This window comes from Gymnogyps californianus, chromosome Z, assembly GCF_018139145.2.
Source record: "Gymnogyps californianus isolate 813 chromosome Z, ASM1813914v2, whole genome shotgun sequence".
Lineage (NCBI taxonomy): Eukaryota > Metazoa > Chordata > Aves > Accipitriformes > Cathartidae > Gymnogyps > Gymnogyps californianus.
In genome coordinates this window covers 57,937,324-58,059,219 of record NC_059500.1, presented here as the reverse complement: position 1 = coordinate 58,059,219, position 121,896 = coordinate 57,937,324, and the positions used below count along the sequence as shown (strand labels likewise).

The 121,896-nt window shown below is 38.6% G+C and overlaps 1 protein-coding gene across 1 annotated transcript; it reads right to left on the bottom strand.

The window, feature by feature from the left end:
• Positions 1–1,451: 1,451 nt before the first annotated feature.
• Positions 1,452–85,079, bottom strand: SV2C (synaptic vesicle glycoprotein 2C). Its single transcript, XM_050913186.1, has 12 exons — positions 84,500–85,079; positions 61,566–61,746; positions 46,564–46,715; positions 25,285–25,418; positions 25,041–25,130; positions 19,940–20,050; positions 17,618–17,706; positions 17,082–17,246; positions 14,093–14,226; positions 12,615–12,818; positions 11,553–11,712; positions 1,452–1,635 (listed from the first exon to the last, which is right to left on the bottom strand). The coding sequence occupies exons 1-12, from the start codon at positions 85,077–85,079 to the stop codon at positions 1,452–1,454; spliced, it is 2,184 nt and encodes a 727-aa protein (XP_050769143.1).
• Between the last annotated feature and the right edge of the window lie 36,817 nt (positions 85,080–121,896).

Below are 121,896 nucleotides of genomic sequence, written 5' to 3'. Positions count from 1 at the left end.
TCTGTCATCAGAGGATCTGCCCTTTTGGTCTGCTGATTTTATAAATGTGTTTGTATTAAATTTTTAATGCTAACATTTTAAAGAGATCCCATAGCCTTTTGCATAGCAGTAGGACTGGTGGGAACTCTTTACTGTAATCCAGAACAGTCCACAGCATATCGCTTAGAAGGAATATATTTACTATCATTTACTCTCTATCCTTGTACTTGGTCTAATAAAAACTTACCACTCCCTGCAGCCTCGCCATGGCTTCTTTCCTAATGGCCTTTCAGAGAGATATCTGAAAGTGTTAAATGGTGAGATATCTCTAGAACTATTAAAAATCAGCTGAGAAAATGGTTATATAAATAAGTGTATAAACTGTGAAAATAATGAACATGGTTTTTATTATTGCTTTTCTTTGTTTTGATATTATCTAAAAAAAAATCTTTTGAGATGTTTTAATTACATTATACTCTATATTGAAGTTATGACCTGACTAAATTTGCTAGGTGGCATTCTATGGCCACATGTTTTTATAACCACTCTGTGACAAAGAAAAGAGTATTAGAAGTGTAAATACCAAACAAACTTCTGAAAGCATCTTACTTTTCAGATAGTTCACTAGCCTAATTCTTCCTTTATTCATACTTACAGCAACGTGAATATTTGCATTTATTCACTCATGGCTTAAGAAAAATTTACTGTTTTAAAATGGCAAAAATATTCCAGATGCCACAATTGAGAAGAAAACAAAACTTTTCTGGACAATCAGCAGCAAAGAGTGGAAGTGTTTATTTTGTTATTCTCTTTGCTGCTTACCCATACAGGCTTTTCATCTCCCTGCAGTAGCTATTGCCTTCTCCTCAGCAAATATGGGGTGTAGCTGGTAATTAACTTTAGATTTAATCTCCCTAAAAAGGTTTCCAAGAAAGAGGCTTTACCACAAGTTTTTACCATCTAAGCACAGCTGCAGAAGGTCAGAATTCTTAGTCCTGATGTGTTCTGTAGAGTTTCCTGATTAATGCTGCATGCATTGATATATTAACATTCTCTGCACCAATACTGTTAAGTAATTGACTTGCATGTCTGTGCTGTTACAAAAGCTCACAATGCCATGGTCAAATTTAGCATGTATTTTTTAAATAATATGACTGCTTGCATTTTAAATATCTGATTATCAGTATGGTTTTTACCTTCCTGGACATGTCACTGAAAGTGTTTTAAGAGGTAGCTTTGCAGTTTGAAGTTAAGTGGTTTTGAATAGCAATGTATGCAAGCAAACAAAAGTGAAATTTTAAACTTTCATGCAGAAGTTTCTAAATCTCTGCCACTCCAAAGTATCTTTTGAGTTTAATTTCTGACATCTGAGCACTCTAATAAGCGTTGAGAATCTGAAGCCTTTGCACCATCGGTCAGGAGAGTTGACATTTGTACGAAGAAGGAAATAAATAGTAAATGGCTTTTTCCAGTTACATCAACACCTGGGTTCTTGTGTCAGGAAGCCGAAGTCCTACCAGACCTCCACATACTAGAACAGTAGAAGCAAGGAGAATAGGGATTGCTTTGGTAATACCAACAAGGGAACCGAATATTAAGTTTCCAAGTACAGCTGCTGCTTTGCATAGCGCGTTCAAAAAGCCAAAGCCTGTCGCCCTAGAAGAGAAAACAGAAGACAGTTAAAAAATAGGTGAAAGAGTAAAGCCTTTGAGACAAATCCTCAGTGGGAATAAATCAGTATAGCCCCAATATCTTAAACAGAATTTATGCCAACAAGGATTCTGTACTTGTCTTTATAATGCGAAATCAAAGCTCAGCTGCTAGAGCAAATTCATTCTGTTGCCTCAGGGACCAAAACATGAAATGAATGACTGAATAGGTAAGTTTACACCTGTACAGTAGAACAAAGGACTTGCAAATGGAAATTCAGTAACACTTAAAATGCTGGATTAGGAGACAGGAGGTGATTTGGGAAAGAAGGCATCAGAATAAAAGGATGATCATCTTGGGACACTGAATAGAAATGGATTTCTTACAGGTGGTATACGTGTTCAACCAGGGCTTTTTCAAAAGGGTAATGAGACCTCCAATAATAATGAATGTTTTCCTCTTACAGGTAAAGAGAATAGGGCATAAAAAAAACCTGCTTGGTGCAGAAGAAATATCTGAGAAACTTTGGAGAAAAGGGATAGGAAATAGATGGTGAACAGAAAGTATGACACAGGCAACTCAGAGGGACTTTTGCACCACAGTGGTGTGATTTTACTAGTGTGGATTAAGTATTTTAGATCTTTGGTAGCCCATGCATAGATGTATTATGCAAACTGCCATCACTTTAATAAATTGTGTTTTGACATGACTGTATGATTTTAGTTGCAGATATAACCTTGTCCTACCAAAAATGTCCTGACAAAAATATCTGTACGATAGTAGAATCTCTAACATTTCTCAAATCCCTTAGAAGTGAAAGAGAGAAGGACTATGCGGAGTTCCCACTGTGCTTACAGGGATAAAATAATAAGAATCAGGAGGATAGATGTTCTTCTTTTCAGAACAAAATGTTTCTTTCTTGTTAATACTAAGTACTGCGATTAGGACGAAAAAGCCCCCAGTCTAAACAGCAGGGATTAACAGAAATGCTAGTGGTCTGAGTGACTAAAAAGAACCCTAGTTATTGTACTGAGGTACATGTGAGGGAAAGGAAGAAGTCCTGTACTCAGACGTAAGTTTGAGAAACTTCTACTGGAGCTCCTAAAGAGCAGCCCAGAGAATCAGCTTGAAGTAAGCAGACTTGATCCCAGCTGAGAGCAAGGATATAAACTCTCAATGTTCTTCATAGAACTATTTTTTGATTTTGAAAACAGCAAACCACGGTATCAAGGGAGAAGAGGTGCTCTGCCTCAAGCAACCAACGGACTTGGCCACAGCCCAGGGTGTTACTAGTTATCTCCTCTGCTCTTCTGCAAATCTGGATCTCAATAGTGTTGATCAGTCAGGCCCTTTGGTGTCTTACATCCAAACCTTATACTGGGGGAGAGGTAAAAGCTTCTGTGTAGTATAGTTGACCAGGATATAGGGGTTTTCAGCACTGTCCATGCCCTGACTGTATCTGACATGCTGTGCTTCAAAATTATGCCAGTCCTGGTATACTTGAGGACTCTGCACCAATGACGAAGGTAGGTCTAGATCCTCCTGGTATATCTCTAAATTGCTCTAGTTTGCTCTAAGAAGCAGAACTCTAGTTAACCCACAGAGTCAACTCCAGAATTTGAACAAGATTCAGAAACGTGCTAATTGGAAGTAATAGTACTTTTACTGTCAAATTCTTAAGTCAGTTAAAAGGTTGTTTGCAGAACAGAATTAAGACATGGATTAATTAATATACGAACTAATTAATATACATTCAAAAAGTTTTTTTTCCCATAATGTTAAATATTCATTTGTCCATGGTTGCAGACCAAAGTCAACCCTCTTGCCTAAAATGTTATGGAAGTAAAATCAGAAGAGTTGATACTTGCTGTTCCAGTGTCAGCCCTGTGAATTATATCCCTTTTCTGACCCCAAGACAGGACACAAGTTAGTCTCTTTTGTTGGGTGATTATAATCATAATATATTTATTATTAGTTTGGCGATACATCTCTTGCAATTGACAGCAGTGTTTTGGTCTCTTTAAAATGCCTGAGATTCAGCGAAGTAATTATTCTTTTGTCTTAAGTAATCATAATTCCTCTTTGTGTAAAATGTGGCACACATTCAGATATTGCATGACAATAAGTATCAGTGATATCTAAGGAAGGAGAGACAGGTCATTCCAATAACAGAGCAGAAACTACCCATAAAAACTGTGAAAAAACAAGCAGAAGAGACTCAGATATGCCTCCTGAGTGTTCAAAGCCCTTACTTGCTTGCTTTTTCTAAATTTGGTTAAACCTACAGTACTTTTACATAATCCTAAGTGCCAAGAAAAGCTAAACATGCACATCCTGGAGATAACCATCTTGAAAGCAACATGCTGTGCTGTCCAACAGTGTAGACTGGTGAGGGCTGCCGGAGAGCACACTGCTGAGAGCAGCAGGTAAGGAAACTTTGGAACGTTGCTTGTGAAGCTTTCTGACAGAGAAACATTTGCAGTAGCTCCTTGAAAATACCTTCCTCAGAGGAGGAATGAGCAAGTTAGAACTTGCCCATTTTAAGGATGACTTTTGGAGGAATCGGTCCAAAGGAGGAGTGGGAGATGCACTGAAGGAAGCAGCAAAGAGCCACCCTACTAGAGTAATCTTTCAAAGCCTATGAGAAGAAGATCAAATCTCTACCACAGAAACATCTGTACTACAAGGGCAGATAAAGCCCGCAATATCTGGAGGAGGCTGACCCAGGATGGGGAGAAGATCCTGAGAGGGAAGGAGCTCCAGACTGATGCATCTTCTAGGGTGAACGAGAGTGCAGGTAGGAAGGAGGAGCATGAAGAGGAAAGGCTGTGGTAAAATAGACTTCATTGCAAACAGGTAGGAAGCGGTTAAACACAACACAGCCAGCATGGAAAACAGAGTTTATGTGATAGGATAATAACAGGTTGCAGCTATTCTGAACAAGTCAGGGGAAGAAGCAGAGGAAAAGAGTCAGAACTGTTCTAATTTCATCCTCATTTACACACAGAAAGTATTTCTAAAGTTACGGTAGTGACTGGTTGTGATCACTGTCTGCACATGTAAATATGATTTCTTCAGCTGCCAGTGCCGGTGTAAAACCAAATTTGCCCCCAAATGATGGTAACAGGGAAAAACAGTGTTCACGTAGAGAAAGTAGACAGTTAGTCATCAACAGCCTTGGTTTGTTCAGAGAGATACCAGAACCCCCCAAAGAATACATAGATCTAGCTAAAGCAAATTTGGATAGATACAGGCAGGAAATCTTTGGAAACGCAATAGCACAAAACATATAGGGATACTTTATTGATATTCAATGTTGTTTCATACTGCCTTATAAAGGTAAGCTGTTTCACAGATGCTCTTTGCTTATATCAACTAGTTATAACAGAGGTCTGAATATAATTTTCTGAGCAATTTGGACCATTTCTTTTCATGTGCTGGGCTCTACAGATAGCACATTCAGGGCTGTCACTGTGCTTTAGATCTATTATAGGTTATATACCAAAAATTAACTTATTAAGGTTTAAAATAATTTTGTAATACAATATCTCTTCTATCTGAGCAAAATTAAGGTAATTTGTTGGCACTGAAAAACCAGTTCTGCTTTGTAAAATGGACTTACTCAATTTTTCCAATTGTGAGGGGTCATTATTAGTCTAATCACATTAATGTTATCAAATTATAAACAGAGTAAGACAAAGTAAGCTCATTTTTATTGCCCTTGGCTGTCCTGATGATACAAAATGAACAACCTAGCAGAAGTTCAATCTTTTAATCTTTAAGCAGTTTTCAGGCATGTCCTTTTGCCTAAAATATGCACGTCACTGGCAGGAACAGTGAGATTTTTACAGGCTTAAGTAAAATGTTGTTGTGACCTGTACCTGAAAAGCATTGTCACTGTTCAACCTTCTGCCTTCATATCCTTCAATTTTAATACTGTGTTTGAACGTGAATTTGTTGTGTGCTAATAGTCAGAACAAAGTCATTAAGCAAACTGTTGAGCTCTAGGGATAGCAAATTCAGACTTGTTGGGTTTTAAATACCTTTCTTAGAACAGTGTTTGTGATTCAGATCAGCTAAAATCCATATTAATTCATGCCTTTATAATTAATTCTACTGAATCCAGAGGAGTAAAAATAGCCAGGCAATAAATATACTGTAATTCACATACATATACGAGCATAGTCTTCTCTTGCAACACTAGTACAGTCTATGCTACATTGTTTCAGGAAAGTACTAGAGTGTATGGAAAGTCTGCAAATGATCAAAGATATGTGATGTGTCATCTCAGCATCATGAATGAATTAAGTGAAAAATTCCGAAGGCATAAGGTCATTACTATATACACCAATTTCCGTTAGGTTGATCAGACTGGGTGAAGCACTGGCACAAAAATGTCTTTTTGACTCCATGAACAATCCTTATTACCGGTCAAGGGAGTTAGGTAGCCAGAATCCCTTGTGCAGCTAGAGAATGTCATTAAATCCTTCAGGCACATCAGTAAGATAATGGTGGTGAATTTGAGATTGCCTTAAAAAAAAACCAAGTTATAGATTTTAGTATTGATAGGAGAAAAACGCAAAAGTCTTATAAAAGTGTCAGGTCTGAGAGAAGACTGGATGTTAGGGAAAAGGAATTTTCTCCAATGTATTTTACCTCTGTTGCTGGGAAAGGTGTGACAAAGAAAAACGCTTAGCTTCCTTTCACCCAAGCCCCGCATAAAAATGGCAAGAGTCCAAACAGTTAAAAATAGAGGGATTATCCAAGCCTTTAGATTAAAAGAGCTTGTTTCCTGGTTGCCACATATGCTCCTTCTTAGACCAGGTGCTTACATTCCTACATAAAATACTTCAGGCCCAGCTTTCCGTTGCTGATAGTCAGAGAACCTAAAAACTTCATTGTCCTGCAGTTGAGTGCTACTGAACATGTAGCACAGATATTTGATAACTTTCTTGCCAAAGCTAGTGCTAAGCCTATCCAGCAAGTTACAAAAAACTCTGAATATCACTTTCGTGGGTGTTTATAATATGCAAAGCCTATCAAAACAGAGTTTCTGAATGTGCTATGGACAATTTTCTAATGTCCAGACATTTTAAGTTCTTTTAAAAAATGACTGCAAAGATGCATATCATAGCCTGGCCAATTACAGCACTCAGTGTGCAAGTAAAACTATGGAATTTGCCTTCCTGCCTTGGACTACTGCCCAAGGCATTGCACAGGTTCGGCATGTTGTGCCTTAGAAACATTAACATGAAATTTCAGCAAAATGCAGTTGAACAACATCCATAGGATGGCAGTAGAAAATAGTTGTCAGGAAGTCTACTTTAAGTCAATGACTGCTGTTAAGACTCAAAAGAATAGAAAACTTGTCTTCTGACAGACACAACAATACAAAGTTGGACTTAACATAGGCTGTGAATATTGTTTATTACTCTGGGGATAGATTCTCAGGGCTCTGAAAGAAGAGAAAAAGATAGATATAATGGACTGAAGATAAGCGACTTATTTCTTAACTATGACCAAACCCTTATGAACTTATTTCAGAGGTATTAAAAAAAGGCAAAATAGGATGACTTCACTTTACAGCACACCTTGAATTCTAAATATTCCTGGCCAAGATTCAAACCCAGATTTCTGGCAGCTGTAGTAAAACTGATGAATTGTTGGTTATCTGATGCAATCTGACCTTGATTTACTCTGCAGGAGATGACCTATTTCTATTCCACTTTCTGTTTAGGTTTGGGTTATTTGTTGTATCCACTCCTTGACAAAAGTATTGGCTTATAAAGTTGGTGCTTCCCATGTTACTTCATAAGAAGATATTTATCATTTATGTGAAAGTAACGATTGCATTTTAAAGTCATAAAGATCTCCTAAATGTTACTTCTTCAGAGAATTTTAACTTTTCCATTCATATTTATATTACAGGCAGAGGAAACTGCAATGTTATTGCAAGCCCCTTGGGCGCATACATTACAACACAAGCCATAATTACCTCGACACATAATATTTTTTTTCCGCATCACTCTGCCAATGCGCACAACAAAGAGAGCTGGAGGGCAAAACATAAATGTAGTGAAGAAAACTTGGTTTCCCTCATCTCCTGCAGAAGTTGGAAGGTCCACTGTGAATAAGGTTGGGGACTGCAAGATGAGAAAGCAGTCTCATGGTTAAGGTAGTTGAGTGCTGTCAGGAGAAACAATACCATCCCTACCCCTGCCACAGAATTTGTATATGATGCAAGCAAGTCACTTAAAGCTAAATAAATGGTCATTAAGTATGCATTTCACATTTTCTGGGTGCTCAGCTTAGCACCTTCAGGTTTGTGTGGCTGAAGTGCTGAGCACTTATAGCAGCAGTGGAAGTTACACTTTCAGCCCATTGCCTCTTCTAAAATGCTCAGTGACTGGGATTGTTGGTACCACACGTGCCAGTGTAGTTTTCCTCTCCTGATGGACAATACTAAAGTAATTTTTAACAATAACTTTTTCCCCTGTGCCTCAATTTCTACATCACATACTTTCAAAGCAGTGTTTGGAAAATATGGATAGTTTATGAAAGAGTAGGAAAGCACTCTAGGAGCACCCAAAAATGTTTGCAAGACATTTAATAACTCTTCTTCACAGCAGAGCTTCCAAGGCTATGGAATAGTTTGGTTTGGCCTTCAAGAAGGTCATGACCGACCAAAGATTTTTCAGAACCTGCTGACTAGTCCAGAATAGCACAGGCCATTAAGAAGATAAAGCAAAAGACAAGAGAAAAGATGAGAAAAAAGATGAGTTAATACAAGTTCTTTACATTGTGGAGCTGGGTTAATTAACTTGCTTACTGGAAATCAGCTGGTTTATAGCTAGTCATCATGAGTGTCCTTTAAAATCTGTATTGAAAAGTAAAAAAAATGAAAAAAAATCAAATGATTATTCATTACCACCATGTATGTCATCTGGAAGACAGAAACCTGCCTATGACTAGCACTAGTAACGTATCTTCACCTTTTAACACAACTTTGTCATCCACCTGAGAACCATTTGAAATCTATACAGCCTCTAACATCTCTTATTTTAGCAGTTGTGCGAATCAACTGAGATTTTATAAAGAACGTGCAGGCAAAAGCTATGCTAAAATGGCATAAAATTTGAAAGTACTCATCAAGAATATAGGACAAACTACTTAATAACCTCAAATTCAGGCATTAGTAAACTAAAATGTAAACAGGTAGATGAGTGTGAATGCATACAGAATCCAAATCTGATAAGATTTTGAAGCAACCTTAACTCTGCCCTGTGGGCAGCTGAAGAAGAGGAAACAGAAATGTGTGCCATGTATCATATACACGGCACATTTCCAAATTGCTCACCACACCCCTACCTGGCACAAAGCCAGTATGATCCCTAAATAACCTGGAGTACAATTTATGAAACACCTTTTGTATTATGCTGCACAACACCGGCAAAGCCCCAGAGGTTTGGCAACTGGCTGGTCTCCAAGAGGAGCTGTGCAGGAGGAAAAGGAGGGGCTGCCCAGCCTGGTCTCTTATGCATGGTAGTGTGAACTGGCCTCCTTCCACACACTTTGCTTCCAGCCCAACCTCCAGCTGCACTTTGCCGCTGGTTTGTGGTCATTTCACTCATTAGGAGTAAGAAAAAAGTATATATTGGAATAGTAAAATGGTGACAGAGCGAGCAAAGTTGTAGTGCCTAGATTGCTTTTTGAGGGGAAACTGGAAGCCTGTTTCAGGACCAGGTTCACTCTGGATGCAGCTTTGTAGTGAAAGAGGGCATCATCTTAAGTATGAAGGACCTCATATGCAAAAACAGATCAGGCAGCTTCGTATACCATATATGCCTGGAAAGGCTGTTCAGCCCTACAGCTACTGGCAGAAGCTGGAAATTCCCGGCAAACTGTGGCAAGTTGTGCCTGGCTATGGAGATCAGAGGAGTCTTAGAAGGAAAGACAGGACCATCAGAGGCGGGAAATGGTGGCTGTTAAACTGTAGCTGGTCTGGATAAAAAAATATCAGAGAAAAAATTCTGGGAAGCAAGTTATTTGAATCCTTGCAGATATAGATTTTCAGATAGTTCTATGAAACATAAAGAAGCTTTGCCCCAGTCTAAAAAAATATGTCTAGGAAGTGACTTCGAGAATTGGTCATTTCCTTATAACCCAGCTGGCAATAATTGGCACTGATGGTTCCATCACTTTCACAAATTTTGGAAAAAAATCTCATCTACAGTATATATCAGCGATGTCTTTCCTGGCATAGGTAGATTTGGCCTATCAGCCTTTTTATATCAATAATACAGAGTGACAACTTTCCTATATCTGAGTTGTTGCAAAAAACCCCAACAACTCAGCTGCAAGTATATTGCTGAGGTGGAATTCCAGCTATTATTGCACACATAAACTTTTTAAAAAAGAAAAATGGTGAAGAATTTGCTACAATCCCAAAGCTAGCAGAAACAATTAAAAACAACTATTAGCTACAAATACAGATGCCCTAGAATAGATATCAATTACATTCTTTTTATCGTTCCTAGTAATGAGGGTTATTTTTGCTTCCATTAACATCAATGGCTTTTCCAATTGTTTATCTTTACCTCATTTTAAGAAAATATTTGTGTCTGTTACATTCAGGAATACCAAAAAGATAGCTATTTCTAAAGGATATTTATTAGAATTATATCATAGAGTTTGGATGATGGAATAATTCTTGCCAGAAGAGCCATTTTGTCAGGCGTCATAAAAACACTAGCGCTTAATATTAAAGATTAGTGCTTTGGATTCATAAGTAGCCTAGTATGGTTATTCAATACAACCAGAAGGCTGGACATCACTTTCTTGTGTGAAGAAGCATATATTTTTAAAATGCCAATGAAAAGAAAACAGAGAAGCCATTCTACAGTTTTCCTCTCCTGATGGACAATATTAAAGCCAGTTGCGCCTCTGTCCAAAAACTTAGACTTGCCAGCAAGGCATCACGCATTTATAAACTGGTAATATTTTTCACCATATTTGAAACTTCTAGTGAATGACATAATGAATAACATTGTGACAGGAGAAAGGACACGTTGTCCCTTGGCAGGAATCTGGGCAATTTTACATAAAATTTGTTTAAGGAAGGGAGGGGGGAGAAATATCCCAGTCTGTTCAAGAAAGGTGGCTTTTACATTTTTACACTCGACATACAACAGCGTATGACTTCACTGTTCTTCCTTCCGCCCATTAAGTAATATAAGATCAGCATTAAAAAGTACTCTGTATCTGAACCCCCCCCATGTCATCTAGCAGCAAGCTTGCAGGACATGAAAATTGTCCCGAACTTTCCTGCAAGAGCCATGAAGAGTCAGGAGCAGTGCCTGAGACATTTTTGTATCTGCTTTATGCTGAGTATGTAGACTCCTAGTGACCCTGCTTACAAATTTGTAGCAGACTCATTAACAGCTCAGCATGGTTCAAGCCTACAATCTCTTCCAGAAGATGCTGTTCAGCTCCAGACAGTGATTTTTATTATCATCCCCACCACTTCACAGCCAACAGACAAATGCAGATATATTGCTGTTTTGGACCAACTACTGCCTTCATAGCCAGTTGCACTAGAGGAAACCCAGAAATATTCCATTACTGTTTTCAGAAATACTACTCATCAGCTATGTTTTAAATGAGAGTAGCAGTTAGACCTTCTTCTTTCACATGAAACTACATTTGTGGTATTTTCCTGATTAGGTGATATTTGATGTGAAATACATACCAAATAGCTCAAAAAATCTCTTTTTTCCCATTGCTATTCATAAGACAAAGTATTTGTTTGGCCCACTCAGAATATCACTACCTCTGTGAAGCTCATATGTAACCATTTCTGTTTACCATTTCTGCTGGTACAGAGATCATGTCAGTGAGGTTAGGGGAGGTGTATCTGCACATACCTTCTGTCTGTAGGATACAGCTCCACAGTAATGACATCTAGAGAGTTCCACGCTGAGATGGTGAGGCCATTGTAGAGGCACAGCATACCTATCATCATGGATTCACTGGTCCCAAACCACAGGAAAAAACAGCTGATGCCAGAGAGAACCATGGAACCACCTAGGTACCAGACAGGTGAAATGAACATGAAGTGGAGCTGTGTTTAAAGAATGATCTTTGTTTGTTTTGTCTAATGTTTCTATACACACAGGGTGGATAAATAACTGACCCATATATTTAAGTTAAAAACTAAAGAGACCTCCTCTGCTGGTAAGACCAATCAGGCAGACAAACATTGTAAGGGGCTCATAGAAAAAAAACATAACTCCTCAAATATTGGGATACATCATTAAGTATTAAGCTGGAACCCTCTCTGAACTCCCAAAGCAAGCTGCCTGGGGAAAACTACCCCCATTCTTCCTTGTTCATCATCTTCTGCGATTACTTGAAACTCGTTCATATATTGTAACAATAAAAACACTGAGTGGGAATTGCATTTATATAGAGATATTCTCCTAGAAAGTGAACACAATGAACTACCACATAGTTAGTTAAGTAAGTTGAAAACAGATCTGTCATCGCAGATAATCCACAGGAAATATCTTTCAACTGTGTTACTTTGCAAAATAGATAACAGGCAAAGGACTGCTGACTCTCCTGAGGAGCTGCTCTACTAGCTGTGGGTCACCTGCGCACATCTTGCTTTCCTTTCAGCTGGAGTACAGACAAGCCAATGGTCAGCACTCTCCAAAACCTCATCCCAAATGGTCTTGTAATATCAGCGTGGAAGAGCAATGACTGATAATGTGGCATAGCAGAACTGGTTACAGAACCCTTTGTTCCTAGAGTTTCTAAATTGGGGGCTTTTTAAAAAAGCACTTACGGTGCTGCATAAATGAAGTATCTGCAGAAGGAATGTTTTGCCTCTCTCTGAACCAAATTCTTTAAAAAGAGAACATGTCGCTTTATCAGGAGAGCTTTAGGTTTTGGTGTACTTCCCTGTTTTAAAATCAAGACCCTACCTAGCATCGTTAACCGTCCAATTCTATCCATCAGGAGAGCGGACACAATATTCCCTGGTAATACTGCCAAAGTTCCCAGGAAATTAACAAAGTAAATCCAGTAGGCACTGTAGTCGTCATCAAAAGAAATCTGGCATCCTGTCCTGATGTGGAAAAATGTGCAATTTATCAATTCGCTGTCAACAAATTTATATTGCTCGAGATCTGTGGAAAGAAGAGAAAGAAACATTTCAGCTAACAGCCGATTCCATGTGCAGCTTTTGATTAAAAACATTTCAAGTTTAGGCAACTTTAATGACAACTTGAAGCTTTCACTGCTTCGTAAAATAGGACTAGTTATTGCTGTTAATTTTGATACCTTTTTATCGTAATAGAAAAATATGCAAAGCTCATGAAAAAGAGCAACTAACCCCTGGAATTTGGCAAGTTATATTACTGTATTTCAGCTCTGCTTGGACTGTATTTGGTTAAGGCCTTTCAGCACCAGCTGGTCTTGCATAAAAAGCACTGGGTGTCTGCAAGTTTCTATCACTTGGTCTTGCACAGTATCACACCTTCTATTTCCACACCACACAGCCTTTCAGATGAGACTGCCGATTGTGCTCAGTTTGGTTTGACTTCCTTTAAAGCAAAATGTTCCTACAGAATTCAGATTAAACTAATCTTCATTTCTGAGAAGGCCTCATGATCTTCAGCTCAAACACTGATGAGTTACTACATGCAACCATTCAGGCCATTCTTCTTCCAATACCATTTTGGAGACCTCTCCCTATGCTTCCACTTTCTTTCTCTTCCTCCTGTCAGCCTTATAACCCTGAATCAAGAATACCTTCCTTCCACTCCAAGAAAGCTGGGCGTTGCTTGCTCTGAAACCTAACTCTATCACTGTTATGATTGCTGGAATTATGGGAAAGCGGTAAGAAGTGTCCCATCTTTCCAACAAGCTTAGTTGGCCATGTTCTACTTTCAGTTATGTTTTATTAAACTGAAAAAAAAAAAAGAGCCCTCTGTTTAAACATATGAAAATAGGCATTCCTGGTTTTGTTACAATACTTAGGAGAGTGGGAATGATTATAGACTAGGTAGTTTGAATTCTGAACTCAGATTCCCATGCCACAGCAAGCACAATGAACAAAGTATTTCACCAGTCACATTTAGACTAAATAAAAATACACTAGTTAAAGCTACCAGTAAAGCAGTAAATATATTTTCTTCCCTCCAGACCGAATCTCTTTAGAGATGATTAAAATCAAACAGAAGTTTATTATCTGAGTCAATTTTAGGCCTGCGGTATCTCCAGTGTGGGTGTGATCCTTTCACTTTTCTGTTACAACATTACAGAGGCCTGTTGCTTTTTATAGATTTTTATTCCCTACAAGAGGACTCCTTGTATGCCTTATTAGAAATCCAGAAATTATAAACATAAGATGAGAACATGCAGGTGAACAATGGATGTTCAGGATTTTTTCTTGTAATACCTGTGTTGTAGAAGGTGCTATTCACGAAAGTACAGTTCCTGAAGTATGTGTTCAGTGAAGTAATGTCTTCAAACACACAGTTCTTAAAAAGTGAATCTTCAAAGGTTACTGATTTAAACTTCATCATAATAAACCTGCCCAATAAAAATAATTTCTGTCAGCCTACCTTCATAGGTTAGAAAGAGCAACAGGTCAAGCTGATGCAGCTATACAGGTCTAAAAAATCTCAACCCCAGTAACAATGATTCCTTAAAGGCATTCTGGAGATGTAAATAATGATTAGCTGATTCTAGAATACTATCGTTCAGAAAAAGCATTAATAAGAAAAATAGCTGCACATAGCTACCAGCCACAACTTGTAATACAATTTCTTTGATAATGTTTCTGTTATTACTTGTCCTTAATCATCAACCAAAACCAATGTCATGACATTCATAGAATAGCCTTGTAAAATCACTATTACTTGTAATTTGACATTACAGCTGGAAATTGGGAGATCATGCTCCAGAAACTCAGTCTCTTGGAACAAACAAGCACCTGCTAGTACCAACAAGCTGGAAAGAAAGAATTTTTTAAAGAAGCTTTATTTCTCCAGATGAACACACTGGGCACTGTGTCAGGCTCAAATGCAAAACATGCTGGTCCAAGAGCTAAAAAATAGTTTTGCAAAATGGTTTAACATGAACACACTATTACATTGCCAGTTATACAGCTAGATATCTAACTGGGAGTATGTGTTTGTTACTCCTGTGTCTGTGGATGCAATTGCAATTACTGTGTACACAAAACAGGTATAAACAAATTGTCAGTAGCTTTTCTTATTTCTGAACATATTCCTTCTTACTGACTCTCATTTAACTCCTAGGTCTTTGGTCATGAGTGTCAATCAAGTCATTCATAGAAAAATGATGAAATGTATTACTAGCAGTAACTTTCTTCCTGAATATGACTAGACTAAAACAATGCTGAAAGCCTTTCTTAGTATAATTCTACCAAATAACATCACTATGCTAACAAAGAAAAGACACATGTAGAAATACATCATTATTTTTGTGATGTCTTTTATTTCACACGAAGATGTGGAAAAAGCTACAGCTAAAAAAAGGCAGTTTTGCTGGCAGACTTCACCTGAAGTGGCAACAGTTTGAAAAGCAGTGCTTTAATTGTTACACGGCAGTAAGAACTGTTAAAGTGGCAAAGCCTTCCAAACACAGACCTGGCTCTGCTCTAATTAAACCTGGTGTGACTAGCTAAGTGTTTTTCTTATTACAAGACTAATAGTAGGAATAGGAACACACAAAATAAATATGCTACCTATGAAACAGTAGGAATTAAACTCTCTTGCCAATAAGGTTGTTGGAATCACGTCTTTATGAGAAAGGAGAGCAAAAGCTAATTGTGTTTATCACAGGAAAAGACTTACTAGCTAATGAATTCTCTTTGTGTATTGGTGAGAAGAATGGTGTTTTCAGCCCATTAGTTTTAGTTACTATATCGTTTCTCATTTGTGACAGACTCTGATTAAAATCAGGCTGACGTTCAGTGTCAACTCATTATCATTTTTCATATAGCACTTTCCATTTTAAAATGTAGCCTAATTCCAGAGGAGAACAAAGCAAATCTAGCAATTAGATTAGTCAGTTGGAATAGAAATGACAGACTATGTGTCCTACATTCTTCTGATGCACTTTTTACCTTTGGACAGGAAACGTGACTATATTAAAATTGGTGTTGCAGTGATTTGAATTAAAACCAACAGAAATGTAATGAAGTAAAAAGTCAAGTATTGATGGATCTTCTAGTTAAGAAAGAACATGAAGGAAACACTGAGCTTGAGGGTGAGTGGAGTATTGAAATGTTTGCAGAGGAAGAATATCAAATGAGTTCATACTTCTGTGGAAAATGTTTTGTGAATCTCAAATAACTGTCAGAAGCCTATTAAATTTGCACATTTGAAAGAGTAAATCAGTGTTTTAGAGTAGATTAATGTTAGATTCACTGTTTTACAAGAATTTTCAGTTCAAATTAATAAGACCTCGGTTGACAGAGTGCTGTCAGTTACTGACAGTAAATGGTTCTTTGCTTTTAGGAGAACATCTACCTCCTGGAAAGGAGCGGAACTGGGAAGATATGGCTAGTTTAAAAATGAGATAACTGCTATTTTTTGTCTGCAATGCATAAACCTTTAACTGTGTTAAAACTCAAGTTCTTATAAAAATAATTTTAAAAGCCCCATATTACCAACATCATTAACTTTATTAACTTAGATATAGATTTTCCTATGGAAATAATAATTACTTAACACCATGACTTCCAGGAGACCATTCACATGGTTGTTCTGTATATTTCTTAAGAGAAACCAGACACCTAAACCAGCTGTGTTTAATTTTCCCCTAAGTTATCTAGTTATCTGTAAAGTCGAGAGCCTTAATATGCTTGGATTCAGTTAAAAAACACAAAAAGCATTGCCAAAGTGTTGTTTCCCATTTCAGAGCTTTTCATACTTTTTATTGATTTACAGTAACGTTTAGCTTTTATTTTTCTGTGATAAGATCCTAACCTCTCAATGTTCAGCGTTTTCACAGAAGTGTCTTTCATCAATATAAGAAAAGAACCGGCAACAGAGATGAAAGTATGTCCTTCCCCAGCCCCCTACAATATGCTGCATGTGTTGGATCTGAAAAACTTTGAATCCCACTGTGAAAGGAATTATCATTAACTTAGGCTTTTCAGTCTGTTTTCCAGGATGACAAGGAAGCTCAGTTTGCATGGGAGATCTTCACACAGGAATCACCAGGGCATGTACAGATCCACTTCTCCCCATGCTCCACGAGTCATAAGAAATCAAGAACAGAAATAAATTCCCATTAAAAAGCAACAAAATCCTCTATCATTAGCTAAAGGAGAAAAATATTAGATTATTAGGACATGTTTTAAAACATGCATTTGTTTATTCCAGCCAAGTCAGGATATTAGGAAATCTCTAAACCTGTCATTGATGTATTCTCCATTGCTGTGAATCTGATTTTCTAGTGTGAAGTTGAAGACGAAATATGAAACCTCCTCATTGCGGAAATGTTTCACTCGGGATGTGTACTCGTCTGACTGCAGATGTTTAATGACATCAGGAAACCAGACAGATAAGCCATAGTAGCTGTGAAAAACAGAAAAAGCTCAGTCACTGATCTCACTTGTTTGGAAATCTCTGCGAGGTGAGGACAAGCAGCTCCCTTGGCTGCCTACGTGATGGAGCAGTTGCTTCATCATTATAAAATCCTTCATAAAATAAAAATATTGAAAGATGCTGACACCAGAAGATGCCAGTTTTCTGAAGCAGATATTCTTGATGAGTCAGGCTTGCAACCAAGAACAGACTAACCGATAAATATAACTTTTTGTGGAAAGATGCTGAATAAAACCTTTCCAAATAAAAAGGATAATCATGGTGACAGAAATTTGCATGCAGATGATTCTTCTGTCTGTCAAGTCTATAAAAAAATGGTTTAAGATCTCAACCACTCTTACCCAAAAGACAGGGTGAACCATACAGCTGTAAGTTTGATTGTATTATCCTTCACCGGGTAGTTGAAGCATCTCATAAATGTCAACCAAATCTGTAAATCATTAGGAAATACATTTATTTTAAATTGTATTTTGAACAATTTTGTTAAATGATAGAAGCTTTTTGATTCTGATTTCCTTGGTTCTTCAGGGCATCAGAGAGAGCAGATCAGATCTTTGATACTGGTCATAGCTGTACTTCTCATACAAGTATGTTAATCTCCAGCTATAGCCAGGCTGTGCGTGTTCTGTGACTTTCCGGCTTCTTTTCATAGACTTATAGAAGGGTTTGGGTTGGAAGGGACCTTTAAAGGTCATCTAGTCCAATCCCCCTGTGATGGGCAGGGACATCTTCCACTAGATAAGGTTGCTCAAAGCCCCATCCAATCTGACCCTGAACACTACCAGTGATGGGGCATCCACAACTTCTCCAGGCAACCTCTCCAGTGTCTCACCATCCTCACTGTAAAAAATTTCTTCTTAATGTCCAATCTAAATCTATCCTCTTTCAGTTTAAAACTGTTAGCCCTTCGCCTGTCGCTACAGGCCTTGGTAAAAAGTCTCTCCCATCTTTCTTATAAGCCCGCTTTAAGTATTGAAAGGCTGCAATAAGATCTCCCCAGAGCCTTCTCTTCTCCAGGCTGAACAAGCCCAACTCTCTCAGCCTTTCCTCACAGGAGAGGTGTTCCATCCCTCTGATCATTTTTGTGGCCCTGCTCTGGACCCACTCCAACAGGTCCACGTCTGTTTTGTACTGGGGACTCCAGAGCTGGATGTAGTACTCCAGAGCAGAGTAAACGGGCAGAATCACCTCCCTCGACCTGCTGGCCATACTTCTTCTGATGCAGCCAGGATACGGTTGGCTTTCTGGGCTGTGAGCACGTGTTGTCAGCTCATATCAAATTTTTTATACACCAGTGTGGACTGTATCTGTTAATTCACCCCTGCTCTGATTACCTGTAACTCTCCTAATCTCCAGGCAGCTTCATTTCACTATGTCAAATAAACCAGAGATCTTGTCAGAAATGTTTTCTTCTCACTTCCCAGTATTACACTGCTTTAAGTTTAAACAAACTATACTCCATAATTCAACAGGGACACACTCAGAGTTAGATCTATCATAACCTACCACAGTTAGAAATCAGTACTTTAAATACATGAGGAAAAGCTGGGACTACCCCCACGTCAGAGATGCTACAGCAGAGCTGACTGAGAATGATGTTCTCCTCTCTTTCTCTCTCTCTCATCTCAAGATGCTCCTCCTTTTGAAGAGAAGAGGCAATTTGTCCTAGGAGGTTTCATCACACATCATGCAACAAGGAAGGTGCTCTGACCCAGGGGCTAGTCAAGTGAGACAAGTATGTGAGACAATCAAGCTGCAACTCCTTTAAAGCTAGTTTAGTAACAAGGCCAAAACATAATATTTCAATCTTCAACTACTCCATTTTTGGACAAATAACTATAAAAGTAGACACTTTCTGGATTTTTTTTTTTTTTTCATAAGGAAAACGCCATTTTTCCAAACAAAGCAATTTTGTGACAAACCTTGGTTTACAACACTTCATCATAGCTCTGGAGAGCTTTAAGCTGCCAGATTTTTAACTGCTCTGAAAAGTTATTTTTGACCTTTTTTTTTTTTTTTTTTTTTTAAATTAATGAGACTTTTCTCAATTTTCATTACCAGGTTCAAAGATACTGCATAATTTTAGTTTTGCAAAAAAGTAAAAAAGAATGCAGAGCACAGTCCCAGTAAGCTTGTATTAAACTCTCTGAAATAGCTCTAACATAGTTTTCTGGTAAAACATTTGACATGCCTAAAAATACTTGCAGATACAATGCCTTATCAAGGTTTTATTGACATTCATTTACACAATTTATTCACAACTTTACCATTTGTAAGTCATGTGGCCGCCTCATATTCCTGCTGATAATGTTTCATCTCATCATGTGTCACCTCTTTCTATAGGTATATATTGACATGCATTCCCAGTACATATTATATTGTGGTGCTTGGGAATATGGCTATGTAACTATTAGCCATCACTTATGTGAAGACCAATGCAGCATTTTCCACCTCAGAAGCTGGGACCAACCTCTGTGATTCACTTACGCCTCTTCTGGGTGAGGAAACCAGAATCTTACACTGGTTCCTGAATCTCCAAGTTGCATGGAAAATGTAGCATTGCAGCTATCACCAGCATGAGCTCAATCAATCCATCCCATTTTTGAAAGTTAATTAAAAAGAAGAAAGGTAATTACAGAATGAACAGAGATGTTGTTACTTACACCGTATAGCTCTGTGCGAATTCTAACAAAACACCTCCTGTACCAAGTTCCTGTATCGCTCTGTATTTCTATGAGCTCGTCTATCTGCTTTGGAGTTTTGATTCTGTTAACCTAGAAATAAAAACAGAACAGCAAATATTTGCATTTTCTTGAATCATTAACTGCCTGTTGAGGAGTAGTGGAAGGTTTTAATAAATCCCATAAACTAAAAATGAGCAAATATTAAACCTGTGTCTACACTAGAAATGCTTCAGAAATACAAAGGAATAGTAGTACACTAGAATGCCAAAGTTCATTATGGATGCAACTGTATTGAAAAAGCTCTACTTTCAAAGCATGCAGGAAATCCATTTCCTCTGACTGAAACAAGCTGTTACTGTCAGGTTCTGCTAGAGTGTTGCTCTATGTACCCCTAACACCACAAAAGATAAAACATTATTTAAACCCTCAGCTAACCATGTCCAGAGTTTGCTATCAAGTTGTTTCTGGCTTGCTATCACAACATTGTTGAAAGTCTATTGATTAAAGATACCGTAATTAAAATAGAAGTATATGAAATGTCAAGAATTAATAGTAGAATAACATCTTTCTTTTGTTCTTATTTCCTGTAGTGTTAGACATGGAACTCTCTTTGTCTTTTGGATGTTGACTTTAACTATCCCTTTTAATGAAGAGAGAAAAAGTTAGGTGAAATGATCTGGAACCACGCATGTTATTGCTGTTATGAGCAATCATCTACTTCATCTGAAGTGAAATGAGATAAACAGACATCAGGGAAAAATACAGAATTACCGGTAACAGAGAATGGGATGTTGCCTACAATGCTAATTTTCACTTGCACTTCTCTGTGTAGCAGAACAAGAATGTGGTATCTGGTCTTTCCATACACAGGACCTGACAAACTCACATCATTGTATGGTTTTGGTTTTGGCTTCTGCTCTAGTCCCAGGTTCATAGCAATATCACAAAAGGCAGTGTATTCATCCACAGTTTATTTAAAAAGAAGACAAATAGAGAATGCAAAGAAAATAAATAAAATGGGGAAAGGGACTGACATATAAGGAGGGAGGGAGCAAGAGACTGAGTGTTCAACATTTGGCTGCAGTTTCTGAAGGTAGCAATAGCTTGTGTTTCTTCTTAACAGAATGAGGACACCACCACCCACAGATGTATCATAGTGGATTACAGGACATCAGGGAATAGCAGTATTGATGGTAAAGCTCTAGTTTTCAGCCTACTGCTTTTACAGATGTACACTGTTTAAGATGCACCAGCAGCCTCATCCTGTGAACAAGAACAAACAAAAGCCCACTAAGCAGTTTTAGCTATAACCACCCTCATTTCTGAAATACTGTAGCTCACTGTCTTGCCAAACCATGACTATATCAAAAGCCTGTAGCCTTCTTGTCATGCCTCTTCCAATAGCAACAATCCTATCTACATCATTCCGTTGATTTTAAGCTTTTCTTAAACTGCTTTTATGAAACGTTATACAAAAGACTGGGTTGAGTGCTCCAAGATTATTTAAGACCTTGTACATACAGACAACCTCACATGCCACACCTCCAGGCAGAAAGGGCATGCCTTTTGAATCATGCTGTATAAACCAGTACCACTCTTGTAGGTTCAGGGGCAGCCTTTTCACCTTCCTGGTCACCTGACTCATTTGGAGCTGTGGAGGCTGGAGGAAACATGTCTACATCCTAGGACCACTGTATGTGGCTGGGGACAAAAAGCCCCTGGCCTTGATGGTTGTTTAACATAAGAAAAGTCCTATTGAATTAGGACAATGGTCCATCTGGACCATGCAAATTCAGCTGTCAGTATATGAAGAATGAAAGAAAGAACAATAAAGAATACCTATTTTAATGAAAATGGAACTTCTGTTTAAAAACAATGGCTAGAAATATGCAATGTTTGAATTTTACAAAACCAAGACATGCTGCAAAGGAAAACGTTTGCAGAAAAAAAGATTAATTAATATATGGCAATGAAAGAGTGGAGAGAACTTAAGGATACAAAGATTTTTTTTTACTTAAACATTTAAACCAACAAATCTAATGAATGTATATTTTAAGGATCCAGGAAGGTAATTAAGCACGTACATAAATGTTTAACTTGGGTAGTCCCATAATAGGAGACACTATCATCTTACTACTGTCTCTGTTAGTGTCACTGCTCTCAGAAGAGATTGTCAAAAGTATTAAGAGCCACCACCTCCACAGTCAGTAACTAGAATACATCCACTTTGGAGTTCCTAACTCTAAACCCAACTGTTCATCAGTTGATGCCTTCTCTGTTCTAAAGGTTTGAAGAGAAAATCCTCAATAATATGTGTAACAAGAATAAACATGACTTGTGAGAAAAGCTTCTAGGTAAAGATGATATCAATATAATTAGGAAAACACATAAAAAGAAAGCATACTAAAACTATAGCAGTAATGGAGAAAAAGTTACATTAGCTGCAGAGTTAGAAAACATACTATCAAAGTGTATCTGATGTAACTAGTGACATGAAGTGGAGGAAAATAATAAAGCATAAGTCACAGAATGGTACTGGATGAAGCAATGGGGTTTAGGAGGGGGTCGTGGTTTAACCCCAGCCAGCAACTCAGCACCACGCAGCCGCTTCCCCCTCCCCCCTCCCAGTGGGGTGGGGAGGGGGAGGAAAAAAAAAGTAAAACTCGTGGGTTGAGATAAGAACAGTTTAATAATTAAAGTAAAATAAAATACACTACTAACTAATAATAATAATAATAATAATAATAATAATATAATAATAATAACAATAATTGTAACGAAAATGAATATATTAAAAAAAAGAAATAACACCCAAGAAAAGACAAGTGATGCACAATGCAATTGCTCACCACCCGCTGACTGATGCCAGAGCAGCGATCCGCCCCTCCCGGCCAACTCCCCCCTGTTTACATACTGGGCATGACGTTCCATGGTATGGAATACCCCTTTGGCTACTTTGGGTCAGCTGTCCTGGCTATGCTCCCTCCCAGCTTCTTGCACACCCGCTTGCTGGCAGAGCATGGGAAACTGAAAAGTCCTTGGCTTAAGATAAGCGCAACTTAGCAACAACTAAAACATCAGAGTGTTATCAACAGTATTCTCACACTAAACCCAAAACACAGCACTATACCGGCTACTAGGAAGAAAATCAACTCTATCTCAGCCAAAACCAGGACAGAGCGCTATGTGAATAAATTGCTGAGACAAAATGTCACAATATCCAGGACTAACTTATATTGAAAAAAAGAGAGACTAAAAGGATGTCCCAAACAAATTATGCATAAGTTCTTTGCTTTCTGGGTTTTATAAGACGAAGTGCTGATATTGTCCAATGAGGAGATAATGATGCATTTTCTAATCATATTAAAGCAAGCTAAAAATAGGGACTTCTGTACATCTGTAACCTTGACATACAGTACAGTATTTCTAATCCTTCAACTCCTCTCTATCTAGAGCTGAGTTTTCCCAATGTTCATGGCAGAAACTGGCAAAAATCCCAAGAAAGCGTTGTTTTTTCGTTATTCATGCCTTATTCATGGCTGACCAATTAACAAAAATAGCTATAAATAAAGTGCTGAGTTCAACATGATTCAGTGTCACATTTTAACAACCGTAGAGAGAAAGACTTGTTAGATCACAAGAACTGGAAACAACAAGCATGTGCTTTGTTTTCTTCTCCACGGCTGCTTTAGGACATGGTTACGATTACGTCAAACTGATGTGAGACTGTGGCTGATCCTTCCTCCCACCTTTTGTTCCAGCACATTTCTGTCTTCTTCCTCATGCCTAAACCAACACTGTAGGGGGACAGAGTCTGTGCTATGGCTGACTGTGCAATCAGTCAACGAATATCAACGCTGGCAGAAGAAAAACAAAGAGTGACCGGGAGCAGGCATACTCGGTCTGAAAGCAGCTCAGATCAGCAAGAACCAATTGTGAAATTACACCCAAGTTGTATGGTGTTAGGCAAATCTCTTTACTTACTTTTACTTTTTATTTAGAAAATAAAATATTAGGTTAGATGGGATTAGGGGTAGGTCACCGGTGTATCGAGAAATGTGGATTTAACATGATAGATGTGCTAACCAGCCTTCTTTCAGCCTAAATATAGGAGTTCTTGAGCTTCTTTGTGGAAAAAATTAAGTGGAGGCAACGGAAACTACATCCAAGGCAATAAACTGTAAGTTTCAATGGAATAAAGTTACGTGGTCAGATGATCATTCCTTGAGACTGCCTGCAAATGCAGAACCTTTAAGAGGATTTCTTAATTGAGTTATATGTGCATTAAAGTAAGAAGACAGCCTCTGGAAGAGTAAAAACATCCCACACGTGGCTCTGAGAGGGAGCAGAGTGCCAGCACTCCCACAGCACAGCACAAGCTGGAAAGGTAGACTGGGTTTCAAAGCAAGCAAATGCCTTCTGCTGTTTTGTCCTACTGTACCCAGAAAGACAAAATTGTTGTGTATATTCTTCATAAATAAGGAAGACGTCATGAAAAAGTCCCACATCTGAATTGCCGATTTCTCCTCCAAATAGAAGCAACCCATCAATACTTTGAATATGACCTTATCATTAGACCTGCAAGTCAACAAGATGCAGTTGAGCTTCCAAGATATTTTGAGAAAATTAAATGTCTGAAATTACTATTTCACAGAAGTAAAAATGAATTTTTTCAAATTATTATTTTAGTTGATAAAAATGAAAAAAAATTTAAAAGCTTTAAAGACATAACAGCCAACTCATTTGGACTTCTATGTGCCTACTGTTATTATTAAGAGTGAAGTAAACTTAATAAATAAAACACAGATGGAGTCTATTAAGTACCTTTGTACAGCAGAGAAAATTACCACATTGTGGGTTCATATGCTCAAGAATATGCTGGCCAAAGGCTGATATCTTAACATCTGCTGTATATATAACAATTTCAGTAGGAATTCTGTTCTTATATTTAGGTATTTAGAGTGCAAATGGTTGCCTTTGTCATGCAGAGTATTAATATTGATTACTTAAGCCCTCCAGACCTTGCCAGTCAGCAAGCTTGCTGATGTGCTAAGCAATTAGCTTTAAAAGCAATACTCACTGTGAAGACTTTCTCAGGCTGACCACGAGCTCGCATGTTTGTGTCATGAATTTGCTTGAGTATCATCCAAGCTTCATCATGTTTTCCAACCTAAATGTTTGATCAAAACATTTAAACAAAACATACACACAGATTAAGATATTCACTGGTCACTGAACAATCTTAATGCCTGTTATATAGAGGTCATGATGCAAACACAGAAATAATTTTAACTGGAAATTAAAAACTGTTTGGAAAGTTATACCTCCAGCAAGAACCGTGGGCTTTCTGGCATAAAGGTGAGGGCTACCACAGAAGAGACACAAGGCAGTGCACAGACGATCACAAATACTCGCCAGCTGTGGAACTGGTAGGCAGACCCCATGCTGAAACTCCATCCTGTGAAAGCAGAAATTCACAAAATGTAGAGAAATAAGGAGTATTGTATGTGGGAGACTGCACCTTCTTGGAGATGCTTAATGATACGTGTATTTAAATGAAGTCTGATCGATCTCTTCTATTTCCACAAATATCGATGATTTCACAAATAATCTTACACTATGAATTTCAGCCTCTTGCATGTGACTAGTCATGCTGCAAACTGGCCATATTATGCAGGGTGGGAGATTTCCTTACACAGGGATGAAGAAGCCTCTTTCAAGTCTCTTAGCAAAATCTGCACGAAGGTAGTTACATGAACCAAACAGGGACACCATCACCATACACAAGAATACATATACAAAGAAATAGTTTTCTATGAATACTGGAAGAAGGGAGAATTAAAAATCTACACTTAGGTGATATATTTTATGGAGTTTTACAGCCCTCCTCATTATTAACTTTTTCTACAAAGAGTTAATTTCAATACTCTTAATAAGAGTCTCCTAATGTAATACGGTGCAACAAATAAAGCATTTACAGTGCCTAACTTCTGTTTCCATCTTGTTCCAGAGCACTATACCACTCCTTAAATTCTGTTAGAAGTAAAATGGCACTTGTCCCCCCCGTCCCATAACTAGATGTACAGGAAAAAAACCTCAGTATTTAAACTTTTATCTGAGATGAGCAACCTTAACACTGAAGTAGAGAGAGAATTTATGATTATATAAAGAGATTAAGAAAAAAGAACAACAGGAAAACAACTCTCCTCATCTGAAAAATTGATCTTGAGATACATCTGAGTGCTGACTTATGCTGTAGAAGCCAGTGTTCAAATACACTGAGAAGAACACACAAGGAAATATTGGAAAACCTGTATGTGAAACTGCAGGGCTGGTAATGCAGCTTTTTAATAAAATATCTGATTGTTTGGTATATTATGACTGGACTATTGTAATGCTAGAATTGTAAGAAACCTAAGAATTTCTCTTAAGAAAGAGAAAAATATTATTTGGGTAACTACCTGGCCTTTTAGTCTGGCTTCAATACAGCAGAAATTCTCAAGTAAAATTTTCAAGGATAACTTATTAAAAGATGAGTGGAAGATAAGAATAATGATAAAGGACAGAAGAGGTTACTGGAAGAAAATGTAATCCTGGCTAATGAAAGAGCTGACGCCAGACTAATCTGATATATTTCTTTGCTAACTGATTTTTTTAGACAAAAGATATGGTTAATTAAATCTGTCTGGATGTCAGTAAACAACTGGCACAACGTGGTACCAAATGGCCTATTAAGTAGTTCTTCAGAAGAGGTATTGTACTAAAGTATAGTACAAATTCACCTGATACAGAACTTGCGAAATTATTTCCTTTTGCTTAAGTTAATTTTTGGTCAGAGCAGTGAGCTGATCTGACTCGCTGGGCAGCTGTGCAACTGCTAGTGCTATGGGGAAGGTGGCACAGGACAGGGGTTTTCATCTTTCAGACCAGCATGGTCAGGGTACGGGCTCTTGTCAGTATAAACTGTCCCAGAAATACACAGAGCTACTGGTATATTTAGACAATGTGCCTTTCACTGCTCTGGTTTATGTTTTATGAGATTGATCTGCACAAAGGGCACTTCTGTGGTAAATGAAATCAACCTGGCTTTATACCTGTTATAAAACAACAGCAACATCTTGTACTCTGTAGCCAGTCCTGGACAACACTGGTGATAATTTATTTTAAGGTGTCATTTATTAATATAAGTAAACCATACTACACTTAATTAAAAGCATTGAGTGCACCATTCATCCTGCTGTCATCCTGACAACCTGCAAAACATCTTTTTTACTCCTCAAAATACCTGAGGGGCATGTCAAGTGAAATGTTCATTATGGTTTTTATTCCTCTTATTCCATCTTTTTCTCTATGTATTGTATTAGTTGCTGCAATTTATCTTGTGATTTAACATATCTGCTGAATTGATGATAATAGTGAATGTCAGGATTATAAGAAGCAATTTGTAGAAAAAAAGCCAGCTGCAACACAGCTTTCTTGAGGCTGCTCTCCTGTCTATTCCAGCACCAGCACTAAATCAGCAAAACAAACACATATTTTAAATGCAGAGCAAGTTTAGATTTATTCTTATGTTTAACACAGCCCATTTTCCTAGATCATGAGCTAATCTGGAAAATGAAGCCATTAGGGTAGCTCTGAATTTAGCTCACAAAGTGGCTTTCATTCCTATTGTACGTAAGTCTTGAAACCAAATGGAAGTGTGTTCTTGGCTGTAACTCAATTTGCTTCTCCATTCCCTGATTTATGACACAACAGCAAAGACAGAGCAGCTCTACATGGTTGTGTTCAGAGCACTGCACAGCAACCTAGAGCTAAACTTCACCCTTGCTCCCTGGCTATGCAGTATTCGACAGTCATTTATCTTGAAAATGGTGGCAAGTCCCAACGTTTTATGAATTGCAAAACACTTGGCCCAAATGCATCTTGGGAATGATGTGCTGTAGAACAATATAAAACCCGCAGTGACCGAATTTGAAGCTGTTGCAGCAACCTTTGCGCTGAATACCACCCTCCCACTTTACTGAATGCTGGAAAAGGCCAAGTGAACCACAGACATCACAATTACTGACTACAGAAACATAGCAGCACACAGCAGAGAAAAACCAAAATGAACAAGATGCTAATCGATATCTAATCACCAGTTTACATGTTGAATTCAATGTCAACAAAATCTTCCCTCCCAACACAGCATATCACCTGCTCCATAATATTAATAAATTAAAAGGATATTATAAACAAGCTCTTGCTCCAAAGGAGAGAAAAGAGCATTTCTGTCATAGACTTTCTGAATAAATATAGAGGTATACCAGTGCATATTATGCTGAATTTTATAAAGGTGTATTACCTGATAAACAGCAGGTATCTTCAAGGACAAGGATCATCTTTTACAGTGGCTAGGTTACTAGAGAGCAGACTAATGGGGATGATTTGCTTAACTTTCCAAAATGAAGGCTGAAAGGGAACATGATAGCTCTCTACAAATCCATAAGGGTTACACTAAAGTGCAATATGGGCAATGAAAAATACTGGTCCCTACAGGCTCTGTATAAATACTGGCTGGCAAGGGGAAGGCTTCTAAATACTAGAGGAATAAACTTGTGAAACACCTTTCTAAGAGACTAATGTGGTCAAAGAAAGCCTAACCGAATATAGGGATTTTATGGCATGGTTAGCTAATGACTGACCATTCTTGATAACAATTTTTGTTAGTCATTCAGTAGGAATCAGAGGAACTAGATTCATGGCAGTGTCAGAAATTGTCAAAAGCCAAGTCTGCGTAAACTTCTGTCTTTCGGTAGATCAAAGGAGGGAGTAGATGCAAGAATATCCCTAAAATTAGGGGTGGAGGAGAAAGATAGCCAAGGAATCTACAGGAATTCATAGACTCGATAGATTCTTCTGCAGAATCCTTTCTATGATTTTATGACTTTTCTTATTTCTGTTTTACCATACAATCTGTGGTCAGAACTCAGCCTTCTAGCCTCAATTCTTAATGTTTTAAATTTGAAAAATTTCCAGTAATTAAAATGTGTGATTGCTTTAAATTGCCACGTGGTGGCACTGTTACCGCACTTAATACAAATAATAAATTTAAAAAAATTCTGCAGAAAGACTTCTACTAAATGTTCTTTTGTTGAGTATTTCCCGAATCTAAGCTAAATCAAAATTATGAGGAGGACTGGAAATATTTCGCAGCTGGCAGCACTGAAATACTTTACTTTTGCACTCACATTTAATCTGTCCTGGCATTACCAAGTTTAACTGTGAGTGACATGGGATTTGAGCCCATATATTTTGGTAGTGCTGATTAGAATAATGGTAAAACATTACTGAAACCGAAAAAAAAAAAATCAGGTAAGTTATATAGCTGAGGAAGCTCAGACATTCTTACAAGACTGAGTGAAATACATGGTTTCTAACAAATGCAGAAGTAATGCCTTCAGAATCATTCTGTAATTGTATTGACGTGAAATTCCAGTAATACAAAGTAGAATGCTCGTCTTTCCTGTGATTAGATTATTAATATCACATGGGAAAGGCAGTGATATTTTCAGCCTAGATAGATACTCTACAAACCCACTGGCTCAGCAGGTCAGCTGCTGGTAATTTCTGCAGAAGGAATCTGGAAATAAAATAGCTGAAGTGTGGCAGGCCATGATGGAGGTACCTTAACAAAGATGCCTGTAGAAGACTCTCTAACTCTTGTCCGCATCTGCCTGGCTCTCTAGCTGATGTTGTTAGTCCCTGGGAGCCATGAGGATCAACAGTTCAATGAAAGAAGAAAGTAATAGTGTTAAAAAGATATATTTTACAAATACATTAAACTCAGACTTGGTCTGCTGACACTCAAAACTGTGATTAAAAGGAACAAAGCATTTTCTAAAGACATATTTCCTCTCCCGCAGAGGAGGGGGTTGTCAGCCTCTGACACTCATCACTTCCCTGTGCTGGCATTCATCTTCATCTGAAGACCTGAGACTATCAGGTCTCTGATCGCTCTGGTAACATTATCTGCCATTCAGACAAGCCCCAGGACAGCTGCAAGCAGGGCTGACCTTGCATAGAAAACAACTTGCTCTCTAATACCATCAGACACAACTCCTTTTTCCAGTGCACAGCACTGTAGTCTGGGTGAGGTCTCCAGCTGTAGTACCTCTGAACAGTGACAACAATAAACCACTTCTTAAATGTTTCTAATACCTGCTGTAGTGCTGCCCAGTTTTACTTTTCATTGAGGAGGAAGTTTGTATATCCCCATACGTCAGAAAATGATATGGTGTGGTACGTGCCCAAAATTCAAGGCTTAGTAATGATATGTCAGCCTTTCACTTAAACTTATGCATACTCTGCACAGAATATAGAGCTGTTAGGTTTGTTTCCTTGCTATGGAAGTGCTAATGTATCTGTGACAGGTCTGATAGAATAACCATGAAAAATAGTTACAAATAAGAATACCTAGCAACGCTGCCGGAAGAAAAGACAACGGAAGCATCTAAGTCATTGTGTGCATGGATTGCAATGGTCTGTCTGAAATCTGACGTTCATTTAGCCCTAAAGTATGGCTGTATCAAGACGCTGTGACTCACAGTAGCCAATACAGGCAAGAAGTTAATCTTTAAAATGGCAGAAGAGATGAACAGATGTAATCATATAAAAGAATTAAAGCAGTAATTCCTAATAAGAGAACTGCAGGTACCCAACCGCCTGGTCATGTCATCTGTCTAATCTTGGCAGATGCTAGAGGTGGCAAAGGATGTTTTAGTGGCCTGTTTACAATTATTTATGATCTCACTTGCCTTCCTAGCTAGATAAACATGAATACATGAAAAGACTTGTCAGTACTGAGCCTAATGGGAATGGCACGTCTGCGTCTTGACTTCAACAAAGGAAGCTATTCTTGCACTTCCATTTTCTTTACTGGGAAGGATACTGGGCCAATTAAATAAAACAGAGACATGAATAAGGCAAAATCACTCATTAGCAGTTCACATTTTATGAAGCCTTACAGGGCAGAAGAGAAGCTATACAGAACCAGAGAGAAAGGACTTGCAAAATAAATTGACCTTTATAAATTTTCTACATATTTGCCCCATATTCTCCCCTTCAGTGGACTATTCCAAACACGCAATAGTTATAACAGTGGCAAAAGAGTAGAAGAGCTTTCACAATAGGCAGCTTACGGCATTTTCAGAATTGGTTTTGCCTCTTCTGCACTGACTGTATGACTGAGAAAGGTATGATAACGAGGATTCCTGTACACTTCACAGAGCTGGACAAATTACATTTTTACTCATGTAAAGCAGTGCTGAAACAAATAAATTTTAATAATTACCTGTATATAAAAAAAAAAATCTTAAAAAGAAAAAAGATCTTGGGTAAGTGCACTTTGCAGAAAACAGTCTGGTTTGAACGGCAGCTGTAAGAGTCAGCCGACACCAAACCAGCTGACAGGAGATGAAGATTCCTCTCCCTCTTAAGTTATTTATCTTACATGTTTGTTTATTCACTGGCTCTCCAAGCCACCACTCTCCCTAACATCATCCAATTACATGTTGAGTTATTGGCAATCTGCAGTGTTTTGTTGTGCTTTTCTGTGTATTTATATGCTCTGTTCCTATCTACAAAACAGGAACAGTAGTACTTACACAGGTTAAGTCTTAACTCAGTGCTGAACGACCTCACTAACACTGGAGAGGCATGAAAATAAGAGAAAAATCAGAGCCCAAATATACAGAGTTTGGGAGAAGACTGTACTGTCCAAATCCATAAAGAAAGACATTGACGTGAAACGCAGAGCCATCACCCCATAAGGGGAGAGGGAAAAGATAAACATCAAATTTGTGCAAAACCCTCTACACAGTTTCTTGGTATACCTGCACCTCATTCCTAAGAGAATGAGGGTTGTTCTCCAATACCCGCTTGGCCCTGGAGAGGTGCTCACCTGATGTGGGATCATCACACAGAGCTTTGTGAGCCCTTCCTAGATTGATCCCCTGATTTAAACTATTTGTTGTACCAATTGATATGATACTGCATGAAAATAAGGGCTAAGAGCAAAGTGTTCCACTTACAGGAAAGGAATAGAGGGTATCACTGCTGAGGAGTGGAGACAACCCTGCAGTCCTCTACTTCTGTTTGTTTAACTTTGGCCACTTCGAATTTTCCATTCTCCAACTAGGGAGAAGTAATAGAAATGCACTTTGCTAAGACGTCGTGATGATGTCAATGTCTCCACCTGGCCACCACCATGCAGGATCCAATTTTGCATCTTAGCAATTCTGAATACAAATGCAATGGAACTACCCAGTAGGGCTGGAAACCTACTAAATCTCAAAGCACTTCAACACAGAATTGCAATGTCCTGACTAAGGTCACCATTAAGAGTTTTGTGTCCGTCCTGAGTAATTTTGCCAGACTTCAGACACCTATTACCAGGAATCAAGCCTGAATAACTTCTACGTGGCTTCATTCTGAATGCCAATATTGTTATACTCCTTGGGAAGTGGGTATGTCCTCACTCATTACAGTCCCTGGATAATGAGCATAGATTTTGAAAATTTTCCAGGGCAAACCTGTAATTTTCTGCTTAGATCTTAAATCAGTGTTTCTGAAACACTCTACTTGTGTATCCTCAAAATAGCTTTCTTCCTCTCTACCTCATACTTTATAAAATACAAATCTGTGCAAAAACTCTCTTAAAACTTATGTTAATTGTGTTTCTGAAATTTAAAATGAGAAACACCATGTTGCAATTTAAATTATTAAGTAAGTAAATATGCATATTCCAGGCTAGAATGTTCTGTACTTCCCTTATGTGCACTTATGACCCTTATTCAGAGAAAACTGCCCAAGACTACTAGAAATTAATGTAGAGGTACACAGGTCAAATTTTGTCCAGGGTTCAGATGCAAAACTTGAAAAGAGCTGTGCTTTGTAATCAAAAGCTCAAATGTTTAATTTCCCTATAAATGGCTGCTTTTGTCACATTTCTTCATCTAAATTGGATTTGGAATATTTTCTCCTTTCAGTTAAAGATCTGATATAGATCTACATCTACTTGTAAGCAGAGATACCAGGACTCATATGGCACCCTCAATCCTGCAGAAACCAACACTTGCTCTAAATGCTTGGATGTAAGATTCTTTTATACATACGTTTGCAATCTTCCCGTTGCCCTTGTAATACTATGGAGTCAGAAAAAATCAAAAGTAGTGCTGGGATGCAATAGGTCAGTGATTTGCGACCCTCCTGAATTTAATGGCCACTAGACATTTTTCAAATGGATATGTAGAGTCCTACATGGCTAACTAAGGTCTATGGATGAAAGATTTATTTGTATTAATTATTTTCATGGGCATATAGCCTAGAAGCATTCTATGAAATCCCCGCTATTGAAAACCACAGCAGTAGCTGGCAGCATCTGGAAAGAAAACTGAATCAAAGAATGGTCTAAGAATTTTCTTAGCTTAACAACCAGATAAAAAGTGAGCATAAAAATTAAATTGTATTTTTCCAACAGGAGCAAGATCTATTCAATAATTACACTGAGTTTACATTATGGTCCAAAGTGGAATGGAGACTGAAAAACTGGAAAGACGACATTCTAATTACTCACATATTAAAAAAAAAAACCCAGAATAGGCCACCAAGGGTTAATATTTAGCTGATAACATCGAAAATCTCATTACAAGCGCTGTGGCACATAATTGATCTGACTGGCTGACTGAGTCAGTGGCCCCAGAGATTTATGTACTCATGCAGTTCTGCAAAGTCCTTGCTTGGGTCTGCCTCTGTGCAGCTGTTCAGTGAAGGCACTTCACGATCTGCAAAACAAAGAGGTAAAATCTTCTGGCCTTGACTCTGACAACATCGTAACTTACAGGCTCGTCAGTTTGAAAAGAAAAGGCCACATCACGCTTTCCAGAGATGACAGATCAAGCAGATGCAACTAATGTCAAAAAAAGTGGGGGAGAGCACATATTAAAAGATGCTGCTGTCAGAGCTTAAAAATATCATGGTCAGTGTCAACATTGAGAGTGCCATCAAAAGTCTCTAAAACACCCTTCAAATTTTGTTTGTATGACCTTACTTTTGATTGCTTGTTAAGATTTCTGCCTCTTGTCTCCTACATGTACTTAGTGGTTTCCACTACTTTATTTTACTACACATAATTAAGAGTTGAAAAATGGTTTGTGTACGAAGTTCAAAACATGTGTTTGGAGAGTGCTATAAGAGTAAACCATCAACAGCAGACAAAATCCACTTTTATAAGTAGATAATGTAAAATTGCCAAATGCCCTGTGCAGTAGTCATTATGAACCAAGTCTGAAAGAAAACACTTGCCTGCAACAAAATCTGATTATATTGTTTTCCTACCAATTTGCAAAACACAGGTACAATGATATCTACATATTTTTGTGTGGTGTCCTCCATGGCCTACCCGTAGCTCTGAGCTCATAAATTGTGTTATATTTGACATGACAAGTTGTTGTAGACACTACTAAACAGCAGCTGTTAAATGTGGAAGCTAAGTGAAAATGTAAGTGTTCCTGTCCTGGTCCAGGACTTCCAGTGATTTATGTGCATCTGGACTAAGGATATTTAAATGACGGGCTCACGGTGAAGAAGAAAAGAGAAGCAATTAATCAAAAAAGACAATCAGAAAAAGGCATAATAAAACACTGCAGTTTATGAAAAGAAAATGAGGTCTTATCCAGCCTAACTTACAAACAAAACAATCATTGAAATGCTGGAACACTTTCTGAAGAATACAGAGAGGACGTGTCTTTTACCAGTGATATGCGTTTTACTTTTCGCATGCTGCTAATATGTAACAACAGAACATCTATGCAATTCAGGAAACTCTTTCAGAGTGTAGCTTTATTATTTTTTATTTGCTTGAAAGCTGTTGCAAGAAAAATCCTTTTTTAAAGAGCATGTCAGTGCTGTGATTTAAGTCTCATTTCCTTTTTTGTTATTTAGTTTACCTCTTTTTTTTTTTATTTTAAACAAAAAGAACCAATATTCTATCACTAAAAGAGAGACAGATAGACTAAACAGGCAGTTTGTGATCTAATAATTAGACCAGATGTGCATTCTAAGAATTATCTTCTAAGCTAGTAACAGTCAATTAAACAAACCTGGTCAGTTGAATATGTGGAGCTTTTCTGTACATACTGTGAACCATGGGTCAGAATTCTTTAATTAAAACTTTGGTCAAACATTTCCAACACAAACATTATTTGCACTCACAAATCAAGTACTAACGATCCTCAGTTATAATCTGTCATACCTATCTAAGGGGTGGCGGGGGAGGAGGTGGATTTTGCCTACAGAGAGGCAGTTGCAGTGTTTGAAATGTAATTGTCAAAGGGAACAAGGAAAATACAATATATTAAATAAACAGAGCATTATATTATATTTTTCCTTTTATAAAGCTTCATGACTTCCTTACAGAGCCTAGAATATCCAGATATCATGAAGGAATCAGATGCTTATATCAGATTGAAATACATAAGGTTCCTGTGGGAAAATAAAACCATCTAAAAGCCTTACCTTGATCTCTTTAGCTGTGATTCCTCACTTTTTTATTATACGGCAATGCTACCTTCAGGAAACAACTAGGAGGGGGGCCGAAACTTTCAATGCCCCAAAACAAACAGCCCCTGTACTAGAAAGGAAACAAGATAATACAGACTTAAACAGCATGAAAGGAACTGAGAGTGGTAGGAAGCAGCATCTCCTCACCTCGGCCAGCATCAAAGCTGAGGAGACCGGGAACTGAAACCTCAGCTCAGAGTCCTCACTACCAAATCTTACTGTTTCTCCTTGCTCATTTTATACTGTTTTCTGTTGGCATCTTTGGAAAGTGTAAAAATACAGCCGTGTTGGGAATATTAAGCACACAAACACTATAGGGGAGGTAGATCAGGTTTTTTCTGTATATTTGTACAGGTGCCTCCCCTACAAATATGAGCGGAAAGAATATAGTCAGATGCTGTATTCAGATACTTAGATATGCATGGATAATTGAATATACGTTGATGGAATTACTTTCACTGAAGTAGGCATGATTTTCAAAAGTAACATTTAATATTTTTCTTTGAGGAAAAGTATAAACAAACTTCCTGAAAAAGAAATCCAGAGCCATTCTGCAACAGATTAAGTCAATTTTATTTTCAAGGCAACTGCACTGCAAACTGAAAAATGATATTCCAGTTGTATATCCAATCCACAGACAGAATATACTATTGAAGTGAAAAGAAACTCTTACTAAAAGGACAATAACCAACTCCTTCAGAGCAGACAGTTTTATAAGCCAGACAAACAATATGGAAGCATGGTCGACAAATTTGTACTGTCATACCGTGTTCCAGAGAAAATGAATATATTTATGTATCTGAATAAACATAGAGTAAGACCTGTGACCTCTTCTTTTGCCCGTCTGTACAAATCACCTGAATTTTTCATCTGTTATAGACCAATCACAAAATCAAAAGCTTTTTTGTCTTTTTAACATTAAAAGTTTGAACAAAGAAGAAATCTCATTAGATCAGCATCTTATTTGTTTCTGGAAGTGAAAAGCAAGTGTTATGCCTGACACTGCAGATATTTCTGATGGCCACTGGCCAGACTTCTAAGGCAACTTCATTAACTTGGATCTAATTTTTCATAATTTATACTCAAGGCCAATTTATTGTGTGAAACTGAGTTTTCATTAAAACTAAGGCTGAGGAGTTGCCGTTGGTTTATTGCCACAAGAATAATTGACTATTACTATGTTTTTTGCAGAATATTATGTTTATGGCATTAGACAGTGATGTTTATGGCAACAGTCTGTTTACCTGTCTGTCAGTTTCTCCACCAGCATCGTTTAAAGCCATTGACCTACTTCAATCAAATCTGACAGTAAGAAATAGTCTCAAAGATAATCACATTCCACGAAGCGTTGTGAAATGCACTGCCCAGGCAGAGGGGAGAGACCCCGTCAGAGGATGGAGGAAAAGGCAGAAGTCAGTGGTCCCTCAGGGGTGCTGCAGCCAATCTGGTGCCTGGGGCCACTCCGTGGCCACACCATCCATTGGCTCTGGCAATGGTCCGACCCAAGCCGAAACATGTTGCCTCCTCCCTAAGAGCAGCTAGACTGGAGCAGGGCTGTAATGCAGCAGGGAGCATGGTGAGGGTGTGGGAAGCTGAGTGTTTCTTATTGCACAGCGCTGGGGACAAGAAAGGGCAACTGTAGAGACTAGAGCAGAAAAGGATCTGGAAAAAGCAAGGAGAAACTTAAAGTACTGCTGTGGTGCCTTGTAAAGGATATAGGGAAAGAGAGGAGAGAAACGGGTTAGCCAGGGTCACAGGGGCATTGACAGAAACCCCTATGAAACTGAGCCTCATAACTTCTCTGCTCACAAAATAATTTGCTAGTTTTTGCTGAACCTCTCAATAAACAAATCTTCTCTTTCACAGTCAACCTAAAGAGCCCAGGAGAAGGTTGTACTTGAAGCTCACTAATGAGCATCTTTAGTGCTCATTAAGTAGATGTGCTAAAAGCTACTCAAGCTTCTAAAGCTTGCAAATATAAACATTTAAATGACCATATCAAACCCTGCATTAGGGCACAGAAAATAGCAAACTGATAAACAAAGTGATTTGTTTTGCTTTCCTAGCTGGATTTGCATAAGCAGCTGTTCTAAATTCTGCTGTTCTGTCACTTTTGTTGTTCCTAAAGATGAAGATTTTTTTAAGTATACACATTCAGTATAATCTAATTTCATAGAATTATTTCAAATTAAGAACAATTCACAAGTAGGCGTTGATAACTCAAGGTAACATTAAAACTACCTCGTACGTACTTTAATTAACTCAGATTTAAAAAGTATAGATATAGCTTCAGCCTGCAGAATACCAGATCAATGGAAGTGCACTAAGTATTGGGGGAAGCATAGCACATTGGGGATCATTTTGCCTCTTAGTGGAACACAAAACAGATCAACAGATGTTGCATTATGTAGTAGATGTCTTTATGTCTGATCTATTCCATTTGTTCAGCATGACACAGTCTCATAGCAAATGCAGATTCAACGTTAACAAAGCTCCAACAGACAGAAGAGGTACCAGAAAGGCAATTGTATGGAGAAGGCAAAATTGAAGAGCTGCTCTTGATTTTAAAATTTGGATAAAATATTTCCTCCAAGTTTAAAAAAAAAACAAACAGAAGAATATATTGATTTAAAATTCTGTAGATTTATTAGTGCATTCATGGGCTTTTTACAACTAAGAAAAGACACATGCAGCTCTTCCCCAGGCCATCTTCTTTGGCATCTCTCTTTGTTCTGGACAACTAATAAAATTCAGAGATCTTCTGCAGAGAACAGAAGCTACTGTGTAATAGAAAATGGAGCCTTGGGCTCAGCTTTTTCCAAAACAGCTGCTGTCATAGCTTGGGTTTGTTCTGAACCACCATGAAAAGGCAGACTATTAGGGAAAAGTTGGAGAAAAATAAGAAAAATAATGTTTTTTAAATTAAGAGTCCAGAATTTTCAAGATTAGAGAAGGATCAACTTTTTCATTTCTCTTTCTACCAGTGCAGGGTTATTCAGCAGAGAAATATTCTGTCTTCCTTTTGGAGCTACCAGCTAGAATAGTTTGATAGACAGATATTTTCCTACATGTGCTGGGAATGTCCAATGCTGCTCCTTTTTCTTTTTTTTTCCCCCTCCCCTTCTGATTTCTGTATTTCTCTCCTCCTTTTGTCTCTTATTTTCTTCATTTGCTCTTTTCTGGCCTACCAGCACCCTCTGGAGCAACACTATCTGTTTAATAGTTACCTGAGAAAAAGGGTGGATGGGACCTTGAGGGGCCATCCAGTGCATCCACTTGCTCCAAATCAGAATAAATGATGGCCCCTACAACATTCTCAAAATATGTTTTTAAAGACTTACAGCGACTGAGATTTCACTACTTCCATAACAGTTTTATTCAGATGCTTAACTAACACACCATTAGAAAGTCTTTTTCATTATCTATACTACCTGCTCTTGATAGAAATTTCAGCTCATTACTTTTTGTCCTATCATCAGTAAGCAGTTTATTCCTTTTCGCTTTGCAGCTGATCATGCTTTTCTCTTATTTGCCTTCTGCAAGATTAAAGAAGGCAGCACTGATGCACCTCTTGCATGTCTAAGTCATTGATGGCATCCTATTTCAGCATGTTCCAACTTCAAACAAGGAAACCAAACAGCCATCACATAACTGTTTGTCGTGGTTTAACCCCAGCCAGCAACTAAGCACCACGCAGCCGCTTCTCCCTTCCCCCTCCCAGTGAGGTGAGGAGGAGGAAAGAGAAAAAAAAGTAAAACTCGTGGGTTGAGATAAGAACAGTTTAATAACTAAAGTAAAATATAATACTGACAATAGTAATAATGAAATATAATAATAATAATAGTAATGAAAAGGAATATAACAAAAAAGGAAGGGAGGGAAGGAAAAAAAAAACCAGTGATGTACAATGCAATTGCTCACCACCCGCTGACCAATGCCCAGTTAGTTCCCGAGCCGCGATCCGCGCCGCCCTGCCAACTCCCCCCTGTTTATATACTGGGCATGACGTTCCATGGTATGGAATACCCCTTTGGCTAGTTCAGGTCAGCTGTCCTGGCTGTGCTCCCTCCCAGCTTCTTGCACACCTGCTTGCTGGCAGAACATGGGAGACTGAAAAGTCCTTGCCTTAAGATAAGCGCTACTTAACAACAACTAAAACATCAGAGTGTTATCAACATCATTCTCACACTAAATCCAAAACACAGCACTGTACCAGCTACTAAAAAGAAAGTTAACTCTGTCCCAGCCGAAAACAAGACACTGTTTTTCCTTTTTCCAACTCATATTAATCCGGTGTTGATGTACAAGGAACTGCAGTAAATCGCCTCTGTAGATATGACTACTGAGTGTAATTTCTTTCACTGGTTGTTTTGGGCACAGTCACCACAGCGATGCAGCAATATGAAATCAGTCAAGTGTGGCTCTTTTTATTATAAATCATGTAAGTGCATCCTGGTCTTTTGATTGGATGGGTGCACTGCATCAGAGAGAGTAAAATTCCCCTCTGGGGACTACAGCCAAGGAAGGGTGGAAGAAGGAACTTGGTGATCCTTTCCCTAAGATAAAACCATGCTTATAATACATTTATAAGCTGCTGCGCACCTCGCTGCTGAGGAAATGCTGGAAGCACCTGATGACGTAGCCATGAGTGAAATCAAGCTGTTCATCTGATGCTCAGACCCACCTCTAACACACATTCCAGAATTTAGAAGTGCTACAAGAAATATATGAAACGCAGCAATATCTGTAAAAATAACAGCCACTTATTTACAGCATCACCACCAGCTTTGACACTTTGAAGCTTATAGATTTGAGCAGACAAATCGTATCTAAAGACGCTTTACAGATATTAATCAGTGCAATCTGAACAAAGTAATTAATAGTAGGGTTTTTTACAGATGAGTAATAATGAGGTTAAGACCCTAATTTTTCCAAGTAGTCAAGAATTTTCTATAGTCATCCAGGTACAATCCTGACCTAGACTGTGAGATACCCAAGTTCATGGGTTACTGTTGAAAAAAAAAAGTAGCCTATACAAGCTGCTAGCAAAAAATCTGGCTTTTAATCCTTTGTCTTAGTAACAGAGCCATTTGTTAACCTTTTAATTTCTACAAAAATAAATGCTGACAAACAGAAAAATGTTTCATGGCATTCATCTTGGAATAATCATTACCACAGAAGAGTGCAACCTTTTGACTCCACTTTGCTAATGCAATAAACTTGTCTCCTCGTAATGGGAAGAGAGCAGCAGGCTAGGCTGAAATCTCTGTACGTCCACATTTGCAGCTCCCACCACTCAGAAGGATCCAGTTCTGCTCATCAGAAGTGCTGGAAGATGGATGGCTCCTAAGATCCTTCTGCTTTTATTGCTAATCAAGTACTCACCGTGCCCTATAACCCCACTGATAATACATAGCATTGGCATAGGATTTTTTATCCCAATATTGCTGCTGGTATGTGCCACTTTAGCCCAATAAAAAAAGACAGAATAAGGGACTTAAAAGTTTTTCTGAATTTATTGCCACTGAACAGTTTTAGTCCATCATGTTCTCAGTTTAGCCTACCGCAGGCTGAGATTAACTCCTCTGTTAAAACTGCCTGGTGCTGCACATGCTCCGAGTTGAACAGCAAGCCGGTAGCTCTCCATCTCCTCATATGCATAGCTACTGCATGCAGCTCTGTTTACCTCCTTTCCTATTTTACTACGGTATAGTTCATGATGGTTTCATACAGAAGGGGATTTTATTGCAGTTTTGGAGATATTTTTACTTTTTTTATCTCCAACTGGACGACACAAGAACAAAACAAACATGACAATAGAAAATACTGCAGAAACTACTCTTGAGCCACCTATCAAAAAGATGATAAAAAGATCTTTTTGATTGCCAGTAAAGTTAATTCCTTCAGGTGGATTGATCTGCTTCACCTCAACAATTTTCTGCTATGAACTGAGAATGTTTTTCAGGCCACTTTGCAAGCCACTTACTCAAAAGAAAAACGGATTGATCCACTCTAATCACCATTACACTTGGTTAGAAATAGAAGCCATTTATGGACTCCTGTGCCTATGAAAAGACTTACCTACTTATGGAAAGTAGAATTAAGAATGGGCAATGGGTGTCCAGTAGTAGGTTTGGTGAATTTAGCATGGTCCTAAACTATTGAGGCCAGGCTGTGGTCTGATGTGCCCTTAAAAACCTCCAGTGATGGAGATTCTGTAACTGCATTTGGCAGTTTACGTTAGTACTTTATTAAATCTGTATTTAAAACTTAACTTCTTTCTTATCTAAACTAAATCCCAGTTTCTGCCCTTTAAACTCATTTAAGGATATTGGCAGGAGAAAAGTAAAAGGCAAAGATCTTCAGAGAAAAGTAGGAGCCAATATATTTTACAAACCAGGAAAAGAATACAAAATTTCCAGTAGGAGACATAATTAAACATTTTAAAAAGAGAAGCTACCATTACTCTTTGAAATACAATGTTTTGCAAGTCAAGTGTGAGTCTGTAACTTGGACACTTCTATGCCTGCATTTTTAAGATCTGTATTACTGTAAAAAAGTTATTCTCTTAAAAAAAAAATTAAATATTGAGGGGAAAAAAGCTTTCTTTACTTTAGTAAAATTCTAATGACTGGAGTAAAAATATGATTTGTAACTTGTCCTCTTTCAGTCACAAGACAAAATACCAGCTGTTTGCAGAGGCAATGGAAAAATCTGCTTAAACAGCGAACAAGTTGATACTTTCCTACTTATACCTAGAGAGACACAGCTAGGCAAGAAGTCTTCGATTCTGAAGTTGAATGCTTTTTCCTTAGATTGCTTATTCCAATTCTTTCTCCTCCAAATTTGTGTTCCCTGAACAGTGCTAAATACCTCTCTTATGAACACAAGTCACTGGTCCTCAATTAAGTGGAAAAAAGACTCTACTGAGTCTTTTTCAGTCATATTGAAAAATGAATAGTTTAGATGAAGATCTGTTATGCAATGTGATTACACCGATCCGAATAAAATGTTTAGACTAAGGACTTAAATCTGTTTTTTGCAGTGAGAGTGTTACTAGTATGTTTCCTATTTCCTTGATTCTGCATTATTAATTTTGTAGTCTTTTAGTGAATAATTTAGCCTAATTTAATTGGAATTTGATGGATATATACAGAAGCAATGTCTCTGCCTCTGATCATACCATGGAGATTTGTTCGCTAAAGGCTGTTTGACATAGTTGTCTCCTCTCTCCCCTGGTAAATACCAGAAGTGGGGGATTAGAATGTGGGGAAAGCTTCAGATTTCAAGTGCAGCTTATGCTGTAGCAGCCTGGACACCTGCACCATCCTGTTCTCTGCCTTGCAATCTAATTTCTTTTCGGCCATGTATTCCCCTTCTTGTTCAGGAATAAGATTTACAAATCAATTAGCTCAATATCTGTTTGTCACTGAGCAAAATACTCCTGGGAAAGTTTCGAATTTCAAAAGGTTTTTCTGTAGTTTATGAAGCCAGAAAAGGCTTGTATACATCATATATGCAAAACATAAAACTACATGGAACACCAAAACTGATAGGTTAAATACACCGCAATCTTTATCCAGCTTCCCCTGATATTTAGTTTGGAGATATGGTACAATAAAAATCGAGACTGATTTTTAAAATAATATATGTGTATGGCAGGCAACAAATTTTTTTTTGTAGAAATGATAATTTTATAACTTTCTTTTGGTTTTTTTTTATTAAAGGGGTAAAATGGCTAGAGCAACTTGCATAATTCTTTTTGATTCCTATCCTCAGACTAACACATAAACTTGATGTAACAAAATGGTAATATATCACTATCTAGATTTTAAACTGAAATGTAATTTCTCACTCTTAAGATTCTTCATTATTTGAAAAATAAACCTTTTAAAGAATATTATAATACACATTTGATGCATTGGACAGTCTTTGAACTAATCTACCTTGAAACATGATGCTAAATTTAAAGTTGCGCTTGCAAAATTATTTATAAAATCGTAATTATCCTTCCTATCCAGCCTCATCTAAGGCTTGTATAAAGCAATTTCTTTGTAGCAGCCTAATCTGGGACTTTGTTAATTGGCAGCAATTAGAAGCATTTCTCTGCAGATGTTTCTTCTAATAGCTTCTCCATGACCTGAACTCCTGTTTCGGAGACCCTGAACAAGTCTACATCCATTTTCAATTTTTAAACAAAAGTCAACAGCTATAGAATTCAAGAAACGCTGAGACAGAGATGTTTGTCTTCCAGATGATATTAGCCTTTCCATATGTGGTCACTGCAGCACTACATCACGCTGATGCCAAGGCAACTGTTAGCTTCCCTTTATTTTTGTGTTTCAGAGCGTTACTCAGGTTTCAGACACCCCTGTACTGCTTGAACAGAACCAAAGATAAGCTGTTACATATAGAGAATGTAATCTTTGTTTTCTCACAGAAAGATAGAGCTAAATGTTCAAATGGTAAACTTGTATAGATAGCTTCATTGGCTGCCTTGGGCTAGATAATGTATACCGGCTGTGAATCTAGGACTTTTTAAAGTGGCTTATATAAGAGGCAGTACAAATGAAAGGAATACATTTGTAAAAGAGGGAGGAAAAAAAATCTATGAAATGATTCTGCTCTGTTGGCCTGGTATTTTTCTATTCATTTAAGAATAATTCCACTATGCTCAATGGGAGTTTATTGCTTTTCAACAGATGCAACCTCTTTCACTGCCATTGAGTAACTTCTGAGTTCAGCTGGGAAAAATCAACTCTGTTTACTGCTCATGTGAGAAGCAGAGAGCTCAGAAATCCCTATGTACTATATAAATGAGGTTTAGAAGTGGGTGGGCTGCTTTGTTTATAATTATGTTTTGCTTCCTGGTCAGTGGCGATGTGAATGATGAGAAGGATTGGAAGTGATTTGGAGAAAAGTCTGTATCTTTGCTTAATTCTGGCAAAATAATTCCGTGGAAACCGTGTAGAAATTGTAAAAGAGAAAATACCGCTACAAGAGCTTCCTCATGAATGTACGTGATACAAATGGTGCAGATATCTGCGCTGGTATTCACCTGACCTGGAGTGTTTCCAGGAGGGTACAGCAATGTGTGACCGCGCTCTCCCAAGTGCCGGAGCAGGGTTTGCCCTGGGAGCCCTTGGCAACGCCTAAGAGATCAGCACAGCACCATGACAACGAAGCAGTTTGCCCCTGGTCCTGAGCTGGGGTGATTCCATGTTTGTACTAGGAACTAAGACACGGTTTTAAACTCCACAACGTAATGAAAAAGTCTGATTTAAAGTGAAGACAATTTTAAGACCCCATCAGAACCCATAAATACATTCGGTTTAATTTTGCCAAAATGATGTATAAACTCACTTCTTTTCCTGTGAGAAAGGATTGTTTCTGTTGTTTATAACTTGCTTTTTAGCCCTCCTTTTTGGCTATTACAACTTTTCTTAATACGCTGCAAGAAGAGTAATTTATATGGCTAATACTGAAGAATACTGTCTTTTAAAATTGGTTTTTACATTATTTTGTCTTAAGGGATTTCAGAAATATTTTTGCAGAAGGACACAAAAAAAAAAATCAGCGCGGCATGGCTTTTTGTTGCTGATATTCTTCCGCTGCTAAAGAAAGAAGAAAATTTTTCCCTTTAGTGCCACTGCTTTGGTGTAAGTAAGTGTATTATTATTCATTGAGATACACTGCCATGTGACATTTCAAAAGCACCTCAGTAAAGATTATTGAGTTATTTATAAAATCTACAATGAAATTAGAAAACATATGTAAATCAGTCTGTCATAATGTTTGCATTTTCCACTGAAAGATAAAGAAAATAAAAATCCATAGAAAAGCAAAAAGTACTTGGCATCCAGACCAATTTACTAATTGGAAAAGAAAAGATTACCCACATTGTGCCTTGTCAGCAAAAATTCCTCTCTTTGATTCCAGCAATTCAAAGCCAAAAGGCAAGGTTGAAGACATAGATTCGGGTCGTGTGTACTGGACTCTAAAATTAATTTTAATGCAACAGTCTAGATATTTGATTAGTCTGCATGAGTATACTTTATTTCTGGACATTACCACTTGCTAAATGTTCCAATCACTTTGGGCAAATCTTATGAAGTTGTCCTCTCTTTCACAATCCAACTGCAATAAACGTCATTGCTTGGCTAAAGAAAGCTGCTTTGGATGCCAGCTAACTCACAATGCTGCTTTACTTGTCTTGAGGAGTGCCAGGGAGAAGTGCTTGCAAAGGCTGATTTTTAAGAACCCCTGAGCAGTCTCTGCAACCCTGGAGACCTGTGAGCACTTAACTCTTCTAAAAGGCAAGCCCAAGAGACTAAGAATTGAATCTGTACCTCCACATAATGTTTAACTACATCAGGGCAGTAAAGAGCTCTTTCACAAAGTTGCTTATATTGCACATGTGTATAACTTCAGCCATTGCAAGCTCTCTGTCTCATTCACCCCTACAGCATTTAAGTGCACTCTGTTCATTTTCTCTATTTCTACACCACTAAAAAGATCTGCTAAGAATGAAACATTCAGCACAGCTTCATATTCAGAACTAGAGCTGCAAACGTTAAGATAGTCCTTACTCTTCTTTCTCAAGAATGTGTAATTGACATTTTATCTCTGTATCAAACAAACAAAGTGAGCACAAATTTGACATCCAGCAATTTAAAATTTATTTTCTCTGATGCAAGTCTCCACATCACATATTTTCTCCAGATTCAACAATAACAGCAATTATATTTTCATGTGCCTTGGTTTTCAGTAATTTAAAGAATCTGACTAAACATGGGTATTGGCTAATTTTGGCACCTTTTATTGTATTGTTTGTTATTTAGGGTACAACCTAGTCTGATTATTTCCACGAAAAGAAATCAATTTTTTTCTTAACATCAGGGTCAGTATTTTGAGAATAGACATGAAGTCCCCTCTTTAAACTGTACTTAAAGAGCTTTACTTTCATACTAGAAGAGCTACAAATCACAAGATGTTTTTCTTACCATAATGAGGAATTATTGCCCAAGCCATTGCAGAAGCGTAGATGCCGCCTATCATCCAAAACATACAAAGCCAACTCAGATGTTCGCCTCGTTTCTCCCGAGCAAGCACTTCAGAAAAATAGGAGAAGACTGTCGGCACAGCTCCACCGATCCTAAAAGGAGATACAGATCATGGATTAAGGGAGAGAGCAACAGCTAGCTGATGTTTGAACAAGCCTGTAGCTGCAGTCATTGAAAACCCAAATTACAAGCAGCTTTTCTGGCAAGACTGTTTTTTCTCAAATTGCACCATGTATTGGGGAACTTTTGAGGAAACTTCCACCAGTTTGGACACAATTTTTGTCAAATATTACCTTGAAAACTCTGTGTACAATTTGTTGCATTCAGTGTTTCAAGGGGATTGTCAATGTGCCAGCGGCTGGAACAGAAACGACCACAAAACATTGACTTTCATCATTACAAAAATTCTGAAATCATGGCAGTCTACTGACAAATGTCAAAATACATTGGTTTTAACTGAAAATGTTAGTCCTTTTCCCCAAAAATAATAGATATTTCTCTAAGTCTTACCTCCCATGCTTCAGGTAGTCAAGAAGTGACTAAATGGCAACTATATTACTAGTATGTTTTATTTCATTCATATATAAAAAGATGTTCTATTCTGTTGCACTATGTGATTTGCTAAGCCCATGCTGGCTTTTTACTTAATTTTTTTATGAAAAGCCTATGCATTCATATAATATTCAGTTTTTCACATGGTAAAAATAAACACTGTCTGAAGGTTAGTTGGACAAAAAAAAGAGTTCAACTTGGTTTTACAAAAATTAGACTAACTCAAATTATGTATCATTTTCAGTACCAGCTTCTGGATCATCTTTTCTGTCTTTACCTCTTCACTACCAATGCAAGTTGTCAAATGTCCCACAACAGGACAAGTCCTTGTGTATTTTATTTTTCCTGCTGAAGAAAATACCTGTGAAGCTTGAAGAGATATTCTTACATACCAAATTACATACTTTAAAGCAGTATCTGGCATACTTTGAATTTTTAACTGAATTTTAAAGATAAATGCATATTTACACTGTCATCTGGGTGCTGCCAAACTGGGAGCAAAAAGAAGGAAGCTTGAAACAAATTAAAACAAGTATTAAAAAGGAAAACACCAATACAGAAATGGTATTTCACTCCTAAGAAAATTCAGTGCCATAGCAATACAGTTTATTTTAAGACATCTTCAGGTACAGCGATGAAATACTGGGTTGAGCTGCTATACTTGTTTAGGGGTCTGCTGTTTTGTCACTTCATTCTAGACAGCTCTTCATGAAGTACCACTGGTCAACTCTTAGCTTTACAATGAACGTTTCCCATAGTTGAGCCTGCTAGGTCTTGTACTCTCTGCCAGTCCTGCAAAGGTTTATACCTCCATGAATTCTTGTTAGATACACAGCTAACAAGGGCTGTATCTCATTTCTTCTCATGGGTGAAAACACTAAAAGCCTTCACTAGTGAACTGCCTTGTCACAGGCAACGGCAGACATTTCCTCAGAGGTTCTCCTGGAAGCCTGGTGTGAGGAATGGTGGAAGTGGTATGGCCAAGGGTGGAATCACAACTCATTTTGCTGTGATGGGGAAGCCCTGCTGCCTCAGTGGTGCTGTGGACTTGGGGCTCTCCAGTTCCCAAAGCGGATTACAGCTATGATTTCTTCCCTTCAGGGCTCAGGCACAGCTTTGAACCACACTCCCACAATATTGCCCAAGTACAGTACTCGTGGATCAAATCAGAGTTCTTTTTCCGATGTTGAAAATTCACTAGCAGAACCAGAAACAAGGTCTTCCTCTTTCCTGCCTAAGCTGGAAAGTGCTGATGAGGGGTTATAGCTGCCCACTTTCAAGAAGACCTAAACTGATAGATTGCTCATGACATGTAAGATAGTATCACTCATGCAGTAACACCCTACCTAAAGAGAATAATTTTGGGGAAGTCAGTGCTTTTTTCTCTGATTGCTTCTGCTCATTAAGAAAAGTATGGAGAGTGGTAAGTACATATATATTTGGTAATTTCCTGTTCTATTATCTAATCTGCTCTTCTAAATTTGCAATTTTCTTCATTTCACATGTTTTTTCATGAAGTACAGAATCTTTTCTTTATTTTATAACGTAGGTATAATGTTACTATGGTAGGAAATACAGCCTGAAACCATCTGTGCTATATAGCACAATTAATAACAAATCACATTTAACACTTTGATAGTTCTCCTATTGCAAAGTGCTTGAAAACATTCTGTATAAAGGGTTCATTTCAGGCAAATACAGTTCTTATGCTTATGAAATTCAAAATTCAACATATAATCTTCTTGAAATCTCCCTTGAATCTCCTAAGCTGGAATTCCGATGAAGTGAGGCTTGTGGAGAGTTTCCAATGGGTAGAGCACATCATGCATCCGCAGGTCATACAAATGTTTGTGGGATGATGGTTTAGGAAATGAGTGGATGCTTCAAGTGGAAAGAACATACCCTGTCTTAATGTCATAAAATGTACAGAGATCCTGATCAAAGGCAGCAAAAAAGGCATCTCCTACCTATCAGCATGAACCAAGTGTACCATGGAGGATGGGATGTTGATGCTGCTTTAGCATTTAAAACTGATCCAGGTGGGTTGACTCATATGCTATGTCCTAAAGGTCCTCCAAGGCTACAGAAGAAGCATTGTCTCTACTGACCAATTTAATAGGGCAACTTTTCTAACAAATAGACCTTTTAGACATGTAGGAGGAATTTTGGAGCCAGCAAACCAAAACGTTTATTTAGGACATGCAAATAAACAAAAAAATAAATCAGTTTTGGAAAAAAAGAGTTTTTCTGTTTCATCTGATGTGATTAAGTTGACATTTCCAGTGAGTACACCAACAGGCTGAGAAAAGCTTAAAAGTCCAGATGCTGCATTCATATTGACTAAACAGAGAAAATAACTTGTCTACTGTCTAAGGGAGAAATAAAGGATGTATTTTCATCACACAGACAACAGCTGCTATTTAGATTTGTAGGTCTCTGTTTCATAGCAACTGTGTAGTAAAGTATGTTGTGCACTTCTTTGCACCTTAAACGTGTGAATGGAAAACTTACTTCTCAGCTGGTTAAATTGTTCCTTCTGGCCTCATGTAAGTGTGGAGTGACAGTGCTGGAAGCTTTTAGGATACCAGTACCTAAAAAGCTCTTCCTATGTCACAAAGCTATTACAATGACTAAAAAACTGTTATGAAAATCTTAGAGAAGCTAATCAACAGCCTAACTAGAGAAGAGAGGAGGGAGATGGAGAGGAAGCATCCTGCTGCAGGAGATTGTTCTTTTGCTTTTATGCTGGACAATCTCAGGGTGGCAGTAGCCGTGCCTCCACTTCCTAAAACTTGCTCCCAAATGCAGAGCAAGTGACAGCAGAAAGGGAGAGTGGGAAGAACTACACCTGTTATCACACCAGACAATGAGGCAACTCCTTAAAAACTGTATGGACCTAGAGAACATTTTTAAGGAGCAGAGAAACTTCTGTCTGACTCTTGCAGAAATTTTAATGTATGCTTGGTATCACAGCCATTTACTATTATAGAACTAATGTGGTATCTGGTATAGTGAACATTGCTAGCAGAAGCATAAACTACCTCTCAAAGACTTGGGCAAGAGAAGATCAGAGCAACTCTGACTTCTTCCATCACTCTTTTGTGAGGTTCTTTCACATACTTCAGCAGCTATTGCACATTATGAATTAATTCATCAAATGTTCATATTAAAAAAACCCCACCATATCACCCAACAGCTGCAAGGAAGAATGCACTTTCTATAGTAAAAAAAATCCTAGGCTAGATCCTACCTTCACTTACACTCATATAAGCCCTTAATAATTCAGTGGCTCCAGTTGAGCCCTGCCATATTTACATGGAAGGAACAAAATATGATCCTCAACATTTTTGTAAAGTTTGAAAGCAGACTGCCTCTTTGGTATCCCACCAACATTGTGTGGAATGGATGGTGGCATGCACAGGAGGGAATTCCAAATAAAATCAAAGGCAGAGTTGCCACTGATTTTAAAGTAGGAAGATATAATCTTTTGTTTTACGGGAAATGCAAACACTGTTTTCCCACAGGATACAGTATTAAGTCTGCTTCTGGCAATTAATTGATTTGATGCAGTGGGCTGTTTGCTTTTGCTGTGTTTATAAATTATATGGCTCATCCTCATTTGTAGAAAAGAATTTGATACATGAAACTACATTCTTCTCTTCACGTGTCTGCATGTGCAGATGAAAAGCCTCTGAAAAATGTGCTTACTTGAGAAGAATGTTTATTCTAAAAGACGGGAAGGATTTTAACTTTCTTAAATACAAATGATTCAAGTAAACTGAAGTTTTTACATCTTATCTGTTATTTATGTATGTTATTTCTTCAGTCGTCATAGCCAAAGCAGTGGACATAAACTTGTTATCCACAGATCATGGAGGGGAGTCCATGCATTACTTCCTAAAAAGTCACAAAAAGTAACTACAAGGTGCAAATATATTGTGAGTATGTACAAATTAACTATACAGAGTTTTTATACCTCCACTGGAAAATAGTGTCGAGTCTGAACGTTTTTTTAAAGATTAAAAAACCACTGGTCTAAACCTCTGGGTTGATGATCATGAGTGACAACTGTCTCCAGAATAACAGATTCTGTAATAAGGCACAGTCTCATACCAGCAGGAGGCAAAACTTTGTTGAGCTTGGCTAAAGACCATAAAATAAACTCTGTCACTCTCTAAGGATCAGTCTCTGCACCTAAAACAACAGGATGCATTTCTTCAGCCTTGTCTTTTTTAATACATATGTAGGAGTATATGCAAGAACAATGCTTAATAAACAGCAGGAGCCTTTTTCTACTGTACATATTACTCCATATGTGGAGAAAATGGCATAAATGTCAGTGAAAAGAATCACAAATGTCAGTCATGATCTTTTTCAGTTATTTTTCATCTTCTGTAATAAAACCCATCAGAAGTAGGCAGAGCAAGAGCAGAATGCATAATTTTTTAGCATTTTCTCAGAAACATGTAATTCAATTGGAAGGAAATACTGACCAAGCAGCATATTACTCTTTTTGATGCAAAAGATGAGCCAGTTGTAGAGCCTGATAGGTTACTTCTGTTTGGAGAAAAAATTAATGACTGAACATGTTATTTGATGCCATCCTGGTTATAGAGAATGTACACATTCTGCCCCGAAATCCTTATTTTACTCTTACTTCTTAATCTGCTTTTTTCAGGATTATGTTCTTCATATCTTTCTAGTTACACTGTTAGGTTTTGGCTATTTCTTTCTGTCTGCCTTTGTTTATATACAGACTCATGCGCACAGAGTCCTCCACTGTCTGGTACCCATGCTCTGCAGCTGCATTTAGTTTCTAGTGAAAGCCGTCTTCTACACAGTTCAGCTTCCACTCGATGTGCATATGGCATATGTTTTGGGTGGAAGGTCATATTTGCTCAGTTCTATTACTTAAAAAAAAAAGTTGTGCTGTTTCTTTTATTTATTCACAAGGAAGGGTGGCTCCTTATCCAACATTTTGAGGCAATTTTAAACAAAAATTTAGATTCAAAAAGAACAACAGTTATTCAGGGTAAAATGACAATACAGAAATAAGCAACTGATCTAATCCCATTTTTCAGCAAAAGAAGGTTCAATTCCTGACCCCAGAAAATAATCTAAACTGAAAGCTATGCTTTTATAATTTTATTTCTGTACACTCTCTGTTCATGTTTGTTCTGTGAAATTATGGGGAGGGGGAAACCAAAAGGAGATTTAAGAGATGCACCCTAGGAGAGTAGGATTCAGTGAAACAAACAATAAGCTAAGGTATATTTGCATTTTCTTTGTCCCAAACAAAGATGATAAAAGTCCGCTAATCTACCTTCAGAGATGTGATTTGTCACAACAGATTTTGGCAACCGCACAGTGCGACAGCTGGGATGAAAACACTTCCACGAGGCATTCAGGAACCTCTGGCTTCAGATAGAAGCCTTTGTTTATTTGCAGATTCACTAGCCAAAGGGGCTTGAAATGCAAAAGCATACAAGGAACAGAGACAATTAGGAAAAAACCCCTTACAGAATACTAAATACACAAGACAAGATGGTGCTCTTCTGAAATACCTTGTCTTCTTCTCTTTCAGACTTGGACAACATCCAGACTAAAAATAAAGATAGTGTCTGTGTGAGATGGCATTTGCGAGTTGTCACCTTGTTATTTGCAATTTGTTAAAAAGTAATAGAGCTCAAAATACAGGTTCAATGTTAATACTCCTGAGATTTGGAAACAGCCCACCACCCTTTGTCCTTCTGTCCAATTGCACCTACTCTTCACTCTTCTTATTAACAGTTCTCTACCCCGACTACCACAAGTCTCATTAAAAAACATCTCTGTTGTTTTCCTTTCAGAACTGCCATTAGACTGACAAAGTATCTAAGAGTGAGCAGCCAGATTGACCAGTTCTCCTTGAGCACTGCTGGATAAAGCCCTACAAAACTGCAGCACACTATGGACTAAGCTTTGCTGATCATTCTACTCATGTTTAAATACACGTGCCTCTTTGGACTGTGTATACTAGAGAAGTCTTTCAGGTACACATGTGGCTTGTATGCTATTAATAGCAAAGAGAGTCCTTATGATAAAGATTCATGTGATTATTTACTGATATCTACAGTACTGTCAGTTCTGATGGAAGCTGAACTGATGAGTAAATAATTCATTCCCCAAATTTACCCAACACTATTTAAAAAAATCATGTCAAATTTGATGTCAAATTCAAGCATATAATTGCAAAGAATTTGCCTGCAGTACTTGCTCAGCTAGATATGTCAGATAAATTGCTTTCAGATCTGCCAGTATTGGTAATCACAAAATCATTATTTATGAATACTTTCTTTTGCAGGTTTTCTTGTTCTTGTTCTTGTTCTTCTTCTTCTTCTTCTTCTTCTTGTTCGTCTTCTTCTTCTTCTTTTCCTTCTTCTTCTTCTCCTTCTTCTTCTTCTTTTTCATTGCTCTTTTCAAGTTTTTACTTGAAAGGCAGATATCATGGTGGGAGTCTATTATAGACCACCCAACCAGGAAGAAGAGGCAGATGAAATATTCTATAAGCAGCTGGGAGAAGTCTCACAATCGCTAGCCCTTGTTGTTGTGGGGGACTTCAACTTACCAGATGTCTGCTGGAAATACAATACAGTGGAGAGGAGACAGTCCAGGAGGTTCCTGGAGTGTGTGGAAGATAACTTCCTGACACAGCTGGTGAGGGAGCCAACAAGGGAAGGCGCCCCGCTGGACCCGTCGTTCGTGAACAGAGAAGGACTTATGGGTGATGTGATGGTTGGAGGTTGTCTTGGGCACAGCGATCATGAAATCATAGAGTTTTTGATTCTTAAAAAAGTAAGGAGGAGGGTCAGCAGAACTGCTACCTTGGAGTTCTGGAGGGCAGACTTTAGCCTGTTTAGGAGCTTGGTTAACAGAGTACATTGGGAGGCACTCCTGAAGGGCAAAGGAATCCGGTAAGGCTGGACATTCTTCAAGAAGGAAATCTTAAAGGCGTAGGAGCAGGCTGTTCCCATGTGCCAAAAGACAAGCCGGCAGGGAAGGCCACCAGCCTAGCTGAACAGAGAGCTGAATTCAGGAGAAAAAAGAGAGTTTATGACCTTTGGAAGAAGGGGCAGGCCACTCAGGAGGACTACAAGGATGTCGTGAGGTTATGCAGGGAGAAAATTAGAAGGCCCAAAGCTCAACTAGAACTTAATCTAGCTACTGCCGTAAAAGATAATAAAAAATGTTTCTATAAATACATTAGCAACAAAAGGAAGGCTAAGGAGAATCTCCATCCTTTATTGGATGTGGGTCCAAACATAGTGACAAAGGATGAGGAAAAGGCTGAAGTCCTTAATGCCTTCTTTGCCTTAGTCTTTAATAGTAAGACCAGTTATTGTCTGGGTACCCAGCCCCCTGAGCTGGAAGACAGGGAAGGGACTAGAATGAAGCCCCCATAATCCAAGGGGAAATCATTAGCGACCTGCTACACCACTTAGACACACACAAGTCTATGGGGCCAGGTGGGATCCACCCAAGGGTACTGAGGAAGCTGGCGGAAGTGCTCACCAAGCCACTTTCCATCAGTTATCTGCAGTCCTGTCTAAATGGGGAGGTCCCAGTTGACTGGAAGTTAACAAATGTGATGCCCATCTACAGGAAGGGCTGGAAGGAGGATCTGGGGAACTACAGGCCTGTCAGTCTGACCTCAGTGCCAGAGAAGGTTATGGAGCAGATCATCTTGAGTGCTGTCACGCGGCATGTACAGGACAACCAGGTGATCAGGCCCAGTTAGCACGGGTTTGTGAAAGGCAGGTCCTGCTTGACTAACCTGATCGCCTTCTATGACAAGGTGGCCTGCTTAGTGGATGAGGGAAAGGCTGTGGATGTTGTCTACCTGGACTTTAGTAAAGCCTTTGACACCGTTTCCCACAGCATTCTCCTGGAGAAACTGGCTGCTCATGGCTTGGACAGGTGCACCCTTCGCTGGGTAAAAAACTGGCTGGATGGCTGGGCCCTAAGAGTTGTGGTGAATGGAGTTAAATCCAGTCGGTGGCTGGTCACAAGTGGTGTTCCCCAGGGCTCAGTACTGGGGCCAGTTCTGTTTAATAACTTTATCAATGATCTGGACAAGAGGATCAAGTGAACTCTCAGTAAGTTTGTGGATGACACCAAGTTGGGTAGGAGTGTTGATCTGCTTGAGGGTAGGAAGGCTCTACAGAGGGATCTGGACAGGCTGGATTGATGGGCTGAGGCCAACTGTATGAGATTCAACAAGGCTAAGTGCTGGGTCCTGCACTTGGGTCACAACAACCCCGTGCAATGCTACAGGCTTGGGAAAGAGTGGCTGGAGAGCTGCCTGGCGGAAAAGGACCTGGGGGTGTCGGTCGACAGCCGGCTGAATATGAGCCAGCAGTGTGCCCAGGTGGCCAAGAAGGCCAGTGGCATCCTGGCTTGTATCAGAAATAGTGTGGCCAGCAGGACTAAGGAAGTGATCGTCCCCCTGTACTCAGCACTGATGAGGCCACACCTCAAATACTGTGTTCAGTTTTGGGCCCCTCACTGCAAGAAAGACATTGAAGTGCTGGAGTGCATCCAAAGAAGGGCAAGGAAGCTGGCGAAGGGTCTAGAGAACAAGTCTTACGAGGATCGGCTGAGGGAATTGGGGTTGTTTAGCCTGGAGAAAGGGAGGCTGAGGGGAGACCTTATCGTTCTCTACAACTACCTGAAAGTAGGCTGTAGCGAGGTGCGTGTCGGTCTCTTCTCGCAAGTAACAAGTGATAGGACAAGAGGAAACGGCCTCAAGTTGCACCAGGGGAGGTTTAGATTGGATATTAGGAAAAATTTCTTCACTGAAAGGTTTATCAAGCATTGGAACAGGCTTCCCAGGGAAGTGGTTGAGTCACCATCCCTGGAGGTATTTAAAAGACATGTAGATGTGGTGTTTAGGCACATGGTTTAGTGGTGGACTTGACAGTGTTAGGTTTACAGTTGGACTTAATGGTCTTAAAGGTCCTTTCCAACCTAAATGATTCTATGAGTCTATACTCTTTCTTTTGATTGTTTTCTGTCATGTAGGCTCTCTACCTTATTTACATGTTTCCCTTCTCTAGGCTTTCTCTCCCTTTTGCATAATCTTCCTTTCTTCATAAGAATACTGTCCTCTTCTCCCAACAGTCTTAGGAAAGACCCCTTCTCTCCCAGCTATCCCAGATTTACATTAGTCAACCTTTACCCACAGATGAAGTTGCAAGGGCTGGATCAAAGCTATTTGGAAAGCTCAGACCTTGCCAACTGCTTCCTTGGCTTGACTGAGAAGCATATCTACCCTTTTGGCATACTCTATCAGCTTTGGAGACAGTCACCTGCAGAGCTATTCATTAGCTCACAGTGTAAAACCATTGATAGCCATGGGTGGGAGACAGCTGGGAGCTGGAGAGGAATTAGAGGCGGCAGGGTGAGAGGACACAAGGTGTTTCATGAGAAAGTGGAGCAAGTGGATATGAAGAGGTAAAAGATAAATGCGACGTAATACTAAATACTGATAACACACAATTATAAAAGCAGCCTGTTGGTCTAGATCTGAAGTTCCTAAAGGCAACTGCTTGTGTAGGCTAACCATCTTGTGCTGTGTCCACATGGTCCATATCTCTGCTGGAACATTTTTACAGTTGTTATGCATACAGACTGCTTGCATGTCCTTCCTGTCTCGGCCATTAAGAGAAGGGGGATATACAACACTAAGAGTTTCTTGCCACTACACATACTACACAAAAGTGGTGGTAAAAGTCAGCATGGATGGATTTGCACAGTCAATCACCTCAAAACTGCTAGTTCCAAGAAACTTCATTCACAGTTTTGCATTTTTGCTGACCGTTGATCCCTCACAAGAGTGTGAAGAATTTGAGAAAAGATCTAAATGATGAGTTTAGTGCTACTACATTGACACCAGCACTCTTTGGTAGATCCCAGTAACATGGAAGGGGTACTGCAGGTAGCTTTAGGGATATTTTCTGAAGAAGGGTTAAGAAAGCTGTCTGAAGACGAATCATGTATTTAATGAAGTATAGTCTAAAGTCTTCTAGAAAAGAAACACTATATGATAGTACATCTCGAGAGAGACTTATTCACAAGGGGCAACAGGCAGGGAAAGGGCTTCTTAATAGCTTTTAGTTACATAAGTTAACCACATCTAAGCTGTACTTCCTAATGTTTCTGTGGGTTTGGAGAAGAAATTTGGCCAAACTGGCAATTTTGGCAAATTAAAAGAAGTCTCTGTAGTGTGGACATAATGTCTGGTTTGTAAAATGGGACATATTTATTTAGTATTTTTTACTTTGCTCATGAAAAAGAATCAGTTTCCTCTGGGAGCAAACATATGAGGTTCTCTGAAGAATTTCTAGACTGTAGTTCATCTCAGGATATTTATTTCAGCTAGATTTTTACTGCATGAAAACTTTAATTACTTTTAGAAGTAACATTTGGGCTGGATAGGCATGATACGTTTTCCCAAATTGTATCATCTTTGGTTATTTCAAAGCAACAAAAATAAAATTTGCTGGGATAACACAAATACATAGTGCACTTTTAAGCACTTTATTCTGAATTGAGTTGTTGTACTTGGAAAAACTGCATCTAAAATTATCTAAAAGTATCAAAAATAGTAAAGTAATAGCTTAGATTTAATAAATACTATTTTTTTTGTAGTAGAGGTTAGATAAAATTCTCTAGCTGAGAATAATACTTCACAATGGCAGTGTTGAATAAGCAACAACTCCCGTTCCATTCAAGTTAACAGCAATGTTATGAGTCATGTCCTGGTATTACAGAAACTTTCCTTTCACAATTTCAAAGACAGATCTAACAAGGTGTTTTTGATGATAAATCTTTGCACATTCCCCCAATGGCTAATGATGAATACAGCTCACAGTCTCTTGTCTAGGTCTTTTTACTTTGTAGGAAACCATGTCTAAAGCCCTCCTAGACCTTTATCAGGCTTTTGGATTCAATTTCCTTTTGAGTTTTGATTTTGGATTAATCATTGGAGGAATCACAGTTATGATACTATTTTCCGTAAAATGAAATGATTTTGCAGGCTGTCCAACATTTCTTTATTCTTTTCACTAGCTTAAGTTCACCTTTCAGACTTTCATATCCCTCAATGCCCTTTACTCAGCAATATCTTAATATTATTTATACTGGTTTTTATTCCAAATCACTTTTTTGCATGCAAAATTTTTACTAGTTTTAGGTTTTTCAGATGCAAAAAAAAATTATTTGCAGGAAATTTTTCCCCCTGAGCAGTTTACTTCTATAAACACATTTTGACTGCAAGAGAATCTAAGAAGAATCTATTTTATAGTATTTTTTATAAATAAAATTTTCTATCAGATGCTGGTATTATTTTTCATGCTTCTTAATCTATTTTCATATTATCTAGAAGATAAAAGACCACTTCAAACTCTATACACCTAAATGATTTTATCTTTTTTGAATAATTCTTAATATTTTATTGACTTTTAATTATATGAAATGTCCAGATAACTCTCCACCCCTTCAGAAAGCTCTTCTCCAATTTGAGTAACAATACTATTTTGCCTTTAAAACGTACGATTCAGTTCTTTGCTTAAAATTATTCCTATTTCATATTTGGGCTCTTTGATTCACACAAACTTACTGGAACAAAGCCTTCTCCCTTGGTAACAGAGATATATATTCAGTGTCTTTCACTAAGAAAGGGGAACTGACATCTACTGTCCAAAGACAGGACCTCTAAAATGAAGAGAGGTTATAAAGAGAAATTAAGTTGCATTTCTATTCCTATTCAACTAACATAACTTCTTTTTCATTCGAGCAAGACATGGAATGTAGTAAAGAATGCAATAAATGTTCAAGATTTAATTCAAACCCTTTAAGCAAATTTCCTGTCATATTGCAAAAAGATATGGCTTCAAAGGTGGCTCAAACATCTGGGAGTTCTTCAGTGAGTAATACCAAAAGGAGTTTGCCTTCTTGCACAGCAGCTGATGCGAAGTATCTGGAAACAGAGACCTGTTGTATGCTCTAACAGTGGGTGTATTTGTGCCCAGCTGTTTAAAAGTGAAAAGATTTTACTTCGCTGCCTCTGCAGCTGGAACGTTCTAGCCTCTCCCTTCTTTCTTGGTGCTTGGCATATGATGTGTCTGTTGCTGTTACAGCTGCTCTCAACATAAGATCATATCCAAAACAGGATCAAAAAACAGAGAAAAGGCAGAAGTGACACAACTACCATCTTGAATATGGCTCTTAAGTGAAAAGTAAGCCCTCTCTGAGAGAGAGTGAGCAGATGAAAAAGAAGGGCTTCAAACATGCAAAGTCTGGTGGAAAAACTGCATCATCACAGGCAAGCAGTAAGAACAGAAAAAGGAAGACCTTTCCCTCATCTTGAGGGTACGAAGCACAGATTCAGTTCTAGAAACATTGTGGGTTTTACGATATAACTCTGATAACAGCTGAAGGACGTTATTCCGGGGAGAAATCCGGTCTTTGAAGAAAACAGCAAATGTGAGTCAGCCATGACTCTTTCTCTGCAGTAATTGCTATGAGGAATGACTCTCTAGCTCACGCTGTCTTGGGATTTTTTTGTTGTTGTTGGTTGGTTGGGGCATTTTTTGTGGGGGTGGGAGTTTAAAATGTAGTACATGGTGGCAAATTATCTATGATCTATTCATGCAGGTCTCAAAGACTTTGGACACAGTGGGGACCCACACAGAGGTATAAGATACAGATATGAAGGGCTTGCTCCTTCAAAGACTGTTAATCATAAGCTGTACACAACAGAACGTGCTTCCCAATCCAGGACATACATCCATCACAAGTAAAGCTACAGGCACTGTATGTGACTGGAAAAGCTACTGTTAGAGATGAGGAGGAGACTCTGCAGGTAAGTTTGGCATGAGGCATGACAAATACGTATTTTGCCATATGCCCCAAGAGGGACAATCTGCGTGAAAGCCAACAGTGTCACAAACCTGTCTGCCAAAAGACAAAACCTTTGTGGTACAAGGGACCAGTATTGCCCTCATTAATTGGGCAGGCTTAGCAGGAATACAACAAGCTTCTGGACTTTGACAGGATCATGGAAGAGTGAAAATGTCATGCAACATGATCAATGTTTCTCTATGGAGAGACAAAACATAGCACCTGGAACTGATAGTGACCTATGATATGAAAAACATGTAAATAAGCTGGAAGGGATTTTTTTGTTTTGTTTTTCTAAGTATTTTAAGAATCAGAACAGTTGCCATTTCCTCTTAATCTCTTTTAAAGTTGTATCTGACAATTTGGTGACAAACTAAGGAGATTCTTCTAGCAAGAGGACTCCTCACATCTCCTTCCTCTCTCCCCTTGCCCTTCCATCCCCCTTCCCAAATCAGTTTAATAGTACTTAGTGCTATGGTAATTTCTTTTTGGTATGGGTGTCTAGTCCTACCCTGCTTCAGACCAGTTCAAGGGATTTCTAAAACTGCAAACATCACACAATAGTGTTAGTGCACTATGGCTACAAAAACTACAGCCAAGAAACCATACAAGCAGTGGACTTCATGTGCATGGCTTTACGACACAGCATACTGTGCTCTCACCAGCTCCCGTCTGTTCAGCATCCTAAAGGTTGATAGTGGCCTGAAATGGAATTGTAATTGGGACTTTCGATCTGAATCAAGCATTTACCAGAAGTGCTAAACTAACTGCTCTGCAGAACAGAGCTCTTGATTATCCAAGGGTGCAGTAAATGTAGAAGTTTTCTCATTGTAATTTATTTGTGTATTTTAATCTCTGCTCATGTAAGTTTAAAATGATAAACTTAGTCAACCATTACCAGTATCTTAAACTTTTCCAACAACTGCAAAGTTATTTAAATGAAAAGTAAAGCAAACACAGGGCCACAAATACCATTCTTCTGGAGAGAGCAATAACATTTGGCACACTCTAGGGACTCATTTTAAATTCGACAGTCTTGACTGCATTGGTATTATAAACAATATTACACACACAAAGACATTAGAAACTTCACAAATATTACTGAAATTTTACAGTACACCTGTGAGGAGGGTATTATTTTGCTGACTGAACAAGCAATACATAGAGAAGCCGAGGCATAAAAGAGTTAAGCAAGTTGATCAAGTTCACAAAGCAAGTCTGTTGCAAAATAAGAACAGAACTCAATCTCACAATTTGCAGTCTGTGTCTTTCCCCTAAAATCATTATTCTTCCCCTTCAGGTTGTTATTTAGGAGTGTGGTAGCTACTTTGTTTAATTCTCTCGCTCCTGACAGACTATATTTCTACATTAAATAATGTGCTTTTGCAAACAGAAAAGTTTTATTAACACATAGAATTGCAGAAATGAACAAAACCAGAGGAGCTTACCCAAATCCAGAAAACAAGCGACAGAAGAGGAAGAAGCCATAACCCTGGACAAATGATGAAAGGAAGGCAAAGAATCCATTGACAGACATGCATATCAGGAGTGACTGTCTCCTTCCCACCTTGTCTGCCAAGCCTCCCCAGAAGAATGCCCCCACCATCATCCCAAGGTACACTATGCTACCTGCAATACACAAAAAAAAAGATGTTGTTTTGTGAGCTACATAACTGACCACAATTGACCACATCAAAAATAGTTGATCTTCTATATTTACAAAACAAACAGTATAGAGATTAATTTCTTCTTTCTCAGTGAATAGAAATTATATGCGTAGCTTTGCAAATGTACCTAGGAAGAATAGATTTCCTACGGTGTCTTTGTCATCTGTTACCAGACACACTGAAGCTTAATATAATTATTAAACAAGGTGCCTTTAGCTAAAACAATTACAATACAGGCAAATAAGACTGACTGGGAGAAAGAACACCACCATTTCCTCAGTAATAAACTGCATTCGTGTTAAACACTGCAAAAATTATAATTTCCCGTACAAAAATAAATTGTCTGGACATTTCTAAGCAGTCCTGTAGGGGATTAATCACTGGGAGTTAGATGTGCTAAGTCTAAAGGAAGCTGATTATGAAACAGACACTTTCCATTTGAGATCTATAGAATCAAAGATGTCCAGCTTGATTGTTTTTTTTCTCCCTTCTACTTCAGTATACTGCTTTATTTAAAAAGGCACTGTCCTGTATACAGGAAAACACTGGAATATTTTGGTTTTTTTTTTTTCCTCCAAAGAATTTTGAACAGATTCATTACAGTTTAGTTACATACATTAAAATGAGACAGGGAAAAACTACTTTGGGGTGATTTTTTTTTAACCTTATTAATATTTTCAACATGAAGTAATTTCCCACAGAAATATAAGTTGAAACATTTAACACTTTGACCATTCACATCTTAGCATATTGTACATTATTTCCTTTCCAGGGACAAACCTTCTGTGGGACGTTTGGCAAAGATGCATAACACATTGAGCAGACTGTCAGAAGAAAAAGTAGTTCCCAAGCTTTGGACAGAACCAACCAGATTTGTATTTTATTTGATATATGTAATTCTTTTCCCACCTAATTTCTTACTGAACTTCCCATATTGGGTTTTATCTACCTAGCAGTTGCTACCATCTTGTACATCTACTAAAGAGCAGGAATTAAATATAAAGTAGCTAGAAGCAGCTAAAATACTAGCCATCCTTGTCCGGTGTCTCTTTTTGATCAGCCACAAGAATGGACAAATTCCCCAGCAACTCTGCTGGGCTTTAATTGCCGTTGTGTAAAATTCTGGCCTCCAAAAGAATCACCTCTGCCCTGCACAAGGTAGTTAGAAGGGAAGGAAAGCTGAAAAAAAACCACTTAAATGCCTGGACTTGGTTAACTGCATATCAACATAGAGGTCATTCGTCAGTACTTCCATGCTTGGAATTCCAGACGTTAACATCTGAAGTGCTGACATCTGCAGGGTCTCATGCACCCCAAAATGTCCCTGTTCCCCCTCATGTTTTGTACAAGTAGTTTCCACTGCTTCTTCCTTATGAGACATCGTTTTAAAACATTTGATAGAACACACGTTGTGTTAAATGTATATTAGCAAGACAGGGAGTTATATTTTGGTTAGGTGAGTATGCTGTTTTTATCAATACCGTTTGCCATCGATTGTGACCAATACTAGCAAATCAGTCTTTTCTGCAGCTGCCTTTTTAGCCAATATAAAATAAGAACAGGATATTTGTAGACTGACTGTCTTCTCCATGAGTACCTCGGGACAGGATGACAGATCCATTGCTGCTCTCACAGCAATTACATGCTCCTCACAGGAGCATTAACTATCTCTTTACCTAAGCAAGAGCAACAGGCTCCTTAAGAAGAACAGTTAAATGTCTTCTCAAAACAACTCTTGTCAATGGACATTTTCTAGCTATTACTGGGATCTTAGTCTTTCATCCAAGGATATCGATGAGAATGTAGGTAAATCCAGAATTTGCTGAATTACTAAGATATCTTTGTTCTCTTTACTCTTAGCCCAGGAAGGACACAGACACTACAATATTCTTTTTGGTTTAGAGGTGTCTAGCAACAGACCTCTATCAGATAGCTCCTTCATTCTGATCAGAAATTTTTATTCCAATAATTGAGATTTTCCTGAGAATGTACACACAGCTCGTACATTTTCTGGTCCTAAAGAGACAAAGCTTGGTGAGTGGCTTAGCATATTCACTCAACTGCTTTACGATCTCTCCTGTGGGCAAGGTTACTGCACCACGCTGCAGGTAGACCAGTACTCACAAGCAGTTTGGAAACTCCATCCAGCAGAGCTGGTGCTTGCTTATCAATATTAGTTGAAAGAACTTAGCAAAAATAGTTCAATAGCTGCATTGCCAGCAGACTGATTTCAAAAAGGCAAATAAAATTGTTAATTTTTACTCTTAAAGTGAAATTCCTTACATTCTTTCACACCTAAACATTGTTGGGCTTTCCCAGTCAACGCTCTAATATTAGAAATACTCAGAGAACGCCAATCAAATAGTTTTGTAATTCTTTATATAGAAAAGTTTGAAATATTTTATGCAAATAGTCTTAATTTTACCAAGTAATTACTTTCCTTATGATGCACAGAAATATCAAAACACTATGAACAATGAAAGAAAAAAGTTTCCAAATCTTGAGAGTTTAAAAACTTTAACCTTTCTTTTTGATGACAAGTCCTTTGGTCATTGTACTGCGCTTTGACCTCTCTTATACTGATGTAATTCTCCTGAAGAGCATTCAAAAGATGCTGCTAAAAATAATATTCTCCTCCTATCAATAAAGTGCTATAAATAAGCTGTTTTCTGAGCTGCACCATCAGCTTATTCTTTCCCATTATATCAACTTTGAATTTTTTCCTAATTGCCTTGCAGACCCTCCACAATCCCTCTCCCCCACCAAAGATCTGTATCCCTTACATTCTGAACCTACTGCAGCTACCAGTGATACCTGTTTCAGTGTATTTTCCTGTATTTCTTCTTTTTCATGTTTTCTGTCTCTCTTTATACAGAACATAACCCTGCCTGCAGCCCCAAAAGGAAGTCCCCTTCCTCTCAACTTTCAAATAATTCCTTAAGGTGTTTCCCCCCTGCAACAATATTTGCAATAAGCCATAAAAGTGGCAAATGGCAAAGAAGAACTCTAACTATGAACAGTGAAAATAGCTGAATAACCACCTAAAAAATGGAAGTAACCAATGACATCAGATTATAATTTGAACCTTCATCATCCCTTCATTTCCAGCCTTTGTAGCTCTTCTTTATTGTGTCATGCCACTGGTCAGAACATAAATCTCGTGAGGAAAACACTATAATTTTTTTGTATACCTTTCATAAAGCACATATATTTTGCATAAATTTATATGTGTAAAAATTAAATATCCTGTTGTTGGTCAGACCTTGCTCCCTTTTCTCATTACCTTTAAACACTGGTCAACAAAAAAATAATTGTATGGGTGTACATATATGTATATAGGTTTTAATCTAGCATGTCATCCTCAAGGTGGTACTCCCTTTTTGAGCAGCTACTACCAATCACAAAATTGGCTGCTTTTCTTTTTCTTTTTGGTACAGCACACTTGTGCCTCTAAAGAAGTTAGCTTATACAGCAGAAGGCACACACTGATTTGAATTCCAGCATGATCCTAGAAATATGTTTTTAAAAATTAATGTTTATTTTAAAATACAAAGATTACTGATGATATCTGTAACACAAGTCTTTGATTTTCCCCACAAAGTAAAGTGTAATCTCAAACTCTGTCATTTGGTGGAAAGGCACTGAGAAGAGGCAAGTGGCAGCTGAAAAGAAACTCACACCATGCTAAAATGAATGTTCTCTTCTATTGATATTTTACCAAGTTTTAGCAACCTATATTTTCTTTCTACAGCAGAAATTCTACATACTTCAATGATTTTCCCCATTGTACAAATGTACAAAATACACACTTGCATCCTTTTCAGATGAGGGGACCCGAGTCTGGAATTGGTTTACACCATGCACACGCTTTGGCTACCAGGTGGCTAGATATTTTTTAAACAGATGTACACACAGCATCTTTCAGGTTGCTAGCAACAGCTTAACCTTACAAAGCAGCTGACCAAGAACTCCCTCAGTATCCAAACTAGTTATGGGCTATTTAAGCAATGGGATAAGAATACATGCATGATCAGTCACTGAGGTTGAGTTAAACACTATTTTACTCCTTGTGCTGCCATAACTTCATTACTTGCCACTGTCTGTTGCAATTCAGAGCCTGGTGTCTAAATGATAGCCAAACCCTTCTGAGACATCTGTCTGTAAGTACAAACTTCACTGGGAGAAAATAAAGCAATGAAAGCAAAGTCAGACTTCCTTGCAACAGAGACACTCAGGCTATGGGACTCACTGATGGTCGTCTTTTGCTTTAACACACCTCTTATGAAGTAGATAGAAAGCTAGCCTGAAGTTGTTTCTTTCCTATTGTGTAGTTTAGGTCATTTGTCTGAGTGAGTGAGGAATGCATTTCATACAACTGGAAAACATACTCTTATTTAAAAAAAAGTGTCTAAAAATAAGATTAAAATATTATTGATATTTTGGAAAACGAGATTATAAGTGTGGTCCTAAGACAGCTCCAAGAGGAGAAAAACTCCTTTCATAAGAATTATACAGTACTTTAATCAGTGTTTTATTTACTTGTACTAGGATGTTCCCATGTGCTAGTTTAGAATATAACAATTCATAGTGAAGAACTCCAATGCCTATAAGTAGCATAATAAGTAAGAATATCCAGATTTATCTTTGTTTTAACCCTGATAAACAGCATATTCAGAGTTTAAAGATTATAATCTTTCAGAACTATACTTAATTATAATCTGTTATTAGTTTCTTTGATCAGAAAAGACTTTGAAAAAATCGCAACCCATGCAGCAACTAACTTCAGTCAAACATAACATCTAATTAACTGTTTATAATAAGAGGTAATTAAAGCAAACACTTTTCCATTAAGATGACAAAAAGAAGAAAAGTGTAATAACTCCATAACTGGCAGAAGAACTCCATTTTCTAAAGCCAGTGTCTTTGGATGTCTAAAACCATCTGTGCAGTCAGAATATTGGATCTTCAGTTCTTATTTGTTGTATTATGCCATTCACCTCCTCAGAGGTACTAACAGTCCAACATTCTTACATAAAGAACTGCCACAAACTTATTTTCCTCCGTAACAACTATTTCTCCTTTTCTCTGAACAGTGTTTGAAGTGGTGGAACAACAAGCTCTATATTTATGGAATGGTAAATTTTTAAGATGTTGATCTAAGTGGTTAAAGGAGTAAAACATCGATTGTTCAGCCATGCAAAAAGTTGATGGGTACTGTTTTCCAACAAATGTGTGAGCCAGCCACCATATTAAATAAAATTAAAATTTTGCATGAGTCTTTGCAAGTTCAAGACTTCTCAAGCTATGGATTTCCTTCATCTAAATGGTAGCTGTTTCCCACAGCAATCATTTTGTGTCTCAACTTCAGATGTTAAAAAATTGCTCTTACCTCATAATAGGCAATATATGCAAATCCCCAAATGCCACAGCATATCAAGCTCTTTTTCTATTACTACTCTTCAGACTAATCCACTCCTCCTGCCTTCCCTTTCAGGACAGCTGCAGACAGGCTTCAATCTGCAATTTCATACTGTCTGGCGCAGATGCTTAATTACACATTTGTTTTGAAGCTTTTTGCTCTTCTGCTTAATATATATTTACAAACAGGCAAGTTTCACTTAATATTAAGTTCTTAGAATTATTTCTAGCAATCATGGCAGTAGGGCTTACCTGTTTAAATACATGAAAGGTATAAAGCTATTTTAAAATAAATGCTGAAGCTCTTCAGTCTCAATATAAAAGTTTGTACAGTGTCTATCACACTGCAGTGATTCTTGGACCTTTGAGTGTCACTTGCAGCTGAGTAACCTGTATGCTTAGTCCTCTAATAGTAATAATTCCAAAGTGACAAGTCTTCGCATGACAGACCATGTAGCTTTTGCATATTTTTTTAGCTGCTTAGTGCACAAGACATTCTGGATATCCTTCACAGTCAGTAAAAAAGGACAACTTTATCTCCATAATAACTAAAGAAAGAAATAAATTCACACTCATTGAGAAGAAGGAAGATACTGAATCCCAGTGAGATCAGTGAAAGAAAAGACAACGCCGTCTCCTGAAACATGCTGAGCAATACAGAAACATTAATGTTTACATGAAGGGAAGAAAACTAAAAAAATTGTTTCAATCCAAAACAAGTTTTAAAAAATGTTTATTAATTTCTGAAAGTCTGTTCCTCTAGTATTTACATAGGAAAACAACTCAGGGAAATGCTCTGATGTAAAGGCTACCAAAAATACATAGCATACAATTCATAGCTCAAATCAATCAAATAAAAACAATACAATAAATAGTCCCTCTGCTCCATCAACAGAAAAAAGAAAACAAGCACCTTCTTATACCACTTTCAAACATACCTACAAAACATCTGATGACATTCAATCTGATACCAATCCAGAAACTTCACATAAATAGAAATCAAGAGAACTGCATCTGGTTCTCAGACAAAATGATCCAATTCTCAGACAATACTGATGAACTGCAATAGAGGAACTCAGCCATGAAAGTCAGGAAAATGGAAGTGAAAGCATAGCTGAGCAAAAGCAAGATTATACTCGATTGACCAGCACAGATAGGAAAATGAAAGAGCAAGTAACTCAACAGTTCTATGTGCAAACCTATTTTTGATCTTTAAGATAATAGGGAAAAAACCGTCATCAGCAACACAAGCAACCCAAGGTTTGTAATAGTATGACAGGCATAATTTGATGATTGATTTAATCAAAGGAAAACTGTCGTGAGGTAGCCAAGTATTGTACTTCTAAAGAGAAGCCTCAAAAATACAAAACAAAGATAAAGCCTAGAAAAAGAAATTTAAAAAAAAAAAACACATTTTTTTCCATATTTTTTTCTCTTTCAAAAGGATCAAGTCCCAATTTTCCAGAGAACTGAACTCAAAAAGGGAAATAGATGTAGAAGCCCACTATGGAACCTCCAAGATAGTTCGAAGACAACTGAAACTAAGTGAATGGGACTTACGGCATACACAGAAAGAAGAAAGCACCTAATGCAAGACAAAATTTGACAATACAAAATTTTAGGTCAACAAAATTTTAGACCAACAAATACCTACAATATATTTGTCTTGATTTAACATTGAGACTGAAGTGAAAAAGGTCTCACGGTATGGCTACCCAAACTCATCACCCAGCTGTGCTCTTACAAAGGTCAAAGATGAGCCAGGAAGACAATTTTTTTTCTTGGGAGGAAAGGAGAAGTGAGAACAGTTCTGTCCTCTCCATGAAATAAAAAAAACCCCACAGTTTTTTCCAGGAAAACAACTTGCATATATGTCCAAATCATGAATCTACTCCAGTGTGTGCCCACCCTGAGGGAAATTCCAGAGGTTAAAACACATAGCTGGAAAAGTTAGACCAAAGCTTTTCCAGTGCTATAACAGAAATACCATCCATGTGAAAGTCAAGGGGTCCCACAACAATCTTTTGCACAAATGTCATTCAGGTATTAGTTAATTTTTTTGTTTCCTCTGGCATGCTTGTATTAAATTTATGTGCCTAATATGTCTACTTTTGATTTGTTTCCTGTATGTCAGGTGTGAGATTTACAGCCTGAAGTGTTTGTGGAGTAAGGCTCAATTTAATTCCAACAGGAAAAAAATTGGCATTTTGCCTTCAAGTTTCCTCTCATTGGGCTAAAGAGACTAATTCTGGTTTACGTATTAAGTGCAGAACAAGGTGATTTAGCTCTGGACCTTTACATCATCTGTTAATTTAGAAAAACATAATATTTTCTTGTTTTAGGAGTCTGTATGCTATTAACTCTGCTTTCAGTTCGAGGGATGTTCATCTTATAATGTATCTAAAATTTACAGAAGCAGGTGTGCTGACACATGTTTTTTTAGTAATGAAATAATACTTTGTCTTAACAGATGAGTTTCCTCTGTACTCAGATATTATTTTAATTGAAACACTGTAATAACAGAAGGAATAACTGCTCCTGCTTTTCCTCAGATCCAAATTAGATAAATTAAAAAGTGTATAGAAGAAGCTCAGTAACTGCAGAGATTGTGACAGGTAATAGATTACTTGTTAGGATGGGGAATTTTCTTCACAGCTGTGTTTTCTGATAAGGCAGCAAAATAGAGAATATAGTAAAACGGTACCTTTGCAGTACATTGTCATCATCACTTCTGCTTTAAGAAAGTTATCATGTCAATAACTAAGTCTTTAAAAAAAGTACCATCTACTACTAGATGTTAGCATCATTTTTATTTGTTCCAGAACAGATTTCTCAGAATAAAAAATGGATCAGAGTTATTCCATTTTCTTCATTAGAATCATTTACAAACTGAATACTGGTAGTGATTATTGCAGCAAACAGCAGCACACTGCAATTTCATACTGCTATTGCTTGGCTAGCTAAATCAACAACGCATTATAGAGAAAAAGACCAAAGCACTGCATCCTTGATACTCACAACAAAAATAATCAATCAGCATTCAAATTTAGCAACACGGGGCTGTAAGAACAAGCCAATATGTGGTATTTTTCTTCCCATATCAACAATATTTTTACAAGATGGTAGTTACCAATATGCAATATATAGAGCACAGACTTTATCAAAAACTCAGGTAATCCCAGGTGACGATGTGAAGCTGTTGACAGATTCCCTAGGTGCTGCCACTGAACATACTATTTTCACAGTATCTTCTCCTTTGATCCAACAGTTCCTTCTGGCATTAGTGAGAAAATCCTAACAGACAAGGTTTGGCTAAAACACACCTAGTTAAGCTGTTCTAATACCCCTAATTCCTGTTTTCTTCCACTGCAACTGCGGAGGTTCCTCTGGATTTTTCTGCTCTCAGATTTAGATGTTAAATTCAATGCACTCTTTGCACATCTCTGAATTGACCCTGTCATGCTAGAAATTGCTGTGACTTTGCAATTTGAAATGCACCTCCATGGCAATCCTGAGAATCAGAATGATTATAAATGCTGCATATGACTGAACAGTGCATAGCACTGTGCGATGTGCTAGGATTAATTAAATTTCAAAGCAAAAAAATATATTTTACTAAAGCTTTAAATTGCCCATGCAGTCATCTACATTAATCATCTCATTTCATATCAAAAGTGTTCATTTTGGCTACAGGTTTTATTGCCTGAATGTTAATTTCTTATTTGCCTAGTCCTGCTTCTGACTCAAACCAGAGCAGAGTCCATGAATATCACTAACTTTTAATTAGTGTTGAATTAAAACAAAAAGCCCAAAATATATACACCTACATTAATAACAGATGCACCCAACTCCGCAAATCAAAGCACGCGATACTAAGAACTAATTAATAAAACTGTGCTCCTAGTGAAAGTATCTGTACAACATTAAAGCTAACAGTTGATTATTTCTTCAGTGTTTAATCAGCCATTAACTCTCCTTACAGTAACTATATTCCAGTCCTGTGTAAACTTCTTTCCTTGCAAATGACAGGAAATAACTTTTTCCTATTTTGCTTCATCCATAGAGTGGCTGTTACCACCTGTGTTCCAATAAAGTGAAAGGGTGGGGGAAGAGAAACAGTACTAAAAAAAAAACCCGAAACAAAAAAACAAAAAGCAAAACCAAAGACCTTCCACTGGTTTCAGAAAAAGACATTGAATTAGGCCTAATGTCATCAGGAACAGGTTACCAAAATAAAGGTCTGAAACTCACACATCTCCAAAAGTGCCTGACAAGAGAACTGGTCTACCTCACCCAGCACAAAACAGCATATGAATGACAAAGGAAATTTCCATTGCTAATGGTCCCACATCTTCTTTCTGCTTTCCCATTTAGAGTCATTGAAATAGATTAACTAATCCAATGTCAGAATGAAGAATAACAGATCAGAATAATTCTCTGTATGGTGCCAATACACCTGCAGGTGCTGGTGATGTTAAACAGGCTTTTTAATTACGTATTTACAACAGTGCCAGGAGGCACTGTTATAATGTCTAAATGGAAAATTGTTTAGATGACTGTATCTATCAGTTCATGATCTCCGTTTAACAAGACTTGCTAGTGGCAACTTCAGAACCAACCTTGAAAATCACCCTGAATTCTAGCAGATTAAGAAAATACTTGTGCTTTGTGAAAATCAGCAGGTCTGACAAATGCCAGACAAAAGCAATACACAGCACAATAGAGTCACATATCGCATGGGTTATATTCATCCATACTCCCTCAACTTCGTATGAGGCTCTCCACTGCTAACCATATACAGCAAATAATTTCAGTCCCGCTAACATGTCATGAAGAAATGTGCAAATGGGCCACCTTTGCCTATCCTTGAGAACGTAGACTTTTTTTAACACTATGGATACAGAGTCAGTGTCATTTTACACCATTTTCTTAATTTTCCTACTTTACATTACTCTCCCAGCTTTCTACAATCCCCCAAAAAGTCACATAAAAACATCTGTCTGCCTGATAAACGGGTTTCTGTGAGTCTTTGAAGACACATGGTCCATCATACGTTTATCCTGAGAAAAGCTTACTTGTTAGTAAGAGCTAGAATAACTTGACATACGTAATGTGTCATGAAAAACTCTTGATTTTGTTTCCAGTAGCTGGAACAAAGACTGGTAGATGTTGGGTAAAAGGGTCATTGGTTTAAGAGAGTCAGGGAACATTTTACAGTTAGTGGCAGGGAAGTGCCCATCTAGAAGTCTGACTAGTAAGTAGAGTTGGCCTGGGTGTAAAATCTGAGATTCTTCAATTAAAAAAAAATTGTGGACAGAACTTCCCTAAGTTGCCCACAGTTCTAGTCACATAATAAATCTGCGAGGAACTCCTCCTAGACTCCTGCGGCCTGTTAGTTTGTTGTAGTACATGAAACTGCAAAACATTGCATTTATATCATCCCCTTCTATCAAGCCTTCCCATTCTGTATAGGGCCGAGAACTGTTGAAAAATGGGTAAGCATAAATGAATAAATAAACTTTATTAAATATGTCAGTAAATAACAGTGTCTTGGACAAACTGTTAACTATCACTATAGCTGTTGCTAAACAAGTTTTTGCATAAATATTTTGAAAAATTTACATAAGTCATATTCATGTATCTATTCTAGCAGTAACTCAGTATTATTCTGTATTGGGTTTGTGTGGCAAGGTTTTGGTAGTGGGGGGGCTATAGGGGTGGCTTCTGTGAGAAGCTGCTAGAAGCTTCCCTCACGTCCAATAGCACCAGTGCCAGCCATCTCCAAGACGGACCCGCCGCTGGCCAAAGCTGAGCCCATCAGCAATGGTGGTAGCGCCTCTGGGATAACACATTTAAGAAGGGGGAAAAGTTACTGGGCAACAGCAACTGCAGCGGGAGAGAGGAGTGAGAATATGTGAGAGCAACAACTCTGCAGACACCAAGGTCAGTGAAGAAGGAGGGGGAGGAGGTGCTCCAGGTGCCAGAGCAGAAATTCCCCTGCAGCCCATGGTGAAGACCATGGTGAGGCAGGCTGTGCCCCTGCAGCCCATGGGGGTTAACAGTGGAGCAGATATCCCCTGCAGCCTGTGGAGGACTCCACGCTGGAGCAGGTGGATGCCCAAAGGATGCTGTGACCCTGTGGGAGACCTGCGCTGGAGCAGGCTCCTGGCAGGACCTGTGGCCCCATGGAGAGAGGAGCCCACACTGGAGCAGGTTTGCTGGCAGGGCTTGTGACCCCACGGGGGACCCACGCTGGAGCAGTCTGTTCCTGAAGGACTGCACCTCGTGGAAGGGACCCATGCTGGAGCAGTTCGTGAAGAACGGCAGCCTGTGGGAAGGACTCAAGTTGGAGAAGTTTGTGGAGGACTGTCTCCTGCGAGAGGGACCCCACGCTGGAGCAGGGGAAGAGTGTGAGGAGTCCTCCCCCTGAGGAGGAAGGAGCGGCAGAGACAACATGTGACGAACTGACAGCAACCCCCATTCTCTGTCCCGCCCTGTGCCACTGCAGGGGAGAAGGCAGAGAAAATTGGGAGTAAAGTTGAGCCCGGGAAGAAGGGAGGGGTGGGGGGAGGGTGTTTTTAAGATTTGGTTTTATTTCTTATTATCCTACTCTGATTTGATTGGTAATAAATTAAATTCATTTTTTTCCCCAGGCTGAGTCCGTTTTATCCATGATGGTAATCGGTGAGTGATCTCCATGTCCTTGTCTCGATCCATGAGCCTTTTGTTATATTTTCTCTCCCCTGTCCAGTTGAGGAGGGGGAGTGATAGAGCGGCTTTGGTAGGCACCTGGCATCTAGCCAGGGTCAACCCACCATATATTCCTTCATTTAAGTATTTATACTTGTATAGTATAGTGACTTCAATTCTACATCAGCTATGAAAGTCGTGATATTCCATACATTTGAAACAATACAAAACTAGTACTTCAAACAAGGGAACCAGGTGTGTACAGTGAGAATAGATGTACCTATCACAAGAAAAGAATTACATCTGCAGTAAAATGCAGTCAGAGTAGATTAAAAAATTAATTGTGTTCCATACTTTTCAGCACTGACATTCCTTTAAACAAGCCAAAGGTCTGGAATAAGTAGCTGTTTCAAACCGTATCTATCACAATATACAATATGCTTCCAATTCTTCGAAATACTCATAGTATAAGATAAAATGACAAGTCAAACTTTGAAAGGTTCTAAAATCCTTGAATGGTTAAATCCATGGATAAAATGCATAGGAAGAAATTTACTTGGCTGTGACAAAGAGCCATTAAACTATGTTCGTTCCATGTCTTAATGGAGTTCATTAACACTTTCTCTGTGAAAATATTTCTTCTTCTTGCTGAGGAGCTCATATGTCCTCTCTTTCATTTCATAGCTCAACATTTGATGTAAGATGCAAAATTCAGAGCTACAAATACACAGATAATGTAGATCAACATTTCTATAAAGGAAAGCTTGCAGATCAGAACTTAACTGCATGGCAGAATTAACCAAACAGGGACTTGGAAGAGAGTGCACCATCATATTTTAAATGTTCCGTTTGGTTAAAAAACTCCATTTGACACATTGATTTAAGAAGTGATGTATCTTCAGCCAGAGATCCCATGGCAGTTGAGAGAGGGAGAAAAAGGTGGAGATGACAGCCAAATTAAATGTGTGAAATCAGCATGGCCCTCAGGCTTTTCCTTTGGGAGACATTTCCTTCTTTTGGTCACTTCTGTAAGATTATAAATTTGTGTGACATAAATGGCAAAATCACTGATCGGTGATGGGATAGGCAGAGCTAGAAAATAACCTGCAGTGCATAAAAAAGCAGCCGAGTGATTTTTAACTGTTTTAGACACAATCTATCTCCAAGACAGTGATTTGAAGATAACTACAAGGGCATAATTATTTGGCTTTATTTTTGTGTGCAGATAAACGGTACAGGCATATTTGCACATGGTGGTAACCCATGTTTGTTAGTGGTTAAATGTACAAGTATCTTACTGGCTACTCAATTTTCACAAGTGCATACATTATCCCAATTGCAGGCTGTATTTTTCATCATTTAAATAAAAGCAAGTTTCCCAATATCCACTGTACTCATTGAGTTCAGCTGAAGCAAGCATAGGTTAAACCTTGAAGAAATGTCATATTTTGGCAAGAAATGTATTGCTCAAAAAGTGACCCACTACTTTACTAGCTGTACGTACACTGATTGATCTCTGACATTATTCCAAGGTATACAAGTGTAGTTAGGTCCATTTAACTAAAAAAAGTAATAAGTAAGTATTACATTGCTTATAGAGCTCTAAAAAGATGAGTTGGTTAAACCAGCATTTGGCTGTGCTAAAAATGCGTACAAATACCAAGGCTTCAGCTATGAACTGCAATGCAGTCATTTCATGGTGTCTTGTATTGAGTGTCTTAGGTTAAAACTGTGTGACTGAAACTGGGTATTGAGCCAGGGAAATATTATATTTAACCCCAGGCTAAATGGTGAACCTCTTAAAAACAGAGTGAACATGTAAGTTAACGGTGTCCGATAGCTTGTATTTCTCAGGAAAGCTGCATGCAGCAACACCGTGAAAGAGGAAAAACATTTGACATGTTGGTACCATTCTCCCTGTTAATACCAGCTTCAATAAGGTGGTTTGGGAAAAACATCATCCTCAGAAAAGGAGGGCAGCTGTGACCGACCTTAAATACTGGCTTATAATGGGAGCCTGCAACAGCCCAGAGGACTGAATACACTGCATTTTGTTAATGGTTCAAATCTGTGCTCCCAGTTCCTGTCTTGTGACAAGCCCATGATATTCCATGTGATATGGGTTTAGTCCAGTTCATAACAGACAAAAATTACATTGCATACTCTCTCCACTGTCCCTTTTTTCCCCTCAGAAAAGAAAAACAAACGTAACCACCACCTCCACTGGTCCACATAATGTAGCTGCTTAGAATGTGTAAGGATCTGTCTCTTAATTTTTCTCCCTCAAATAACTGTGTTTGGAAGGCAAGCAGCAAAAGCACTGCAGTAGGAGTACTTTAATAATGTCATTGCAAGGGAACTGAACCGTACCAAAGGTGAACAACGTGCACGGTAGCATCTGTATTTCTGACATCTCCTTCTGAAGAAATAAGACATTAATCCTACAGACCAGTTTTCACCTTGCTCCAGAATATTTAGTGCATATTTCAATGACTGCAGCTCTATTTCTAAGTCTTTCTATCACTGCTAAAGATTTATTACTACTACTAACTGTAAGTGCAATGCACTCTCACTGTTATTTCAATGACATTCCTCACACTCAAAGGTCTTCTACGGTTTCAGTAAGTATTCTTAACCTAGATGCATTTCTTGTGAATACAGTAATTCTCAGACCCATATATAAGTACCTAACATTTTGAGATCTGTGCTCTCTTCAATAAAATTTATAACACGGCCAGGAGTCCACATTAAAAATCAGTTCTGAATGTCTTCCTCTGTCCCTGAAGTCTAAAAACATTTAAAAAAAAACCTTCAACATGCTTTCCATAATAAAAATATGGATCTTCCCCTGGAAATTTCAACTCTATAGGAGCACATCTAGTAGCTGCACATAACAGTAAAATATAGAGTAGCAGAGCCTGCTTTTCCTTTATTTTACATCGCTTGTGGTCTATTATGTCATCACAAATCTGGTACCCTGTTAATAACTGGAATATAACCAGAAGACACTCACTTTCTCCTACTGTGTTCTATGCAGGAACACGCAGTAAATCTCACCTGTATCTAATGACCTATAGTAATATTTAACAATAAAAAAGAACAGTGCTATACATAGATGCCTACTTACAACAGCAGAAGGAATTTTACTCACTGCTGTGTAAGGACAGTTTTGTGACAATCTATTAAAATTCAGACCTTTTAATAAGTAAATAAGTGTCAAATATATGGTTAACTGTTCATGTCTTCTGCATGATAGGATATGGAGGAACCATGCTGTCAAAACTAAGCATCACTGGAATTGAATAGATAAGAGAAAACCATAATGCCTGAAGTAGATTTTGTTTTGAAATAAAGTCTTAAATGTCTGAATTTTAGGAAGAACTGCAAAACAGAAAATCAGCTGCTCAGTATTATACTTCCTCAGTTTTCAGTCTTTGAATTCTGGACTTGGCCCTGAAGATAGAGTTTCAGTTAAGCCACAAGTGTAACACAACCTAGCATAAATGAGGCTGGTTAAAAACAGTTTTAATGAATTCACAAACAGAAATAATCTTAATTGATCACTAAGATCAATACATTTAGTTTTCATGGCCTTTTTTCAACCTTTAAAAGTACATTTATTTACAATTGGCAAAAACAAAAATCTTGTCGTAAAATGTTTACTTAACCATTAATTAGCAAAGACAAAATCTTTAGCTTCCATATTAAATCATAGTCCTCAAAAAAGATTAGCAATCCCAAGAAAGCTCCTTCTCTCCTCCAGAACACGATGTCTCTAGGTATCTAACCTATACAGAGAATTTATAGCTACTTATTAGGTGAGAAAACAAAGAAATATCACAAGCACTGAACATCAAAGAAAACTCAACATAAAATTTAGCTTAAGGTCATTTTAGTTTGAACATCCACAACAAGAGAAATTTCTCTAAAAGGGAAGTTTGTTGCTTCAGCAACAAGTTACATGAAGGAAACCTATCCAAATGTGCAAAATGGAAACCACAGTCTGGGAAAAACAATTTGATTCCAGATTTGTCCATATATTTTTGTCTCTAAGGATGTGTGCAAGGTGTCTAGTGATGTAGTGAGGTGCCTAGACATGTTGGAGAATCCCACTAAGCATGTAGATGACTGAATATTTACAAAATGGTCCTGTCAGACTAAGGTCCTGCAGTCCTTTATTCACTGACATTTTGTCGCATGCTCTCAGATTTCTGCCAGATCCAGAGACAGGCTCAGGAGGAGAACAAATAAGTCAAGCTATATGATCTAGCCCAAACGAATTTAGACCTAGTCTGTGTTTAAATGAGCAAGTCTGTGTACAATCCATGAGTTCAGAACACTCTTTCATTTAAAAGTTTATTCAAGCGTAACAACTGCAATATCTTTTAGTTATAGGAAGGTGGAAGCATTGTACATTTACAGACAGTTATTTTTTAATTTATGAAATCAGAAAAATGTAGGTTGGGAGGGACCTTTGGAGAGCTTTATTCTGAACTCCTGCTAAAAGCAGGGTTACCTTCAGAGCTAGGTCACTTTGCTCCAGGCCTTCTACAGTGAACTTTTGAAAATCTCCAAAAGATCCCACAGCTTCTCTGTGCAATGTCTCCCAGTGGCTGACCACCTCACTGTGAACTTTCTTTATTATACCAGAAGTTCCCTGGTTGCAACTTCTGACCTCCCATGCTCCTCTGAGAAAAATTTGACCCCACCTTCTCTATAGCCCTCCTCAATTATGTCACCAAATAGTACAGACAAATCCCCTCTTAGACCTCTTTTCTCCAAGCCAAACAAGACCAGTTCCTTTTGCTTCTTCTTATATGCCATGTATTCCAGCCCTCTAACCACCTTACTGGTCCTTTACTGGATTTGCCCTAATTTGTTAATCTCTTCTTTCAGGTGGCTCCACAACAGGACAGAGAATCCCACATGTGGCCTCACTGTCTCGAGAAAGGAAATAATCACTTCCCTCCACTTACTGGCCACTCTTGCCAATGCTGCCCAGAATGCGGTTAGCCTTCATTGCTGCAACACATTGCCGAGCCATGTTCAACTTGTTCTCTACTAGGAGCCCTAGACCCTCTTCTGCAGGGCTGTTTGCTACCTAGCAGGTCAATGCCTGGCCTATACCAGTGATTTGGGTCATTCTGTCACATGTGAAGGACTTGTATTTGTCACTGATAAGTTTCATGGAATGTATTTGTTGAATATAAAGTTGTTGCAAAAGATCAGTGCAAAACCAGAATGAAATTAAGTAGCAAAGATCTGGCAAGCCAGTACTTTTTTAAACCATGGGGGAAAAAGAATTCAGTAATCATCTGGTATTCTTAGCAGAGTTTATAAGCACTTCACATCAGCTACTGAGCCTCTGGGTAGCACTTCCTCCCATGTAAGAGGAAGGACTGTCTGGATTAGAATTATGCTGGGTTATGTAGGTTTTAAGACAGAGCAGACATAGGAAGCATTGCATTAAACCACCTAACATGCAAATTGGCAATCAACGCAGAAGTGGTAGGCACTTGCCTGTTGTCCCAGACTGAAAACTACTTCAGCCCAAAAGACCTAGTTAACGCCTCTGATACTCTTCTTTCTACAAATATTATACAAAATATGATTATTAAATTCTGATAATATCAGAGAAAACTCTTATATCAAGGCATTATTTGACACTAAATGTGGGGTTTCAGAAAATCCTTTGATTTCCTAAGCTGTTTGTTGTATGCTATTCATATTCACAATACCTACATTATCAGCCCAGTGATTTATCATGATACTTGAGGTTTTTAAATGGAAGAAACTGTCTGTATGGCTCATCAACTAGGAATATCTTTTACATGTAAAGATTATTTCTGGTTTTGTTACTGTGCTATCTATGAGCCCTTATCAAGGACTTGAATAACACATTGTTTAACACAATGGTAAGTAACACAGAACAAAAAAAGAGTATTCATGCTCAAGAGATCATTCAGTCTAAACTTCATATAGAGGATGATACATGGATTCAAAACAGACCAGGCAGACTATAAGGAAGCAATGAGGAACCACTGGCCTCTGGAAAGGATGGCAGTCAGAGCACATGAGTGGCTAACCAGTTGTGAGGTTTTGTTGGCATGAATGCAAAAAAAGGTTTACAGAAGATAATCCCTTAATCCTGGGACCTTTATATGATTTTTTTTTTTCTAGTGCTGAGCTGATAAAGTACAAAAAAGAGATGGAGGTATCTGTCTGAAAAATGTGCCAGCTGGTGCCACAAAGACTGGCATCAGGGCCAGTCGAGCAGGAGTCAACCTGTATCTACTGCTAGCAATGGTGACAGCAGTGCCACTGTCAAGAGTCTTGCACATGATGATGAGCACTTACAGTTCCCACGGGAGAACCAGGGAGAAGATGGTCAGCACTGGCATGGCATCCTGAACAGATATAGCTGGGAAAGGCTAGCTTTGCCTAGCTTAGGGAAAAGAATGTTTCATTATTTCAGATGCAGAGATGCTGAGGAAAGAAAAAGCCATAATTTAAATTTTCTAGGGAAAAAAAAAAATCTATAAAACTTCAGAACAATCTGCATGCAAAGACATAGAAACAAAGTTATGTAGAAAAGTACACCCAAACCAGAGCCCAGAGAATTAACCTAAAATCAGTCCAGTTCTGAGCAGCATGTAAAACCAAAGGGATAAGATGCAAGCAGGAAAACAGTTAAAACAACATCTTTAGGCCTGAGCCTACAACCTCCCTCATGAAGGTACAGTTCTGCCTCATCGGTGCCAGAACCCAAGAGGTCAACATGGATCCACATACATGCAGTAGATGACAAGTACAGCCAGGTTATAGAGCAGGGAAAGGAGACCTTTCCCTCACACTTAGTGACACGTCACTATAATCTTCAAAGAGTTTAAGCAAGTCAACTTCCTTATTTTTAATAAAACAACTGCTTGGAGATGAAAAAACATATTATTTTATTATTTAACTCAAAAGGCATGGAGAAACCAGTTCATGATTCTGATCAGCACTTTCATCACGTGACTTTATGGGCTCTGACATGCTGCTGGTGATCAATCAACAGTGACCCCAAGCTCATACAAGGGTCATTAGGGAGGGAATTTGGGAAATTGCCCTAGTGCAAGTAAATAGAAAAAAATGCAACAGGGAGGCTCTAAGAATATTGTCACATCACATGCTTTTAATTAGCTCATGTTCCCTAGTAAACTATCACGGCATGACGTATGAGAAATCAGTTTTTACAACTGAGCCAATGGGTGCTTTTTCAATGACAAATTAACATCTTCTTAGTGTGTTTCTTAACAGTCTAGAAAATTGCCTGGAAAATAAGTTTTGTGTTGGTGTACCAATTCCACCTTATAACTCCCAGTACTGGTCCCATGACTTTAGTATTCTAACAACATTAAAGCCCTCTGGATTATGGAATTATAATAATGAAAAAAAATTATGCCTGTCTGGAAGACCCCAGTTAGGATATAATTATGATGTGAAATCACAACGGCAAAATAATTGAAATGCATGGCTGAGAGGGCCTAGTTATGATCATATAAAAATGCTTTCACTAAGCATTCACTGCCGTGATGAATATTTTGTATCACTGGAATTAAGGTTATGCCATCTGCAAAGGCTGTATATCTGCACTGGTTATAAGCAACGTGTACATCAGTGTACTGACGAATTGCAGCCTACGATATATTTCTATTAGCAATGGGCAAGTAATATCATTTTTGTGAAATTATTGATAAAACCACCACATGTTGCAATGCCTTCAATACACACTTGGAAAGAAACTACATATCTCTGTTCTTTCCTGCTTTTGTATGTTAATCTTTTAGCATAGAATTATTTGTTTGTTAATACCACAACACACAGGCTAGTGTTACATTATTACAAAAGGGAGATACAGGGATGTCCATTACAATTTCTGTATTTTAGGCATGAGAATACTTTGCTTGCACACCTAAGCCTTCCAGAGTTGTTTCCTTAATTTTGTCAGTGAGCATCATTTATATATATACACACATATATGTATATCTATGAGGCATTTAACAGCTTCTGTACTGAATTTTAGTTAAACACTGACAGAGTCATTCCAATATATCTCAAGACAGGATCAGGAGAAGTCTAGTGACAGGGAAATCCTCAACCCTCTTCTTGGCATGGGTCAGACCTTAACAAGTGGCTGCGAATCCTCATGGGCACCTGCTTCCCACCTCCCCACTCCCAATTCCAGACACCTCTGTAATGCTTACAGCAACCATTTAAATGAAACACTGTTTTTAGAAAATATAACGTATTTGCCCCAAAATTTCAATTCTACATAGCAGGTGTAATAAAAAAAAAGCATTATGGCCATGTTCTCCACACTCATAACTTGACAATCAGAGAAGCCAGCAGTACTAAAGTGTTCAGAACGTCTTAATTATGAAAAGTTCCATTTCCCAGTTTAACATTTAATGTAAGTGGAAAGAACTGCATATATGGATCAGTTAGCTAGTGAATGTGTAAGCATCATGAAGCTCCCTCTTAATGCTGCATAACCCTGTTCTTTTCCTTAACCCCATACAAACTACTTGCAGAGAGATTTGGTGGCTACTCTTATATTGTTATCATCCTGGAGAACAAAGACAACTTTGACCATTCAATTGGTTGGGAGGGTGCATGTGATAAAACAAACAACAGGGTTATCAGTAATTAAAAAATGGGGTTCAGATCCATTATTGCTGTTCCAGCAATAGAGAGGACTTATAAAAATTGATTAGTAGAGTTTAAAGATGTCCTCAACCACCAAGCACTGAGTAACAAAATCACATTAAAAGCAAGTTGGGCATACACTGCTTTTATAAAATGTATTCCCTGTTATTATCTGTACTGACACAGTAACATTTATCTATAGATAACTTTTTGGGTTGTTTACGTTTCTCTTCTCTCTCTCTCCTCTTTGAATTACTTACAGAGCTCCAAAAAGGCTATAAATAGACATGTTTATGCACCTTCTTTCTGCAAGAAGTAGATCTGAAAACCCACAGGTCCAAGCATGACAAATACGATGTTTGTAAATTTGTGTAAACAAGCAGTACCAAACAGATTATTTGCATGCAGCCTCTTTAACCATAAAAACTTAGATAATTTGATTTCTTTTATTAGAAGTTTAATCACTGCACTGTACAAATAGGCAGAGTAGTTCATTTCTAACAACAAATGATCAAATGGCAAGGAATGCCTCAAAGGACCCAGCCATCTGAGAACTCAGCTCCCATTTCCACTCATGATCCTCTGACATGGAGGGAAGCTTAGAGATATAAATGAGAGTGACTATGGTCCACTTTACTGAAACCTATAGAGCCAAACTGCTAGTATCGATATGTCAGGAATCCAATCTGTCATGGGCTTAAAGGTCTACTGAAAAAGCTTCTATGTTATTTAAATAACACAAATAGTCTGTGCTATTTAAAATTCTGAATCTAATTTTGATGTAGCTGGTATCTTAGGGTCCTTCTAATTGATAATGAGCAAAGGAATAAAATCAGGAAACTGAGCTAAGTTAAAATGAGACTGTTGCAACAGAACCACACGCTGTAAAGATGCAGGGAACAAACAGTACATCTGCCAGAAGACAATGGTTCCTAAATATTTTATAAGAAGCCTTCCTTTTCTGCAATATTCTGGGTCCTTCAGGCCCAAGTCACTTATCTGCACACATATATTCCACTTTCTGCCACATCCCAACCTCCCATGCTCCCCTCTTCCTCAGGGAACCATTTCTACACCCTTTCTCCACAGCCCTGCCCAGTGAGAGCCTTGCTTTATCTGCTGCACCTGGGCATGCCCCGGGAGGGAAGCACCAACCTGCTCGCAGCGCTGCTGCTCTCACGGAGTCACACGAGGCTGGCTCAGCCTGCCTACTTGCCGCACCGCAAGAGGGAAGAGGCAACAGGATGAGACACAGCCCATCCCCATCAACTGAACAGACAGAAAAAGTATACCCCAGGCTCATCTCCAGCCATTTGTCCTGCTGACTTCTGTGCCTCCCGACTCAAAATAAACATTCTACTTTTTGGATGGCTAGAGAGGAGTCATTGGGATAAAAGGAGTAAAAGACAAAAGGAGGGAAAAGGCTAGACAGCATTTTCCCTGGGTTTCCTGCATTTCCCAGATTGCATTCCACCTCGCCCTTGGGAAGGCTCCCACACAGTATAACAATGTTGCTGGACAGTTGCATTATCTACTCTTTATTACGCCTGTATAATTCCAGCAGAACTCCAATCCTCCAGCTGTGGTTTGTTTTTGTTTTTTTTTAAATTAGTTCATCTGGATGTCTATTCTTGTATACGAGAACAGAATGTATCCCTCTCCTCTTAAGTTTTACTGTGCAGTCTTCCACTTTAGTGATTTATTTACATTTACTGACTGAAAAAGAAAACAATTATCTAACAAATAAAATTATAATCTTCATTAAATCCATATTAGCTGTTAATGCACTTTGTGGATTGCTTATTTATATTCAATACAAACATATTTTTATATAAGCATTGGTGTTGGCAAATACATATTTAGAAGTACTGTAAGCAACACTTGTAATAGCACAAAGACAGAGCAAAGACTTTACTCACCAAGCCATCCTGATCCAGAATTGGGTATACACATATCTGTTTCAGCACTGGGCAACACAAATCCAACTACAAAAACTTCAACCCCATCAGCCATTAAGGCCATTCCCAACACAAAGAAGAGGGCCCACTGGAAACGGCCATGGCCGCATTCTTGTATTATCAGTTCGTACTGCTGTGCTAGCTCTTCTTCATCAGCTTTCCTCTCTGTTTCCAGTTCATGACGATCCTTATATTCATCACGCATAGGCTGACCTAAGGCCACCATGCCATCCTTGCCCTGCCCCATGTTGGGGATTCCCTGATACTCCCCTTCATAAATTTCATCATCTTCATCATGCCCTTCAGTTGCTTCACTTGATCCTTCATCATCATTAGCTTCTACACCATAATTTCCTCCTTGGACATAGTAATCATCGTCATCTTCCTCATCCTGGAATCGGCTGTAGGACCTCTGTGTGTAGCCATCCTGAGCTTTGTCAACAGCTTTATTCACTTTTTTCACCGCTTGCCTCTTCACCTCTTTGGCAATATCTTTTGCCCCTTTCACTAATGAAGTCCTATCTTTGTATGTTTCCTCCATCTTGTATCAAAGAAGGATTGCCGTTATGCTGCAGAGGGACCTGCTGAATACCGTTTAGAATATCTACCGCGTGTTGGACAACAGCAGAAAAAGCCCAAGTACATGTGAAGCTGTAATATTCAACCTGCAAAATATAAGAGAAAAAAGTTTATACTTTGCTCCTTCTTAGTTGCTTCTTCACACTGATATGGTACCATACCAATCTTCATTTAAGCACTGGACACCACAATTCAGGGCTTCAAATATGCAAACCTGGATTTTCTTCAGAGGTGCAAATATGCCAGGTTACAAGGAAAACACTCGGAAGAGAAATCTAATATCTCTACTGGTTTTCAGAATTAAATTTATTACACTCTAGTCTTTCAATGGATACCAGGTTTTATTCTGACAGAAAACAAGCAATTCCATGCACCATACATCATATTGACTCTGTCTGCAGTGTCCTTCCCCATTTGAACCCCCTGCTATGTAATAAAAGGCTACAAATCTTAGCTTTTCTCTCAATGAGTTGTCATGAAATATCTGTCCGCTGTCCAGCCTCTCACTTACACAAATCTTGTGGGGAGCTAATATTCCTGAGATCCGTACCAGTCTCTCAAAGCTGACTGAACTTGGCCAATGCATTCACAGTGCATTCACACTGAGTCTTAGCAATGTACAGTCCGACCCTAAAAAAATCAGCACAGGAAGCTGGGTGGATGGAAGTGGTGGCACTTTCACACTTTGGAGATTTCCAATACCTAAATCATGGACAGACACATCCCTCTCTCCCCTGTCCATAGTGACAGTAGAGGCAGCCTGGAGTAACTGTATATCATCAGCTAATTCACCCCAGAGTGGGTTAGTCAGGCACGAGCTCACACCAGTCTAGCTGTGTGAAAGTACCAAGACATTTTGACCCAGTCCCCCTCCCTGCTCCCCTGCTCCACCTTTCCATCTCTTCGTTTATGCAGCCCAAGGATCACAAATGCAGACAAAATGAGTCAAGAGCAGCTTGCTTATTTGACTAAAGACTAACCATTCCCCTCTTTTCTGGGCAGTTTTCAGGCATATCAGCAAGGCAATTTGCTCATCACACATCTGCATGATCACTAGAGGTAGTAGAAAGAAATGGCAGCAGCGTGTAAGCAGAGGGAGGGAAGAAATGCAGGATCCTTCTTTGGCAACAGTCCATAGTTAGAACAGCTGAAATCAATTACAAAACTGCACCATTACTCATGTGTCTAAAGTTAAGGGGGGTGAATCTGGGCGCTGCAACAGGATTGCAGAAACCTTACCTCTGGGACAAAGCAGGCTAAAATTTCTGTAGCAGTGCTTCCAAGAAAGCAGTGCCTGCTTCCAGCTTGGGGAAAAGGTTATTTTTAACCATGATCATTTTAATGATCTGTTTCCCAGCATAACCTCAGAAAAAGCTGCAGTAGTACAACTAAGGAGGCAGTGAGATGTAATGCAGGAGTAGGAATAAATGGCTGGAAATTTCTGAAGCAAATCCTATTCCCCTTGCTAAAGTAGTGTGAACTGCCCCCCGAGCTCCATGGGAGAAGACCAGGGTAGTGCTTTGAGAAGCTGTCCTTTACTCATTCAGTTGTAAACACTTTCCCCAGAAGTATATTCCAGACATCAGTTTTAAGACTGATATTGTTTTGAGCGATAGGAAGAAATACAGAATGCATTAGATGATAAACTAAGGACATGATGTACTTCTGGTAAAAGAAAACCAACCCTAAAATCACACAGACATGCAAGTAATACGATTTAAGAAGCTATATTTCCCTAGCTTTTTTAAATAATGACTATAGAAATTAATCTATAGTGGAAAATGTCTTTATTTTTAGTCCCTTCCTCTAGATTAATTTCATACACTCTGAATGTTTCTCAAAGAAGTCAGATGTGATGACACTATTCAACTATTCAATGCAAATTGAAGCATTTACTGGAAGAGAAATGCAGCCTTAAAAAAGCCAGGATGTAATATTTATGACTGAAAACTGTAGCCTGATTTTAGGTACATGATGATCCTTCTAAGTAGGTCATCCTGGTGAATCTTTTATGCTAAGGCAGTTTCTCTAATTACAGCTTTTCAGCTTTCAAGCCGCTCCTTAGAAGTTATTCTTTGTGTACTGAAGTAGGCATCTCATCCTTACTATTACCTGTGTGTGACTACAGTATCTACTAGCTGTTATTGAACATGCAATGCATAAAAACATTCACTGGGTCTGTTGTAGCCTTCTACAAATACTTTCAAGAACTTCATGAACTCCTAACAGGTACTCTTCTGAAGGTTAATGATTACCAAGTGTTCCTAGTGTAACACATTTAGAGTGTGCATGCACCCTGTTTAACCTAAATTCTGAATTCCTCTAGTTCTTAGATTACTGGGTTTTTTTTTCCAGCAAGTACAGTCTTCTTTTAAGGATTTTTAGTTGTCAAATTCCATTTTACTGGAGAGTTTGTCTGTGGAGGGAAGACAGCAGGAGTTTAGGAATACTGAATGAACATAAAGTCTAAATGCCAACACTGGCAAAACCGTGCTTTGCACCCCTATAATACACCTACCTCATGAGTTCAGCAGACTCTAAAAACACAAATTTGCAAAAGAAACTGAGCTTACACTGTAGTTCATGACAGACCAGGTATGCCAATAAGGAATTACACCTATTCAAACTCACTAACAGCATAACTCTGCCAGCAAAAACCTGCGCATAGACCAAGTCAAATTTCTGTCTGGGCAGACAGATGTACTGAGTATGAAATTGGAAATTTCTCTTTATCTTTCCTAAGTTTCCAAGCAGCACACCTAATTTGAACACTGTTCTTTTAAACAGCTTTGCGTTCTCAATGAACTGAAATCCCTGCCTTAAGGGTGATAAGTACAAAGAGGAATCCTTTACAGCCCATGCATGATAGCTCCCCACCCTTTTAATTATGTCGGACTGATTGACTACAAGTAACTGGAAAGTCTGAAAGAGTGAGGATTAGTGACTACCTGAGTAGCATAAAGCAGTAAACGCACAGATGAGGGTCTAGCCATATACTCCTGTTTGTACTAACTGTCTTACCCAACGGCCTACTCACTTTCACTAAACATCACATTCCTATGCAATTCCTTCAACTAAAAAAAAAAAAAAATTCCCAGGAAAATAGTGATTTCACCTGAAATAAAAATACTATTTTAAGAAACACCCACAAAATATTTTCTCTAAAACTCTCAAAGATGCATGCACAAAAAAATCAAATTATTTGTTTGCTCTAATGTTTATTCTTTTCCATTCTATTATATTTACAAAGTTCAGTATAGTTACCACTTTGTATATATTGTGCTACATCTGAAATAAAGGTTGGACATTACAAACTAAATCAGTGAGGTCCCATGAAGTTGTAAATCTATGAGATGTTAGAAAACCTGTTCCCACAGAGACTTACATCATTGCTTAACATAAGCCGTGAAAAGACTCACTGAAAACTAACAATACATGATATTAACTGTATGCATATCTTCAGACAATACGTTTTTCAGAATAGACCTGGAAGTCACACTCAAATGGAGCTGTGGCATTTCAGATACACTTGGGGACCCAGTATAGCATCTTTCCTGCTTTTCTTTTGAATCTGTAATTCCTTTTCAAACAAAAAGAAAATACTAAAAAACATTTCTTATTTAAGTTGATGCCTTTTTAAATGCACTTTTTACCCAGCATTTTGATTCTGGTTTGACTTCTGTTTTTTCTGCCTTCATTTTTTATTATCAATGACCCTTGCATGGATACAAGTGTTTTGTTTCTTCTAAGTTTATCTGTTGCTCCAAGTTAATCTTCATCTGAAGGTATAATCTTCTGTTAGATCATAACTACTTCCAATTATACTACTTTGACGTGTCAAATGATTTTATTTCCAGGTGAAATAGATGCACCTGAACTATGTAAACTCTTAAACAGAAAATGTTTTTTTCTTGCACGTGCTCTCAGTTATAAAAAAAAGAGTAAGAAAAAACAGAAAAGTATTATGCATTGCTGTGTCATGACAAAGAACAATGGTAGTCAAATTTTACTAAAGTTCTCCAACAATTTTTACGTGGTACAGTTCAAATAACACAAAGGATGCAATCCTACAAGTCACCACAGACCTGAGCCATATGCAGAGGTACAATCCATCCTTGAATTTACTGGAATACCTGCAAACTTCCTCCCCATCTCTTCATGCACAAAACTGTTCTAGAAGAACTGTTCTTTTATTGTTCCACGGTACTACTTGCTTCAGTATGCCCCAATAAAGAATAGATACCTCAATAAAGGGTATTTATTTACAGAGGTATTATATATATTTATTCATAGGGGTATTTATTTATTTATAATAAATAAAAGCTGACACCAAAGCTGGTGAGAATGGGATTCTTTTCAGGTAATGTTAGTAGATTAAAAGATAAGTTGCTATAGTCTAAGCAAATTTTCTTTCTCTCATGTTGAGAGTTGCACACCCAGGCTGCAACTCTTCTAACTTGGGCTGCAGTTGCCAAAGCCATGTAAATCACTGCAGTGCCACCAACAGTGGCAGTCCCCAACCCTCTCCCAGTTCAGGTGGCATTCTCACCACTTGTCCTGTACCAGCACTTTTCATTATTCATCCTCAGTGCAGCCACAAAACATGTACACAAGATGAGCCTGGGAATTCATTAATCATCTAGTACGCATCAAACATCCTGAGCTCAGCAGAGACAGGGTTTTCATGGTACACTGCAATCTCTCACTTCCCATTTTATTCCTTTCCTTCCTCATTAAACCAGCAGATAACTGTTTGTCTCTCTGCACTATATGCTCTACTTGCCCAGCTTCTCTTAAACTATTTAACTAATTTACCTAATTAGAATAAAACCAGAGAAATTGCTTTTAAATTGTTCTTGCTTGAAAAAAAAAAGGGACATTTTTGCCTGAATTCATGTTCATTTTTTCTGTGTACATCAGTCATTAACAAAAAATACTATCTTTAACTGCCTCTTAGGGCCTTAAAGTATCACCAAAACCAAATAACTCTACTAATGCTTTTCTCACAGTGCTTTTGATGACAGGGCTAATTCTTCCTCACTTGCAGCACTGTATAAGTGCTAATATCTTCCTCACTATATAAGCACAGAAACAGGATCTGCAAAAGCTGTGCTTAAAGCAGTGCAAACCAAAAAGGCTAATGGTACAATGAATCAGACCAAATCCATATGCAAGACCAAAAATTAAAAACTCTGTCCAGTGAAAATCAGGAAATCTTAACTGAATCATCTGTGATAAAAATTCAGTAACATTGTAAAAATGAATTCTCCTTTAATCAAGGGAGCCAGAGTAGAAAATGATAGGTGCAAAGTTAAGAAGTGGGCCATTCTTCACTTTATACTTGCACTATGTTACTCCTCCCTGCATTACTTCTATGCTCTAAATATCTTTCAAAGAATATCCTGAAGGAGGGTGCCGTAATGCTGCACCATTGGTGCAGCACCATTGGTATTATTGAGCACCACCATCCTTTTAAACAGTGACATAGACATGTCTAATTCAGCTGGCCATCATTAAACACACTCAGGCTTCTAAACCCCTCTGATCCACAGTTCCACCTAAGGTCACAATCTGGATTGAGGATTCATCTATGGTCCACTCTCTCTTACTAAGCTCTTTTCACACTTCCGTTTGACCTACAAAATAGCTTTATTACTGACAGCAAGGGAAGATGCTATCTACTCTCTGGTTGTAATACTTACCAACCCATCTAATTCCTTAGAAGTAGATTCAGCCTAATGCCCCCCCAACAGTAGGGCTAGACAGTGTTACAAAACTGAAATAGTTGTATCTATTAATTAAATTATAGTGGCAAAACTGTAAAGACTCTACAGTGGAGTGATCCTTTCCTTTGATTTTTTTTTAATCAAAAGCTTATTTTTCTAGGAAAAAGTGATTGAACAAAAAATAGGACATACTTTGAAATTTCTTGTTGTCTTTTACACAGTAAACTAACAACAGAGAATAGCACATATGAAGAAAATAACTTTACTAATAGGGTTTTTAAAAATCTAATTCTAATTTCTTGCTTTACCTTATTGTACTTAAATACCTGAGTTTTAATTGCTTTTGTTGATTTTGCAATCAGTCTAATCACTATCTGGCTACTTGAAGATGCTACTTGTTGTTTTTACATAGCAAACATTAAAAAATTCATTCTCATTAAAGGCAAGGCAGGACCATTGGAATGGTCTTCCAACATTGCGGTTTTAATTTGCACTTTGAACGCCCTTCCATACTTCCTGTGGACCTCTTAAATGAGCATTTCCAGGATTTATGTTGAGTGGTGGTTACTAAAACGCACCAACTTGTTCAATAAGTATTGACAAGAATCAAGCAAGGAGAAGTTTCAACCAGACTGGATGACATAAACTAAGTCTCTGCAGTGAAAGTTAATGAGATTACCTACTGCACCCACATGACCTGCAATGACTACCCAAATCTTGGGGAAATTGAAATTTCATTATTTTCAAAACTTTCATGTTAACCAAACGTATTTAAACATATTTCTGCACTTTTCAGACTGTCACAGTAAAAGAAAATTGTACTTCCCACTGGAGCTGAGAGCTATCCCCCTTCTCATACCTACTTCTCTTGAAAATTCACTTTCTTTATTGGGGTATGTGCATTCAATATGTTTTGTACTTTTCAGTTGTCACAATCACAGTGAAAACAATCATCCTGCGTTTCAATAGTGAAGGAATAGCACAAAGCAAGTTTGTGCTGACAAGCAAGTTTTCATTGCTCAACACTGCCAATCAAAAAAAACCCACCACCCTGCTTCTCTGCTGCGGATTTATATTGGCCTCCTCATGGGCAATCAGCTGTTGCGGCCAATAAACCTTGGTAAGAGAGTAGTGGTTTCTTGGCATACTGTTAAAAGATACTCTAACACCCTGTTTTTTAACCCACACTGCCTTCCAGGTATTTTGCTATTCACTCAAAGCACATATTCTTTCTTTTTTATCTTTAACACCTGTTAGTTTTTATTGTTTGTAACAGGATATGAAAAGATGGAAAACAAAATCCTTTTTTAGAATTCTATAGTTCTCATTTCCTAAATATTTTATTTTGCTACTTTTTCAGCATGGCAACGGCTAAACTTGCTACTTCAATTTTATTTCTCTGTTTCACAAGCTCAACATCAGACTGATGCTAGTTCTGAGAATCCCAAACACTCATGTCGCCTGTTCCTCCTTCAGTGAAAGATGTTTGCATTGTCTCTCCCAAGCAAAAAAAGTGACAAACTATATATAGTGTTTTCTGTGACTGAAACCCCTTTCCTCATTGGCACTCAGCCAGCATCCTTGCCAAAATATGTTGTGAAAATAGATAAATAATAAAAACAAGAATGAGACACTAAGCTTTTCTGATGAGGGACTGCTTCAGCTGTGGGAACCTGAGAAGAAACTGAGCATTCATCAACTTGACATAAATAGTGAGGTGGAAAAAGGAATAATTCCAGGTACACAGTAAAATGAAATGAGCCTGGGTGGAAAACATGAAATACATCAGTGACTCTAGCTAAAACCAAAAAATTATGTATAAATGTATAGATACGTATACCCCTATTAATATATACGTTTAATTAACATATATTAATATATTATGTATACATATGCATACATATAATGAAATGCTTCACTATAAACAAATCATTAGTAACACCTAAATTTGGATGGGAAGAAGTCACAAGCTCAATCAAAAAAGAAACACTTGTGCTTGGTATCTGTAGTGGGTTTGCATGGCAAGGTTTTGGCAGTGGGGCAGGGCAGGGGGGGCATAGGGGTGGCTTCTGTGAGAAGATGCTAGAAGCTTTCTCCATGTCTGATAGAGCCAATGCGAGCCAGCTCTAAGACAGATCCTCCACTGGCCAAGGCTGAGCCAGTCAAGCAACAGTGGCAACACCCCTGGGATAACATATTTAAGAAAGGAAAAAAAAAAAAAACCCAACGAAAACTTCAGCTGGAGAAGAGAGGAGTGAGAATATGTGAGAGAAACAACTCTGCAGACACCAAGGTCAGTGAAGAAGGAAGGGGAGGAGGTGCTCCAGGTGCCAGAGCAGAGATTCCCCTGCAGCCTGTGGTGAAGACCATGGTGAGGCAGGCTGTGCCCCTGCAGCCCATGGAGGTCCATGGTGGAGCAGATATCCACCTGCAGCCCGTGGAGGACCCCACACCAGAGCAGGTGGACGCCCGAAGAAGGCTGTGACCCCGTGGGAAGCCTGTGCTGGAGCAGGCTCCTGGCAGGACCTGTGGCCCCACGGAGAGAGGAGCCCACACTGGAGCAGGTTTGCTGGCAGGGCTTGTGACCCCACAGGGGACCCACGCTGGAGAAGTCTGTTCCTGAAGAATTGCAGCCCGTGGGAAGGACCCACATTGGAGCAGTTCATGGAGGACTGTCTCCCATGGGAAGGGACCCCATGCTGGAGCAGGGGAAGAGTGTGAGAAGTCCTGCCCCTGAGGAGGAAAGGGCAGCAGAGACAATGTGTGATGGACTGACCGCAACCCCCATTCCCGGTCCCCCTGCACCACTTGGAGGGAGGAGGTAATGACAATGAGGAGCAAAGTTGAGCCCAGGAAGAAGGGAGGGGTGGGAGGAAGGTGTTTTAAGATTTAGGTTTTATTTCTCATTACCCTACTCTGATTTGATTCGTAATAAATTAAATTAATTTCCTTGAGTTGAGTCTGTTTTGCCTGTGACAGTAATTGGTGAGTGATCTCCCTGTCCTTATCTTGACCCACGAACCTTTCATTATATTTTCTCTCCTCTGTCCAGCTGAGGAGGGGAGTGACAGAGCAGCTTTGGTGGGCACCTGGCGTCCAGCCAGGGTCAACCCACCACAGTGGCATAGACTGGTTTGTTTGGAGTTTGTTATCCCACTAGTGCTAGAAAGCAATGAAGGAAATGAACAAACAAAGCATTCTCTTATAACTATTTTAATATAGAGGCATATTATTGCTATATGTCATTAAGCTGGTTACACCAATGGGCAAATTTAAGATAGGGATTGTAGTCCCTGAATTAAATCAATATTTACATAGGTTAGATTTAAGTCACTGCATTAAGTCTGCAGAAATGGACCTGAGGGTCTAGGTAAATAACAGGGTGAACACGAACCTGCAGAGCGCCCTTTCTGCCATGACAGATGGGCTGCATCCTGGGTTGCATTAGCAGGAGTGCTGCCCACTGGCTGAAGGGAGTTTTTCCCCTGTACTTGTGTAGCCACACCTAGACTACCATGTTCTATTTCACCCCCCTTACCATCACCACAATCTAAAAAAGACAACGACAAACTGGAGAGGGAGAGAATCACCGGGGTGGTTAGAGGCCTAGGATACATGATATACAAGGAGATGGAGCTGTGTTTGCTCAGCCGCCAGAGGAGAAGGCTTGAGGAGGAATCTAATCTCCATCTTCCATCACCTAATAAGGGATTATAAAGACAAAGTGGTCAGGCTCTTTTCAGAGGTAAAGAACAAAAAGAAAAAAGGAAACAGCTGCAACCTGCAGCAAGGGAAATTCCAGCCGGTTCTAAGGAAGAAATTCTTCATGGTGAGGCTGGAATAGCTGCACAGAGGAGCTGTGGGGTCCCCAGCCTTGGATGTATTCAAAACTCAACTGAACAAGACTCTGAGCTACCTAAGTCCATGTTTGAGACTAGATGACCTCTAGAGGTTCTTCCTCACCTAAATTATTCTATCATTCTAATACTTTTTTTTTTAATTCAGTTGTCCTTTATTATATGAAGAGCTCATTTTTATAAATAAAAATTGTCAAGTGTTGAACATGACAGTGTACAAATATATCTTTCACAGAATAACTGAGAAGGTTCAGAATCCAGTCTGGAAAACTAGAGAGAGAGTGAGGGACACCTCAGCAAACTCCGGAGGACAGGTGGCATATACACACCCAAAGGTCACAAAGCCTAAACGGTTAGCTAAAACTGGTTAAACAACTGTTGCCCATACGAGAAAAGGAAAACAGTCTTCTGTGTTCATACAAATTTGATCTTGGAGAAGCATTTGGCAGAGATGTCAGATCCAAACAGTAATTAAATATGGATCAGGTATTTGTCATGTCACTGTCACGTGCCATAAAAATGCCAATGTTTTTATGATCTTGCTGTAGTTCAATAGCTCTGATCTCTAGTGGTTTTGAAATACAAAAAAATGTCACTTTGGTGAATGTGCCTGCTATTTTTGCTCTGTTATGAAAAGCAAAACTAGATGGCATATAGCCCTCATGTTTCCTGTTGCAAATGAATTATGATATACAGGAAATATATAACAAATGCTTTAGACTATAAATGTTAAAAAGCACAAGAATTTGCTTTTAGATGAGTACCTTAGATAAACTACTCAGGCAGGGTATTTAATAATTTTCTCTTTCCTGCTTTAAAACAGTGGCAATTGAAGTACAGAAAAGTTAGATCACTTGCCCAACTTGACATAGGCAGGTATCAAAATAGGTCTTAAAATTAATATTTGGTAATTTCAACACATTGCTCTTTGACTTGTAGATAATTTCTTCCTTGTGTTTTTCCATAAACTTGCTACGTCTGAGAGAAAACAACTCAGAAAACCCAAACTCAAAATAGAAAGCTGCCTAACTACAGAAGTAAAAGCTGTACACATCAGGTACAGACCATTACACAGAATAAGGCAATAACAGAGTCGATAAGAAGTGTACTTGCACATAAGAAGTAACAATGACTTTCAGAGTCTGTGACAGGAAAATTCATCAATATGGCAACTCAGCTATAATCAAGAATGACAGGAAGAACATCCATAGAGAGCTGTAATAAAAACAGTCTGATAATATGCAGATAACAGGTACCTTGGCAAAATGTATTTTCAGTGCTTTCAAAATAGATTTATAAATAGCAAAAAAATTTTCCTGCATATTTAAGTAAGAATTAAATTTAAAAGCTTTATATAGTTTTACTTTATTTTTCATTCTGAAATAATTAAAAGTCGATGATCTGTCTTAAAACATCTTGGCATCTCATATAAAAGAAGAAGGAGGTTGATGAACAGACGACTATTTTAAAAGTAGCCTGCAAACCTAAGTTCTTCTCAAACATTTTTGTACAAACACAACCAAAACTGCGACGTTCCTTCTTGCAAACAAAGTGATTTGGTTTTATGTCCACCTTAGCTTTTCTCAGTTACTCTTAAAGAACAGGGTACTTTCTAAATTACTGGGCTGAAAAAAACTGTACTGTGTATATTGCAGATGATGTATGCCAATCTTTTCTATTTCATCCTGTTCCTTTAGGGTTTTCCTAGGACTGTTTTCTGCACCGTGCCACATATAGTGTTTTTACTGGGAGCCCATGATCACAGTAACGTATCCTTCTGCTTCAGACATACCTCGGTGTCCTGGTTGTGGCTGGGATAGAGTTAATTTTCTTCCTAGTAGCTGGTACAGTGCTGTGTTTTGGATTTAGTGTGAGAATAATGTTGATAACACACTGATGTTTTAGTTGTTACTAAGTAGCGCTTATCTTAAGTCAAGGATTTTTTCAGTTTCCCATGCTCTGCCAGCAAGCAGGTGTGCAAGAAGCTGGGAGGGAGCATAGCCAGGAGAGCTGACCCGAACTAGCCAAAAGGGTATTCCATACCATAGAACATCATGCCCAGTATATAAACAGGGGGGAGTTGGCTGGGAGGGGCAGATCTCTGCTGGGGCATCGGTCAGCGGGTGGTGAGCAACTGCATTTTGCATCACTTTTCTTTTCTTGGGTGTTATTTCCTTTCTTTTTGTTATATTCCTTCTCATTACAGTTATTATAATTATTGTATTATTAGTAGTAGTAGTAGTAGTGTATTTTATTTTACTTTAGTTATTAAACTGTTCTTATCTCAACCCACGAGTTTTACTTTTTTTTTCCCCTCATCCTCCCCACCCCACTAGGAGGGGGGAGGGGAAGCAGCTGCATGGTGCTGAGTTGCTGGCGGGGGTTAGACCACGACACTTGGCTATTAGGTAATGGAACACGATATCCAAATAGAGCACTAGTTCTGCTACATTAAAAAAAGTGATTCTGCACACTCATAAAGTCTTAACTCTCCCTGGGGGAAAATTTAACAGTTTCAGGTGGAAATCACTTTTTTCACAATTAAGGCTGACTCATTGTCTTCCAGGCCTTAACTGGGTAAGAAAGGAAATCATAAGTACTCTAACCTTCCCAAATATAAATGCTACTGCTAAAAATCCAGTTGGATTTTTTTTAACGCTGCACTAACTTATAATTGTACAAATTGTTTACATAATTTTATTCCACACTGGAAAACAAAGACTTCTTAAAAATTCCCATAAACTCAGGCTTTAGCCATATTCAAACTGCATCATTTGCTGACAACATGTTTAATTAGGTCTCTTCAGTTTGTTAACCTGAATCGCGCTATTATTGCAAGTTGCACAGTGCACACGTGGCTTAGCACATGCAGTTTTTCAGCAAGTGTAAGAAAACTTCAGCCCTAAAATAAATACATCCAAGTGGCTGCAGGCGCGTGGCTTCCATTAAATCACAAATTTAATATTTTAGCAGCTTCTATTTTATACCCCTACCTGGTTCACTGAACTTCATAAGCCTCTATTTTGTAGATTTGATAACATAGGTGAGAAGGGAGCACAGAAAGAGACTAAAATAATGGACTGATGAACAGTCTGTACTGAAAATGCAGCAGTCCCTAGCTTTTCAGATTCTGCACCTCAGACCTCTGACAAAATGGGATTTATCCGTATCTGGGAGTGCATTATGCAATCTGACTCCACCTCAGTGTGGTTTTCTTCCCTTGGGTAGAATGTGTAGAGGTGGATAGCACAACTGAGCAAACACAGTGCTCTGTCATTGAAAGCACAGAATAAGCAACAAAATGAAGATAGAAGAGCTGGTGAACATTTCTTTCAATTTCAGTACGCTTCCTGCAGCCTATTTTGAAAACAACCTACTTGCCAACTTGAAAAAAATGTTCTGTTCCCTGTGTTTAACTCTGCACAGCAACAAGGTGTGGTGAGCTGAAACATCTCAGAAACAAATTCTACCATATGAAACCATTTCTATTTTATTTTAAAGCAGAATGACATGACAGCCTTTTTTCTCAATGTGTGCTTTATGGACATGGATGATTCTCCAATTCACTGAGATCCTCAGTCTTCCGACTTATTCTTAGCCTAATTCTTAGTCTGGTTCTTAAAATGCTTGACACCCAACACTGAAGTTGACCGTCTTCCTGCAGTTCCCTGCTTTTAAATTGTTTTTCCTTCTTCTCTTGGAGAGTTTTAATTGACTGTCAGGGCCCCAAGTGCCTCAGTAGGCCTTAATCACCCTGCCCAGCCTCGCCTGGGACCCCTCCCAGGTACTCACATCCTCTGCCATGGACTCAAGCTCCCTTTAAGCTCAGACCTGGGCACTCCAACTCTGCCCGAGCTACTCCGTAGGGTACCTGTCTCCTATCTGCTGCTAATCCTGAATCTCAGGCTGGATTTCCCTGACTGATCTTGGACGTAATATTGCCTCACCTTGTCTGATGAGCACCAGACTGTTGATGGAAAGCTGTTACTCTCACCATCTCTGTACACCCTGCCTGGGGACCATGCTCCATCAGCAAATGCACTGCCCTGCCTGCAGTGAGGTCCCCCTCAGCTCCCGCCTTCTTTTCCCTCCTGGAACAGTCTCATGGCTGGCAACTCTCACAAAGGCTGAAGCCTGAGCTTAAATAGAGCTCCTGGACCAGCAGGCAGAAGGTGCCTGTGTGAGGGGTCTCACAGAGACTGACTTGCAGACTACCTTTAGGACTGTGAAAGCTTACTAAAAACAGACAATAAGATTACTGCCAGCAGGCTGAAATTCTCTACACATGGCTCCTTACCTCCACTGGAAAATCTGAAGGCGTCTCTAAACTCCAAAAGGTTGAAAACTGCTTCAAGCATACAGAAGGGTATACCCAAATCTATGAAGCCTGTTGTGACCAAAACTACAATCTGGAAGAGCACTGGTAACAGCCAGAGAAAGACACACATTGGAAAATGTGGCAATATTTTTCATTAGCAAACACTGATTATAGCTGTTATCAGAGTGGCTAGTATAGAGCTCACTTTTGGCATATGTAGCAAGTCTAGTCTACAAAGAGACGTTGGCTTAGTTTTCCTTTCTGGCAAGATATGGGGAACACACACTGCATTTCAGCTGCCGAACTGCCAGTTTTAGCATCAAGCCTCTGTTATCTGTCTGTGATCTTGTTTTTCTGTTCTGCCACACAAAGCAGCAACACACTCTTCAAGTCTAAAGAGGCTGTTTGCAAGGAACATTAAGGATGAACGTTTGGGACTGGATTAGAATTAATTAAAATGATCACACTGAAGCCAGTGGGATTTGGAATGAACACATACCACCTTTTATGGAGTGATTATCTTCAGCAGTTTACTAGGAGTGCATGCTAAAAACACATAAGAAACAACCCAAAATTCTGCACAACTTTTAACATTCACTGGGATTATTAATTTATAGGAATTCATCATTTTTTACACCATGAGTGAACATGCAAGGAGAAAAATATCATTGAAAGAAACCCTTGAAAGGACAGAAGGCTGAAAGAACAGGATCTTAGTGATGCTGCAGTGTTCAGGGGCCATGGGTTTGATTTCCTGTGCTGCCACTCAAGCAGCATATTAGAAATATTATCAAAGCAGGATCTATTCTGTCATATATAAAGACGGGAGTAGGAGCAATTAGACATTTTCTGGAGGGTGTGGTGTCAAAAGTCTTAAGTTGGTTGAGTCTTAGGTTTGGAGCACACTGAGAAAAACTGTTAACCTCACAGTTGTGAAGGGAGGACGACATACTACCGCTGCCAGTTGCTGAGACAGAAAGCATGAATTCCTCCCCTTTCTTAATTCATCTTAAAAGGGTTTTCATGAAAAGGAACTGGAATAAAAGCATGGGAAAAAAAGTCAAAATTATTCTTTACAGATTGAAAAACGAGTAATAGTTGCTTAATAATGAAAAAATCCCTGCTTCTTATTGTATATCTTTCTGCTAAAAGAAGTACTTGTTTATTATTGCAATGTGGACTGTAGCACGTAGGAGCTACAGTCATATTAATGGTTTTCTTCTAACCCCCAAGGTTCAATATAATTTGATAAATCAAACCATTAAGAGAGAGAGTACATAGCAGCCTTATTTAATTTTTCATGTTACCTCCATGTTTTAAAGGATGGAATATTGGCGATATTCAGAGCACTTGATGTGACAGTCAAGAAAGCAAAAAACATGTCAAGAATACATGTTACAAAATAAAAAGTATCATCTGGTAATTTCCTGACGTCTAACCTCAGACTAGCTTAATCTCCAAAACCATGCATCCCCCAAGAGGTAGGAATTACTTAAGTTTTTCACCAACTTAGTTTTATCTTTGCTAGACTTATAGCAACAATGTCGTTGCTCTCTGACACTGCAAAGGTCTATAAGGTACCACCCTGGCCTGGCTGTGTTCTGAAGTAATTTCCCTTGAATTTCTGTCTTCAACCTGATTAATCATTATCCCTGTTTTGCATCCTGGCTCTTTACTGATATTGCCCTTGAACAAAACCAATCATGGATCTTCAGCAGGTAATCGAGTACAAAAGCCTGCACGGTGGTACCATGTTCACATGTGCTTTTTGTGTAAGTAAAGATACTACTACTATCAGTGAATCAGGGAAGGAATGCCGCATCAATAACGTCTTCTGAATGCCACAGATGAGGTGGACCATCCCCTTATAGGCACCTCAATTACACACACTCACAAAGCATGTTGAAGGACCACTATTCACACTTGGCAGGCTCCTCCAGTGGGTTCCCATTTACCCTCATGCTTGGGCAGCAAACTATTTAAATGTTCCACATTACTAACGGGCATTTATAAGCATTTCCATTTTTTTCTCTTCAGCCTTGGCCTATTATTATCACTTTTCTTATTCAAAAGAAACATTAAGACTCCCCTTACCCACCCACAAGCGGGGCCCTGGATGACTCATATCAGATAATATTGTTGGTTCAAGGACAGAAAATGATCTCTACAGCACCAGTGCCAGCTGACTAATGAAGGAAATCGGTGTTACGCTCCAAGCAGGTCTCTTGCCTACTCTGTGGCTGGGGGAGTCTGAAGAGCATATAAGAAGAATACTACATCACTCATGTGTGTAGAGGCATAGGTCTAAAGTAGGTAAAATAAACAACAAATTAAGTCCCAGTAGAACACAGCAGCCAAGCTCTAAAAGTAATTTTCCATTTCTAGCAAAAAAAAAGAGAAAAAAAAATGAGATGTCATAAATGTTTAAACTCAATAAGCAAAGCAATTTTAGAAAAGAAATTCTTGCTTCATCAGCCAATTAGTTCTCAATTATAGCTTACAATTAGCTTTTTAAAAGCATCACATTCTGTTGGCCTCAGGATATACATCACATTGATTAAGTGCTTAGTTCCTTGAGTGTATGTGTATCAGCTTTCATTGAAAATAGTTTTGCAGATTGTATAGCTGATGCAATGTTCAGTGCTTGCACCCCTAGAGCAAGGGACATTCCCGTTAAGGAAAAGCAGTTTTTAATTTAATCCATAATTTCACAGGAATTTGAATCAGTATACCTTTTCTGTCCACTGCATGTGCTCTTCGTCTCCTGACCCCTCCACAGCCTTCAGTGCTACACTTCACACGTACAGTATATAACCCTTGCATTCTATGCTGTTATAGCACTGTTAAACCAGCAGGTAACACGTTTTCTTAATTGCATTTTTAACACTTACTTGGATCTTTTAAAAAAACCTCTACATGTTTACAGAGCCCTTATGAAGTACAGCAATAGTTCCCTTTGTATCAATGTTATGCCAGTTATGCGATACACTTTCTCAGAAAGTTTTATTGAATTAAAATAGCTTCCTGATTAAAAATGCACATTACTAGAATATTAAAGACCAAAGGCATCACAGAATTATTACTTCCACTGTTTTAGAATATTAAATAAAATTGAATTTAATATTTTAACAAAAGTCATAGTTTAAAGAAAATTGCTGGCATAGAGTTCAGCCAACGAAAGGATAATTTTGCTCACAGAAATTCATTTTCCCAGTCACAGGAGTGGAGGAAGGCAGTGTATTGGAACCTGTAGCTCACTCCTGTTCCTAGATATTGAAATACAGACATACACAACGGCTCCCATTTATTTCATGTGTAAAAGGTACAATATAAAACAATTTCTCCCAACTAGGAAAAAATACATTTTTACCAATAAGAAATAAAATGGACCCAAAAGCACATTACATATTTAATACAGAATCATCAACTTTTGACTGAAAAAGTTTTAATTGGTAATTCAGTTCCATTTCCTACCTATCTCCTGGCAGGGACTTACACTGTCAACAGTTATTTGCCACAAGATTTCCAGTTTATCAGCCCAGTGGTCTTATTCTGCAAGAACTTACACCCTTGAATAAAATAATTCATAGAAACAACAAATGCGAATTGAAAAAGAATTTCCAGGAGTCTCTTTATTTCTACAAAGGAAGCTAGTCCAAAACAAGCAGCACTCCAGACAAAACTGCCTTGAGGAGGTAAGGTGTCCAGTACCAAAGCATTAGGGTTGCTTCTAGACTGCTAATGAGTAGTGCTACATCTTGGACGGCTACTTTCTTCATGGACAGACATGGTCATGGACAGACAGTGGAAAGCCAAGCCATAACTCATACCATATGAGATGTTTATGTTTTGTTCGTTTTTATTTTAGCTGTTAAGGTTCTTAAGGTAGGAGCAAGTTTTGCTCTGTTCCATGTAGGACCTAATAAATAATGATCTTTGACAAGAACTCGTTTCAGCCAATTAACACACATTTTCTAAACATCCATTTGCTAAAACGTGTTTGGGCAATTGGTTGGCCTTTTGGTTTTTTCCCTGCCTTGGAGTTTTTCTAAGCAAATACACAAAATCACCCTGATGGCATTATCTTTTAATCTCTGGGAGTTTGCTATTGTTTTGCTGTTCAAGGTGTACAAGGACTGATATCTTAATTATTTTTTTACAGGTATCCACTGCATTCAACTGGAACATGTCCTCTCGTAAGAGAATTTCCAGGGTCTCTGAAAGTCAGGTGGTGATATTTATGATTATAAATACGGGCCTAAATATTTCTGTTTAGATATTCATAGTTTAAGGAGTGTGTCTATGGAGTAGAAGATGGCTCAGATCCTTAGCACCATGTACTAAGCAAAACTTTTAAGAGCTTCACAATTAATAAGTGCTTGGACTCTCCCAGATGTGAACTGAACATGGAATTTTATTTGAAGAAACAAAATTTAAACAAAATTGAATTCATTTTAGCAGACAACTGCTAGATGTTTCTATATGGTGTTGTGCTGGTTTTGGCTGGGATAATTTTCTTCATAGTAGCTAGTATGGGGCTAGGTTTTGGATTTGTGCTGAAAACAGTGTTGATAATACAAGGATTATCAGTGTTTTTGTTATTGCTGAGCATTGCCTACACAGACTCAAGGCCTTTTCCGCTTCTCACACCACCCCACCAGTGAGTAGGCTGGGGGTGCACAAGAAGTTGGGAGGGGACACAGCCGCGACAGCTGACCCCAACTGACCAAAGCGATATTCCATACCATATGACATCATGCTCAGTATGTAAAGCTGAGGGAAGAAGAAGGAAGGGGGGGATGTTCAAAGTGATGGCATTTGTCTTCCCAAGTTTCTGTCAGGTGTGATGGAGCCCTGCTTTCCTGGAGATGGCTGAACACCTGCCTGCTGATAGGAAGTAGTGAATGAATTCCTTGGTTTGCTTTGCTTGCATGTGCAGCTTTTGCTTCGCCTATTAAACTGTCTTTATCTCAACCTATGAGTTTTCTCACTTTTACTCTTCTGATTCTCTCCCCCATCCCACTGGCGGGGAGTGAGCGAGTGGCTGTGTGGTGCTTAGTTGCCAGCTGGGGTTAAACCACAACAGGTGTCTAACACTTATAGCACCTTTTTCTGTTTTCGAGGAAAGGCATCCTCACTTCTCTATGTCCAAGTTGTTTCTTTTTTTCTTTTCAGGACTTCATTGGAAAGCAAGAAGAGGACTGGAAAGGAATTAGTATTCCAGCTAAATGGACCAAAGAAATTATCAAAGACTAACATATAAGTCTTTTCCTGTTTTCCCAGTAAGTAGGCTGAATTTTTTCTGCATCAGTCTTGGCCTACCCAACTTGGAAAGCCCTATGAAATATATTAAACTTAGGAATCTATTTGATAGTTTAGAACACCAAAGAATGCACTTTAAGTGTACACTTGCTGTTGCCCATAGAGGCTATCCCCTCAATAGGCAAATGTAGTGACCTAAACTCATTTAGAAATCTGAATGTCGTACACTTACAGGAGATGTATATTTTTTTAAGTCAGAGTGTGATTTGGTTTGACAATTTTCTGTTCTTTACACAATAAGTGCGTATATACATTTACAAAATCAAATAACAGTCCTTATTTACATTGTGTATATTAACATTTAAAACCTGGAATACTACAAAACATTTAGTCTTCTGACTACTCACTCCATACAGGGGTTATGCTATAAGGAAAAGCTTTGTTCTGAATTTAACATGTAAATAGTCAAATTATGCAACTGATAGGAGCAACACTTCATAAATTCTAATAAGGCTAGATGAGACCATGATGATAAATGGAACTAAAGGGATGCTATCAACTAGAACAACACTCTGTTTTAAAAAGTATTTGAAAGTGATCGCAGATGTACCACTGATTTTCCTACCAGTTTTTGCGACATTACTACTGCAATATATGTAGCTTTGGTTTTTCATGCTCTCTTCTCTCCTGTTTTTACTTCAGATCTACGCAAGTGCACAACCCTTTTAAGTTACAACATACATAGGGGAAATCTGTGAGAGCAGCTATATATGAAACAGTGTGCAATCCACAAAATATATGGGAAAAGGCTTTTAATTCCTTTAAAAGTCTTTTTTTTCTTCGGTCATTCTCAGCTTTAGTCCTTTTAGGTGTAATAAACAACTTAGAAAAGGATTAAAAGATACATACAGAAAATGTAGTTTTTTCTCTTTAAAGCTGAAGATATGTCTTTATAACCTTTATAAGGTTTTATAAGTTAGGTATACACCCACAAAGACGGCATTTGATTTTTTTATTTATGGTACTGACAAACATATCCATTTGAATTTTTCCATGCTAATTAATATGACAATATTCGCCAAGGCCAACCATGTAGGTTCTGTTTAAATATGAGTTTTAGATATCTCCAGATATGTGGAAACTCAGAATGATATGCATTTTCTGGCCAAATGCTTATTTATTTATCAATGTAGTTAAGACTATTTAAAATCAAAGAGAAAATAATTATCAGAGAAAAAAGATCAATGACTTATATAGCTCTTTTTCTCTAACCAAACCTCTAGACTGACAGATTCTGAGCCAAATTTGCATTGAATGCAATTCCATTCACCTCATTTGAATTACATTGGGGTGCAGTGGGACCTAACTAGTCAATATATGTATGTATCTAGATCTGTAATAATCTGTGGTGTCCCTCCTCTCACAACTGAGGTGAAGCCACGTGCGGAGGACATCTTTGTTAACTGACACTTGAGCCCCTACATAATACTTGATAGCTCAGTGGGACACTTATCTTCATGCTGTTTATAGGCAGTTACATCTCAAAATAGTTTTCATGGATTACCACACTTCAAGAATCATGCACAGTAACATCTTTCTAAGAGATAATCGGAGAAGTTTTATACAAGAAAAATCAGGGCCTCTGTACCAACACCAGTACTATGGCAAAGGGACGCCATTTTAACTTATGCCGCTATACACCACAGTGTACCCAGTGGTAATGAAGGATAACCACATCCTGGGATGCAGTAGCAAGAGTTTGAACTGCAGTAATTATTTCCCTTGGCTTGTGAAGCTACGTCTAGATTAGTATGTCCAATTTTACCCCTCTTACCAACACCTAGTTGTAAGGAGAAATTCTTCATGATGAGGCCAATGAAGCACAGGAATGGTGGCACAGAGAAGCTTTGGGGTTCCTATGCCAGAGATATTCAAACTTTGACTGGGCAAGGCCCTGAGTAACCCGATCTAACGATACAAGTTGGCCCTGCTTTTAGAAGGGAACTGGATGAAATGACTTCAAGGAGTCCCTTCAAACATACGTTATTCCATTATTCTTTTGCAGTGTTGGGCAGAAACCTTCTTGCAAGTTTTAAACTAGTTAGCTATGAATGAAGGGCAATCTATCTGCCTCACAGTCCACACTGTAGGATAACCACAAGCATGTCTGTGGTTCAGTCAGAGCATCATACTGGCGTACTAGACTGCAACAGAAACTAGCTATTTTAAACATCTTCATTATGTCTACAGTATATTGCAGCCAGCAATGAGATGGCATACCGAGGGAAAGACAGACTCCATCTGCATAGCAGAGACTCCCACAAGCCTTAATACTCCTTTTTTTTTTTTTCCCCCTGAAGAGATCACCCTTACAAGATTTCCAGGCACAGTAATGAGTTTGTTAGTTATGTGTCTTATATCACTAAGTGCTTTTTTTTTCTGATACTCTCCTGTCCTGGTTTCAGCTAGGATAGAGTTAATTTTCTTCCTAGTAGCTGGTATAGTGCTGTGTTTTGGATTTAGTAGGAAAATAATGTTGATAACACACTGATGTTTTTAGTTGTTGCTAAGTAGTGTTTCTACTAAGTCAAGGATTTTTCAGCTTCTCATTCCCAGCCAGCAAGAAGGCTAGAGGGGCACAAGAAGTTGGGAGGGGACACAGCCAGGACAACTGATCCAAACTCGCCAAAGGGATATTCCATACCATATGACATCATGCCCAGTATATAAACTGGGGGAGTTGGCTGGGAGGGGTGGATTGCTGCTCGGGAACTAACTGGGCATCGGTTGGCGAGCGGTGAGCAATTGCATTGTGCATCACTTGTTTTGTATATTCTAATTCTTTTAGTATTATTATTGTCATATTATTATTAATATTATTATAATTATTTTTCCTTCCTTTCTGTCCTATTAAACTGTCTTTATCTCAGCCCAAGAGGTTGTTTTTTTTATTCTCTCCCCCATCCCACTGGGTGGGGGGAATGAACGAGCGGCTGTGTGGTGCTTAGTTGCCGGCTGGGGTTAAACCACTACATCTCCCTATTGCCAGAACTTGATTTGTTTAACAAAGCTAAGAGAAAATAACAGTTGAGTTATTTGAAAATAAGGTGCTGCTCCCAGGCTGAGAAAGAATGTTAAAAGGATAAGTGATTCTGGTGTCAGTGGCAGTCTGTGCACCAGCTACACATGAAGACAGGCAGTGAGTCCTGCTCACGAGAGGTGATGTCTACACACCAAGAAGAATACTGTCCAAAAGCAAAAGCCACCATCAACTGCACAGCTACATGCCGATACAAAAAGTAGGAGGCCAAGACACATGAAATCTTAACATTTGGTATCTTCACCTACTGCATTTAGAATTATCTTCTTTTTAACTTGTTGATTAAAAACAGCTCAAATGCAGCTCAGTAAAAACTGAGGAGAACTTTGCTCTGCAAAATCAAGAATATGCATTTTCTAGACTCATAAGAGACCATGGTAACACTTGGTCTTACCTTTCCTTTCAGGACCCGGCTTGCATGACTTATGAAGAAGCACTCCAGTTATTCACAGATCCATAAATCCCTCAAAAAGCACTAACAAGCCATCGCTATAGGATCTTCCATAGTCTGTACCAAGCAATTTGCTTTGTTGGCTTGAGAGTTAAAAAGGAGAATGCCAAATAGTATCTGGTGCCTTCATATCCATACAAGAAAGATATCACAAGTGTGCTACAGAGAGCTTTCAACATGATCAGGAAATGGAAAAACACACTGTTGACCTTATCTTTATTGTTTGGTGCTTGGATATATTTTGTGATGGAATTTTCAAGTGCATTCCTTTTTAATGAAAATAAATACTTATTTTGTCCCACTTTTATAGACAGCAAGGATGTGAGACATGCCGTCAGCTGTCCATGAGGCAGGATTTCAAGAATCCACACAGATAAAAGAGAAATAACAAAAAGCTACGTGTTAGAGGGCAGTGAATTACAGCTGGAAGTGCTGCTCCAAGGACTCATTCATTTCTCAGCCTTAGGAGCAGTTCAGAGGGCCACTTCATTTGTAAGGCTGTGGCAATGGCTGGGATTCCCAGATAAAAGCAAAACCTTCCATGGTCAGGGTGGGGCGCAGGGGGGGAAAGGGTGGAATCCAATTTGCAAAACCAGCTTCTTGGGATTAGCACTGTTACTCTTACAGAAGGGCAAGTTTATCCTCCAGCTCTATATGGCATGAAGACCCAGAGGCCCTATGCCATGCTATGAGCAAAGTCATCTCTCAGTTCCATGGCTACCTGTATTTCTAAATAATCAGTTTCCATGATGTATTTCACAAAGCTTTTCCCTATACAAAAACTCACATGATCATTAAAGGGAAAAAAATCCTGCAGGAAGTTCTGATACTGCTGCCAACTGTATTCATTGTAACGTAGGTTTTCAGTCAAAAATCTAGACGTGCTTGTGACAGACAGACTACGATCCTAGAACAAAGCACATAAGTAGACCCACACAGCCATGACCACAAAAATAACCTGCTGAGAAGGAGAGCGCCAGCTACAGGGCTGCTGCTTTATCTTAAAAAAAATCTTGCTGCTGGCAAGCAAACATGAAGCTGCAGCAACACTGTATTTTTCATGAGTCTCAGATCAATATAAAGCTATATGCCTTGTGTGCTGAAACAGCTACATTATGTGGTAGGTGCCATTCGTATTTTCAATATGGTGCATTTTTAGTTGGATTAGAAATATTTGGATGGAATGCCCACCTAATCATCAAAGTCTCTGATGTTCTGTTGATGCATGCAAGCCTTTACTGTCAGCAGCCGGTCAGTGGAAATGCAGATAGAGGTAAGAATTCAGTCTTAAAAATGAAAAGACATCATGATATTTTAATTGTATTACACTATATTACACTCTGTTATACCTTAAGCAATTTCATTGTTGTGTCTGCAACATTTAAACTTTTATTAGCCTCTCTGGGTGGGAAAGTGACTGAGAGTTTGAACCACGGAGAAGGAAAGGACGTGCTCAGCATTGCTTTACTCCCTCTGTTTGATTTTTTAATAAGAGGACAACAGCTTCAATAATAATCACGCTAAAGAAATTTGCATTTGATTATATTTAATGAACACATATTTATCTCTCGCTGACATAAAAATGGTAATTTGAAACCAAACCTGACTAACATATCACAGACAGGCAACATATATATTTACAGGACAATAAGTACTCAGCATGTTTAGAATGTCTCTAGAAGAACCACGGAGCAATACACAAAATCAAAGATAAATTAAAAGCCTGTGAGGCTATCAACCAGTGTTTTATGGAAAAAGAGGCCCACCATATTTTGTAACATAGTTACTAGAGAATATATGACATTTAATTTAAAACTGAAACAATTTGCTAGTTTAAAAGCAAAATTTAACTACCTTTTTCTTCCCAGTGTCAGTACTTTGAGCATACTTTCAATTAATTTTTGCATTTTACTGCTTACAAACACTTAAAAGAAGACAAGCTCTAAATCCAGTCCTCTGAATCATTTTTAAAAGGACTCCATTCTGTTGTAATAGGAAAATGTTATGCACTACATAATACGAAGGCAGTGGCAGCAGCTGTGGGTTCCCTATCACAGGTTTGCAAACACATTTAATCTAATTGATGAGCTTTTGTTCAAACAAGCATTGATATGCATCCTGTGATGCATATGGGTTGCAAAGATTCACAGCAACATACAGCCCAAGTGAGCTGTTTTGTGATGCTGAAACAACTTTTATACGGCTGAGAACGTGAAATATCTTCATTAATACTATTTTCATACAAAACCCCCTAGATAATTATATAGCTGGATTCATTCTGGTTCCCACTGAAATCTACAATACAATTCACACTGATTTTAATGGGAAGATCAGGATCACTGTGGATAAACGTTTGTCCTCTGTGCTTTGGAACTTATCATTTAAAAAATTAATTTGAAATCTGCCATTACTGCGAGCAACTTATACAAGCTTATACACTCAGGCACATATAAACTCAATTATAGGCTTCATGTTGTCACCTGAGGTAAAACCATGTTTTGCAAACATAACTGAACACTTCATGTGATTTTCCTTTGTTGCAAACATCTTTCTTGCACGTTGCTCAGAACTGAGAAAAAACCTAACACTTTTGCTTTACTATTATTAAAAATTAATTAGATTTCTCAAATATATAATCAGAAAATACTTGGTTTGATCTCCTTTGGCCAAATACAGATCTATTTTTCCAGAATGCAATGACTTGTGATTTTACATCAAGCTGCCATCAGAGAAAGTCTATGTCTAGTCTGTACCACTGATATTCAGGGGTCATCTTTATTGAATAAGCAGTACGAATATAGCTTCAGAAATATAGACATTAAATGATGTTTCTTCTTTTTCTTCGAGTATCATTTGGAGATGTTTGGAGGCTCAATGTGTGTGAACAATTTTAATTGACAGACTGTCTTTTTGTCAATATTTGGCCTATGCAAAGCTTTCCTCCAAATATAAATAAAAGTCCACTCAGAACTTACTGTGACTATATTTTAGTGAATTCTGCATTTCTTTGGAATACAGAAAAGCAATGTTTCTTGCTCTCACATTATGGAAACAGATTAAAAAAAAAACAAAATAAGCACCAAAGCAGTAGAATTTAATGCATGTTATCATTCAATAAAATTGCAGAAAATGGCTAGGTGAGAGGGAAGGAAAAGGGTCTCCGGTTTACCATGGTGCCTTGTTCTCTATGAAAATGCTGAATAAATGCTTACTTACAGGGAAAACTATGAATATTGCATGAAACAGTGCAATGGTAGTTTTCATTCCCACAGGGACCTCAATCCATGAAAAGAAGATCCATTGTAAAAATTCAATAACTCAGGAGGACATATGGCATAGTTAAAACAGGGCTCTTTCCCGTAAAGAACTCGGAGGAAAACAAGTCTGAACAGAAGTATACCATTTACAATTACTCTAATCGGAGAACTTTATTTGCTTTGGGAGTTGGGGTTTTTTTCATAAAATCCTTTGTGGTTAATTGTAAATTCATCAGGAAGTTCCTTCCAAAATCTCCTTACAGCTCTACTTCCATTTCTATTTGCAATTCCCTCGCAAAGCAGTAATTTTTGGTATAGTTTGTGCCACCTCTACAGACCAATTGAGCATCTCCCTCTCTCTCCTAAGGCAGAAGTTGCTGTGAGCTCCCTGCACTGCAGTGCAATGCAGCCCAAGCACCAGCAGTACCAATTGTGTTTGTCTGAGTAGGTTTCCCTTGTGTTGTACTAACCTCTGCAATCTGCCGCCTCCTCCATCAGAGATACACTCATCAGCCTCCTAACCCTTTACGGGAAGGAGAGCAGGATACTATCAATCACGGAGGAGCCTCTGGATGATCTCAGCATCTTTCGATGAGGTGATCTCCCTCCTCCCCGCCTGTCTTTACATGCTTGTTCCTCATCTCTTCCTTCTCTCCTCCGCCCCTCCTTTCTGTACAGATGTGTGGTGGCCTCCCCAGCCAGCATGACTCAGCTCCCGCTCTCACCCCCAACTCGCACTGCGCCCACGGTGCTTTGCAGGATTAGGCTCCCAAGACTCATCAGTGACCTCCATGCTCAATTTCCCCCATGTCATCCAGCCCTCAGGTCCCTGGGGTGTCCTGTCTCCACTCAGGACTGCCAGACCAGCTCCTCTGCCTCTTTGCATCCCTCAGGCTCTTCTGCCTTGCAATCCTCTTTAAATTAGATGGGGGTCCCCTCATAAAACCTCACCATCCCATGGCTCTTCCTAACCCTGAGACTTGGACTATAATTTTCCCCACTGTGACTTCTCCATGCTTCCTTCCCCATATACTGCCGGAGGCATCTCGATATCTAAATCCCAAAAAGCACCAGGAAAGCAGTAACTTAATGTGTTTTGGAAAAGTCCTTTCCTGAAGCTGTAAGGGAGTCCCCCCTCCCCCGTATGGGTCACGAATGCTAAACTATTCTCCCAACGTAGCCAATGTGAGTTACAATCCTTGAAGGCAACCTACACTGAGAAAAGCAACACAGTTTTCAATACCACCTAAATTGTTTATTTTCTTTTTTTTTTTCTTTTTTCTTTTCCGTTGCAAGGTCTGAAACCCTGACTGTTCGCTTCTAAGCACATCTTAGAAAGTGTCGGTTCCCTAAGGAGCTGGAATCTCGACACCCTTCCCGCATCTTTGATTTTCCTTGCCATCCTTACCGCTAGGACATCTGCAAGCTTGTTTTCTTCAAACATCTGGAGTCTGCGAACCTCAGCACCCCTGGTTTTTGCTCCCCTAGCGTGCAAAAGTTCTGCCAGACTTAACATGCCAGTCAGCTTCAAAAGCACAGATGAGACGCTCACACCGCCTCGGATCTGTGCAACCTACTCTCTCTGTGCAAAAGAGCGAGCGAGCTCTGGATAGAGCTGGAGTGAGCAGCAGCCGAGCAAAGACTGCTCCCGCTCACCGCCGAGATGCGAGGGAACCCCGCGCTCCCTGTAACGCTCGACCTGCCCCGAAGAGAGCTCTCTCACCTCCTCGGCGAGCAAACTCCCTGTAAGTCCCGTGGAAAAGTTGAAGTCCTACTGCGCCGCAAGCATGCAAAAAAGAAAAGCAAAAAAAAAAAAAAAAAAAAAAGAAAAAGGGAAAAGTTGCCCGGGAGCAGCAGCGGCTGCCTGCCTGACTGCCCGGAGCGTGACTTACCGGCGGGGCAGGCGGCGGAGAGCCGCGGCGCGGCCGGGCTGCGGAGCGTTCCCGGCTCCCTCCGCTCCCGCTGCCGCCTGCCTCCTGCTCGCGGCGTGAGGCTGCGGGAGGGAGCGAGGCGCCTGCCGGCGGAGCCGCCAAGCGTGACAGACCGGAGGAGGGGCGGACCGGAGTGGCTGTGTGGGCTTCGCGTTGCGGTGAAGCCTCTGCTGCAGTGCCGGGGAGAGAGAGGGGGAGCGGGCGGGCGAGGCGCGGAGGCGCGGCGGGAGGCGCGGAGGCGCGGCGCGGCGCGGAGGGGAGGCACGGCGCGGGCGGCGGCCGCCACCGTCAATGATTGAAGGCGTGGGAGTGCGGGGAGGGCGATCCCCGCTGCAGGCAGCGGCCAGAGCCGGCGGGGCGGAGGCACAGAACCGCCCCCCTCCCGCGGGCAAGGCTGGGAAGCCTCTGCGAAAACAAGCCCCTTTTTCCCGGTGGAAGGGAAAAATAAAAATGGTGACACCCACGCATGCACTTTATTTCAGAAGACGGTGTTTTACGAGAGGCGGTAACAGTGGAGAGCGTATGAAATGGCTTGTTTAAGAACAGGTTGCAACAGGCTTTATGACCACCCAAAGACCACTGCATCCTTCCTCCTTGCTGTCCTTCTGGAGCGCAGGCCATGAGCGCTTCGCAGCAACAGTGCAAAGCTGCCTGTGCTCCGCAAGCAAAGATTGCAAGTGAAGAACAGGGTGAGAAGAAGTGAAGTTGCTGTAGGAAGTCCCACAAGTGAGATTCACCTTCCTGAGTGGAAAAATTCCTGACTAGGAGAAGAGTGAAGCATTAGAACAGATTACCTTGAGCGATGGTGGAATCCCCATCATCCATGGCTTTTAAGAAAACATCAGAAACATTTATGTCTAAAGATGATTGATTTGTCTTGGGACAAACAGATAAACTAGATTATCTTGTGAAATCTTTTTTGGACTCACATTCTATGAACAGTAGGAGGTTATTATGTTTATTACAGTTACCCACAATATTTTTAATGCAGTCACATCAAGGACTGAAAGTGATATCATAACTTTGTTACACTAGGTGTTAATAGCCCCTGTAGAACAAAGAACATGAAGACAGTTCCTCCTTTATGATTACACTCTTTTACCTGCAATTGCACTGGCAAAGTGTGTAATGTGACAAACGCAGTGGTATCGCCGAAGTGAAGACATGAGAGAAAGTGAAGAGAGCAGGTAGGACTCCATATTAAAACTACCTTTAAAAATCAGCAAATATTCCACCAGCTTTATTAACATGGGACTTGGGTTCACCTCTCCAAAATGTGTTAAACCATGAATTATACCTGTAGTAGGAAGGTAGGGTAATGGGCAGATATCACCCCTACCCCCACCTTGTACTCTGCACATGCCTAGTGTGTGTCTTCTGCAGAGTTGTAATTTCTGATAGCTCATCTGCCTTTGAGTCTTCCTGTCAATATTTGTGAGCTTATATGCATGTTTTCCTATGCTCTGAAATGCTTTTCTTTTCCTCTGTTGTCGAGCAAAAGACTCAAACAGCAAAGGAAACTGGCGTATTGATTGGCTACCTAGGGGAAAAGCTGAATGAACTATGCATGGAGTGCTGTCAAGTGTGAAACACAAGCAGAGAAACAGAAAAGAAATACCTATTACTTTTCTGTCTGTTTCAGTAACCCTAGCATTAGAAAATTGCACCTAGTGTTAGAAAACAGCACGTCCTTGTTAATAAACTAAACTTGCCATGTACAATATACAAGAAAAACAAAGATTCCAAAATTTTCCTATGGCAACAAAAGAAAAGACTATTTGTGTTGCACAAAAAAGAATGATTGTAAAACATTGTTTCCATCCATTTACTGTTCACTATCTAATAGGAACATTTCTGTATATAAAAAGCATCTTAAACCAACCCCCATGTATTTCACTGAAATAAATTGATTAGGACAGAAGACATGCTCCTTGTGGATTCTCAAGCAAATATAGCAACTAACTTTGAAAGAAGAACCACCACCACATTTAGGTTTTGAATAAATATGACTAAAATGCTAAGAAAAATAAATCAGTGTGATAAAAGCACAATGGACAGACTCAAGACTTTTTTTAACCTTACCTTCACATTCCACAGAGAAAGGGCCACTACAGCAGCCACCTTCCTCCTCACCTACTGCATTAGGGAGAGGGAGGTTCACAGGATAGATTTCTAGGCATTTCATAGAAAACAGATAGACTAAAGGATAAACCCAAGAATTTTATGCACAGAAGTAAAAAGTGTGCAGTTTCATGGTCAAGTCAAACTGAAGTAACACTGTGTTGCTACTGCAGAGAATGGTTCTTCCACTTGTCTGCATGCCCTGCTGCTTTCTTAGCATCAGCTTTATTGTTTGTGTGGTTGCAGGGTAAAATGTGTTGGCGAGTAGATCTGACTGCAGAATAAGCCTGGAAACCAAAGGAAAGTACACCAAAGCCTGATGGATTTTCAATCAGACCAGCAACTGACTCACTTGTCCCTGTTAGGCTGAGTTAAGCCAACCCCCAAGCTGCACCATGTGTATAGGACCAATTGCGCCAGCTCAGAAAGGTGGTTGTGGGAATGTGAAGCATCATTTAAGTAAAAGTGCATAGTGTGTCCGTGCTCTTTTTTTCCATCCATGAGGAGTATTTGTACGATAGGAGAAAATTCCTTCCCCCAAAACGTCCCCACTGCAGGTTGGTAGGAAGCAGGTTTCATTCCTACCACCAGGAAACACATCCTGAGGTGGATTGCCTGCACACAGGCGACTCAGATGGAAATAATGCCTCATGAGTTTAAGCATTTTACACAGATTACCTCTGTTTTCCCTACTCCTGGATCTGATGGCTTAGACCTTCCTGAAATTTGCCCTCAAGAGTACTCTTTTGTATCAGACATAAAATTTAATCTTTATACACATTCAATTAAGCTCATGACATCTGCTGCTCTGTCAGTTTTCTGTAGAGACTACATGACACATCTGGACGTATTCATTTACAGCTATCACAGATCCAATAACACAAGTTCTTTTGCTAGCAGATGATCCTGGAATATGACCACGTACAAATTGCATTCCTCTAGCAACAGGACAAAACCAAAGACATTGTTTCTAGGTGGATGGAAAACCAGCAAAACCTTAGTATCATTACTTTGTAAAGGAACTGAAAGATGCAGACCCTGCAATCCTTCCAAATTATTTATTCCATATTGGTTTTAAAAGTACACGGCAAATAAAGGTCTGTGATAAAATACTGTAGGATTGTCTGGTTGTTGTTGTTGTTTATTTTAACTTGCACCTTAAATGTTTGTCTGTGAGACATTAGCCTGGTTTCGCCACTATTTCCTTTTCAAGATATAAATACAGTAATACCTGGCTATAGAACCATGACTGAAAATAACAACCAGTAAAGATTTATAGCATTTCCCTTGAAATCAAAGTTAAATACTTCATAGAACCAGGGTCTTACACCATACTATATGTTTCTTTTTTGCAAGTTCCACCTTTATCACTGATTCAATCCTGCAAGTACCTTACTTGACTTAAACAGGGCAATGGGAAATGAATAGAATATAGATGTAAAGTGCATAGAAACATTTAGGGTTAATCCTCAGGAAGGGCTCAGGGACCCACAGGGATCCTTGCGCTGCCGTAGTAAAAAGCCTACCTCAGACACTAAAGCACTTCAGTATTTTATTGTATGCACTGTATAAACATTTCAGACTACATCCATGCACAGTGACCTAACAGAACAGGACCCAGTCCTGAATGAGACATTTGGACACCACTTTATTTCAAATAAGTAACAGCAAGAAAATGCCACTTAAATGTACGGAAGGAATTCATTATAGTTTCAGGTGACAGAGACAGAAAAAAATTTCTGCAGTTTGTGTAAAAGAAAAAGAAGAATGAAGTTTTCTTTAGTTTTTCTTAAAGGTTTTTTTAGTTATTCATGAGATACTTGTCTGAATTTGACCCTAAAGATTGTGCATCATAATGTTTAGCCACATCTAATTGGAAATATTAGACAAATATAGAGTAATACAGTGAAAGGGGAAAATCTGATACTTCTTTGCTGTCAAATGAAAATCACTTTTTAAATCAGCCTATATGATACTGATTCATACACATAATATACATCAAACCATGTTTTCCTGTGGCCTCATAAAACAAACAAACAAAAAACCATGACAGGTAAAGGCTGCCATTGATCAAAAGATCCTCTACCTCTTCTAAAATTAAAGATGAAGAATCACCAAATAAATCTTCACATAATGTAAGCAGGAGCATCATCATCAGCTGACTAAGTACTCTACCAACAGGAAGACTATTAATACCTGAATGCTTTTGGTCATGATACAGATATGAAAAAACAAATCTCTCTCCTTCTTTTGTCTTACTGCTGTCTAAGTTTCAAAAACTGATTGGCAGGAATGAGTGGCTTCCTGGACAAGAAGGAACATTAAATGTGTATCTCCTAAATCCTAGTTTAGGGTCTTCTGCTGACCTGGTGCACTGACCTTGAACAGATCATCTCCTCAAGCCACTGCTTCCTTTCTTGTTCTTTGCTCATCTTGTTTATTTAAGATGTTGTATCTTTAGACATGAGGAATAATATGGTTGCACTGCATGTAAAACTGTTCTCATAATTAGTATTGTAATTCATTTGTAATTCATACATTGCTGTGTCTAAGTATAATAAAAAACTTAGGCCTTATTTCTGCAAGGACCACTGCATGATCTTAACTAAGCACTATGTTCAGTTGAACTCCTGGGGAATACTCCTTGTATAAAACAGTCCTACTCAGTCCTGTAAATCTTTGCTGCATCGAGGCCTAAATCTGCAACAAGATAAATCCTGTTTTTCTTCATGGCAATAAAACCTTAACTGAAACAATTTTTTACTAACTGTTTAGATGTTTTTATGTATATATTAACGTACATGTACTAGTACATTGAATTTGAGATGAGTTCTGAATCATATTAAGGATGTAATTTGAAATGTGCTTCTCTTTCAGACATCATATTGCTTCCGTGTTTGATCACTCGTGTTAAAGTGATTTCTGATACTGTCGTGTATTGTTTGGAGAGGCTTATTCTTTTAGGTTTACACAGTGCTAGAGCATATATCATACTAGAGCACAGTCTATATTGGTATGTATTGTCCCCAATACTGGGGATGGCATGCAGATACTAGGAAGAAAAGTTACTGACCAAAGAACTCAGACACGAACTTAACCCAGAGAAGGGTGAGTTATTCAAAGTCATAAAAGTGAAAGAGGGCTGCAACAAATACAAAATATCTCACAATTTTCAGTTATTGATTGATAAAATGGTAGATGAATTTAAAAGTTGATAAATACAATTCAATGTGTATTGCAAAAACAATGTATTCTATGTGCGTAGCGATATGATCCAGAATAGCAAAATCTGCTATAATGTAACTTAACTTGTTAGTATGTTACATTAAGTATCTCACACTGAGTATCTTCAATTTTGTTTCTTAAACATGCCTGCTTTTTAAAAACAAATATACAAACAAAAAACTATTTCTATTGTGGCATGACTGACTGGTGTCAGCCAGTTTTAAAGCCCTTTCACCTATAACATTGCATATAGCTTATGTCATTTTTCCATCCAAATAAAAATTGTAACATGCCTTTTCATATTCCTGACAGCCAGTGCTGAAGTATCTAGAGGCTGTGCAACGAACCTATACTTTCATAGCTATGTATTTGCACCTGCATTCTCTGAGGTATATTCTCTGGGACGAGATAAATGGCATGAAGATACAATGAAATTATGCAAGGATTATCTTTTAAATGAAGAATATCCTCAAGACCATCTTTTTAGATGAATCATGTAAATAATCTGATCATTCAATCATGAATCCACAGTCTTCCGGCAGGTATCTCAATCATGCATATGATGCCTCTGAGTGTTGAATCTTGCATATATATTTAAGGAATAATGAAAAGCTATGTATATCACAACTTGACTGAAGCTTCCCTATGGCCTGTATGAGCATCTGAAGAGACTTGCAAGCATTGTTTGTAGTATGAAGCTGGCACATATCACACAGCTGAAATGTGAGTTGATATGCTAGTTTCACAAAGAAGGTGGGAAAATAACAAGTTTAATGGGCTACATTTGAACAGTGTTGTTTATTCATTGTTTCCTTTCTGAATTTCTTCCAAATAAGCAAGTGAAACAAGTGTATCTGTCCTACTGAATTTCTAAGAGAAAACAAATTAATCCTGAGATCAATAGAAATTCCACAGAAGACTTTGGGGTTCTTTTCATTACATATATTGCTCCATTCTTTGAAGGCATGTATAATCCAATCAGAGACCAGAATCAAGCCATAAGAGATTCAAATTCTGAAGATAAAACAGTAACAGGAGTTAAGAAGTAGGTCTATATAAAGTACACAGCAGTGCAAATGGATGGTTCACTGTGGACTACAATAAAGTATTTTGTAGGAACTGGAAGAAAATAAACATCATTTAACACATCAAGTGTGCTTTGCACAGGCATTGCTCATTCTGGATTAAGTTTACGGATAGAATCTGATTTTCCTGGAATTGTTCTAATCAGCTCAGCAACTCTAGGAGTCTTTCTTTAATATTTCAACACTGTGAGCATAAAGGACTTCAAAACCTCGACCAGCTCCTATTCTATTCTATCTTCTGAGCCATCTTGACAGATTTTGAACATTTAATAAATCTATATCTAAAAGGCTCTTTTGGAATCACATTTCTGGAAGTATTTTCATTTGAGCAGCCTAATCTGTATCAGAAGGCAAATCATTTGATGATTATTTGGTGCTTCAGGAACTCATCAGTTCCTCTTCCTCTCCTCTCCTCTCCTCTCCTCTCCTCTCCTCTCCTCTCCTCTCCTCTCCTCTCCTCTCCTCTCCTCTCCTCTCCTCTCCTCTCCTCTCCTCTCCTCATGCTCTTACCAAATATTAACAGTGCTAAATCTCCAAGCAATAATATATTGGATTGCAGTGATTTTAAATGTCAGAAACTATTTAGAAAGAGAACACATTCTACTTGTTCATAAGCTTAAAACATTACCATTTAAAATATAAAATGCTCTATGAAACAAAGAAGCAAAAGAGTTCATTAAGTTAGTGAGTACCACAAGCATGTTGCAATTGGGCTATGTGGCCACCCCATGGACCACATAACTTAGTTTGCTCCTAAAAGTAAAGGCCAAATTCCCTCTTACTGCTTTTACCTGGAGTATCTCCATTGACACCAGTGGAATAGCTGACATACTGGTGCACAAAAGGACAACTAGGATCAGTGTATCTACTGTAGTATATAAATCTGTTAAATGCTGCTTTTATAAACGGCAATTCAGTTCAAAGGAATAAAACATATGGGCCAAATCCTGCTCTCTTTAGACTACTCATCACCTGGAATTGGAGGCAACTTCTCCAGCATAAAGGCAAAGACCTTATGGCTGTTCACATTGAAGGGAAGTACTCCAACAAACTGTAATAGTCAAAAGATACAGAAAAGAACATAAGATTTGATTTAGGATTTCCATCCATAAGAGTAAAGTGAATCCTTGAAACAGGCCTTTAACCCTGTGTTGTGACTAACAGTATTTATAGAACCGAATCATTCTTCTTTTCTCAGTACAAAGGGAAGTAAAAACACAGACTTGGAGCAAATGGGTGAAAATCAGTACTAAATTCTGCCACAAGATACAAAATCCCTGTGTTAGAGTTGCTATTTTTTTATATTCTTGTACAACGTCCAGACAATGATGTTCTGAGGTGACTGATTTCCACATGCTGCTGGAAAATATGATAAATAATGTACATGGTAGTGCAATTAAGACATCAATTAACATTGACTGCTCATGCATATAAGCAAAAGCTGAAATTACAGTGAAACTGTAAATAAGGGTTGTCACATCCTATTTTCATCCTTCCTAGTAGGAGATTTCATGCTATCCTCCTTGCTTTGTAAGTTACATCCAGTTTGCAAACATCCTAATTTCAGTCATGAGCCCTGGATCCAACTGCTTTACGGCATGCCAGGAGAAGGGCACATCAGTTTGCAGTGAGTTATGAGCGGGCTATGAGTGGTGTAATGGAGAGCAACCCCTGAGCTGCTTTATACTTCAGGATCAGGAGCCAAATCTTAATGTCACTTAAACTAGCAGAGATTTTGCGTTTTGGCAGGAGTAGAGTTGAGCTGCAAATCTGCTAAAGAGTATGCATGGCTGTGTGCAAATAACATGTTCCAAGAGGCTGTTTCCTTTCAAATATAATCTTATCAAACATTTCAAAAATCGAGTGAAGTTAGGAATGCCTGTAGAGTTCATCCATTAAGCTACTTCTGATTCAAAGAATAAGGAGCCTTCTAATGGTTTATCTGAAATTGTGGCTGAGTCACCAACATAAATCCAAAACATTCAGATATCCTTTGGTATGAAGCAAATGTTGCCACAGCTGGAGAAGGGGTAAGTCTGAACTCTGACTTTTTTTCCCCCCATCCTAGAATTATCTGAATCAGCTATATCAAACACCTACACACAAAGAGATACCATTTTGGTGATTCATAAACATTCACAAGCCCACAACTATCATGTAATCTTTGAGAGCCAGACTTGAAACACCCTGTTTTTCCCAGTGATCAGTTATTCACATAAGGGGGGTCTAAGTAAATACTCATGTGACTAACAACTCACCAACACGACTAGATACTTCACACTGGGGTTTCTGAAGGATGTTTATTTTTCAGTCTTCCTCCCCTAATGATGTCCTGTCATCTCTAAATTATAAAACTATGCCCAGCCAAACAATTTGCAAAACAAATTAAAAATGCTCAGTATGCCTTTTCCGATGTCAGATAATTAACTTTATCATAATGTTCACA

What these genes read in the sequence shown, in the direction of transcription:
- SV2C (XM_050913186.1), bottom strand. Translation starts at nt 85,079, where the DNA reads ATGGAGGAAACATACAAAGATAGGACTTCATTAGTGAAAGGGGCAAAA. An exon ending in TTCTGGATCAGGATGGCTTG is followed by an intron (nt 61,747 to 84,499) that starts GTGAGTAAAGTC and finishes TGTGTATTGCAG; the next exon opens with GTAGCATAGTGTACCTTGGG. An exon ending in GCCCACGGTTCTTGCTGGAG is followed by an intron (nt 25,131 to 25,284) that starts GTATAACTTTCC and finishes TCAAACATTTAG; the next exon opens with GTTGGAAAACATGATGAAGC.